This window comes from Oncorhynchus masou, chromosome 21 (genome assembly GCF_036934945.1).
Source record: "Oncorhynchus masou masou isolate Uvic2021 chromosome 21, UVic_Omas_1.1, whole genome shotgun sequence".
Lineage (NCBI taxonomy): Eukaryota > Metazoa > Chordata > Actinopteri > Salmoniformes > Salmonidae > Oncorhynchus > Oncorhynchus masou.
The window spans coordinates 25,159,771-25,303,949 of NC_088232.1; the positions used below are offsets into that span (position 1 = coordinate 25,159,771).

Consider the following 144,179-nt stretch of genomic DNA (forward strand, 5'->3'; position numbering starts at 1 on the left):
AGTTTTAATTGAACACTATCACACGTGTAGCCTTTTAAGTGAAAATACACAAATGTGTTAGTAATGTTTAGTGTGGATGAAATACATGTTTGAGATATGAAAGATTTAAGAGCGGGAGCAAAGAGCTGCATAGTTTGCCTGTCTGCTAAAGAATGTTTCTTTGTTCTGTTCGCTAGGTCTATAATACAGTAGACTAGTTTATGGAAATAGTGTTGCAGTCCCAACTTTATTCATCCCAGTCATTTTTAAACAAAGCATGACATATTATCCATCATGTTCTTTGTGTGCAGGTAGGAGTGCCAAGCTCAGAGCCACTGATGGGGCGGGTACTGAACCAATCATTAATCCTCCATCAATCACAACCTTTGATGTTTAGATGTAAGTGTGTAGGCAAGGCTTGATGGCTTTTTCCTTTGGTTTAAAACTATAAATCAAGTGCTGGAAATCAAAACTTTGTAAAATAAACATTTGTTTCACTTGCTGTATGTTCTATCTGCCTTATGAAGAACTCCTAGCTCTCACATTTCCACAGTGAAGTTGTAGAGGCCTTGTCTGGTTGGCTTTGCTTAACAGAGGTGGGCAGTCCTCCTAACAAATGTATTGGTATCAGGAATTTCATCAAAAGATCACTATGAAGTCAACAAGTCTACATCTTTGACCTTTAGGTGAGGCAAATGAAAGTGACCGAATCATCACAAATGACTCTGGTTGAGTTACAGTACAGCTAAGTCAGAGAGAGAACAGAACAGACCTGTGAAGAGAACAGAAAGAGAAAAAAAAAAGAAATCCAGGAATAAGTAGAGAACAGAGACAGGAACCTTAGTTTGAACTCTACAGTCGTGCCTGCCCTGCCTGACAACAAAGACCAGTCACTCTGTACAGGGTGCTTATCCCTGGAGCAGTTTTACTGTGCTGTACTGACTGTACACTACAGCTACATGCCTCTATTAGCCCCTGAGCAGGGTACAATAAGCAGGCCCGGACAATTTAAATATTTACGCAATACTCCCAGGCCAACTTTTGGAAGTGCTGCCCTTCGTACATAAAGCAGACCAACCAGCCCCTGACGTCACCCTATGCTTTATGCCTGCATGCCTCCCTCCCTTCACTGGCTCTGGCTCTGGCTCTTGGAAGGGTGAGCAGAACAGAACCTCGACCCCCCCCCCCCCATAAAAAACTCCTGAACCAACACTTGCAGTTGAGCCATTTTTACATTCATCATCACTCCATCAAGGGAAATATCTATTCTTTATTTAAAAAAATATCTACCTATGCTACAGAACACCCACTCATTCAAGGGTTTTTCTTTATTTTTACTATTTTCTACATTGTGGAATAATAGTGAAGACATCAAAACTATGAATTAACACATTTGGAATCATGTAGTAACCAAAACTATTTTTTTAACAAATCAAAATATATTTTATATTTGAGATTCTTCAAACAGCCACCGTTTGCCTTGATGACAGCTTTGCACACGCTTGGCATTCTCGCAACCAGCTTCACCTTGAATGCTTTTCCTACAGTCTTGAAGGAGTTCCCACATATGCTGAGCACTTGTTGGCTGCTTTTCCTTCACTCTGCAGAGATAATTTTGTGTCTTCCATTCCTGTGGCGGTCCTCATGAGAGCCAGTTTCATCATAGCACTTGATGGTTTTTGCGGCTGCAGTTGAAGAAACTTTAAAGGTTCTTGAAATGTTCCGTATTGACTGACTTTCATGTCTAACAGTAATGATGGACTGTTGTTTCTCTTTGCTTATTTGAGCTGTTCTTGCCATTATATGGACTCTGTCTTTTACCAAATAGTGCTATGTTCTGTTACCCCCCCACACACACACAAACCTTGTCACAACGCAACTGATTGGCTGAAACGCATTAAGAAGGAAAGAAATTCCACAAATGTACTTTTAACAAGGCACACCTGTTAATTGACTACCTGTTAATTGACTACCTCATGCAGCTGGTTGAGAGAATGCCAAGCGTGTGCAAAGCTGTATTCAAGGTAAAGGGTGGTGTCAGGAGTGTGTAACTGGTGGCATGGAAGTCAAACGCAGGAGAGCAGAGCTTGGTAAATAGCCGGAGCCATTTAATGTACATAACTACCGGCATACAAAAATAACAAAACACATGGCCAACAAAACCCGTATCGCACCAGTCACATAAAGCACACATACTTACAAAAAACAATTCCCAACAAGGACATGGGGGAAACAGAGGGAACATATACAACATGTAATTAGGGAATTAAAACCAGGTGAGTGCGACAACCAGACAAAACAAATGGAACATGAAAAATAGATTGATGATGGCTAGACGTCCGGTGACCGGCGTCGCGACAGGTGGCTATTTGAAGAATCTCAAATATAAAATATATTTTGATTTGGTTAACACTTTTTTGGTTACTACATGATTCCATGTGTGTTATTTCATAGTTTTGATTTCTTCACTAGTATTCTATAATGTAAAAAATAGCACAAATAAAGAAAAACCCTTGAATGAGTAGGTGTTCTAACATGTTTGACCAGTAGTGTATATTTCAGGATAATGTGTATCCCTGGAAACAATCAGAATTCATGTAAACATTACAGTTTTGAAAATGGAGCTGGTCCAAAAAAGTGTCCTCTTGGCACAATTTACCCCGGGTATGGTATAAATTGAGCCACGGAACAGGGTAAGTGATCTACTTTGGTTTAGACACAAGCATCATGAAACTGCTAAGAATGCATAAGAATTGTGCCGGAGGAGATGGCTGCCGTTTTATGGGCTCCTAACTTTGTGTTTTTCAGGTTGTTTATAACTTATTTTGTACATAATGTTTCTGCCACCGTCTCTTATTACCGAAAGAGCTTCTGGATATCAGAACAGCGATTACTCACCTCGAACTGGACAAAGATTTCTCTTTAACCAATCGGATGCAAAGGATTTACTCCAGATATCCGACCAGGCCCAAATCCCTGTCATTCGCATGAAGAGAAGATGCCGATACAGGGGACACAGGTCCGGGTTCCTTGTGAGAATTCGTCGGCGAGTGAGCAAACCCGCCTCTACCATCCGTCCTATTGGCCATTGTGCAATCATTGGAGAATAAACTGGATGAACTTCGTTCAAGACTATCCTACCAACAGCACATTAAAAACGGTAATATCTTATGTTTCACCGAGTCGTGGCAGAACGATGACATGGATAACATACAGCTGGAGGGATTTTCCGTGCATCAGCAAGATAGAACAGGTGCCTCCAGTAAGACAAGGGGTTGGCGGTCTGTGTCTATTTGTCAATAACAAAATCAAATATTAAGGAAGTCTCGAGGTTATGCTCGCCTGAGGTAGATTATCTCATGATAAACTGTAGACCATACTATTTACCAAGATAGTTTTCATCTATATTTTTTCGTAGCTGTCTATTTACCACCACAAACGAATGCTGGCAACGAGCTGTATAAAGCCATAAACAAACAAGAAAATGCTCATCCAGAGGCGGCACTCCTAGTGGACGGGGAGTTTAATGCAGAGAAAACTTGAATCCATTTTACCTAATTTCTACCAGCATGTTACATGTGTGACTAGCTTTACGGAAGTGGTCAGATGACGCAGATGCTAAGATACAGACATGTTTTGCTAGCACAGACTGGAACATGTTCCGGGACTCATACGATGGCATTGAGGAGTTTACCACATTAGTAACCTGCTTCATCAATAAGTGCGTTGATGACGTTGTCCCCACAGTAACCGTACGTAATACCCCAATCAGAAGCCATGGATTACAGGTAACATCCGCACAGAGTTAAAGGGTAGAGCTGCAGCTTTCAAGAAGTGGGACTCTAACCCGGACGCGTATAAGAAATCCCGCTATGCCCTCAGACGAACCATCAAACAGGCAAAGCGTAAATACAGGACTAAGATTGAATGCTACTACTTGACATGGCTTCTAAACTATTACGGACTAGAAAGGGAAGCCCAGCTGCGAGCTGCCCTGTGACACAAGCCTACCAGATGAGCTAAATTACTTCTATGCGTGCTTCGAGGCAAACAACACTGAAGCATGCATGAGAGCATCAGCTGTTCCAGACGGCTGTGTGATCGGGCTCGCCGTAGCCGATGTGATTAAGACCTTTAAACAGGTCAACATTCACAAGGCCGCAGGGCCAGACGGATTCCCAGGACGTATACTCCAAGCATGCGCTGACCAACTGGCAAGTGTCTTCCCTGACATTTTTAACCTGTCCCTGGACGAGTCTGTAATACTTACATGTTTCAAGCAGACCACCATAGTCCCTGTGCCCAAGAACACCAAGGTAACCTGACTACCGACCCCGTAGTACTCACGTCTGTAGCCATGAAGTGCTTTGAAAGGCTGGTCATGGCTCACATCAACACCATCATCCCAGAAACCCTAGAGCCATTCCAATTTGCATACCACCCCAACAAATCCACAGATGACGCAATCTCTATTGCACTCAACACTGCCCTTTCCCACATGGACAAAAGAAACACCTATATAAGAATGCTGTTAATTGACAACAGCTCAGCATTCAAAACCATTGTGCCCTCAAAGCTCATCACTAACCTAAGGACCCTGAGACTGAAGACCTCCCTCTGCAACCGGATCCTGGACTTCCTGAAGGGCCACCCATAGGTGGTAAGAGTAGGCAACAACACATCTGCCACGCTAATCTTCAACACGGGGGCCCCTCAGGGCTGCGTTCTTAGTCCCCTCCTGTACTCTGTTCACCCATGACTGGGTGCCCAAGCACGACTCCAACACCATCATTAAGTTTGCCGATGACACAACGATGGCAGGCCTGATCAGCAACGAGGAGACAGCTTATAGGGAGACTTGGAAGTGTGGTGCCAAGACAACAACCTCTCCCTCAACGTGATCAAGACAAAGGAGATGATCGTGGACAACAGGAAAAGGAGGGCTGAGCACGCCCACATTCTCATCGACAGGGCAGTAGTGGAACAGGTTGAGAGCTTCAAGTTCCTTGGTGTACACATCACCAACAAACTATCATGGTCCAAACACACCAAGGCAGTCGTGAAGAGGGCACAACAACACCTATTCCCTCTCAGGAGAATGAAAAGATTTGGCATTGTCACGTTCTGACCTTTATTTCCTTTGTTTTGTCTTTATTTAGTATGGTCAGGGCGTGAGTTGGGGTGGGCAGTCTTTGTTTGTTTTTCTACGTTTGGTTTCTGTTTCGGCCTAGTATGGTTCTCAATCAGAGGCAGGTGTCGTTAGTTGTCTCTGATTGAGAATCATACTTAGGTAGCCTGGGTTTCACTGTTGGTTTGTGGGTGTTTGAGCGTCAAGTCTAGGTCCAAAAGGCTTCTTAACAGCTTCTACCCCCAAGCCTTAAGATTGCTGAACAGCTAATCAAATGGCGACCGGACTATTTGCATTGACCCCCCCCCCCCCTTTTTTTTTACGCTGCTACTACTCTGTTTATTATCACTATACTCCTACCTACATGTACATATTACCTCAATTACCTTGATTAACCTGTACTCCAGTACATTGACTCGGTACCGGTACCGGTACCCCTATTGTTATATTATTGTTGTTCTTTTATTTTTTTATTTTGTAAATATTTTTCATAACTCAATTTTTTCTTAAAACAGCATTGTTGGTTATGGGCTTGTAAGTAAGCAATACACTGTAAGGTCTACTACACCTGTTGTATTCGGGCGCATGTGACAAATAAAATGTAATCTGATTTGAACACAAATTAATTTGACTTGTTGAAATAACCCCATTTGCTTACCAATTTTTCCATGTGGTTTCATCATTCACAGGCTATATGAAATGATGACCTCTTCCTAAATATTTGGTCAAATTATACATTTTGTTTATGGTTTCCTATAAACAAGGGTGGCTCAATTTAGCCCACTCATCCTTACATAAAAGGAGCAAAAAAAAACATTTAGGTCTAAAATCAGTAGTAAATTGCTGTATTCCAAAATTGACCATAATCCTGCTCCGCATGCACAACCAGCTACTGTCATGATTGTAATTCTGCCGCACAGTTCTCATTCCAACAGTATTCCTACAATACCCTGTAATTCTGTCTGTCCTGTTTTTGGCTAAATAAATCACGTTACCCTTCCTCAATAGCTCCCATCAGCGCTGCAAAACTTGAAACACAACTTTGACATAGTTCTCCATGCATAAGAGGGTTTCAAAGACTTTTCACATCACCTTTTAATTACCTCACTTTATTAACTGTAGCCACTAGCTACATCTAAATGTATTCTATTTTATTTTATAAACTGGGTGGTTCGAGTCCTGAATGCTGATTGGCTGACAGCCGTGGTATAGCAGACCGTATACCACGGGCATGACAAAACATTTATTTTTACTGCTCTAATTACGTTGGTAACCCGTTTATAATAACAATAAGGCACCTCAAGGCTTTGTGGTATATGGTCAATATACCATGGCTAAGGGCTGTGCCTAAGAAAAGCCCTTAGCCGTGGTATATTGGCCATATACCACACCCCCTCGTGCCTTATTGCTTAAGTGTACCACAGGTACGACAAAACATTTATTTTTACTGCTCTAAGTATATTGTTAACCAGTTTATAATAGCAAATCAATTCAAATTTTATTCGTCACATACACATGGTTAGCAGATGTTAATGCGAGTGTAGCGAAATGCTTGTGCTTCTAGTTCCGACAATGCAGTAATAACCAACAAGTAATCTAACCTAACTATTTCACAACAACTACCTTATACACACAAGTGTAAAGAGATGAAGAATATGTACATAAAAATATATGAATAAGTGATGGTACAGAACGGCATAGGCAAGATGCAGTAGATGGTATCGAGTACAGTATATACATATGATATGAGTAATGTAGGGTATGTAAACATATAAAAGTGTAATTGTTTAAAGTGGCTAGTGATAGTATATACTCGTTGTATTGTGCCTAAGAACAGCCTTTAGCCGTGGTATATTGGCCATATACCACACCACCTCGTGCGTTATTGCTTAAGTATACCACGGCTATGACACAACATTTATTTTTACTGCTCTAAGTATGTTGGTAACCAGTTTATAATAGCATTAAAGCACATTTGGGGTTTATGGTATACACGTGTTGCATCGTACCTAAGAACAGCCCTTAGCCATGGTATATTGGCCATATACCACACCTCCTCGGGCCTTATTGCTTAAATATATTGTAATGAAACAGCAGGGAGCAGGTCTCGAATCCTCGACCTTCGAGCCCGAGGTCCGGCGCGCTATCGACTGTGCCGCAAAAGCATGCTCGACGATGTCCGCGATTATAAACTAAGGTCGTTACACTATAATTCTATTATATTCTATACCAGATATATGCCCTTCAGATGAAGATGTCATGTTGATTTGTCACATTGTCTTGTAATCTAGGCTATCAATCAACCATTTACACATCTGCTTTTTTTCACCAAGTGATAGCGGCGCACCATTCCTCTGGAACGACATTTCCCATGAAAACATGAGCTTTGTAATTAATCGTTGGTCCGTGAGCGCTGACACCAAAGACAGTACCAAAGACAGTACAGCAGAAACTGCTTCTCCATTAGAAATACCAGATCACGCTTGTAGGCGATGTCATGGTGACGTTGGCTGGCTGAAGTTATGCGCAGAAACACGTCTTGGGTCTAACGGGTCGTTTTGCACCGAACTGCGCATGTGCAAAGGCACTCATTCGATATAAAGTTGTTTTGACAAAAATGTAAACGTGTCAGTTTGTCACTTTCACGAGGTTGGAGTAATAACATGTCCAATTAGATAAGATATTGGCTCGAATCTAGATTGTGCCTTTAAAATTCGAGAAAATTAACATCTAAAGAAGAATTGTTCACTTCTCTAACTTCTCAATCCCAAAAACCCCTACCTGACCTGCTTGGTCTGCTTCACAAGCGTTCCCGGAAGCCTCGCGATCTTGAGCCTTTGGGTTTAGACTCTGTGCTTACACAATAGCCTGTGCTGACACGGCCCAAAAGGGATGATGTCACCTGCAACAGCCCTATGATTATTGTGTTAAAGGGGAATACACAACCATAAAGCCGGATCGAACTGCTTCAATTATGGATTTGTTTACAAGGTAAGCTAAATCGATATTAGATAACTAGCACGATGACGGTGGTGTATCCCCCCCCCCCCACATACAAATATATTCCAGAGACATTTTTTACATATTTATGGCAACAGATCGACACAGATGAGACCCGATGACCGAGGATAAGCTAGATGGGTGGGACGAAGGGATAAAACATGCAAATTCGATTGCAAATGAAAGATCTATGTGAACCGCCGCCACATTTTGGATGCAAAACTGCACAGTTAAAGGCGATTTGATTACCTCGGTATGTGAAGAATGTCTTTACGCGGTTTCAAGTGTCGTGTGTCTTTTGTATCAGTTCGTGTATTTATGCGGGCTTGTGGCGAAGAAGCCGGTGTTATATCTCTGGAACTGGTGTTCGCATGCAATGCAACTATAGTAGGCCTATACAAGTGAATGCTTTGATCTGTTGTAATTTTATTAATGCAGTGTAGCCTAAACCTGTTTTTTTGTTTTGCAATTAGGCCTACAGTGTGATTATAGTGTGAATGATCGAGATTGGGAACAAGTTAGATATGTGTGTTGCATTCACAACGTGTATTACTCTACTGTTCCAACTGTAATTTGCCCATGAATGTCACTTCCCTTCAACGTCAGTTGGAAGCTACACTACGTTACCAAAAGTATGTGGACACATGCTCATAGGACATCTCAGTCCCAAATCATGGGCATTAATATGGAGTTGGTACCCCCTTTGCTGCTTTAACAGCCTCCACTCTTCTGGGAAGGCTTTCCATTAGATGTTGGAACATTGCTGCGGGGACTTGCTTCTGTTCAGCCACAAGAGCATGAGTGAAGTTGGGCAATTAGGCCTGGCTCACAGCCAAAGTTCCAATTCATCCCAAAGGTGTTTGATGAGGTTGAGGTCAGGGTTCTATGCAAACCATTCAAGTTCTTCCACACCAATCTCAGAAAAAAACAACATTTTTGTATGGATCTCGCTTTGAACGGGGGCATTGTCATGCTGAAACGGGAAATGGCCTTCCCCAAACTGTTGCCACATAGTTGGAAGCACAGAATCGTCTAGAAGGTCATTGTATGATGTAGTGTTAAAATTTCCCTTCACTGAAACTAAGGGGCCTAGCTCAAACCATGAAAAACATCCCCGGACCGTTATTCCTCATCCACCAAACTTTACAGTTGGCACTATACATTCAGGCAGGTAGCGGTCTCCTGGCATCCCTCAAACCCAGATTTGTCTGTCAGAGTGCAAGATGGGAATGCGTCCAATGGACTGCTTCAGAATCCAATGGACTGCTCCAGAGTCCAATGGACGCAAGCTTTACACCACTCAAGCTTGGCATTGCACATGGTGATGTTAAGCTTGTGTGCAGCTGCTCGGCTATGGAAACCCATTTCATAAAGCTCGCGACAAACAGTTATTGTGCTGACATTGTTTCCAAAGGCAGTTTGGAACTCGGTAGTGAGTGTTACAACCAAAGACAGATGATTTTTACGCGCTTCAGCAATCGGCGGTCCTGTACTGTGAGCTTGTGTGGCCTTCCACTTCGAGGTTGCTCATAGAGATTGTCCCTTCACAATAACAGCACTTACAGTTGACCGGGGCAGATCTAACAGGGCAGACATTTGATGAACTGACTTGGAAAGGTGGCATCCTATGATGGTGCCATGTTGAAAACCACTGAGCTCTTCAGTAAGGCTATTCTACTGCCAATGTTTGTCTATGGAGATTGCATGGCTGTGTGCTCGTTTTTATACATCTATCAATAATGGGTGTGGCTGAAAAAGCCGAATCCACTAATTTGAAGGGGTGTCCGCATACTTTTGTATATACTGTATGGTATATGTTATTCCTATCCCAATATTTGACTAAAGGAGCCTAAATTTACTCCGTGCAAAGGATCTTACATGTTTTGTTTAAAGCGCGAATTGACTCTGGAAGCCAAAACAGCAAAATACTCCATCTGAACTTGAATTGATTCTCAATTGCAGTGCGGTTCTAGAAACATTTTTTTCCCCCCTTTATTTAACTAGGCAAGTCAGTTAAGAACAAATTCTTATTTTCAATGACAGCCTAGGAACACTGGGTTAACTGCCTGTTCAGGGGCAGAATGACAGATTTGTACCTTGTCAGCTTGGTGATTTGAACTTCCAACCTTTCAGTTAGTAGTCCAACACTCTAACCACTAGGCTACCCTGCTGCCCCTTTGACTTCATATCAAAATTATTACACAAATGCAAAATACACATTTAATCCACACTGTTTTTACCAGTTTTAATATGGCTGTGACAATATTTTTCAGTGACATGTTTGTGGCGTCTGTCTTCCGTTTACTCACAGGTGTGCAGAGATGCAGATAGCTAATTAGCACAGGTAGTCCACTCTGTCTTCTGTCTGTTTTCTGTAAACAAGCGCTGTATAACATGGAAATATGGCCGTGTGGGAACCCTAACCCTATAAAGGTGTGTATCTATTGAACCTTTTTGTTTTTTGAAAATGTATTTTCCCCAATTTGAAAGATAAGATCCTTATGTTTCCAAAACTGTACGGCAAGCAACGCGTGTTAATGTTCAGACCGAGAGTCTCGGCTCTTTAAGTTTTACCATCAACAAGCAAACAAGTTTCTCTCAATGATATATTGTTGTTAGGAAACTGTCTGTAGTTTGTATTCTATATTCTTCCCTTTGGGGTCAGAGTAGCAGTGAGTGTCATACAGGCAATTCCACAGTAACAGTGATGCTGAGACTCAGATTTTTCACTTTAAAATGCATGTTTGGTAGCAGAATGTCATTCTGTCTGTTCTTTAGATCTACACTGTTCAAGTAAATGTAATTTTGTAAAGTTTTCTGTGGAAGTTATGAAAAGTAGTTATTGGTTTAACTTTGCTACCATTTGGTTTTTGTTTGACATAGATTTTAAAGTGAGAGTCAGCATCCCTCTTATCGTGGAAGTAAGCATTTCACTGTTAGTCCACACCTGTTGTTCACGAAGCATGTGACAAATCAAATTTCATTTGGATTAAAAAAGAGCCTAGAGGACATTACAACTTGTTTACATGCATCAGTTTTGCCCCTCTAATCCTACCATTAGGTGAGGCATTAAAAATAAAAGATTTAACCAATGTTTGCTGAACCGTCTTGTGCGTAATCCACCCCTAATTGCTGCGTGTAATGATGTAGAAGATGGGTGATGTCTTGGTTGCCTCCATGCACTGACGTCCGTGATGTTAGACATGCATAGGCTTGAATGTTCTATCATACGCAAAATAATATACATGCTACCCGGAGGCCTCCGATCAAGCCCAAGTCATGCTAATGACAACAACCCTAGTAGCTCAGTGCTACCCTGTTCTCGTTCTGAAATATGACGGGTATTTTGTAGGGCTGACACAAATCACATGCCTCAGTCAACCTCACGATCACTTAGATTACTATAGTGCTGTTAATCATCCATTCCAGACCAGGCCCCTCTCTCGGTGTGTGTTTTGGTGTCTGTGTGCGGCACTGGATTCTCAGCCTTTTTAATAAGTAATACCTCCGATACTTAACACGCTGAGCACCGGGCAGAAGCCCAAGTCTCTTCCAGGCATCATCAGACCATTCCGTTTAGATGGGTTCCTGTCTGGCTGCCTACACTGTGCCCCCAGGCTGACATTCCCCCTGGTTCACCAGCCCTGAATCGCAGGTTCCTACTACTGACCTCTCTGCATTCCCCTGTCTGGGGGACTGGCTGGGGCTCTAATAGCGTATAGAATCCCACCCTCCCCCTCTCTCTTATGTGGGTGTGTGTGTATGCACATTTTGTGTGCGTGTCTGGCGTGTCTATTTTGTTATCCAGCAGACAGCCACAAGGGGATTTTATTTAGCTCAATTAGTGAGAGATTTGGAATCGCTGACATGAATTGTGGGAGTAGCAGAAGCCTTAAATTAAAACCAATGAGGTCATACTGATAGCTCCTACAGTACAGTGTTTATGGTATTCTATCTCAACGTGAGGGAATGTCACAGCTATGCCAAGATGTGATACCAGAACTTCTTTCCACTACAAGTAACCGATACCGAGCAAGGAGGAGTTCTGTGAGAGATGTTTGTGTTCCTCTGTGATGTTCCCACCCACCCTCGAACTCATCTAAATCTCTGCTCACAGCAGCCCCAGTCCCAGACTCAGTCATGCACAATGACACCATGACGTATGGGCAAAGAGTCATTAATACCATTAGTATTTAAAACATATTAATAGAACTTAAGTGATGAATGAATGACTGACCTCTAGTCTACCTCTGTGGTGGCAGATGCAGTCTGAGGAGAAGTACAGATGAGCTAGATGGGTGGTAGAGAAATGAGGTAGAGCATTCACCTCTAACTGGGCTAGGTCTTGTTGTTCATAACACGTGCCGGTCTTGAGCTAACTCTGGCAATTGGGAAAGCCTTTCAAAAGAGCAACATTGAAGCTCTTCCACTAAATGTGTGCAGGAGCTACCTCCGGAAATATATATGTATATATGTATGTATGTATGTATGTATGTATGTATGTATGTATGTATGTGTGTGTGTGTGTGTGTGTGTGTGTGTGTGTGTGTGTGTGTGTGTGTGTGTGTATATATGTATGTGTATGTATGTATGTATATATATATACATACATACATACATACATACATACATACATACATACATACATACATACATACATACATACATACGTATATATGTATATATGTATGTATATATATATAGCGTTTGGCACAGTTCTGGTTGGCACTGTTTTTTCCTCCTAATTTAGTTATGATGATTTAGTTTTTGGAATAGTTTTGTTGCTATGTCAAAACATTGCTCAGGTGAGGTGAGTATAAATGAGGTTACTCACTCAGTGAAACCAAGCCAGTTGTTTTCCTTTCGGGTGCTCGCTCAGCTTCCGCCTTTGCCTGTGAACTGCTCTGGAGAATGATTTACCAGTGTACTCTATGCTCTGCTAGACTTTATTGTGTGTGTTTGTGTTTTGCTTTGTGTGTGTTCTAGACTTGCATATTTGCATGTGGTTGAGACAGACATAGCATAAGGCAGACATTGCATAAAGGTTGGTGGGTGGTAACACCCTTTGTACCACCCACATTAAAATTAGGCAGATAGAAGGAGCACCAGCATGTGCGGTCGGTGCATCGGGCACCATTTAGTTTTCTGCGTAGGACTAGTATGAAGTGGATGGGCCTATCCCAGAGGCCTCTGTAGCCCTGCCCTGTCTGCCTTGCCCCACCCATTGAGCACAGCCCTCTGTCCGGTGAGGCTCAACAATTGTCCAGTGTAGCTGTTTGAACAACTTCCCATTCTCTGCTTGTGTGCTTCATTGGGGCTGGACAATGGTGTGTCCTGGTGTTATTCATTCTCAGGCAGAGGCGCAGCCAGCCAGTCTGTCTGTCACCCCACCCCACTTCCTCAGTGAGCCTCAGCTCCCCCTAACTCTGGTCCTCTAGCCCAGCTCCCCCTAACTCTGGTCCTCTAGCCCAGCTCCCCCTAACTCTGGTCCTCTAGCCCAGCTCCTCCTAACTTAAACCCTCCAGAGGGCTGCCTCAGTGAACCCAGCTCCCCTCGCTGCTCCCCTAGAGAAGGTTGTCAGCACCCACACAGCATACACAAATGTACACCCCAAAGATGGAGAAGCTTTGCAGACTGTGTTGATAGTACTTTATAGCCAACGGGCAGCTGGAAAGTGTGCCTAATGCATAAAAGGGTTTTTCTTCCTCTCACTCTTTCTTAACTTATGTTAGTCTTTGAGTGGTTGTGACGAGCAAGCAGCTTTGAAATGTTTTCTGCTTTGAGGCTTGTGTGCATGCTTTGAATAATCTTCCGTTTTGGCGAGTGTGTTACAATACTATGCGTTGAATCGTCTTGTTTGGCAACAGGGCAGAGAGAGTGTGAACAGGCATTCATCTTAGAGGTACACATTACATCACCATACTCAGAAACAATGAGACCCTCACATACAAACTAAGCCGGCTCCTACTCTTATCCATAACCATGAAGTAACAAGTAAGAACTCTGAAAATCTTAGTTGGGGCAGGAGTGAAACTTTGAGCCAGAATGGTTTTCCACAGGGGAAGGCCTAAATGGATTCATGTCTCGTTTGCGACATGCTAACAAAGAGCCCAGGCGGCATTCCACTGTGAATAAGCTTGAAGAGCGTCTCTTGTTTGTCATCAACATTCCACATCACTGACACTGTTGTTCCAAATAGCTGGAAGGGTTCCATGAGTTGAAGCAATGTGCCTTGTCATGTTGCAGTGATACGTGATCGGCATGAATGATTGCTACAGTGTTGCTTCAGTAATGTGACATGCAAAAGGTGACCAAATAAAAAAAGCATTGATGTTCATAGCTACCTGACGGCTACCCATTTGAATGAACAAACTCCCATGCCTGCCTTAATGCTCCTCCCTCCGTGGTTGCTGTTTTCACAGACGACTACAGCATTTGCTCACCTATCGATGTTATTGTGAGTGGGGCAGTTGCTCACAGTGTGTGAGTGATTGTACTCTATCTAAATTGTGATGGGGTTTCCAGATGAAGCAAACCAATGGGATTGTTTTTGTAATGTTCACAATAAGAATTGATTTCCCACGGTACATCAAATGGAATCAAGTATTTTTTTTAACCGTCTGACCATAGGGCCTATATAGGTAGGTTCTTTGTAGTGCTTCAAAGGACTCATAATATTGTGTAAGATCATTCAATATGGACATGCTGTGCTTTTCTGTTCCCTGAATAAGATGATTTATAGGAAATGTTTTCTGTCATATTGGTACTTCTTGTCTGTCTCCTTTGGCTAGATTTTAAACAGAAGGGGGGGGGGGGCTGACCTTTCACCATAAAGCACAGGTCCTCCTCAAAGAAGATCATATCCTGCTGACTGAGGTCTAAGACATTCAGGCCTGGGTATCTTTCCAACATAAAACTTACTGTAGTTATAAATGTTCATATCCTGGATCGGTGAGGAGGATGTCCGGTAGCTCTGATCCTTTCAACAGATGGAAGGAGAATTGATGGCTACTGTCTGGTCTCTGAGTCAATCAGAAGAACTGTCCATGTTGGTCAGGCGTATTGAAATCTTCAAAATAAACTTGGACCTCCTGAGAATTGAATTTTTAACTACCTCAAGGAGGAAAATCTCTGTCTGATCTGTCTAAAGTGTACTGGGTACTAGCCAGCCTCCGCCCAGTACCCTGCCCTGAACTTTAGTCACTGTTACTAGCCAGCTACTACCCGATACTCAACTCTGCACCTTAAAGACTGCTGCCCTATGTACAGTCGTGGCCAAAAGTTTTGAGAATGACACAAATATTCATTTTCACAAAGTTTGCTGCTTCAGTGTCTTTAGATATTTTTGTTAGATGTTACTATGGAATACTGAAGTATAATTACAAGCATTTCATAAGTGTCAAAGGCTTTTATTGACAATTACATGAAGTTGATGCAAATAGTCAATATTTGCAGTGTTAACCCTTCTTTTTCAAGACCTCTGCAATCCGCCCTGGCATGATGTCAATCAACTTCTGGGCCACATCCTGACTGATGTCAGCCCATTCTTGCATAATCAATGCTTAGACTTTGTCAGAATTTGTGGGGTTTTGTTTGTCCACCCGCCTCTTGAGAACCACAAGTTCTCAATGGGATTAAGGTCTGGGGAGTTTCCTGGCCATGTACCCAAAATATCAATGTATTGTTCCCCGAGCCACTTAGTTATCATTTTTGCCTTATGGCAAGGTGCTCCATCATGCTTGAAAAGGCATTGCTCATCATCAAACTGTTCCTGGATGGTTGGGAGATGTTGCTCTCGGACTGATGTGTTGGTACCACTCTTTATTTATGGCTGTGTTCTTCGATTGTTCTTAAATTGTGAGTGAGCACACTCCCTTGGCTGAGAAGCAACCCCACACATGAATGGTCCCCTACAACTCATCCAGAACGCCGCAGCCCGTCTGGTGTTCAACCTTCCCAAGTTCTCTCACGTCACCCCGCTCCTCCGCTCTCTCCACTGGCTTCCAGTTGAAGCTCGCATCCGCTACAAGACCATGGTGCTTGCCTACGGAGCTGTGAGGGGAACGGCACTGCAGTACCTCCAGGCTCTGATCAGGCCCTACACCCAAACAAGGGCACTGCGTTCATCCACCTCTGGCCTGCTCGCCTCCCTACCACTGAGGAAGTACAGTTCCCGCTCAGCCCAGTCAAAACTGTTCGCTGCTCTGGCCCCCCAATGGTGGAACAAACTCCCTCACGACGCCAGGACAGCGGAGTCAATCACCACCTTCCGGAGACACCTGAAACCCCACCTCTTTAAGGAATACCTAGGATAGGATAAAGTAATCCTTCTCACCCCCCCTTAAATGATTTAGATGCACTATTGTAAAGTGGCTGTTCCACTGGATGTCATAAGGTGAATTCACCAATTTGTAAGTCGCTCTGGATAAGAGCGTCTGCCAAATGACTTAAATGTAATGTAATGTAATGTCTCAGGATGCTTTACTGTTGGCATGACACAGGACTGATTCCGGATTCCCCAAACAATCGGAAAGGGGATTCATCAGAGAAAATGACTTTACCCCAGTCCTCAGCAGTCCAATCCCCGGATCTTTTGCAGAATATCAGTCTGTCCCTGATGTTTTTCCTGGAGAGAAGTGGCTTCTTTGCTGCCCTTCTTGACACCAGGCCATCCTCCAAAAGTCTTTACCTCACTGTGCATGCTGATGCACTCACACCTGCCTGCTGCCATTCCTGAGCAAGCTCTGTACTGGTGGTGCCCCAATCCTGCAGCTGAATCAACTTTAGGAGACGGTCCTGGCGCTTGCTGGACTTTCTTGGGTGCCCTGAAGCCTTCACAACAATTGAACCGCTCTCCTTGAATTTCTTGATGATCTGTTAAATGGTTGATCTAGGCGCAATCTTACTGGCAGCATTGTCCTTGCCTGTGAAGCCCTTTTTGTGCAAAGCAATGATGAGGGCACGTGTTTCCTTGCAGGTAACCATGGTTGATAGGAAGAATAATGATTCCATGCACAACCCTCCTTTTTAAAGCTTCCAGTCTGTTATTTGAATTCAATCAGCATGACAGAGTGATCTCCAACCTTGTCCTCGTCAACACACACTTGTGTTAACGAAAGAATCTCTGACATGTCAGCTGGTTCTTTTGTGGCAGGGCTGAAATGCAGTGCAAATGTTTTTTTGGGAAAGTTCATTTGCATGGCAAAGAGGGACTTTGCAATTAATTGCAATTCATCTGATCACTCTTCATAACATTCTGGAGTATATGCAAATTGCCATCATACAAACTGAGGCAGCAGACTTTGTGAAAATTAATATTTGTGTCATTCTCAAAACTTTTGGCCACTACCGTACATAGTAATTGAACACTGGTCATTTTAAGAATGTTTATATACTGTTTTACCAACTTCATATGTACTGTATACATATAGGCTCATCCTATATAACTACTGCCGTACACACATTTTCTATTCATATACTGTTTATAATGTCTATAACACTATCATATACAGTGCGTTCGGAAAGTACTTGACTTTTTCCACATTTTGTTACGTTACATCCTTATTCTAAAATTGATTAAGTCATTTTTTTTCTCCCAATCTATGCACAATACCCCATAATGACGAAGCAAAAACATGTTTTTATAAATTTGGGAAAATGAATAACAAAAAAACTATCACATTTGCATAAGTATTCAGACCCTTTACTCAGTACTTTGTTGAAGCACCTTTGGCAGCGATTTCAGGCTAGAGTCTTCTTGGCTATAGCGTTACAAACTTGTCACACCTGTATTTGGGGAGTTTCTCCCATTCTTCTCTGCAGATCCTCTCAAGCTCTCAGGTTGGATGGGGAGCGTCGCAGCACAGCTATTTTCAGGTATCTCTAGAGATGTTAAATCATGTTCAAGTCCGAGCTCTGGCTGGACCACTCAAGGACATTCAGAGACTTGTCACTCCTGCATTGTCTTGGCTGTGTGCTTAGGGTCATTGTCCTGTTGGGAGGTAAACCTTTCCCCCAGTCTGAGGTCCAGAGCGCTCTGGAGCAGGTTTTCATCAAGGGTGTCTCTGTACTTTGCTCTGTTCACCTTTCCCTCCATCCTGACTAGTCTCCCAGTCCCTGCTGCTGAAAAACATCCCCACAGCATTACACTGCCACCACCATGCTTCACCGTAGGGATGGTGCCAGGCTTCCTACAGATGTGACGCTTGGCATTCAGGTCCAAGGTCTGAGAGTCTTTAGGTGCCTTTTGGCAAACTCAAAGCAGCCTGTCATGTGCCTTTTACTGAGGAGTGGCTTCCATCTGGCTCAATTTTGAGTCTCGTAGCAATGGGTCTGAATACTTACTTAAATAAGGTCTGCAAATGTATTCAAAATAACACATTTTAATACATTTCTAAACCTGTTTTTGCTCTGTCATGATGGGGTGTGTAGATTGATGAGGAAAAAATATAATTGAATCAATTTTAGAATAAGGCTGTAACATAACAAAAAGTGGAAAAAGTCCAGATTTGATTTTAACCAGGATTCAGACTTTGTTGATGCTACCATACATCATGTGTTTGCACTTTGTATCCTCAATGATACTGGTTTCACCCTCAGTCTGTAGCTTGATTTACTTACAGTAAATAGGCTATATAAGGGAGCTTCTGAACAATAACAACATGGAGAGGTACAGAGGGAATCGTCAAGTTTGTCTCTTGCTGATTATCGCCAATCAGCCGAGAAATGGTGTGATCGGATGATCTATACATTCCTTTGAATGTTTGTATCCTGCGCACAAACAGGGACTGTGTCCCGATTCTCTACCCTTATTGTGCACTTGACCACTTCCCATTAAAAGGAAATGACTGATGTGAAGACGTGGTGGAAACTCCCTATAGCCCATGATTACACCAATCAAATGCTATTTACAGTAAATATGTGCAGAGTGCATAAGTGTACACATCCCAGAGAGTTGGATGCAGGAAGGCTAATAATATTTCTCAGTGGGAACAGTGTTGTTTGGTTATTTATGATACTGTACAATGCCTTCAGAAGTATTCATACCCCTTGACTTTTTCCACATTTTGTTTTTATAGCCTGAATATATAAAATTGATAACAAGCCAAATAAGTTCTGGAGTAAAAATGTGCTTAACAAGTGTCATATGTTGCATGTACTCACCTTTGTTTGCAATAATAGTGTTTAACATGATTTAACATCTCTATACCCCCCACATAAACTCAGCAAAAAAATAAACATCCTCTCACTGTCAACTGCATTTATTTTCAGCAAACTTAACATGTGTAAATATTCGTATGAACATAACAAGATTCAACAACTGAGACATAAAGTGAACAAGTTCCACAGACATGTGACTAACAGAAATTGAATAATGTGTCCCTGAACAAAGGGGGTGTGAAAAGTACCAGTCAGTATTAATACTGCAGTGCATCTTCTCCTCATGGACTGCACCAGATTTGCCTGTTCTTGCTGTGAGATGTTACCCCGCTCTTACACCAAGGCACCTGCATGTTCCCGGACATTTCTGGGGGGAATGGCCCTAGCCCACACCCTCCGATCCAACAGGTCCCAGACGTGCTCAATGGGATTGAGATCTGGGCTCTTTGCTGGCCATGGCAGAACACTAACATTCCTGTCTTGCAGGAAATCACACACAGAACGAGTGGCATTGTCATGTCAGGATGAGCCTGCAGGAAGGGTACCACATGATGGAGGAGGATGTCTTCCCTGTAACGCACGGCTTTGAGATGGCCTGCAATGACAACAAGTTCTGTCCGATGATGCTGTGACACACCGCCCCAGACCATGATGGACCCTCCACCTCCAAATCCGCTCCAGAGTACAGGCCTCGGTGTAACGCTCATTTCTTCGACGATAAACGCGAATCCGACCATTATCCCTGGTCAGACAAAGACGCGACTCGTCAGTGAAGAGCACTTTTTGCCAGTCCTGTCTTGTCCAGTGACTGTGTGTTGGTGCCCATAGGCAACGTTTGTTGCTGGCGATGTCTGGTGAGGACCTGCCTTACAACAGTCCTACAAGCCCTCAGTCCAGCCTCTCTCAGCCTATTGCGGACAGTATGAACACTGATGGAGGGATTGTGCTTTCCTGGTGTAACTCGGGCAGTTGTTGTTGCCATCCTGTACCTGTCCAGCAGGTGTGATATTTGGATGTACAGATCCTGTGCAGGTGTTGTTACACTGCGAGGACGATCAGCTGTCTGTCCTGTCTCCCTGTAGTGCTGTCTTAGGTGTCTCACGGTACAGACATTGCAATTTATTGCCCTGGCCACATCTGCATTCCTCCTTGCAGGACCCTGGGCATCTTTCTTTTGGTGTTTTTCAAAGTCAGTAGAAAGGCCTCTTTAGTGTCCTAAGTTTTCATAACTGTGACCTTAATTGCCTACAGTCTATAAGCTGTTATTATCTTAACGGCCGTTCCACAGGTGCATGTTCATTAATTGTTTATGGTTCATTGAACAAGCATGGGAAACCGTGTTTAAACCCTTTACAATGAAGATCTGTGAAGATATTAGGATTTTTAACTTTTTGTCCTGAATACAAAGCATTATGTTTGGGACAAATCCAACACATCACTGAGTACCACTCCTCATATTTTCAAGCATGGTGGTGGTTGCATCATGTTATGGGTATGCTAGTCATCGGCAAGGACTAGGGAGTAAAAAAATAAATAAATGGAATAGAGCACAGGCAAAATCCTAACTGGTAACCTGGTTCAGTCTGCTTTCCAACAGACACTGGGAGACAAATTCACCTTTCGTCAGGACAATAACCTAAAACACAGGGTCAAATATACACTGGACTTGCTTATCAAGACGACATTGAATGCTACTGATTGGCCTAGGAACATTTTACACTGCAATTTTAGTTTTAATACTCTATGGCAAGACTTGAAAATGACTGTCTAGCAATGATTAACAACCAACTTGACAGAGCATGAAGAATTGTACAATGTTATATTTAGTATTGTACAATCCAGGTGTGCAAAGCTCTTAGATTTACACAGAAAAACTCACAGCTGTAATCGCTGTCAAAGGTGATTCTAAAATGTATTGACTCGGGTGTGAATACTTATGTAAATGAGTCATATTTAATTTTCAATAAATTTGCAACAATTTCCAACAACATGTTTTCACTTTTCCATTATGGGGTGTTGTGTGTAGATGGGTGAGACAAAAAGTAGATTTAATACATTTTGAATTCAGGCTGTAACACAACAAAATGTGGAATAAGTCAAGGGGTATGAATACTTTCAGACGGCACTGTGTCTGACCGCTCACTTTAGCATGCTAATGAGGCAGCAGCCAACTGACCAAAGTGCCCTGCTGAGGACAGAGAAAGGGCACAGCCTGTCCCAGAGCACGACTGGGACCCAAACAAAAGCAGTGCCATGTGTTTCAGCCAACTGTAATTCTCACAGTGAGAGTGTTTTCATGTTCTGATGTTTCATGAAACTGTTGATGATTAGTGGTGACATCCTGGTGATGTTTTTCCACCATTTTAATTGATGTGATCCTATAACTAACCAAGCTCCATCCACCACAGCAGACATTTGTCATCATGTTTGATACAGCTGAAAGTGTGCATGAGTGATTGTGACATTTAAGCGTTATTGAATGTGTCAGATCATGACTCTTAGTGAGATTCGTCTCCAGGGTGTGAAGGTGCTCCAGAGTGGTATACTACGATGCAAGCTAGATCTACTTAGGATTTTATAAAGCTAGCCAGCTTCAGTTAACTTCACATTCCAGGTCAGGCTTCGTCCGTACTACGACGGTGGATATTGCTCGTCTGCCTGCTGATAACTCTAGCAGGCTTGTAACTGTGCGTGTATGTCGCACATGGCTAGTCGAACACCAGACTTTTATTTGAGACAATGCTGAAACATGAATCCAGTGCCACATTTTAGTTGGTGCCAAAATTTGAACCAACAAAAAAGTTATCTTGCAAATTCAGCAGGCGAAGGTGTGAAATAGGCTTTTAGATGTGCCGTCTTTATTTGATTATTTATCGTTAAATGCAGTCTTTTAAAAAATATATTTTTTAAATTTAACTAGGCAAGTCAGCTAAGAACAAATTCTTATTTACAATGCCTACACCGGCCAAAGCTGGAAGACGCTGGGCCAATTGTGCGCCGCCCTATGGGACTCCCTATCACGGTCGGTTGTGATACAGCCTGGATTCAAACCAGGGTGTCTGTAGTGACGCTTCTAGCACTGAGATGCAGTGCCTTAGACTGCTGCGCCACTCAGGAGTGCTTATCAATGCAAAAACACTTTCCTACTTCTATCCCTACTTCTTCTGTGGAACAGCTTGTTGCGTTGTGGCCATAGACCTAATCAATAGGAGGGTTTTGCAACCTCTAACCCTGGAAAGTTGACTGTTAAACTCATGGGTACACGAGCAATGGCTGCCAGTCTCAACTTGAATGGGAACTGCCATCTATGGATTATACACTGAGTGTACAATACATTAGGATCACCTTCCTAATATTAAGTTTTGTCCTCCAGACAACCTCAATTCGTCAGGGTATGGACTCTACAAGGTGTCAAGCTTTCCTCAGGGATGCTGGCCCATGTTGACTCCAATGCTTCCCACAGTCAAGTTGGCTGGATGTCCTTTGGGTGTTGCACCTTTCTTGACACACGCGGGGAACTGTTGAGCGGTAAAAACCCAGCAACATTGCAGTTCTTGACACACTCAAACTGGTGCGCCTGGCATCTACTCCCATACCAAGTTCAAAGGCACTTAAATATTTTGCCTTGCCTATTCACCCTCTGAATGGCACACATACACAATCCATGTCTCAAGGCTTAAAAATCCTTCTTTATTTAACCTGTCTCCTCCCCTTCATCTACACCGATTTGAAGTGGATGAAACAAGTGACATAAATAATAATACCTTTCACCTGGTCAGTCTGTCATGGAAAGAGTTCATAATGCTTTGTACGCGCAGTGTATGTCTGGTTGGTTGCAGCTGCCAGTTTGTACATTTCAAAATACAATCGTGTGAAAAACTTAGTTTGTAAAGCAAATGCTGTGATCGATATTTTAACATTAAAAAAACATTTTCACAGAACTTCAAATTTAAGGGGATTATGATGCAAACTTTGCGAGGGAGAGGGTATCCTATTTCATTGGTCCTCAACTTGTGGCTCAGACACATTTCAGGATAAATAAAGTTAGCCCTGAATTAGCCTGCCCCGGAGCAGGTTAGTTCTGAAGGATTCATTGCCATAAAATGTACCTAGCTAAAAGGTGAGCAACTTTCGTGGTAACGGTTATCCAAAGTTGCCTTGCTAACTCCAGAAACTTGATTCGTAGTATAGGGCTCATGCAGGGTTACTGAGGTGAATGTGGCACACCTTCGATGGATTAGCTTATTCTGTCCAGGCATGCCGAAAGGGAAAAACAAGACACTCCCTTCATGGAATTGTTTGCAAAAACACAGCTTAGGTGGTTCCAAAACAATGTTGGAATGTCTGGGAGCATGCATAAAACACCACACTTGATATTATATTTGAGATTGTCCTCTTTCCCAGGCTTTTCAATCACTGTCATAAAAAATGGCTTGAATATCCCATATCGCATTGAAAGGCTGTATAGTGTAATCGGAGGAGTGTTTTTTTGCAGACAGGTGATATGACTGTGTGCATTCGTCCATCAATGGCGTTCATCTACAGTCTCCACAGACATACTGTACACTGACTGTGTCAGTCAGTCCCAGAGAAGGGAATATATCAAGGCTGGTTTGTTTCATTACAATGGTGATGGTGGCCATGTTATTTACTAGGATCCTGGCAGGCAGCAGGCTGGGTGAATGAGACTGAGGGAGAGCTGTCCATAGCTGTCTGGCTATGGACAGGGGAATGTGAGTCTGTCTGACCACTGACCAGTTTGTATCAGCCAGCCACTGAGCCTCTGCAGAATGGGCAGGCAGCCTGAGATAGCCAGACCAGCCCAGGGTGGTGACTGCTGGCAAACACTGGTTCCCTCTCTGAGGCAGTCCAACCCTGCTCTGTGTCTCTATGACGCGGACATAGTCCTTTTTCTAGAGGAGAGAGGGGTTTTGCTTAATCTATAGAATAGCTCATGGTTGGTTTTTTATTTTTATTTATTTCACCTTTATTTAACCAGGTAGGCTAGTTGAGAACAAGTTCTCATTTGCAACTGCGACCTGGCCAAGATAAAGCATAGCAGTGTAAACAAACAACACATGGAGTAAACAATTAACAAGTCAATAACACAGTAGAAAAAAAGGGAGTCTATATACATTGTGTGCAAAAGGCATGAGGAGGTAGGCGAATAATTACAGTTTTGTAGATTAACACTGGAGTGATAAATGATCAGATGGTCATGTACAGGTAGAGATATTGGTGTGCAAAAGAGCAGAAAAGTAAATAAATAAAAACAGTATGGGGATGAGGTAGGTAAAAATGGGTGGGCTATTTACCGATAGACTATGTACAGCTACAGAGATCGGTTAGCTGCTCAGATAGCAGATGTTTGAAGTTGGTGAGGGAGATAAAAGTCTCCAACTTCAGCGATTTTTGCAATTCGTTCCAGTCACAGGCAGCAGAGAACTGGAACGAAAGGCAGCCAAATGAGGTGCTTTAGGGATGATCAGTGAGATACACCTGCTGGAGCTCGTGCTATGGGTGGGTGTTGCCATCGTGACCAGTGAACTGAGATAAGGCGGAGCTTTACCTAGCATGGACTTGTAGATGACCTGGAGCCAATGGGTCTGGCGACGAATATGTAGCAAGGGCCAGCCGACTAGAGCATACAGGTCGCAGTGGTGGGTGGTATAAGGTGCTTTAGTGACAAAACGGATGGCACTGTGATAAACTGCATCCAGTTTGCTGAGTAGAGTGTTGGAAGCAATTTTGTAGATGACATCGCCGAAGTCGAGGATCGGTAGAATAGTCCGTTTTACTAGGGTAAGTTTGGCGGCGTGAGTGAAGGAGGCTTTGTTGCGGAATAGAAAGCCGACTCTTGATTTGATTTTCGATTGGAGATGATTGATATGAGTCTGGAAGGAGAGTTTACAGTCTAGCCAGACACCTAGGTACTTATAGATGTCCACATATTCAAGGTCGGAACCATCCAGGGTGGTGATGCTAGTCGGGCGTGCGGGTGCAGGCAGCGAACGGTTGAAAAGCATGCATTTGGTTTTACTAGCGTTTAAGAGCAGTTGGAGGCCACGGAAGGAGTGTTGTATGACATTGAAGCTCGTTTGGAGGTTAGATAGCACAGTGTCCAAGGACGGGCCAGAAGTATATAGAATGGTGTCGTCTGCGTAGAGGTGGATCAGGGAATCGCCCGCAGCAAGAGCAACATCATTGATATATACAGAGAAAAGAGTCGGCCCGAGAATTGAACCCTGTGGCACCCCCATAGAGACTGCCAGAGGACCGGACAGCATGCCCTCCAATTTGACACACTGAACTCTGTCTGCAAAGTAGTTGGTGAACCAGGCAAGGCAGTCATCAGAAAAACCGAGGCTACTGAGTCTGCCGATAAGAATATGGTGATTGACAGAGTCGAAAGCCTTGGCAAGGTCGATGAAGACGGCTGCACAGTACTGTCTTTTATCGATGGCGGTTATGATATCGTTTAGTACCTTGAGTGTGGCTGACAAATGGCCCCAGTGCCTTTTGATATCATGGGCTACATTTCAATGTAATTACCTTTTTGTATGTCCACATACTAGTGTAGGTTAGACCACCAGTTAGAAGAGAATGTTGCAAAAGTTATTAAACAGGAAGCCCTTCTTTTTGTGTACGACCACTAATAAATGCTTCGTTGCACAGTATGCGCAGACGAGGTTGCTCTCTCGTGGCCTAGTTAGTTGTCAATTATACCCTGTATTAGAGGTTGGCCCGATTATGATTTTAACGCCGATACCGATTATTGGAGGGCCAAAAAATCAGGTACCGATTAATCGGAAGATAAAAAATAATATATATATATTTTTTTGTAATAATGACAATTACAACAATACTGAATGAACACTTATTTTAACTCAATATAATACATCAATAAAATCAATTTAGCCTCAAGTAAATAATGAAACATGTTCAATTAAGTTTAAATAATGCATAAACAACGTGTTGGAGAAGAAAGTAAAAGTGCAATATGTGATATGTAAGAACATTTCAGTTCCTTGCTCAGAACAAGAGAACATGAGTCTTCAATATTAACATGAGTCTTCAATATTACCAGTTAAGAAGTTTTAGGTTGTAGTTATTATCGGAATTATAGGACTATTTCCCTCTATACCATTTGTATTTCATTAACCTTTGACTATTGGATGTTCTTACAGGCACTTTAGTATTGCCAGTGTAACAGTATAGCTTCCGTCCCTCTAGTTAGCGCGCTAACAAGCTAGCCATTTCACTTCGGTTACACCAGCCTCATCTCGGGAGTTGATAGGCTTGAAGTCATAAACAGCGCAATGCTTGACGCACAACGAAGAGCTGCTGGCAAAACGCACGAAAGTGCTGTTTTAATGAATGTTTATGCGCCTGCTTCTGCCTACCACCGCTCAGTCAGATACTTGTATGCTTGTATGCTCAGTCAGATTATATGCAACGCAGAACACGCTAGATAATATCTAGTAATATCATCAACCATGTGTAGTTAACTAGTGATTATGGTTGATTGTTTTTTACAAGATAAGTTTAATGCTAGCTAGCTTACTTACCTTGGCTTACTGCATTCGCATAACAGGCAGTCTCCTTGTGGAGTGCAACGAGAGAGAGGCAGGTCATTACAGCTTTGGACTAGTTAACTGTAAGGTTGCAAGATTGGATCCCCCGAGCTGACAAGGTGAAAATCTGTCGTTGTGCCACTGAACAAGGCAGTTAACCCACCATTTCTAGGCCGTCATTTAAAATAAGAATGTGTTCTTAATGTGTTCTTAACTGACTTGCCTAGTTAAATAAAGGTGTGTATATATATGGGCGCCAATTTTTTTTTATTTTTTTTATATATATATTATATATATATAAATATAAATAAATAAATCGGCGCCCAAAAATACAGATTTGTTATGAAAACTTGAAATCATCCCTAATTAATCGGCCATTCCGATTAATCGGTCGACCTCTACCCTGTATGTGTTGCGATCGAATTATACTGTATTTTTCAACAGCCTAATGAATGTGACTTTGTACATCTAGAGGGCTTTGCAGAGAGAGAAAGAGAAGCATCTAGAATATTCTGGTAGCAGGAGAAACCCTTTTTTATTCCCTTACTTGGCAACTATCTGAGAAAATAAACATGAGTGTGAATGTTGCTGGGTATTATCTGGGCAAAGGTCTGTCATCCACAGAAACACTAGCATGCTGTTTACTGATTGGAGTGGATGGAGACTTCATGCCAAATGGCACCATATTCCCTATTTGGAGCACTACTTTTGACCAGGGCCCATAGGGCTTTGGTCAAAAGTAGTGCACTCTATAGGGTGCCATTTGGGACAAACACAAAATGACTTACTAGGGCTGGGATGATACCAGTGTCGCGATACTCAACACAAAGGGAATTTAACTTCCACAGGCAAACAGTCTAATGTTGGAAAGAAACATCATTATGTTGTCATCCAGAATCACATGTATTTATTTTCCAAGTTATAGCACTCACTATTTTATGTAAAGAAGGTTTTTAAAGGTCCAAAGATTTTGATCTGCTTCGTGTAAGTTTTTTGGAAAAATAGCCCATTACTGGTGTCCTCCTACTTGCTGAGTAGCCCCCCGACTTGCTGAGTAGCCCCCTACAGTACTTACTGAGTAGACCACTACTTATTGTGGCCCACTGAGGAGCCCCGCTACTTACTGAGGAGCCCCCCTACTTACTGAGGAGCCCCCCTACTTACTGAGGAGCCCCCCTACTTACTGAGGAGCTCCATTTGCTTACTGAGTAGCCCACTACTTACCTTGTAGTCAGTATAGTGGAGTACTCTACATTTACATTGATATGAGTCAAATGGGTGAGGTACACCCATCTAGAATGATCCCAAAGGTGCTAGGTCTCAAACAAAGGAACTGTCCCTTTGTAGACATTTAAAATATTGTAATTTTTCTGATTTTATTTTTCTATTTTTATGTTAACATCCATCAGAATCAGATGCAGTGTTTCTTGACAGAGGACAGAGAAGAAACATCAACAACCATTCAGAACTTCCCTCACCATACAACATCTATATAATGTGGTGTATAATTACAGGGTTAGATCAAATAATGTTAATACTGCCAAAGGAGGACAGAATTACAGCCATGGATGGAAAGAAACTCTGTCTGTGTATGAAATTTGAAATGATTAAATAAAATAAATGGTAATGGCTATGATTAGCCCAAAGTGATTAACCACTTGAATCACGATCTAAGTCAAAACATCAGTGGTGGTGGTTGGTTGGAAATGTTGTCTTAAAGCCACCTAATAGAAAGGATTACCTCAGAAGCAGATGTGTGTGTGTGTGTGTGTGTGTGTGTGTGTGTGTGTGTGTGTGTGTGTGTGTGTGTGTGTGTGTGTGTGTGTGTCAGACAGACTGGACGGGATGGTAATGTGATCTGTTCTTGGAGAGGAAAGCCCTCATCACTGCCTTGATGGGTAAGTATTCTGGGAAAATTATAGGACATGAACTCTGCCTCTCTCTGTCTGGTGGATGGAAGGCAAAGGCAGGACGACAGCCATTGTAGCGCAATGTACAGTATGTTATGTACAGTAGGCCTAGTCTGTGAAATGATTCATTGTTGGTGATAGTATTGTAGCTCAATATACTTTAGACTGTATAATGATTAATTGTCCATGATAGATATACGTTATGGTATGTGATTTCAACCTCTTACAAAATAGTTCCTGCTTAGTGAAACCCAATATGAACAGATGGATGATCCATGTCACTACGGGTATTGATCTTTCTCTCAGCAGAGTCAATCGAGCAGGAAATGGTTCAGACTCACAACACAACTGCCCTTGATTCTGGTTATAATACTGAATACACTACATGGACTATCATCAGCTGTCTGTTTTGAACTGTCTGTTGTAAATATCCACATTCCTTCCCATTGTCTCATTTTAAAAGCCTAGTAGAAGTGTGTTATGTCAGTGAGGCCGTCCTTTTCAGTAATGGGCGTCAGTGCCATATGAATAAAAATAATCTTGAAACTATTGGGATAAAAGCTTTATATTATCAGTGCACATCTGCTACCTTAATGTTATCCTCTCCAGGTGTTGTCCTAAGCTTCGGTTTGTAAACTCTCTTCATGAAACAGGGCTGTGCATGATGAGAACAATGAAATGACGCAGAGGAACACACACAGAAGCCTGTGGGAACATTGCATTTGGAGCTATCAGCTATCCTATATCACACAGACATGCAGACATGCGCGCACACACACACACACACAACCTCTCTAAGATATCTCTCCCGTGATCCAACATTCGCACTCACTCGGAACTCCACTTGGAACAGAAAGAAAGCTGAGAGCAGTGGGAGGAGCCCAGCTCTGACACTCTCCAATAGAAATACGGCTGGTCACTGGGGGGTGTGGCAGGCCCGGGGAGGAGGGCTGGCTGACAGAAGCGGCAGCAGGAGCCAACATCTGTGTGTTTGTGTGTCTCTGTCCGTAGTCTCAGACCAGTCTGGACTGGCTGCCTCTGTGCTCTGTGTAGCCAGTTCGACAGATTGTTTCACTGTGGAGACTTTACGGGATTGGAGTGAAACTTTTCTTGGATAGATTGATAGATCCCAGTGAGACAGTTCTGTGTGATGGATAGTTTGTGACTGATCGGGAGATCTTTTGGGAGCACACAAGGGTCCTGTAGCCTACAGTACGAGGCTATCTATCAGCAGGGAGAGGAGTTGGCTCGACTCTACAGCTACGTGACCACGCTTCACTGACTCTACCCATGGATGTCATAATGCTATGTCCAAGCTGAAGAGGTCTGTGTCTTTTCTGGATAAGGCTGGAGCTGGATGTGTTTCTCTCCTGTTCTGCGATGGTGTGATCTCACTGCTGGAGATGTAGGAAGCCCTATATTCAGCGCCTTTCACACTTTCTAGTCTCTACTATCTCTGTCTGCCTACCTGTAAAGAGCAGAGCAGGCCTCGCTCTGTACTGTGGAGCTTGCTTAACTGCCTGGACGGGACATTATAGCATATAAGTGGATCTATTGCTGTTGGGTAAAAAGGTAAGATTGTTAACATCTTTCTAATTGAAAGAGAAACAAAACTCTCCTGGTTGTGTCTTATTCTAGGCCAAACAACAAGGTAACAACAACCACTACTAGCATAGTAATTGGTCACAGTGGAAATCTGTGGCTGCTTCTGTTACATTATGGACAACTAACTGTTAAGGAAGTATGAGTATTAGGCTACAGGCACAGTGGAATTTAACTCCCTCTGTATTTAGTCAGGTTTGTGCTCAGAATGTGTGTTGTGTGACTCAATGGAAAGCAACACTCCGTCTGTCTCTATGAGGTGTAAACTGTGAACCCTGAACAGAAAAACTATTATGAATGGAATGAGACTCGTATACATGACTGCACAGGGTGCCCAACAAATGCACGCACACACACACAAATCTTGCATGTCAGATTGTTTATCGAAAGTGCACCACTGCACTGTTGATTATTACTGTTTTTAGGACATCTGGGTGTCATTGTGGTTTTCTAGGAGTTTTTAGCAGTGTTATGTTTGACTGGAACTCTGGTTTGGCAATTGCCATGACTTTGTGTGTTTTAAATAGAAGGTGATAGAAGAGTTTTTCATAACAGCAAAGTGAGTACTAGGGCTAGGCTGTGAGAAAGGTAATACATGTCAAGTCAATGGGGCCAGGAACTTTGGCCTTGTTCTGGCCTGACTGTTCTGAGTTAGTAGTTGGCATACCCCTACTTTCCAAGGGCAAGGGCCAGCTGGCTGTGTCATGGTTGAATATATCCTCCTTAGTTGCTTAATAACACATCCGTTTCCATGTGGATGGACGGCTGAATGGATGTCGTCAGACGCTTAGCCCCTGTATGATTTTGCAGGAAGCAGCTACGGTCGGTCCCCCCCCCCCCCCACACACACACACACAGCCGAGAGACTCCCACCCATCTCTGATTGGCAGCTGGGGGCCCCATGCATCCGAAAGCTTAGTCTGGAAAAACTCATTACTCACACTGGTCCCTGTTCAATCCCAGCGACTCATCCTGCTGGATTAGCACATGTAATGCAGGGCACTGAATCGGAAACAGCCCTGGCAACAAGGGAAGAGGGCGGGGGTTATCCAAGGTCCCGTGGAAGAGGATGAGCTCAGAAAATCGAATGAAATCAAATATTATTCATCACATGCTTCGTAAACAACAAATGTACACTAACAGTGAAATGCTTACTTACAGGCCCTTCACAACAATGCAGAGAGAAAGAAAATAGAGAAATAATATAAACATAATAATAAATACACAATGAGTAACCACAGCTTGGCTATATTCAGTTGAAGTTGGAAGTTTACATACACCTTAGCCAACTATATTTAAACTCAGTTTTTCCACAATTCCTGACATTTAATCTTAGTAAAATTCCCTGTTTTAGGTCAGTTAGGATCACCACTTTATTTTAAGAATGTGAAATGTCAGAATAATAGTAGAGATTTATTTCAGCTTTTATTTCTTTCATCACATTCCCAGTGGGTCAGAAGTTTACATACACTCAATTAGTTGGTAGCATTGCCTTTAAATTGTTTACCTTGGGTCAAACGTTATGGGTAGCCTTCCACAAGCTTCCCACAATAAGTTGGGTGAATTTTGGCCCATTCCTCCTGACAGAGCTGGTGTAACTGAGTCAGGTTTGTAGGCCTCCTTGCTCGCACATGCTTTTTCAGCTTTGCCCACCAATTGTCTATAGGATTGAGGTCAGGGCTTTGTGATAGCCACTCCAATACCTTGACTTTGTTGTCCTTAAGCCATTTTGCCACAACTTTGGAAGTATGCTTGAGGTCATTGTTCATTTGGAAGACCCATTTGCTTTAACTTCCTGACTGATGTCTTGAGATGTTGCTTCACATAATTTTCCTACCTCATGATGCCATCTATTTTGTGAAGTGCACCAGTCCCTCCTGCAGCACTGCACCCCCACAACATGATGCTGCCACCTCTGTGCTTCACGGTTGGGATAGTGTTCTTCGGCTTGCAAGCCTTCCCCTTTTTCCTCCAAACATAACGATGGTCATTATGGCCAAACAGTTATACACTACTCAAAAAAATAAAGGGAACACTAAAATAACACATCCTAGATCTGAATGAATGAAATATTTTTATTAAATACTTTGTTCTTTACATAGTTGAATGTGCTGACAACAAAATCACACAAAAATTATCAATGGAAATCAAATTTATCAACCCATGGAGGTCTGGATTTGGAGTCACACTCAAAATTAAAGTGGAAAACCACACTACAAGCTGTTTCAACTTTGATGTAATGTCCTTAAAACATGTCAAAATGAGGCTCAGTAGTGTGTGTGGCCTCCACGTGCCTGTATGACCTCCCTACAACGCATGGGCATGCTCCTGATGAGGTGGCGGATGGTCTCCTAAGGGTTCTCCTCTTAGACCTGGACTAAAGCATCCGCCAACTCCTGGACAGTCTATGGTTCAACGTGGCATTGGTGGATGGAGCGAGACATGATGTCCCAGATGTGCTCAATTGGATTCAGGTCTGGGGAACGGGCGGGCCAGTCCATAGCATCAATGCCTTCCTCTTGCAGGAACTGTTGACACACTCCAGCCACATGAGGTCTAGCATTGTCTTGCATTCGGAGGAACCCAGGGCCAACCGCACCAGCATATGGTCTCACAAGGGGTCTGACGATCTCATCTCGGTCCTAATGGCAGTCAGGCTACCGCCCCACACCATGACTGGCCCACCGACAAACCGGTCATGCTGGAGGATTTTGCAGGCAGCAGAACGTTCTCCACGGCGTCTCCAGACTGTCACGTCTGTCACATGTGCTCAGTGTGAACCTGCTTTCATCTGTGAAGAGCACAGGGTGCCAGTGGCGAATTTGCCAATCTTGGTGTTCTCTGGCTAATGCCAAACGTGCTGCACGGTGTTGGGCTGTAAGCACAACCCCCACCTGTGGACGTCGGGCCCTCGTACCAGCCTCATGGAGTCTGTTTCTGACCGTTTGAGCAGACACATGCACATTTGTGGCCTGCTGGAGGTCATTTTGCAGGGCTCTGGCAGTGCTCCTCTTGCTCCTGCTGCTGGGTTGTTGCCCTCCTACGGCCTCCTCCACATTTCCTGATGTACTGGCCTGTCTCCAGGTAGCGCCTCCATGCTCTGGACACTACGCTGACAGACACAGCAAACCTTATTGCCACAGCTTGCATTGATGTGCCATCCTGGATGAGCTGCACTACCTGAGCCACTTGTGTGGGTTGTAGACTCCGTCTCATGCTACCACTAGAGTGAAAGCACCGCCAGCATTCAAAAGTGACCAAAACATCACCTGCAGAACCACTCCTTTATTGGGGGAGTCTTGCTAATTGCCTATAATTTCCACCTGTTGTCTATTCCATTTGCACAACAGCATGTGAAATGTATTGTCAATCAGTGTTTCTTCCTAAGTGGACAGTTTGATTTCACAGAAGTGTGATTGACTTGGAGTTACATTGTGTTGTTTAAGTGTTCCCTTTTATTTTTTTGAGCAGTGTATTTTGTTTCATCAGACCAGAGAACATTTCTCCAAACAGTACGATCCTTGTCCTCATGTGCAGTTCCAAACTGTATTCTGTTTTTTTTATGGCGGTTTTGGAGCAGTGGCTTCTTCCTTGCTGAGCGGCCTTTCAGGTTACGTCGATATAGGACTCGTTTTACTATGGATATAGATACTTTTGTACCTGTTTCCTCCAGCATCTTCACAAGGTCCTTTGCTGTTGTTCTGGGATTGATTCGCACTTTTCGCACCAAAGTACGTTCATCTCTAGGAGACAGAACGCGTCTCCTTCCTGAGCGGTATGGCGACTGCGTGGTCCCATGGTGTTTATACTTGCGTACTATTGTTTGTACAGATGAGTGGTACCTTCAGACATTTGGAAATTGCTACCAAGGATGAACTAGACTTGTGTAGGTCAACAATTTTAATTTCTGAGGTCTTGGCTGATTTATTTGGATTTTCCCATGATGTCAAACAGAGGCACTGAGTTTGAAGATAGGCCTTGAAATACATCCACAGGTATACCTTCAATTGACTCAAATGATGTCAAATAGCCTACCCGAAGCTTCTAAAGCCATGACATTTTCTTGAATTGTCCAAGCTGTTTAACGCACAGTCAACTTTAGTGTATGTAGACTTCTGCCTCACTGGAATTGTGATACAGTGAAATAATCTGTCTGTAAACGATTGTTGGAAAATATACTTGTGTCATGCACAAAGTAGATGTTCTAACCGACTTGGCAAAACTATAGTTAGTTAAAAAGAAATTTGTGGAGTGGTTGAAAAACGAGTTTTAATGACTCCAACATAAGTCTATGTAAACTTCCGACTTCAACTGTATCTATTGCAGTAGCATTCTGTATAACATTGCGAGTTAGCTTGGATATTGCAGAACAAGAGGGAGGGATCAGGTAGGTGTGTGTGTGTAACTGCATTCCTGCAGGGACCAGGGACTCTCTGCCTTTTTGGTTATTTAATGAGAAGGATGGAGGAGGGCTGGAGGCATCCCCCTAGGGGCTTTAAACTATGACCCCTTTAGCATTGCCCAGGGGAAATAAGGGCAGATTAGCCTGTCGGCACCCTGCTAATATTGATCTCAGCAACTCTAGATCTGGAGTGCTCCACTTTGTAGTCTGAGTGATCTGATCCCAATTGCATTCTGTCAGGAGAGCCCCCAAAACACCCCGATCAAAATCAATTCCAAATGGCCCCAACTCCAACCAAAATGTAACACACATGTCACTAGCTAGGCTATATGACTTGTATGTCTGCGTCCCAAATGGTACTCTATTCCCTATGGGCCCTGATCAAAACGAGTATACTACATTGGGAATAGGGTACAATTTGGGATGCTGCCCTGGTTTGTTTTCATATCCTGTGAATGGGAAATTGCCCCTTACCTCAGATACAGACACACACGCGTCTCTATTTCTGTCCTTGTTTCCTTTTCTCACCCAGTGGTTCCAATGCTGGTGTCCAGATCATCTCCATTATAATGGGATCTGACAATCAGATGAGCTAGTTTTCCATCCATGCAGTGAGTGAATGTGTCACATGGTAAAATGTGCGTGTTTTATAAATCTGGTCTCTACTGTTGTGCCGAACTACGAGTACTAGGTAGACACACTTTGCTTCCATTTGATTACATATTGACGCCGGTTAAATCGTTTAGTGGATTTGCTGGGTACATTAAGTAAAAACCCAGCCCATGGTGTGATTGACTAACCTCATTGAACTGTACTGGACAGCCTGACTCTCTCTTATGTGAACCTTAAAAGTTTGTCCTGGGTTTCGCAATGCTGCTGGATCATTGATTCCACTTAAACGTTCTGATTTCTAAGGGCCCTCATGTGCTGCGCTTAATGCTCTTACAGTACCCAGCTTATCATTCGATCCATGTTGGTGATGTTGACATGGAATCAGAGGGGTCTGAGCTTCAGATCTCTTTTCTCAGATGACAAGGATAAGACAGACAGGAGTCTGTCGGGTAGGATTGATTAGATTAACTGCAAATGTAAATCATGTATATGTATGAATCACTATCAATCAGTGCACCTCCATCTCAACATTGATGAAGTGTGTAGGTGATGATAGCTAAGAACATCTTACATTTCTCCACTGAGGCAGGGCCAAAAAGACTGATGATGAAAGGAAGTAAAGCCCACACACATAATGTGTTTTATTCTCATCCGTTGGTATGGACTTCTAGCAGTGAAGTGCCTATGGTTGGATAGAGTTCAGTACATCATTGGGATGGGAGTGTGAGCTTGGCTCTGGTTTGCCTGTCATTAGCAGACAGAGACAGACATGTGACGGGGAAGCCCCAAGGGATAGGCTGCTCTCTGTATGGGCTAGCCCAGCCTAGTGAGCCTTTACTGTTAGCACGCTGCTTCACATATTTTGCATCTCAAATGGCACCCTTTTCCTTGTCTAGTACACTACTTTTGAACAGGGCCCATAGGTCAAATCAAATGTTCTTGGTGGCATACACATATTTAGCAGATGTTATTGCGGGTGTAGCGAAATGCTTGTGTTCCTAGCTCCAACAGTGCAGTAGTATCTAACAATACACAACAATACACACACATCTAAAGTGAAATAAGAAATTAATAAATATTAGGACGAAGGTAGGAAGTTAGTGCACTATGTCGAGAATAGGGTGCCATTTGGGATGCAAACACTGGAACGTGTTCACAGTAGTATAATGGGATTCCTGTCTGTGCTATGATCTCATCAGTTTAAGTGTATTTTTTTTAAATGGTTGGTTGATTTTCCTCTTCCAGTTTTATATTTAGGTCATAAGTTGTCTGTCCCAAATGGCACCCTATTCCCTATGTAGTGCACTACTTTTGACCAAGGCCTATAGGGAATAGGGTGCCATTTGGGACAGAGCCATAGATCAGTATTTGACTTGGCGACGTCGAGGGAAATAATAAACACGCGGGCTGAGATAGATTAGGACTTGTTTCTACATTCCACATCATCATAATAAAGATACATCTACATGATTGCATTATATTGTCTGCTGTCTGGCTGTCATAACTTCAGGTCTTTGGCAACCCAACTTGGACTTCCTGTGCAAGGCGAAGGGGAGAACACGGGAGGAACTCATGTCTTGCTATCGGTAGAACACGCTTGAACAACTCAGCATTTTCCAGATGGTTGTGCACTTGTTGATGATTCTGAGAGAAGGAGTAGACTGTATGATGCATAAACACTCCTTGTCATTATTCATCAGCCAAAGAAGCTTGTTTTGCTCTTTGTATATTAATCATACTGAAAGGGTGGAGGTTGTAACCTCTTCTACGTGACATTTAAGTTGTTGAAACTGATTGTTCTATAGCAGGGGTGTCAAACTCATTCCATGGAGGGCCTAGTGTCTGCAGGTTTTAGTTTTATCTTTTCAATTAAACACTAGACAACCAGGTGTGGGAAGTTCCCCACTAATTAGGGACCTTAATTCAGTGTAGCCTAGTGGTTAGAGCATTGGACAAGTAACCGAAAGGTTGCAAGTTCAGATCCCCGAGCTGACAAGGTACAAAATCTGTCGTTCTGCCCCTGAACAGGCAGTTAACCCACTGTTCCTAGGCCGTCACTGAAAATAAGAATTTGTTCTTAACTGACTTGCCTAGTAAAATAAAGGTAAAAAAAAAAAATCAAGTCCGAGGGAGGAGCGAAAACCGGCAGACACTCAGTCCTCCGTGGAATGAGTTTGACACCTGTGTTCTATAGCTTTGTTTACCTACAGGACATAAATGTTACGGAGGCAGAACATTGTTATTGTATTGTTGTCCTGAGTCTGACAGCCCTGAACTATCAAGGTAAGGCCATGAGTTTCAAAGAATATTTTAATACAGACTTTATTTAGGCAAAATGGATGCTCAGACCAAATGGTCCCCACACACTTGATGAACAGATATTCTTACTGAATGCAGTATGTGCCTGGCTGTACAGTATATGTTGGTTTGGTTCAGCGGGTCAATGAGCGGCAGTAGGATGTGTAACATGTGGTTTCCAGTCTGTCTCTAATGTCTAGATTAGAACTACATCATCTTTGACTGACCGCTGGGCTGCTGAGCAATACACTTCTAAGTTACTTTATTTCCTTTCACACTTTCTCTGTCTGCAGTCCTATGCTGCTGCTCATAGTGCAGTGAGTTTGTGGTTATCAAGGCCAGTTGCCCAATCCCAGATTAAGCCTATTCCTTGACTAAACTGCTTGGTCAATGGCGACTCAATCAACTCCCTTGAAAGTGCTTGTTAGAACAGGAATACACTTAATCTGGGTCCAGGAAACCCGGCCCATACTGCAAGTGAACAATGCTCCAATCAGTCAGATATAAACATAACATAATCAGAAATGGGAGCAGAGGAGTGTCTGTATGTGTCTGCTTTTATCAGAAGCCCTAACTCAGAGCAATGGCAGAGAGAGCAAGTGAGTCATCTTTTAGTGTCGTGTGTACAGCAATCAGAAGTTTGATGTGGCTGAGCACTGGAGAGAATATCAAACTGTCCTGCCTGTCAGGAGACTGATAAAGATCACGAACATCCTGCGATTGTTCAGGACTTTTAATTGCCAGATGTTCTCAGATGTGTGCGTGTCTTTGGAAGAAAAAAAATGAAATGTTTTTTTTTGCAGAGGGGTTGCAGTGCAACTCATGGCCCTGTATCCAATATGACATCTGTACCCAATATGTGTAAACAGCTCAAGCTACGAAGAATCCAATAATTACTTCTTGAACACGTTGAGCGTACCTGGTTTTGCTTTAAGGGCAACAATCAGCCTGGTATGTTGTCTAAGTACACTTTGGGATCTCGAGATCACTTAATTTGATTCTGCACATCGTGAGTTGTATTTGTTCAAACATTGTTTTAGGGTTTGCCTCAACCCAGTGCTACGCAATTATAGCCTAGTAATACTCGTTGTTATTGGCATTGTTAGTTAGATGCCTGTCATAGGAATCAGCAATACCAGTCAAACTACAAGACACAATTCCACTTCAACTCAGTCAATTTCCTTTAATTGTTTGAATTTCAATGGAATTGATCCCAACCCTAATTTGAATGACTGTCAGCTCAGTCGCTGTGTGTTTTTCAGCTGGTACAGCATAATCCGAAGGGCTGTTACAGTAGGAACATGTGTGGGTGTGAATGAGCGAGTCTATGAGAATCAACCAGTGGTACTGCACACATCCTGTTTTCTCCTGCTCACTCACCTTTGGTACAACAATCAGAACAGATGTGGCTTCCGAAGCTCAGTGTCTCGGAGGGAGGGAGGCACGTTGGTGTATCAGGATGTTTGTGTTGTGAATTGAGGATTATGAATTCATGGATGTGTAATGTATGGGACTGTGTGTTGGATCATGGAGGATCATGAGTAAATTGAATTCATGTATAGCTCAGACATGCAAACATACAGGCTATACCCCCCCCACTCATGATAATCTCCCAAAATGCTCTCTGATTGCCTCTTTTGGATGTACAGTATTCTCCCTTTGTCATATATCACGGATAAACAGGAAATAGGATACGAATGAGACTGCTAATAAAAGTAACTGCATCAGTTAGTATTGCTATCAGCATCCTGACTATTACAAGCTGCTCTTTGAAATGGAAGATATTAAAAATCCCCATCCCTCAAAGTTTTCCAGTCGGACTTTTTGTGCTTTGTGCTTAATAAAAGTAAGGAAAAAAGAAAGAAATATGAAAGAGAAAGGAGAGGAGAAACTCAGTGTTTATTGATGGCTGTGCTTCAAAGACTATCGCTTCCCTGAAGTTATCCTGTGTGTGTGTCTTTCCTGAAGCTGACCTGGGTAAGAGGTGGGAATGGTTTCTCCAAAGGGCTCTGATCCAGGTCTTAGTACAGCTCTTCTGCAGTACCTGTCCTCCTTTTCGTTTTCCTCTTTAGTTCCCTGGAACAGAACATCTCCCTTTCTAAAGATGGATCGTGTAAAGTTCACAAGGACATCATCTGCTGTTGTAGGAACCGACAGATTCACTGGAGTCCAGCACATGTGGAAAACACTCAGTTTGCGTCCCAAATGGCATCCCACTCCCTATATACTAGGGGCCCTGGTATAAAAAAAGTAGTACAGTAAAAAGGGTACCATTTGGGACTTACTCTCTGTGCTGATGATGGTAGTCCATTCAGGAAGGACAAGGTTGCACATAAATAAACAGACTGCTTCATGTGTTTTTAAAATGACTGCCGGGGAGGGAGACTTATTTTAATTTGATTTCCTGGAGAGACATCTTGGTTTTATGTCATGTTTAGGTTAGGCATCTCTAGATGATGTGTGTTTGTTTTATACTTTGTCAGCAATTGTTTTTATTGCCATATAATGTTCAAACTATCTGCCTTTTGTACGCTGTTGATTCAGTGATGAAACAATTAAATTAGTAAATAAATAAAACATATCATATCTTACAATATCCTATACTAGCAAATATACAACATACTGTATATAGGCCTACCTGCTGCAAAGAGTGGTCATTCACCTTTCTAGTCTTGTTTGGTCTGTTCACATTTGTCCATACCTACTGTAAGAATGTGGTAAAGTTGTTCTCTAATAGGCTACTCCAAGACTTCAATGGTGTGGATTGTATGAGTTATGTGTGTTCCACAACCACAGGATTTAGCCTAGCTACACAATCACATGATTTAGCTTAGTTACACAACCACAGGATTTAGCCTAGTTACACAACCACAGGATTTAGCCTAGCTACACAACCACAGGATTTAGCCTAGCTACACAACCACAGGATTTAGCCTAGCTAATGTACAGATCCACAGGATTTAGCACACCCACACATTCTTAGTTCAAGAAAAGCCTCTTTATAGTAACTGAAGATGTTGAATGATGATGTTTGCTTAGTGCTTCGTGGAAGGTCAGAGTAGTGCTTCCTTGGGCATTTGGAAGCTGATCTTTCTCACTCTGGCCTTGTGTAAATCGACCTCTCAGAGGAGAAACATTGAGAGCATCTAACCTTGTGTAAATGATTCACTGAGATTTTTGTGAATGAACCCAAAACAGAGTAGACTTCCCTCAGTCTGATCTTAACCTCACTGGGGACCACACTGTCTGCTATTGTTAGATTGTTGTTGTTGTTAGATTGGCTTCTCAGGCCAGTCCTGGTTTCTGTTAGCTAACCCCAGGACCTCATTTACAAGTTAATATTCATGGAACTTTTCAGTTTAGCAAAATTCTGAGGTGATATTGTTTTCTTTTGCTTTTCTCCTTTCATTTAGATTCTTAATCTTATTCTCTCAACAGGAGTTGAGTCTCTGGTTCCTGCTTAATCAAAGCTCATAGATACGAGTCGCATGATTTACACTCATAACATCCACATCTCTCCCTCTTCAAAGACTAACATACTGCCATTTGTCTTACTGGCCCGGTCTGGATCTTAGAAATCACTTTGCTTAAGCTCAGATTCAATCTGTGACTTTGCTGTGAAATGCTTACTTACAAGCCCTTTCCCAACAATGCAAAGTTAAAAGGTAAGAAATGTAGCAAATAAAAATAGTAAGACAAAAGACAACAACGAGGCGATATAAAAGTAGTACTGGTACCAAGTCAATGTATGAGGTAGTAGAAGTAATATGTACAAGTAGGTATGGGTTAAGGTAACTAGGCAATCAGGATAGATCATAAACAGAGTAACAGCAGCGTATGTGAAGAGTGTAGAAGTGTGTGTGTGTGTGTGTCTATTGCCTGCTGCTAGTACATGAAGATGAAGACCAGTAACCACAGTGAGTTGAGCTGAGAAGCAGCGGGTCTTCCCAGTCAGTGCACTAATCCCCACAGTGCCCGTGTTTGGATATAAATCCTGGTCCTGTTGTGTAGGGTCACTGAGAGGGATGCGGCAGGCTGAGGCCCCGCGGCATAATATTGCTTCCTCTCTGTGTGTGTGTGTTTTATTATCATCAAAAGCCACTGTAGCTAGGCCCCTAAACCAATCTGAGGATTGTGAGGGGAGACATGTTCTGGTCCGTGTGGTGAGGTAGCTATCTACCCATATATTTTAAAGCGGGTATGTTTGCTTTTATCTAATTCACTGAATGAATCAGACACTGCCGTTTTAACTGTCCCCACCAATAAATCCACTATTTTTCTACGACTGGCCATGCTTTCCTCCTGGCTACCCCTACTCCGGTCAACAGTCCTGCACTCCCCACAGCAACTCGCCAAAGCCTCCCCCATTCCTCCTTCACCTACATCCAGATAGCTGATGTTCTGAAAGAGCTGCAAAATCTGGACCCCTACAAATCAGCCGGGCTAGACAATCTGGGCCCTCTCATTCTAAAATGATCTGCCAAAATTGTTGCAACCCCTATCACTAGCCTGTTCAACCTCTTTCATATCATCTGAGATTCCTAAAGATTGGAAAGCTGCCGCGGTCATCCCCCTCTTCAAAGGGAGAGACACTCTAGACCCAAACTGCTACAGACCTATTTCTAACCTACCCTGCCTTTCTAAGGTCTTCGAAAGCCAAGTTAACAAACTGATTACTGACCATTTTGAATCCCACCGTACCTTCTCCGCTATGCAATCTGGTTTCAGAGCTGGTCATGGGTGCACCTCAGCCATGCTCAAGGTCCTAAATGATATCATATCCGCCATCAATAAGAGACATTACTATGCAGCCGTATTCATCGACCTGACCAAGGCTTTCGACTCTGTCAATCACCACATTCTTATTGCCAGACTCAACAGCCTTGGTTTCTCAAATGATTGCCTCGCCTGGTTCACCAACTACTTCTCAGATGGAGTTCAGTGTGTCAAATCGTAGGGCCTGTTGTCCGGGCCTCTGGCTGTCTTTATGGGGGTGCCACAGGGTTCAATTTTCGGGCAGAATCTCTTGTATAGATCAATGATGTCGCTCTTGCTGCTGGTGATTCTCTGATCGACCTCTACGCAGACAACACCATTCTGTATACTTCTGGCCCTTCTTTGGACACTGTGTTAACTAATTTCCAGACGAGCTTCAATGTCATACAACTCTCATTCTGTGGCCTCCAACTGCTCTTAAATAGAAGTAAAAATAAATGTATGCTTCAACCGATCACTGTCCGCACCTGCCCGCCCGTCCAGCATCACTACTCTGGACGGCTCCGACTTAGAATATGTGGATAACTAGAAATACCTAGGTGTCTGGTTTAGACTGTAAACTCTCCTTCCAGACTCACATTAAGCATCTCCAATCCATATTTCGCAAACAAAGCATCCTTCACTCATGCCGCCATACATATCCTCGTAAAACTGACCATCCTACCGATCCTTGACTTCGGCAATGTCATTTATAAAATAGCCTCCAACACTCTACTCATCAAATTGGATGCAGTCTATTCTTTTCTTTTTTTTCTACTGTATTATTGACTGTATGTTTTGTTCCACGTGCAACTCTCTGTTGTTGTATGTGTCGAACTGCTATGCTTTATCTTGGCCAGGTCGCAGTTGCAAATGAGAACTTGTTCTCAACTAGCCTACCTAGTTAAATAAAGGTGAAATAAAATAAATAAAAAGAACAATCTGTAGTGTTGCACTGTGTTTTCTCTATACAGAAGACAATAATCCAGTAATGGCTCTCTCCCATTGACATACAGGACTCTGTCTCTTTATTTGGAGTCCTTGGATGTCTGGTTGTATAACAGTACATTTAGGCCTCAGTTGTGGTTAGTGTCGTTTTAAGGTGAGGGAGAACACGTTTTTTTTTCTTAATGAGCATGGGCTTATTTCTACTAGAGCATGTTGGATGACGCTCATTCATATTCCATTCACCCAGTTCAATGTAACAGTGATAGGTTTAGGCTACTACATGATACTAACATTTTTCTTATACCCAACCTGAGGTTGCTACAACCTCGCCTATGAATGAAAGTTTACAACATAGGTGACCACAGGTCGAGAGACATTTGAGGTGAGACATTGACATTCAATACCGCCTTGCACACTCTTGCCTGCATCTAGCTGATATAGGGTGTAATCATTAATCCAAAGTTGCAAACAAGAGTTTCTATTGGAAAAAATTCAGGTATGTTTATCCCCGTTGTGTTCCGTTTACTTCAGTTTAAAGAAATGTTTTTTTTTTTAACAGAATCGGCGGAATGAATACACCCCTGATCACGCGTAAACAGAGGTCACTCTCGTAACAGCCACGTTGTATTCATTCTCTTCCCTTCACTTGTGGACTTCAATGCACAACACAGCTGTATGTGACCAGGAGAAAAAACCTTTCCAAGCCAAACCGCTACACACATCGTTATCACCATATTAACTAAAGTAACGTCAAAGTCAGCATTGTTAATAGAGCTAAAGCATTAGTGAACTTGCTACAATCATGCAGTAATGTTATTGTACAGTCAGTAAGCAGTTACACCGGCGGGCCATGATGGCAATAAATAATATAAGTAATACCAAAAGCTTATCTTCCAGTGTTGTGTTGGAAACTCAGCTAGCTAACATAGCATCCCTCTGTTTGATCAGGGTGTTTCAGTAGGCTAAACTAAGTAAGTGAAACTGAAAGTTAACTTTTTTTGGGTCAAAGAAATGTATTTGTTAATCTGTTTTACTATTGTCTTTCTCTCTCACTTTGAGTCAACTACTCACCACATTTTATACACTGCAGTGCTAGGTGGCTGTAGCTGATGCTTTCAGTACTATATTAATTTTCTGGTCCTTTGATTGGTTGGCCAACATATCAGTTCATGCCTCGAGCTCTGATAGGCTGGAGGACGTCCTCTGAAATATATAATTACAAGTCTATGGAAGGGGGTGAGTCTATGGAAGGGGGTGAGAACCATGAGAATCCTAGGTTTTGTATTGAGGTCAATGTACCCAGAGGAGTACAGAAACTAGCTGTCCACCGGCTACATCATGGTGCTACCCTACAGAGTGCTGTTGAGGCTACTGTAGACCTTTGCAAAATAGTGTTTTCCATCAGTTATTTGGTGACATGATTATGTTTCGTATAGTTTTATCTAAAAAGGATAAAACTTTAAGTTTTACAAATCTTGCTTGTTTGTAGGTGACCAAATACTTATTTTCCACCATAATTTGCAAATAAATTCATTAAAAATCCTACAATGTGATTTTCTGGATTTTTTTTCTCATTTAGTCTGTCATAGTTGAAGTGTACCTATGATGAAAATTACAGGCCTCTCTCATCTTTTTAAGTGGGAGAACTTGCACAATTGGTGGCTGACTAAATACTTTTTTTGCCCCACTGTACGTCTCATTCTGTGACTGTGGAATTGCCCATGGCATAGATCATGTGACATACACCATGCTCTGGGAGTGACATAGACCACACCTTGGGGGGTGATATAGACCACATCCTCAGGGTTAGAATTTACATATATCACACCCTCAGAATCCAAATTAATAACCTGGTTAAATGACTCCAACCATGTATTCCACTAACAATCTGTTTTGTCTCCTTCTACAGGGAGCCGTGGTGAGAAACGGTAACGTTCCCTAGAAAGGGCCCAAACCCTGGCCGCCATGGCCCCTCGCAAGCGTCCAGGGCGGGGCCTCTCCGATATTTTCTGCTGTTTTAAAGGGAGCGATCACCCGGAGATCACCTACCGCCTTCGCCATGACAGTAACTTCATCCTACAGACCATGGAGCCCTCCCTGCCCATGCCGCTTGAAGAGGAGCTGGATGCCATGTTCTCTGAGCTGGTTGTACGTACTGTTCTTGGGCTGGGCTGGGCCCAATGCCATGCTGAACTGCTGTCTCATTCTATTGCTCTACTCTGCTTCTCTCGCCCATTCAAGTGATACTTCGGAATTTTGTCAATGAGGCCATTTGTCTAGTTCGAGTTGGCTTGAGAAACTACTTCTAGCTTCCTTAATAGTGGACACAGAGACATACAAATGGTATCTACCATTTAATCTGACTCTGGGGAAGTAGACAAAATGCCTCATTGCCAAAATCCCACAGTATCCTTTTAAGAGCTGCTGGTTGGTAGTTGGTTCAGTTCTACAGTATAGATAACTAAAGGGATCTGCCCATTTATGGCTTTCATTTATTACATGATTACACTCGAATCAAAATCTTTCAGGACTGTGAAGTATTTAACTAGCTTAATCATATGTGGGGATACGTGGATGGCCATGTTTGAAGGCGAAGCGGCCAGGTCTGCACTTGCTTTTCTTCAACTCTGTTTTCAGTGCCTGGCTGTGTGATTTGGACTCATAAATAGGGAGGAGGAGCTCGCTTTTGATATATTTCCTCTGAAATACTTTGTTAGCTTGTTTCCAGCATAATCAATGCTTCTTGACAGCAATATAAAGGCATAGCAGACACTCTTATCAAGAGCGACAATTAGTTTGGTGAAACAACCTCAATAATGTAGTTATCAGCAAATTCAGTGCTAGTAGGAGAAGACATTACTTTTTTGGGGCGCCATGGGATTCATTTAAGAGACATTCTCGGAAGATTGGCAGGAACTTTGCTGATTTAGCGTCAGGAGGAAGCCATCTTTGGGGTGCCCTGACAGAGCATTGACTGGGCTGAGCGGGAGCTGACCCCCATAGGGGTGTGAGGGCCAAGAGACTAGAGGTGGCAGAATGGAGTGCTCTGGTTGGGGTGTAGGATTTGAGCATAGCCTGAAGGTAGGGAGGGCTAGTTTCCATTGCTATTCCGTAGGCAAACACCATGGTCTTGTAGTGGAGGAGGTGGTGGGCTGACATCTAAGCTGAGATGTCTGCCAGGCACACAGAGATGCGGGTTGCCACCTGGGTGTCAGAAGGGGGAAAGGTTGAGTAGTTGAGGAAGTAGTTGAGTGTCATCTGCATAGCAGTGATAGGAGAGATCATGTGAGGATATGACGGAGCCAAGTGGCTTAGTGTATAGAGAAAATAGGAGAGGGCCTGGAACCGGGCCCTGGGGGACACCAGTAGTGAGAGCATGTGGTGCAGACTCAGATCCTTTCCACATTACCTGGTAGGCGCAACCTACCAGGTAGGATGCAATCCAAGAGTGTGCAGTGCCTGAGATGGTGGAGAGGAGGATCTGATGGTTCACAATGTCGAGGGCAGCGGATAAATATAGGAGGATGAAAACAGAGAGTCAGCTTTGGTGGTGCGGAGAGTCTCCGTGACAGAGGAGAGCAGTCTCAGTTGAGTGAGCCGTCTTGGTTAGGGTCAAGAAGATCGTTCTGAGAGAGAGTTGGTCAGAGACGGCATGCTCAAGTGTTTTGGAAAGAAAAGAAAGAAGGGATAACGGTCTGTAGTTTTTGACGTGAGAACGGTCGAGTGTTTGTTTCTTGAGGAAGGGAGCGACTCTGGCCTCCTTGAAGTCCGAGGGGACGCAACCAGTAGTCAGGCATGAGTTGATGAGGGGAAGTGAGTAATGGGAGGTCTCCAGATGTGGTCTGGAGAAGGGAAGAGGGGATGGGGTTGAGCGGGCAGGTTGCCGGGTGGCGGGACATCACAAATTGCAGGATTCCATCTGGAGAGAGCGGGGAGAAAGAGGTCAAGGCATAGGGAATTTCTGTGAGAGTGTGACCAGTGGAGTCAGTAGGGTGAGTGAATTGGGAAAGGACATCGTCAACCTTCTGTTCAAAGTGGTTGACAGTTGTCCGCAGAGAGGTAGGTAGGAGGTGGAGGATTAAGGAGGGAGGAGAAGGTGGAAAAAAGTTTCCTAGGGTTAGAGGCAGAAGCTTGAAATGTAGAGTGATCGAAAGTAGCTTAATAGCGGATACAAAGGAAGAGAAGGTAGAGAGAAGGGATAGGTCCTCCGGAACTTTAGTTTTCCTGCGTTTCAGCTCAGCTGCACGCAGCCCTATTCTGTAAGCTTGGAGTGAGTCACTCAGCCACGGAGCAGGAGGTGAGGGCCAAGAGGAAAGGGGACAGTGAGAGTCATAGGATGCGGAAAGGGAGGTGAGTCGGGTTGAAAAGGCAGAATCAGGAGACAGGAGAGAGAAGGATTTAGCATATGGTAGAGATGATAGGATGGAAGAGGAGAGAGTAACATGAGAGGGAGAGCAAAGATTGTTATGGTTGAGTGGGTAGGGTTGGAGGAGGGAGGGAGGGAGGGAGGGAGGGAGGGAGGGAGGGAGGGAGGGAAATTGTGATCAGAGACTTGGAGGGGGGTTGCAATAATAGTGTTTCCGATGAAGGAACTTCAGAAAACTCAGAGGCCAATGCTTCCTCTTTGTATGGTCATCACAGGGTCAACAAAGGCCCAGTGTTCATGCCTCTATAGGGATAGAGAATAGCTTCTTCCTAGTGCTCATCCTAATAATCCCAAGCTCTCTGTTATCCCCTTATTACTCTCACTAGTGATCCATTAAAGGGTTAGCTACTATGAGTGAGACGCTCTTCCTCATTTAGCTCAGCAGACTCCATTGAGAAGGGGGCCAGTGAGTGTTTGTGCAGGCATTGGCTACCAGTTCATGATTGTGCCTGTCCTTGTCCCTACCCAGCAGCAGCAGCCGCCAGCAGTACAGTCTGGCCCTTCAACTTGCAGGGCTTCCACGCGCTCTGCCGACTGAGTCAGTTGTCCCAGGCACTGGCCAAACAAGACTCCTACAGAGAATCCATCTGCAGCCATTGTGTCCTGATTGGACCTCTCACAATGGGCAAAAACAGAGATGTCAAACAGTATCAGCTTAAACTCCAGCATGGTAAACACCCCAGCTCTATGCCTCTGGATGAGGGAAACTTGGCTTGGGTCATATTGAGTAGGCACGAAACGGAAGAAAACTGTCAAACGTGGAGGTGCCTTAATAGACGAGGGGATGTTGCCAACCATCCACTTGGTTCATATTTGAAAGAAGAAGAGTAATACAGGATACATAGAGAGAGCTGTGTTTTGTTATTTTCTTTTAAGTTATTTATATTACTTCAAAGGTCAGCAGAAAAATGATTTAGGAAGCTCTCTCGTTATCTCTAAGTTATTTCAGTCCTCTATTCCTTCCGTCTGTCCAGTGATGTAGTGGTGCCTGGAAAAGTGGGTACTTCCTGTCTTATTTATTTAAGAAACAGTTACATACACTCTGAATGCCCTAAAATGATGAATCCCATATTGGTCTTTCCCAGTCAGGCCAACCCAAGCTGTACTGTGCAAGTTTGCTAATAGTAGTTCTACTATTGAAACAGGTTTTCGCTCTCAAAGTAACACTTTTTTTATTAGAAAAACAACCAAATTGGATGTTCTCAGTCCATAACAATGCTTAAACCACATCGCGAGACTACTTTTATTTTTGAGAGTAGTTACCCTTTTAATTCAAGCACACATGCACTTTGCACTGTGGTTTAGTTAGCAGTGTTTCTGTAGCACATGAGTTTGCAAAACAGATCAGTGGATTGATGCAAATCATGATATCATTCTGCCATAAGCTACTTTGTAGCTACTTTTTGGGAAAGTCTTTCTATCTAGCAGACGACGGTTAGGCCTATCATTAGCATCGCTATGTCTTTCCTGTTCCTTAATTGTTTGAAACTTGGACTTTTTTACTTCATATTAATGTCTTGTCTTGGTTCAAAGTAGCCTATAGCCAAAATCCCACTATAGAAATGTTGAGACAATTATTTTATAAATACTTCATCATTATTTTGTAGAGAGTTCTCCTGTTCTTATTGGTTTTCTTTCAACTTTCTTTCATTGTCTAACAGACAAATGCAGTATCCTAGTCATATTCACAACCCATGATAGTTGTTGCATCTTTAGATCTCCCCTCTTTCTACATTTCTAACAGATATTTCCATCTCTGTCCATTAAACCGCTTGCATGTGTGGTGCGAATTTTAGAACTGTGTTCCCCCCGCAAATTGCATTTTGGAACATTTGCGCAAAGGCCTACCGCAGTTTGCACAATTCTGCACCTAAAATGTGAACAAATAATAGTTGATCAACATTTTTAGGCTAAACATTCTGATCTGATCTGTTCCTGTTCCATCAACCTTATTAATTGATATGACATATACATCCTCGACACTACTTTTATATGTTTAAAAAGTGAGTATACGCAATGCCCACTGAAAATAAGTGGGTATACAGTGTATACCCTCCACTACACCACTGCGTCTGTCCGTTGATGCACCAGACAGTTGTGTGTCTCTGACTTGGGGCTCCACAAGTCTCGTCTGGATAAGATCAGGCCTGTAGCTTGGCAGACCTGGAGAAGAGCTGTGGCATCTGGCAGTGATGTTTTCTCTCTGGTATGCCTGTTGTTCACACTGAACTATCTGCTCTGCTTTAGCTACTCTGTTTTGATGGGTTTTATGTTAGCCACATTTCATGCTGTCTGTTGGTCAAAACATTTTTTTGTGTGCCTTTTTTCACTCCTTCTCCACGTCCTCTACAGTCACCACTGTGCTGTTATGGGGAGAGATAGTTGACCTGTAATAACTTACACATGAAGTTGATATATTAGCACCCAAACATATGGTTTGAGAATGAACTGAGAGGCGTTGCAGTGGATAGCAGCCGTTTTACTGGCTTCCTGACCAATTCTGCTATTTTGTGTGACCGAAAACAGCATCTGGAGATCAGAACAGCGATCACTAACCGGTTTCTACTTCAACGAGTTAGCAGCTCTGGACTTTCTGCATACTCCGACACAAGGCCCTAATCACCGGGACTCAAAATTGGATGAGATGGCGCGAAAGATGCAGATGAGCCGGCATCCTGACCAAACTTTGTTGACAAGTAAATAAACCGCCTCTAGGTACAGTCACTAGAGAACAAACTGGACTATCCTGCCAACAGGATCTGAAGAATTGTAATGTTCTATGTTTCACAGAGTCGTGGCTGAACAAGCAGATGGATAATATACATCTTGTTGGCTTTTCCATACATCTTCAAGACCGGTTGGCAGCCTCGGGTAAGATGAGGGAGGGAGTGGTGTGTCTGTGTTAACTGCTGGGGCTCAATCTCGAATGTTAAGGAAGTCTCAAGTTTTTGCTCTCCTGAGTTTAGAATACCTTATGATAAGCTGCAGACCATACTATTTACCAACATATTTTTCATAGCACTCTATTTATCAATGCAAACCAATGCTGGCACTAAGACCACACTCAATGAGCTGTTTAGGGCCATAATCAAACAAGAAAGTGCCCACCCAGAGGCAGCTCTTCTCATGGCTGGTGATTTTAGGTGCAGGGAAACTGAAATATGTTTTATTTAATTTTTATCAAAATGTCATAAGTGAGACTACAGGCATAAAAATTCTAGATCCCCTTTTCTCCACACACAAACGTATACAAGGCTCTCCCCTGCCCTCCCTTTGGCAGATCTTACCATAACTCTATCCTCTTGTTTCCTGCTTACAAGCAAAAACTCAAACAGGAAGTACTAGTGGTCCGATGAAGTGGATGCTAAGCTACAGGACATTCGCACTGAGCTAAAGGCTAGAGCTGCCGCTTTCAAGGAGTGGGACTCTAATCCGGAACGCTTATAAGAAATCCAGCTACGACCTCTGACAAGCTATCAAGCAGGCAAAGCGTCAATTCAAGAAAAAGATTGGATGAGATACTACAAATACAAATCATGACAAAAACAAAATGAATAACCAGTCATAACTAGCCAATGGCAATGCAGATTACACAGTAAGCAACCAATCGATTAAACACAGGATATGACATCACCTACTATGCCTGCGCTGATGCTCGTCAGACATGCAAGGCTTGCAAACTAACACTGATTACAAAGGGAAACCGAGCAGTGAACTGCGCAGTGACACGAGCCTAGCAGACGAGCGAAATGCCTTATATGCTAGCTTTGAGACAAGCAACAATGAACCATTCATGAGAGCACAAGCAGTTCCAGACCATTCTCCGTAGCTGATGTGTTTCAAGTAGACCACCATAGGTTACCTTGGCGTTCTTGGGCACAGGGACTGTTTAAATTATTTTTGCCTCATAACCTTGAAAGGCTGGTAATCACTCACATCAACACCATCATCCCAGATGTCCTGGACCCACTCCAATTCACATACCGCCCCAACAGATCCACAGATGATGTAATCTTTATTGCACTCCACACTGCCCTCTCCCACGTGTACAAGAAGAACACTTATTTGAGAATGCTGTTTATTGACTACAGCTCAGCGTCAAACACCATAGTGCCCTCGAAGCTCATCACTAAGCCCTGAACCCTGGGACTGAACACTTCCATCTGCATCTGGATCCTGGATTTCCTGACGGGCCACCCCCAGGTGGTGAGGGTAGGCAACAACATATCCAACACACTGAGCATCATCACGGAGGCACCTCAAGGCTGCGTGCTTAATCCCTTCTTGTACTCCCAGTTCACCCACGACTTTGTGGCTGCGTACGACTCAAACGCCATCATTAAGTTTGCTGACAAAACAGGACAGTGGTAGACCTGATCACCAACGATGATGAGACACCTTATAGGGAGGAGGTCAGTGACCTGGCAGTGTGGTGCCAGGACAACAACCTCTCCCTCAACGTTAGCAAGAGCTGAACGTAGACTACAGGAAATGGAGGGCCGAGCACGCCCCCATCCAGATCGACGGGGCTGTAGTGGAGTGGCTCGAGAGATTCAAGTTCCTTGGTGTCCACGACAACTAATACCGAGACACCAAGTCTGGAACTAACAGGATCTAGAACAGCTTCTACCCCCAAGCCACAAGACTTCTAAATAGCTACCCGGACTATTTATCTAACTATCTGCATTGACTCGCTTGACTTGACTCATGACTCATTAACTCTTGACTCATTACATACACCGCTGCTACGGTTTATTATCTCTACTGTTGCCAAGTCACTTTAGCCCCACCTATATGTGCATTCTGTATCTACTGTTGCCCTGTGTTTTTATATTTTTTATTTATTTAACCTTGATTTAACTAACGGGGTGCCAAGCAATTTAAGAACAAATTCTTATTTCCAATGACGGCCAGGAAAAAGGCCCCCTACGGGTACGGGAAAATATATCCAAGTTATTGTTACTCATTTTTGATTAATTCCTCGTTATTATTTTTTCTATGTTTTTTTTCTATTTTTCCCTGCATTGTTGGGAAGTTCCCATAAGCATTTTCCTGTTAGTCTGTCTGTTGTTTATGAAGCATGTGACAAATTAAATGCGATTTGATCCAGTCCCGACAGGAATTCTGATGCATTATAGGTGTTGTCATAGAAATGGGGTGTTGTCTGGTCACGGGTAATGTAATAAATAATCCTTTGATATCCCACTTGGCAGCCATCCTGCACTGTCTGAAATCTGTCCAATGGGATGTCAATAATGATGTGATATTGCAGGGATGTTTGGCTGTAAGTGATGATTGTTGACAAACATATAGAGGGACCAGACAGTGGATCAATGGCGCTGCAGGCTGGTTTAGATGTTGGGAACAGCAGACGCATATGGATGTACAGGACAGCATTCATAGCTGTCCTGTATGACTCAGCTGATAGACTATGGCGCTTACAAAGCCAGGATTGCATGTTAATTTCCTTAGGCCAGCCACCCATACGTAATATATATGCACACATGAGTAAATGACTTCATATAAAATCAACCTGCTAAATGGAGTGTGTGTGTGTGTGTGTGTGTGTATAAACTCAGCAAAAAGATAAACGTCCTCACTGTCAACTGCGTTTATTGTCAGCAAACCTCACATGTAAATATTTGTATGAACATAAGATTCAACAACTGAGACATGAACTGAACAAGTTCCACACATGTGACTAAAATAAATGGAATAATGTGTCCCTGAACAAATGTGGGGGGGAGGAGGGTCAAAATCAAAAGTAACAGTCAGTATCTGGTATGGCCACCGGCTGCATTAAGTACTCCAGTGCATCTCCTCCTCGTGGACTGCACCGGATTTGCCAGTTCTTGATGTGAGATGTTACCCTACTCTTCCACCAAGGCACCTGCAAGTTCCCGTTTATTTCTTTGGGGAATTGCCCTAGCCCTCACCCTTCGATCCAACAGGTCCCAGATGTGCTTAATGGGATTGAGATCCGGGCTTTTTGCTGGCCATGGCAAAACACTAACATTCCTGTCTTGCAGGAAATCACACACAGAACGAGCGGCATTGTCATGCTGGAGGGTCATGTCAGGATGAGCCTGCAGGAAGGGTACCACATGAGGGAGGAGGATGTCTTCCCTGTAATGCACAGCGTTGCGATTGCCTGCAAGGACAACAAGCTCAGTCCGATGATGCTGTGACACACCGCCACAGACCATGACAGACCCGCCACCTCCAAATTGATCCCGCTCCATAGCACAGGCCTCTGTGTCACTCTCATTCGTTCGTCGATAAATGCAAATCCGACCATCACCATGCAGACAAACCCGCGACTCGCCAGCGACGTTGGGTTTGTGCTCATAGGTGACATTGTTGCCGGTAATGTCTGGTGAGGATCTGCCTTACAACAGGCCTACAAGCCCTCAGTCCAGCCTCTCTCAGCCTATTGCGGACAGTCTGAGCACTGATGGAGGGATTGTGCTTTCCTGGTGTAACTCGGGCAGTTGTTGTTGCCATCCTGTACCTGTCCCACAGGTGTGATATTCCGATCCTGTGCAGGTGTTGTTACACGTGGTCTGTCACTGCGAGGATGATCAGCTGTCTGTCCTGTCTCCCTGTAGCACTGTCTTAGGTGTCTCACGGTACAGACATGGCAATTTATTGCCCTTGACATATCTGCAGTCCTCAAACCTCCTTACAGCATGCCTAAGGCACGTTCACGCAGATGAGCAGGGACCCTGGGCATCTTTCTTTTGGTGTTTTTCAGAGTCCGTAGAAAGGCCTCAAGTGTCCTAAGTTTTCATAACTGTGACCTTAATTGCCTACCGTCTGTAAGCTGTTAGTGTCTTAACGACCGTTCCACAGGTGCATGTTCATTAATTGTTTATGGTTCATTGAACAAGCATGGGAAACAGTGTTTAAAGCATTTACAATGAAGATCTGTGACGTTTATTTGAATTTTTACGAATTATCTTTGAAAGACAGTCTCCTGAAAAAGGGACATTTCTTTTTTTTTGCTGTGTGTGTGTGTACACTAAAGTTCAAAAGTTTGGGGTCACTTAGAAATGTCCTTGTTTTTGAAAGAAAAATAAAAAAAATTGTCCATTATACAATAACGTCAAATCGATCAGAATTATAGTGTAGACATTGTTAATGTTGTAAATGAGTATTGTAGCTGGAAACGACAGATTTCTAATGGAATATCTACAAAGGCGTACAGAGGCCCATTATTAACAACTATCACTCCTGTGTTCCAATGCCACGTTGTGTTTGCTAATCCAAGTTGATCATTTTAAAAGGCGAATTGATCATTAGAAAATTGCAAAAGAGTTATGTTAGCACAGCTGAAAACTGTTGTTCTGAATTAAAGAATCAATAAATCTGGCCTTCTTTAGACTAGTTGAGTATCTGGAGCATCAGCATTTGTGGGTTCGATTACAGGCTCAAAATGGCCAGAAACAAAGAACTTTCTTCTGAAACATGTCAGTCTATTTTTGTTCTGAGAAATGATGGCTATTCCAAACTAGACACTCTAATGTACTTGTCCTCTTACTCAGTTGTGCACTGGGGCCTCCCACTCCTCTCTCTATTCTGGTTATAGCCAGTTTGTGCTGTTCTGTGAAGGGAATAGTATGGACAAAAAATATACTTTTCTTTCAAAAACAAGGACATTTCTAAGTGACCTGTAACTTTTGAACGGTTGTGTGTGTGCACACTGAGTATACTAAACATTTGGAACATCTTCCTATTATTGAGTTGCGCCCTAATCTATGAGCCTAATTAGGGCGTGGGTTGGCCTTGGAGAGCATACGCTCACCCACTTGGGAGGCAGCCCCACCAACAGGGGAGCCAGACCCAGCCAATCAGAACGAGGTTTTCCCCACAAAGGGGTTTTATTATAGACAGAAAACATCCTCAGTTTCATCAGCTGTCTGGGTGGCTGGTCTCAGACGACCCCATAAGTGAATAAGCCAGATGTAGCGGTCATGGGCTTGCGTGGTTAAACGTGTTCTGCGATTGTAAGCCGGTTTGACGTACTGACAAATTCTCTAAAATTATATTGTAGGCGGCTTATGGTAGAGAAATGAAAATGTAATTCTCCGGCAACAGCTCTGGTGGATATTCCTTCAGTCACTTTGCCAATTGCACGCTCCCTCAACTTGAGATGTCTGTGGCATTGTGTGACAAAACTGCACATTTTTGAGTGGCCTTTTATTGTCCCCAGCACAAGTTGCACATGTGTAATGATCATGCTGTGTAATCAGCTATGCCTCCCCTGTCAAGTGGATGGATTTTCTTTGCAATGGACAAATGCTCACTAACAGGGATATAAAAAAAGTACACAAAATTTGAGAGAAAAGCACTTTTTGTGTATTCTAAAATGTATAGTGGCGTACAGAAGGTCAGCCACCAGGGGGAGACTCGTCGAGGCCTGGTGACAGACGGAGTATACGTCACGAGGCGATGGATCAATCTGCTGGATGTGCCAGGTCTTGACCGGCTCTCCGGCCAGGACTAATTGGGGCTGGTTGGGGATTGGTGCATAATCAAAGGCTGATTGCTCACCAGCTGTACAAGTCCCATAAAGCTGCCAGAAGGGTAGCACACAAGGGAGAGACCTGGGGAGAGAAGGACTCCCCTATAGTTGTGGACTGTACCAGATGTAACAGGAGGGAGTTCAGTTTTGATCCCCACAGCCTACAGCTAGACCAGGAGCCCAGAAGACGGTATCCCGGAGACGATTATTTTAATAAACACCTTTTGAAACTGAGCTAATCCTGCTCTGTCTGTGTCTGATCTGTGTAAACGTTTTGACCCAACCCCTGCGGGCGATCTGACAACGTGGTTAGATCAGGGTTGGCTTTTATGTAGCATCCGCATGGACGAGTTGATAGCTCAGTGCATCTGGGCCCAACAAGCCCAGCAGGCGGTTCAGGAACGAACGCGGGAGGAACAGCGGCTATAAAACCTCCATCTCATTGAGGAAATCAGGAAGCTACAAGGAGGAGTGTCTACTGAATCACATCTAAACCAGTTTTTATTCAAGCTAACAGACGATGACGACATCGAAACCTACCTCTGTACGTTTGAACGGACAGCGCTACGAGAAGGATGGCCTAGGCAGAAGTGGGCCAGTCTGCTCGCCCCGTTCCTCTCTGGGAATGCCCAAAAGGCATATTGGGACCTGAACGGTGAACAGGCACCTAACTACGACAGACTCAAACGAGGAGATACTCACAGCCTGGCCCATCGGGCTGAACTAGTCCACAGCTGGAGGTTCGTAGCCGACACATCCCTCCCGAGCCCAGATGAGCGACCTACTACGCATCACCAGGGGATGGCTCGTACCCACCCACTCCATCAGACAAAGTGGTCCTCGCTTCCTACGGGCACTACCCCACGACATGAAGAGGGCAGCAAGTCTATGCGGGGCGGCAGGGTAGCCTAGTGATTAGAGCGTTGGACTAGTAACCAGAAGGTTGCAAGTTCAAACCCCCGAGCTGACAAGGTACAAATCTGTCGTTCTGCCCCTGAACAGGCAGTTAACCCACTGTTCCTAGGCCGTCATTGAAAATAAGAATTTGTTCTTAACTGACTTGCCTAGTTAAATAAATGTAAAATAAATAAAAAAATATGCGCGCCCCAGACCTTGGAGGGCCTCCTGGAAGCAGTGGAGACTCATCAGAACACTCAGGCCCTGCTGAGTGGTAGCCGGGCAGTGTCGGTGACCAGTTCAAGGAGTCGGAAGGACAGCCCCACTGCTGGGTACTGCCAACTGCCAGTCGGCAGGGCCAACACAGGGCCAAAGGACCGCAAACCCTTAGAGATGGCTGGGGTAGAGCGGACCCGCCACCGACGACACCAGGTAGATGGAGACCAAAGGTGTTTTGAGTGTGGCACATGGCCTTGAATTTCCTGGGTTGAGAGGAGTCGATGCCATCTGCAAGTCCCGGAAGCGAGGTGAGTCACACAGTGAACTACGTCACCACCTGTTGGGCACACCACGAATCAACTGCACCCATGGTCCCAGTAAAGGTTGACGGACAAAACACGAAAGCTCTATTAGACTCCGGAAGAATGGTTACACTCGTAACCACGAGCCTGCTGATCCAGGAGACCGAACGGAGTAGGGAGATGTCCATTTGCTGTGTTCACGGGGACACAAAGCGGTATCCAACCGTATGGGCCAACATCGTAACGCCACAAGGGAACTGCCAGATGATGGTGGGTGTAGTACCAGAGTTGCTGGTACCTCTCCTAGTGGGACAAGATTGTCCACTGTTCGCGACCTGAAGAAAATGGTTGACCAACCTGCATCTACGGGTCCGGACTCAGAGTCGGAGGGGGTGCTGGAACCTGACCCCCAGCTGGGGAACCACGTGAGGAAGAGCCCAGCCTCCCCTTCCTCGATTTCGAGGGGCCAGTCGAGACATCCCCTGGGGGCCAACTGAGGGGACAATTCGGGACAGCCCAACTTGAAATCCGCCCTTAGCCCAAGTGATAGCGGTGGATGGACAGCTACTTCTGGGGGTGAGTGACTGGCAATACCCCCATTTCCAAATCAAGAATAACCTTTTGTATTAGGTGTCGCGCCAACAGGGGGAACCTCGAGAGGTATTGTTGCTGCCCCGACGGTACATGAGAACTGTTCTTCAGCTGGCCCACACCCACCTGTTTGGGGCGCACCTGGGAATGGAGAAGACCCGGGAACGGATTGCAGCCCGGTTCCACTGGCGCCGGGATGAGGAGGGCCATGGAAAACTACTGTCACAGCTGCCAGGAGTGTCAAATGACTGCCGCAAAGGCACACTTTCGAAACACACTGGTCACCCTACTGATAATCGGGGTGCCCTTTGAATGCATCGCCATGGACATAGTGGGACCCCTGGTAAAAACAGCACAAGGACACCAGTACATCCTGGTAATCGTAGACTATGCCACCTGGTATCCCGAGGCCATTCCCCTACTGGCGGCGGTGTCCAAGGGAATCGCCCTGGAGCTGTTCCACCTCTTTAGCCGGGTGGGCATCCTGAATGAGATCCTGACAGACCAAGGTACCGAGTTTATGTCCCGCCTAATGAAAGATTTGTGTGCTCTCCTCTCCTGGGACCAGCTACTACCCCACCTAAATGTTCTCAATCTGAGAAGTACCCCAGTCCTCCATGGGGTTTTCCCCTTTCGAACTCCTCTATGGGAGGAGGCCACGCGGCCTACTGGACCTCACCAAAAAGGTGTGAGAAGCCCAACCGACCCCCTTACACAGCGTGGTAGAGCACGTTGAGACGATGAGGGAGCGGATGACAGCCATATGGCCAGTTGTGAGGGAACATATGGAGAAGGCCCAACACGCCCAAGCCCAGGTCTACAATCGGGGAGCCCAGCCCTGAGAATTACAGGTGGGACACAGGGTGTTGGTCTTAATCCCCACGGCCGAAAGTAAGTTCCTGGCAATATGGCACGGGCCCTACGAGGTGAATGAGAAGCTGGGACCTGTCAATTATGGAAACCTCCAATGAGGACCTCGAGCCAGCCCAGAGGCATGAGCTCAGGGAGCTCGTCGATCGGAACATGGCGGTGTTCTCCAAGAAGCCTGGCCGCATGACCCTCATTGAACACCACATGCATACCCAGCCCGGGGAAACGGTACGAAAGAGGCCATATCGGATTCTGTAGGCCCGAAGGAAGGCCATGAAACAGGAAGTGGAGACTATGCCTAGGATGGGGGTCGTTGAAGAGTCTCACAGTGCATGGTGCAGCCCCATCGTGTTGGTGCCCAAACCGGACGGTAGCCTGCGCTTCTGTAATGATTTCCACGGTGTGAACGACATAAGCTTGTTCGATGCTATGCGGAGGGTGGATGAGCTCATCGAACCGATTGGGGAAAGGACCGGTACATCAGCACCCTTGACCTGACCAAAGGATATTGACAGGTACCGTTGGCAAACTCCTCCCGGGAGAAGATGGCATTTTCGACAACAGGCGGATTGCATCAGTACCGTCCATATTTGAGATTTTTGGTTCCAACCGCCCTGTCTTTGTGAGACGCAGAGTAGGTGAGCTGATGATCTCCACATTTTGTATTTCCCACCGTTAAGCATGGAGGAGGTGGTGGGATGGTGTGGGGGTGCTTTGCTGGTGACACTGTGATTTGTTTAGAATTCAAGGCACTCTCAACCAGCATGGCTGTGTAAGGGCTATTTGACTAAGAAGGAGAGTGATGGCGTGCTGCATCAGATGACCTGGCCTCCACAATCCCCCGACCTCAACCTAACTGAGATGGTTTGGGTTGGACCGCAGAGTTAAGAAAAAGCAGCCAACATGTGCTCAGCATATGTGGGAACCCCTTCAAGATGAAGCTGGTTGAGAGAATGCCAAGAGTGTGCAAAGCTGTCATCAAGGCAAAGGGTGGCTACTTTGAATAATCTAAAATATATTTTGATTTGTTTAACACTTCTTTTGGTTACTACATGATTACATGTGATATTCCATAGTTTTGATGTCTTCACTATTATTGTATAATTTGATCAATCTACTTCCCATCTTACTCACAAAACCAGTTTGAGAAACCAGTTTTGAGAAATCACAATGCCAAGATCATTCAAAAACACTATCAGCTTAAAATGATCGTAATACAGGTTTCACATCGATCAAGAAATATTTCATAGTCCCTCTTACAACAGGTTCGTGACAGTGTCAGGCACAGAGATGCCTAATAACCCTCTAACTCAGTACAATGTTCCTCTTTCACCTTGCAGGATGAGCTGGACCTGTCAGGGAAACACCGGGAAGTCATGTTTGCCCTGCCAGCTGAGAAGAAATGGCAGATGTACTGTAGCAAAAAGAAGGTAAGTTTAAGGCCACTTGACTTGTAGTTAGTATTAATGTAACCATGTGTTTTGATTCTGTTTGTATTGTGTCTGAGTGTGAGAGAGAGTGTGTGTGTGTGTGTGTGTGTGTGTGTGTGTGTGTGTGTGTGTGTGTGTGTGCATCTCTCTTGCTCTCTGTGTATGTTAGCTACAGTATCCAGAGGGAATGTCTGCTGAGCGCTGCTAGTGTGTGGGAAATATTTTCAATTGAAACAAATGAGAGAGAGAGAGCGGGAGAGACTCAACACAAGCCCCCCTCTCTTCCCTTTCCAATCCCCACCTCCTTGTCCCAATTCCGTTGAGTCAACACATCAAAGCCCTCCCCTAGTGTTCCAGCCCTCTAATAGAAAATTAACCCTAACTTTGGAGTTGTGCTGTTCCTCATTAATGGATTGGATACATTTCCTGGAAGGACGCTCTCATCTGTCCTGGCCGACTAGCTGATAAATATGTGAATACAGAATCCTGGCTGTCTTGCCAGATTAAAGTACACAGAGGTCCAGCCTGAATTTAAAATGGTGAGAAAAAAATGAATTTAATCCAATCTATACCCAATAATAACAAAGTAACTAATTTGCGTAAATACTCACTCCTGAGTCGATACATGTTAGAATCATCTTTAGCATCTATTTAAAGCGATGAGTCTTTCTGGGTAAGTCTAAGAGCTTTCAACACCTGGATTGTACAATATTTGCACATTATTCTTTAAAAAAATCTTCAAGTTCTTTCAAGTTGGTTGTTAATCATTGCTAGACAGCCGTTATCCAGTCTTGCCATAGATTTTCATGCCAATTTAAGTCAAAACTGTAACTAGGCCACCAAGATGTTGTCTTGGTAAGCAACTCCAGTGTATATTTGGCCTTGTGGTTTAGGTAATTGTCCTGATGAAAGGTGAATTAATCTCCCAGTGTCTGGTGGAATGCAGACAGAACCAGATTTTCCTCTAGGATTTTGCCTGTTTACTCTATTTTGTTTATTTGTATCCCCAAAAACTCCCTCGTTTTTATACCCTTAACATGATGCAGCCACCACCATGCTTGAAAATATGAAGTGTGTTGTTGCATGTTTTGAAATATTTTTATTCTGTACAGGCGTAAGTACAATGTTGTTGATCCATCCTCAGTTTTCTCTTATCGCAGCCATTAAACTCTGTAACTGTTTTAAAGTCACCATTGGCCTCATGAATAAATCCCTGAACAGTTTTTTCTTTTTCTCCGGAAACTGAGTTAGTAAGGAGGCCTGTATTTTGTAGTGACTGGGTGTATTGATACACCATCCAGTGTAATTTAATAATGGTCAAGGGGATATTCAGTGTCTGCTTCTTTTCTTTTTACCCATCTACCAATAGGTGCCCTTCTTTACGAGGCATTGGAAAACCTCCCTGGTCTTTGTGGTTAAATCTGTGTTTTGAAATTCACTGCTCGATTGAGGGACCTTACAATTGTATCTGTATGTGTGGGGTACAGAGATGAGGTAGTCCATTCAACTTATTATGTGACTTGTTAAGCACATTTTTACTCCTGAACTTATTTAGGCTTGCCATAACAAACGTATTTAACACTTTTTGACAGCTTTTAATTAATTTTTTATTTGTACAAAATTCCACTTTGATATCATGGGGTTTTGTGTAGGCCAGTGACACAATATCTCTGTTTAATCCATTTTAAATTCAGGCTGTAACACAACTAAATTTGGAAAAAGTAAAGGTGTGAATACTTTATGAAGGCTCTGTAAACTAGAGTGTTTTATCTAGAGAGGCGTTACATGGAATTGACTTTAATAAAGGAGAGTGTTTGACTGAATGTGAGTTCTCCCTGGTCTGCAACAGCTCTGTAACAGTAAGTGGTTGGTTTCTGTTGTCTGGCATGTCCTGCACTGTAAGACCTTGTTAAGAGAGCGAGAGAGTGCTGCCATAGAAACACCAATGCAGCTGCTGTCTGTTAATCAGTAGGCAGCTTTCTTCTCAATGGCGGGCGCTGAGTGGCATGGCCAGTAGCCAATAGCAGGTGCAGGGCCCTCTGAGCCCAGGTAGCCCTTATACACTTCCTGTTTTTTACATTCCATTTCCTGTCCAGCTTACGCTCCCTCTTTGTTCCATTACCGGGGTCAACGTCTTGTCTCATTAACTGCGTGGATCTCACCATGTCTGGGATCCAAATTGAACATGGCTCTGTTTTTCACTATTGTTAATCAGACAAGTGACACAATAGTGAAATTAAGCAATATTCAGTTGGGATTCCAGGGTAGATCTCATCGTCAGTTGGCCGGAACCTTCCAGCCATGATAACTGCCAAGGTGGTCAATGTGGGATAGCAAGTGCGCTGTGTTCGCAGTGATGTCTTACTGACCTACAAAGCGAGCTCCAAACTTACCAGTCTTCCAGTAAGTACTGGGAGATATAGCAGCACAGTGCTACATTTCACAAGTGGTCACTACTACTGTCCTCATTCCTGCTGACCCACTCCTTAAGTCGTCCGCATGCTTCCCAGCTGAAACATTTCATAATTTGTGCATATATTATGACACCATTTTGTGATGTTTTTGACTTCGGTGAGGGTTTTTTCAGCTGTTCAGGGACACATTTCTTTCTGAAGGCAAAGCCCAAATTCTGAGCCAAAGTCTACGTACCTTCATCTGTGATTAGACAACAGTAGGGATTCTTCAATAAAGTTTTCATGCACATTTTTTCTTTGAGAAATACTGCACCAATGTAAAAGTGCACCACTAAGATCTCATCGGCAAAAACATCAAAATGAATGACAGATTTCTTGAGTTATCTTGGATTAATACTGACTGTTTTGAGGAAGTGTATACTGGCTATGGCATCTCAAAATGGACAAACGGTACTATTTCTGCTCTTTTCTTGTTTTTCAAGCGAAGGCCTTTTAAGGGAGTATGCGATCACACTCATTCTGTTTGGCTGGTTGAGTACGGTTAGGCACCAACCAAACTGAAGCATACTTTTTTTTTTATAAAGATCTACTAAACCCAACTATTTTAATCAATTCTGCTGTCTGAAATATAGCCACCTCTGAAATATAATCTGGTTTCATCCTTATCACATTGCTCATGTGGTGAGGATGGATGGGAATCTGGGTAACTAACACCTCATCAGGGAGAGAGAGGGAGTGCTCCAGCTCCTTTGTTTTCACAGATTTATAGACCCCTTTAATGGGATATTGTGTTGACCATTGCTAAGCCACACACTCATTTCACTAGCCCAGACTTTGGTGTGCTGGTGTTAGTGTTTGGTTTTTTAGTCTGGGAAGCTTTGGGAAGTGTGGGTGGGCAGCTCACCCAGTAGCCCATTAAATCTGCTTACCTAACCACTCCTGTGGGGACTCAAAGGCTTCAATTATGAGGTGCCAGGGGACTGGACAGTATACGGAACTAGGACACTGAACAGGAAGAAAGAATGAAGAATAGAATCATTTCTCTTTTGAAAAGATGGTGGAAGAATGTTTGAAAGAACTTGTGCATTGAAGGCTGGGCTTGATCCTGGTCAGTGTTGGCCAAATGTACGCTGTGATTTAAAGAGGAGCAGTAGCAGATTATAGCCTAAACATAGAAAATTACCCAATTGCAGTAAATGTACGATGGCATTATTTCAGATCATTAACCTTTTTATACAATACAAATACTACCATCTGTTGAGAAACCCATAACCAAGGAGGGAAAAGGTATGTACTGGACATTACTCTAGACTGTTCATGCTCAGCCAAAACCTAAGACAAAATGGCCGACTTGAGCCTGCGATACACAAGGGATTTATAAGAATCCATGAGATTAGGCTGCACAGCAAACTTATACATTCTGTGAGACTGAGAGCCAGGTGAGAACCAGAGAGTACATATCTGGTGTGGTTTTTATGATCCCAAAGGGAGACTAGGCTGGAAATTAATGAGGGCAGTCCAGCTCACACACTCCACTGTCACTGGAAGGAGTTGAGCTGCAATTACACGCTAGTGGGTCAGGTTATATAGGGGTCATAAGGCCTTGGAGGTATTCTCTGTTCTCAGGCTATGCACTGTACTTTTCAATACAGGGTTTGGGTTTTGTCTGGATAATGATATGATGGTCAAGGGAAATATATTAAAAGTTTATGTGGTGTGGAAGGAATGTGTGTGTGTTTTATGTAACGCTTTGTCTGTCTGTTTTCTGTTTCAGGAGGGAGAAGAGAGCAAGGGTGCGACTAGCTGGCCAGAGTTCTATATCGACCAGTTGAATTCCATGGCTGCAGTAAGTATCCTTCTCCCCTCATCAAATACCCAACCTGTACTTGGCAAATATAGCTAACATTGCAGATGCAAAACAATAACACACAATAACCAACCATGCTGTAGTGTAGACAGAGCCATGCGATTTTGGTGTTGCACTAGCCACTATATAGAGTAGACCCTCTATTTTATGGGTATCTCTCCTTGTAAAAGCTTATGGTCTGATGCTAAATCTGTGGAAAATTTGAGTAAATTAAGGGGGTAATATCAATTTGTTTTATAGTTTTGCCTGGAGGGTGGAGATGGGGGGGGGTCTGTGTGTGTGTCTCTTATAATGCTACATATTTCTCACATATGTAAATAACTGTGAAACCCTCACAGTTTATATTAGGCAAATATGCAGTATAATAGTGACCTTTTATTTAACCTGGTAAGTTATTGAGAACATATATTTTTAAAATATATGCGCTGAAAAGGCTTGTCCATCTGAACATGCACTATTTGACAAGCTGATGACGTTAATCTATGGTCCCTTAATGGAATCTCACACCCGGAGTTGTGTGTTAAATCTCGACATGCTTCCTCTGGTTTGGAGGTAGTAGTCCTGGGGGGGATCCCTATAGGCTAATTTAGGATGTTTTCACAGAGCAGTGAAGTTACAGTAGCACTAGGGCTGGCAGGTGTGAGATTCTGGTTGGACCCTAACTTCTAACTGTTACCACAGGGTGTAGCCTGCTCCAGGCCAAGTAAAGGAAATTACCTCCAGTCATGTATCAGTGAAGGAGCTGCTGGTGGTCTGCTGGGATAATAGGATAAGAGCTGCCTGCTGGTGGTCTACAGCCAGGGATAGTAGCTTACTGAGCAGGTTCCTTCCCAGCACTGTGAATCATAGGTCTGGTGGTCAAAGTTCTTATGGCCTGGAAAAAACAGAGAACCATGATGGTCCTAGAACAGAGCCTTGAAGGACACCATTTTGAGTTTTAGTGAGCACATTGTCATTGAGTCGTCTTGTCATCACCAGAGGAAGACCCTTATTGCTTTGGAAATGGAGGATGAGGAAGAGAGGAACAAGACAATAGAGAGTTTAAAGACAGCTCTAAGGACACAACCCATGAGGTAAACCAGTGACACTCACACACTCATGCTCCTTTTAATGCTTACATGTTCTCGTATGCATGCATTCAATTATGATGTGTGCTATGTATGTGTTTGTGAAACCGAAGGCTGAAATTGAAGAATTGGATAGCCTTAGATCACATGAGATCGAGTTTCCTTTTCTTTTATGAGATATTAGTTATGATAAACTCATATTCTATTTCGAGCACAAGTCATAACAGATTTTGGCCGAGAGTGATTTAGTGAGTCTGCTATTTTCACAAAGTAGGTTGAGTTAATTCACTGTTAATTCAGTCTCCGAGTCCATTCATCATCATTAGAGTGACCTAATATGATTAATTACCAGACTAGGCTTTGTGTTGAGAGCCATTCAGACTCAGTTCCAGTCCAAACACCACTGCATTAATATGATATTACAGCTCTATAGACCACACCGCGTAGACTTGTCTGACACACGCACACACACACGTACACGTATGCAAGCACACACACGTGAGGTAAAATGTCTTCCCCTTAAGGTCCTCCAGAGGTTAGGTCTCCTTCTCACCTTTCACCTCTAACCCCTCCCAGGGGTCATGGTAGTTTATCACCAATGAGCTCTCTCTGTTTTTCTCCATGCCTGTTTTACTGTGCTAAACGGCGCTTGGCTGCTGGCTGAAGATGTTTATTTGTCCTCGGTTCTTGTTTTCATGGAATGAAAACTGCAATTCCAGTTGCTTACATTGAACACATATGCACACCGAAAGCACATGCAAACACACGTGTGCAAACTCTTAGTTTTGTTAAACAAAGTGAAGTTACTGTAGAGGGCAACAAAGGGATCAAACTCTCTATAAATATAATTTAGTCAATTTTCATAGAACACATGGTCACCACACTAATTTACATTTTATTTATATATATTTTTTAATGTAACCTTTATTTAACTAGGCAAGTCAGTTAAGAACAAATTCTTATTTACAATGACAGCCTACTTCGGGCAAACCCAGACAACGCTGGGCCAATTGTGAGCCGCCCATTGGGACTCCCAATCACGGCCGGATGTGATGCATTCTGGATACAAACCAGAGACTGCAGTGACGCCTCTTGCACTGAGATGTAGTGCCTTATACCGCTGTGCCACTCGGGAGTCTCAAAGGGCTCTGGTCTAAGGGCTCTGGTCTAAGGGCTCTGGTCTAAGGGCTCTGGTCTAAGGGTTCTGGTCTAAGGGCTCTGGTCTAAGGGCTCTGGTCTAAGGGCTCTGGTCAAAAATAGTGCACTACATGGGGAATAGGGTGCCATTTCAGATGCAACCTGTCTCTCTCCCTGACCTTTACCCTCGATCGTCTTCCTTTAAAGGTTTGTGACGCGGTTCATCGACCTGGACGGTCTGACCTGCATCCTGAACTTCCTGAAGAGCATGGACTACGAGACCACCGAGTCTCAGATCCACACGTCCCTGATTGGCTGCATCAAGGCCCTGATGAACAACTCCCAGGGGCGCTCCCATGTGCTCTCCCACACAGAGAGCATCAACATCATTGCCCAGAGCCTGGCAACTGAGAACGTCAAGACCAAAGTGGCGGTGCTGGAGATCATGGGCGCTGTGTGTCTGGTGCCAGGAGGGCACAGGAAGATCCTGGAGGCAATGCTGCACTATCAGAAGTTCGCTTGCGAGAGGACTCGCTTCCAGGTGGGAAGACAGACACCTTAGCCTCATAGACACCACTGTAGCCAAGTGTTCAATTGGGCTTTTCTCACTAATGTGTTAACCCAAGGTTTTCCTTAACCGTGTGTTAAGGCTGTGCCAGAGATATTGCATGGTCTTATTCACTTAACATTTATAACTTTCAGATGTTTATCTAATTCGTGTTTACGACCACATCAATTTTTTTCTTAAGATCATATTACTGATGCTTACTCCTTATTTCTCCTCGTTTCTCCTGTCTTAGACTCTGCTGAATGACCTGGACAGGAGTACGGGGCGCTACAGGGACGAGGTCAACCTGAAAACAGCCATCATGTCCTTCATCAATGCAGTGCTTAGTCAGGGAGCAGGGGAGGTGAGTACTCCTCTTCCTCGAAGTCTTTGCCCTCTTATGGTCCTGTTGGTTGTCTTCAGAGAGTCTTAACTGCTATGTGTACTGTACTCCACAGTCGAGCTTTGAGTTCAGAATTCACCTGCGATACGAGTTCCTTATGTTGGGCATCCAGCCAATTATCGATAAACTGAGGTCTCACGACAACTCAACGTTAGACAGGTGAGTGAAGTCATAAACTGCGTGATTGGTATAGTACATTTAAGATCTAGACCACACTGTCATACCCAACTGCAGTAGATTGTGTCTGACCATGAGATGTTGTCTTCCAGGCATTTGGACTTCTTTGAGATGCTGAGAAACGAGGATGAACTATCTTTGGCAAAACGCTTTGACACTGTGAGTAACATTGGTATTTACCTATACAGTACATGGAGTTTGTAATAGTCATTTCTCTGTCTACTAGTTCTAATATCAACATTTGTTTTTTGTTGTTGCAGGTGCACATTGACACAAAAAGTGCCACGCAAGTGTTTGAGCTCATAAAGAAGAAGATGAACCACACAGATGCACACCCGCACTTTATATCTGTCTTACAGCACTGTCTCCTTATGCCTTGTAAGTGCCACCTACCTCCCGTCCGCCATTTGTTTGAGTTTGCCAAGACTCTTCAGGCCTCAACTTTTACATCTTTGAGAACTAGACTGGTTTCTCAGAGGGATCCAAGGTGGTTATATATCAGTGTTTTTAGTGTATTTTAGAACAGCAGTAAAAATGATGTCCTCTCTAGGTAGTTTTAAATACCTGGAAATTATTGTTGGAGTTCTGCTTATGTAAGGGATTTCTCTCTAGAGCGTGTTCTGCCGTATGATAAGAACTTTCTACACTACAGCGGAAATGTTGTTCCTCCACAATGCTTTAGCTTTGTGTATGTTGTCCTGAGGGAGCTGACTCCAGCCTAATCTCTCCCCTTAGACTCTGTCCTTATTCTGTTGCTATGTGTATGGTAGGATTTCATGGGCATAGATTTAGCCTAGTCCTAGACTAAGAAGCATTCTCAATGGACAATCTCAATTAAACATGCTTTTTACTCCAGGACTAGACTTAGTTTGTGTCCAGAAGACTGGCCCTAGATGTTTGTTGTTGCATATGCATTGGCTGGCGCAATCAAATGTTCCTTTAGGTTATTAATAAAGCTCTCTCTTCTCTCAGACAAGCGTAGTGGGAACACAGTGCATTACTGGCTCCTCCTGGACCGCATCGTCCAGCAGATCGTCCTGCAGAACGACAAAGGTCATGACCCTGACGTCACCCCCCTGGAGAACTTCAACGTAAAGAACGTGGTGCGAATGTGAGTGAGAGCGGGGAAATGTTTTGACATGCCTGAGTTATGTCTGAGTCGGTTTGACGTTCTCCGCACGGCCGAGGGCTGACGGTCTTCATCATAAATCTCCATGTGTTATTTAACATGCCTCAATCCAGAAATGGCTTTAAACCCGAATATGGTGATCGTGAATATAAACAATGCTGTATATTTATTCATGCGTTCATTTTATCCTGGGCTGCCATGATCAAAATCACTATTGGTCCAGGTACTGTACATCACAAATATTACATGTAAAATATGTATGTCCTATTATCACTTTCATTGTGCAATCCTTCCAATGCTATTTGCTGATTTAGAATGAATACCCTGATCCCGTAATACTTGCTAAAAATCAGCAAGCAGGTTTTACCAGGATTTTAATAATTCCTTTTTGAAAATATAATCCAGAATTAAAGCGCTTTGATCTGTTTTTTTGGATGAGGAAATCTGTGAAACGTAGAATTCCAAACACACATACACAAACATCAGTCAACCCCTTCAGCTGCCTCTTGCAAATCTCAATATGACTCTGGGTAGGTTTAGAAGAAGTTTACAGGTTCCCTGTTGTCAACTCTGATCACTAATGACTTGTCTAATGAACCCGTTTTTAAAACTAAGCCTATGCCTAACCTCAGTGGCGGGGGATAATGCCTAGTGGGATTTTGCACAGGACACAAGACCTCGAATCACTTCTTAATACGTTAGATTAACCTCTGTTCTTCTGCTCAGGCTGGTCAACGAGAATGAAGTCAAACAATGGAAAGAACAGGCTGAGAAAATGAGAAAAGGTACACACATTTCTGGTTTCTATTAGCCGTGGAACTGTCGGAAGGCAGACCTTTCTGTACTGTGTATCATCATACTGACGACTGCTCTGGTCTCGCCTGTTCTGGTCTGGTTTCTCAGAGCACCATGAGCTGCAGCAGAAGTTTGATAAGAAGGAACGCGAGTGTGAGGCCAAGACCCAGGAGAAGGAGGACATGATGCAGACGCTGAATAAGATGAAGGAGAAGCTGGAGAAGGAGTCCAGCGAACACAAGCAGGTCAAGCAGCAGGTGGCCGACCTCTCCGCCCGGCTGCATGACCTCAGCACTGTACGTTTGTTTGTTTAGATCTCTGTTTTAGCTCAAAATGGGGATATCTTCCAAAAGTCCAAGGAAAAACAGAAAATAGCATCACAAAATGCATTGTAATTTTATGTTACACTATCACATCTTTCATCACCTTACTCCTTTTAGCTTTTCCAATCAGGAATAAAGGCAGGATGCTTTGGTTATAGTACAGTTGTGTATGAACAACAACATAGCCTGCTGTCTTGCAAATTCCTACGATAATTGCGTGCTAAACAACAACCATAGCAGTTGGCTATACAGCACAAAACAGATCTGGGGCCAGGCTAATGTCCTCTTTTCAAATCAAATCAAACTGTATTTGTCACATGCGCTGAATTCAACAAGTGTAGACCTTACCCTGAAATGCTTACTTACAAGCCCTTAACCAACAGAGCAGTTCAGGAAGAGTTAAGAATATATTGACCAAATAAACTAAATTAAAAAAGTAACACAATAACAAAAACGAGGCTATATACAGGGGGTGCCGGTACCGAGTCAATTTGCGGGGGTACAGGTTAGTTAAGGTCATTTGTACATGTAGGTAGGGGTGAAGTGACTATGCATAGTTAATAAACAGCGAGTAGCAGCAGTATACAAAACAAATGGTGGTCAATGTAAATAGTCCGGTGGACATTTGATGAATTGTTCAGCAGTCTTATGGCTTGGTGGTAGAAGCTCTTAAGGAGCCTTTTGGTCCTAGACTTAGCGCTCCGGTACCGCTTGCTGTTCATGACTGGTTGACTTGAGTCTCTTGACAATTTTATGGTCTTTCCTCTGACTCCGCCTATTATATAGGTCCTGGATGGCGGGAAGCTTGGCCCCAGTGATGTACTGGGCCGTAATCACTACCCTCTGTAGCGCTTTACGGTCAGATGCCGAGTAGTTGCCATACCAGGCGGTAATGCAACCAGTCAGGATGTGCTCGATGGTGCAGCTGTAGAATTTTTTGAGGATCTGGGGACCCATGCCAAATCTTTTCAGTCCCCTGAGGGGGAATGGTTTGGATGTGCCCTCTTCACGACTGTCTTGGTGTGTTTGGACCATGATAGATCGTGGGTGATGTGGACACCATGGACCTTGAAACTCTCGACCAGCTCCACTACAGCCCCGTCAATGTTAATGGGGGACTGTTCAGGCCCGCCTTTTTCTGTAGTCCACGATCAGCTCCTTTGTCTTGCTCACATTGAGGGAGAGATTGTTGTCCTGGCACCACACTGCTAGTTCTCTGACCACCTCCCTATAGGCTGTCTCATCGTTGTCGGTGATCAGGTCTACCATCGTTGTGACATCAGCAAACTTAATGATGGTGTTGGAGTCGTGTTTGGCCACGCAGTCGTGGGTGAACAGGGAGTACAGGAGGGGACTAAGTACACACCCCTGAGGGGCCCCAGTGTTGAGGATCAGCGTGGCATACGTGTTGTTGCCTACTCTTACCACCTGGGGGCGGCCCGTCAGCAAGTCCAGGATCCAGTTGCAGAGGGAGGTGTTTAGTCCCAGGGTCCTTAGCTTAGTGATGAGCTTCGTGGGCACTATGGTGTTGAATGCTGAGCTGTAGTCAATGAACAGCATTCTCACATAGGTGTTCCTTTTGTCCATGTGTGAAAGGGCAGTGGAGTGCGGTTGAGATTCCCCTTAGCCGTTCAGTTTAGGAGTGGATACACAGGATGTTTGATTACTGCACAGTTAGACATGAACAGCAACATTGCCTTGTGATGTTCTTCCAAATCAATATATTTGATTAGAACTGCTCTAGCTAGTACAGAGTGCTTCTATGATTTCCATTATGTAACAGAAATTATTGTAATACATCCAGTACTAATCGAATGTACATCCCAATGTGTCCCATTTTTTTCAGAGGCCAAATCCAAGTGTTCCTGGTGGCCATCCACTCATACCTGGGGCCCCTGGAGGTCCCATACCACCCCCTCCCATGCAGGCTGCCATGCCCCCACCCCCTCCACCACCCCCTGGGGGCATGCCTCCACCGCCACCCCCTCCACCCGGTGGCCCTCCTCCTCCTCCAGGCATGGGTCCCCCTCCTCCACCTGGAGCTCCCATGGGACCAGGGCTGAAAAAGAACATCCCCCAGCCCTCCAACCCACTCAAGTCATTCAACTGGGCCAAGCTGGCTGAGGTCAGTGAGTTCTGCTTAGTCAGAACGTGATGGACTGCGTCCAAAATGGCACCCTATTCCCCATGAAGTGCATTAATTTCGACCAGAGCTCTATGGACCATGGTCAAAAGTAATGCACTTAATAGGGAATAGGGTGTCATTTTGGACAAAGCCAGTAATTACATTTTTTGTGCATGTCTATCTAGTACAGAGGGAGTGAGTGCTGTGCTGACAAGGCAGACAGAACAGAGGTTTTTGTAGCTACATCTGACTGTCCAGGGGGAATGAAGGATAAGGACTGCCTTTTTACCCAATGCTTTATCTCTTGCATTGTTTGCACAATGGCATGAAATCAATATCGCAAACCAGCCCTAGACGTGTTTATATGTTGTTGTTGTAACCTCTAGAGTTCCAGGGGTGTGTATGGCTTTTACAGTCTTAGTTATGGATGGGGGCTGTTTTGTTGCAGAATAAGCTGGAGGGCACTGTGTGGATGGAAGTCGATGACATCAAGGTTTTCAAAATCCTGGACCTTGAGGACATCGAGAAGACCTTCTCTGCATACCAGAGACAGCAGGTATAGTTTAACACCTAAATACCAAAGTATTACTGTAGGGAAAAGGCATTTCAGTATATAGCAATTCATCCTTAAGCACAGGACACAAGACCTCGAATCACTTCTTAACAATTTGCATGTAACTACTTTGAGTGTTTCCATGGCCACTGACCATGCTGTTCTAACAAACACTTCTAGCTAGTGATAAACACATGCATGCCATTGCACTCTGTAACTGAATCCTTCCAGCAGCACTTCTCAACACATTGTCTGGAACTGGCTTAAAGGGCAATCAGGCCATTACAGAGCATTTTACTATAGCCTGGTCTCAGATCGGTTTGTGCTGTCTTGCCAACTCCTATGGTGACAACGACCTTAAGGCTTGGCAAGATAGCACAAACAGATCTGGGACCAGGCTAGCTTTTTTGTTTTTTTTGTAGGTCCGATCAATTGAATCATCTACTTTGTGAGTGTTCCCAGACGGAATGAATGTTTGGAACAGGAAGTTACCATGCTGATAACATGGTCCTTGGATAGTTTACTGATGATGCTGCATGAGAAGGGTGGCATTTTTCATTAAGCCTTTATATGTCCACAATGTCTATTCTAGTTCAGTTGAAATCCTCCAGATATCACTTTTCCCATACCTTTTCCTTTAACCAACCTAAAAAGTCTGTGATTGGAAAGGTTATACTAGGGCCCAATTCCCATTACTAACTGCCCATTAAAAGTATAAATAAAGTTGCATCAAATTGAATTCCTTTTGTTGTATAAGGAATTTATAAATTTTAATCCATGCTGTTTATGATGTGTCTGAACAAAGTTAATTTGCATCTCTGACTCATGATTCCGCTTTTCCTCACAAACAAATGCATAAATGGCCGCTGAGCTGGCCCTGTATTTCACCATACATAGCCTACTGCACGCTTGTTCTGATTAATAATGAATGCCGAATCTTCCTTGCTTCCTGCCCACCTACATGATTAGGACTTCTTAACAATGAACAATAACAAGGTGAGTGACCTCTGACCCCTCTGACGTTTACCCTACTCTGCTTCTGTGACGCTTCTGTCTTGATGCACGCTACCGTTCTTCATCGTACGCTGTTCTCTTTCTTGCTCTCTCTCTCTCCTTGTCTCTGTCCTGTTTATGTCTATGAGGATCGTGTGTCTCTGTGTGTATGTGTGTCCATGGTGAAATACTTGTGAAACCCATGTCTTCCTGCAGCCTCCATCTCTGTGTTTCTGTGGATTTATTCTTTCAATCAAGACTTTTAGAATATACTGTACTTCTAAACACACCAACATGATGTTTGAATGAACTGTTTTATTGGTTATCATTTCAAGATGTTTCTGAACATAATTAGCCAAATTGGTTTTGTGGCACGCAGTCAATTCTGCAAACAGCTGGAGTCTGGCAACTATAAAAAAGTGCCAGATCTCCGTTTTCCAAAAACAAATCTCTCCTGTATTCTTGGGGTGAAGCAATTGATCGCCAAACACACTATTTCACACAGCCTGTTTCACAGCTGTCCTCCATTTGGCAGTTTCAAATACTGACCCAGTCAAAGGAACAATTTGCTGTTTTATGTTCATACTGTGTGTCTCCTGTGCATCCTGGGCTTTTGTTAGGGTTTATGGTGGATGCATATGGGTATCGTGTCGAGTCTTTGTGTGGGTATGTGCGTGTGTGTGTGTCTGTTTTGTGGTCTGGTTACTATGTACCAGCAGGTGGTGAAATGCAAGAGGCCTTAAAAACACTTGTTCCTATTGCCGTTGATCAACAGCTAAACTGTATGCAGGTGTGAGTCAGCCACAGCCCTCCACCTAGCATAGCATGGGGCACTGTTATTCCTGGATCTTATTCATTACGCACAAATTTGAATACTGACTGAGACAAGCAAGGACTACTTGGGCTTGTACAATAGGAAACACACATTTTTTGTTTTACGTTGCAAAATATTTTTCTACGTGTTCCCTAATGAATATAACTCTGGTGTATTAGGTGTGGCTCTTCCTCCCAGAGAGAGTATCATTTAAGGTCATGTAGTCACAAGCATTTGCTGTGTTCAGCAAATACTGCATCCAAAAGTGCTTAAGTATGATGAGTGATTTACAATTGGGTGTTTATTAAACAGTAAAGCTGTCTAAATCTAGCTTGATGGTAGAGTATAATTTAAGGTCATGTACAGTAGTACAAAAAGAATGAGCTGTTCTGCGTGCTAGCCTCCATCCCAAAGTGCCTTAGTGTGATAAATTATACAATATTCTGTTTACATGAATGAAATGTGAAGTTCAGCTAATTACGGTTCATGTTCAAACTCTTCCTTCCCTCCCAAATGTTCTCCTTCCAGAAAGAGTCCGAAGATGATACTGTGACCTCCAAGAAGGTCAAGGAGCTGTCAGTCATTGACGGTCGCAGAGCCCAGAACTGTAACATCCTCCTCTCTCGGTTAGTATTTGACCTTTCTACCCCATGACATCATTGCAGACGTATGTCCTACTTATATTAGTGGAGATCACTTATTGTGATCGTGTCCATCTGATGGGTGCTTGAAATGTATTTTTCCACACACATACATGTACGCATATAAACACACACACTTCATTTGTTAATGTACACAGCCAAGTGTGTACATTCAATTCGTATTTAATCTACCATTTGTCCAATTCTGTATTTACATCAACTTCGACTCAAGTTGAGAGATAATTTTTCATATTTGACAATGTGTTTAAACATCAAGTGCAGCCAAGAATAAAATATGTACTTTGTAACGGGATGATGTTGGCCAGGAACTATTTGCTGCTTCATTACTGTCATCCCTGGTCTCCATGGCAGCAACCACAAACAGAGGCCTGTGTCCTTTCTACTAAGTTAATTTCATGTAGCTATCCTTCTCAATTTAAACACTGTAAAAGAAACCTGAAAGTTTAAGGGATTCAGCTATTTTGATTGCTTCCTGTATTTAAAGTCTCATTCAATATTTGTGGTTTATGAACAGCGGTTCATTCCTTTTTTTGAACTTGCAGACCTGAAAATGTTTTATTTCTACAACGTGGTGTCAATTATGCATTAACAAGCCTTTTCAGACTGAGCCAACACTTTGAATAAGGCTAATATGTACATTTATTTAATAAAATTGACATGACTGAATCTTAATTGCTCTGTCATTAGTGTGTGCCTAAATCAGGTATTTGGACTGTGAGAAGTCCTGTCAGAAAGCACCGTGGTCTGCTGTGGTAGGCTAGGGCTTCAGGCTCAGATGATGAGGGTGTTTGTTTGCCAATGGAGCTTTTCAAAGAGCAGAACCACCAGGCTTTCTGCCACCTGCTCTCTCTGGCTGGCTGGCTCTTTCTAATAGCTGTGACTTGAAATATTGACTCTGTCTCTGCAACTGCTGAATGTGTGCGGCACACAATATTAAGTTCTGGACTTTACTTTCTTTTTAACTGACACTTAGTGCTTTTCAAAATGGATACTAACTGATAATTGTTTGAGGTGACACATGTAGAACAGTACATTACATAACAGGAATGCATTTCACATTACTTTTGAAACAAAAAGTAAACACATCCATAACAAGGCATTAACTGGTACAACTGGTGTCCTCTCTTGTTGACCATTTAGAACTGGTGTACAGTAGTCCTCTGTGGTAATGCTGATGCTGTTGTGTTGCAGCCTGAAGCTGACCAATGAGGAGATCAAGAGGGCCATCCTGACTATGGACGAACAGGAGGATCTGCCCAAAGACATGCTGGAGCAGGTGGGCCCTCCTCTCTCACTCATACAGCATTTAGCCCTCCTCTCTACTGTAGCGGCTTAATGGCTTTATACCATATAGCAGGTCCCAATTCCCATCCGATCCATCAAATCAAATGTATTTATAAAGCCCTTCTTACATCAGCTGATATCTCAAAGTGCTGTACAGAAACCCAGCCTAAAACCCCAAACAGCTAGCAATGCAGGTGTAGAAGCACGGTGGCTAGGAAAAACTCCCTAGAAAGGCCAGAACCTAGGAAGAAACCTAGAGGAACCAGGCTATGAGGGGTGGCCAGTCCTCTTCTGGCTGTGCTGGGTGAAGATCATAACAGAACATGGCCAAGATGTTAAAATGTTCATAGATGACCAGCAGGGTCAAGTAATAATAATCACAGTGGTTGTTGAGGGTGCAACAGGTCAGCACCTTAGGAGTAAATGTAAGTTGGCTTTTCATAGCCAATCATTCAGAGTATCTCTACCACTCCTGCTGTCTCTAGAGAGTTGAAAACCGCAGGTCTGGGACAGGTAGCACATCCGGTGAACACGTCAGGGTTCCATAGCCGCAGGCAGAACAGTTGAAACTGGAGCAGCAGCACAGCCAGGTGGACTTGGGACAGCAAGGAGTCATCAGGCCAGGTAGTCCTGAGGCATGGTCCTATGGCTCAGGTCCTCTGAGAGAGAATTAGAGAGAGCATACTTAAATTCCCACAGGACACCGGATAAGACAGGAGAAGTACTCCAGATATAACAGACTGACCCTAGCCCCCCGACACAAACTACTGCAGCATAAATACTGGAGGCTGAGACAGGAGGGGTCGGGAGACACTGTGGCCCTGTCCGACGATACCCCCGGACAGGGCCAAACAGGCAGGATAGAACCCCACCCACTTTACCAAAGCACAGCCCCCATGCCACTAGAGGGATATCTTCAACCACCAACTTACCATCTTGAGACAAGACCGAGTATAGCCCACAAAGATCTCCGTCATTGCACAACCCAAGGGGGGGGGGATCATGATCCATCCCCTTAACCCTTCCATGTTTGCAGATCTGAAGGGTCTGGATAGGTATCAGCAGCTTCCACCATTTAGCTTCCACCTTACAGGTGATGCTTTGATGACGACTAATTGATGACGTGTAACCATAAAACTCTGCATTTTTTATACAGTTTGTCACGTTTTCTTCCTTCCTCATCCCCTGTTAAACTTTTCTCAAAACCACTGAGCCTTCATGTTTTTTGTCGCCCCATAATTATGATGGTTACTAGGTGAAATACTATAGTAATTTCAAATAGATGTGAGAGTACTTGAAGGATAATCCAGTTTTATAAGACTTTTTGTTGCTGTTGCTTTAGGGACCTAAATAAGGGGACTGGGTTAGTGACGGATTGGAGTATTTTTAGGGGTGGGGCATGGCCCTGCCCGGATGGCGTAGGTAATTGAGCAAGGGTTTAAAGGATCTGAATGCTGTCTTTACTTAGTAAGGTGGAAACTCGCCTTACCTTACATTTTGCGCCAGAAAGCTCACCACACATTAGCTATCACAGTGAATCTATATGGGGATTAGCATGTGGATGTATAAGATCTCTCTTGGTAACAGTCTTTTCCCCCTGTTGTGTTCCTGTCCAGCTGCTAAAGTTTGTCCCAGAGAAGAGTGATGTGGATCTCCTGGAGGAGCACAAGCATGAGCTGGACCGCATGGCCAAAGCTGACCGCTTCCTCTACGAGATGAGCAGGTACGGACTTCGTTTCGGTATCATAATACAAAATTGGTACTATTACAATGTGTATCACTACATTCCCCATATTAGGCACTTGCCACAGGATGTTATTTTGTTGTTGGTATACTGGAAAATACTCAGGTGCTCTTGGATGACAAGGGAAGTTGACTTAAAAACTACTTAATTGTTAAAAAGTTGTCCTCATCAGGGACTGACTCCATTGTCGGTTTACTGTAACAACACGTTCTGTGTTTATAGTATCACCCTGAAGAAGGCACAGTGATGCTGAAATGTTGGTGTTTTACCCAATAAATTACTGGGAGTTTATACATATGGAGTGTGTGACTGTCTTTGTTTTATAGCTTACAGTTGATTCGCCGTTAGTCATCACCTCTACACTAAATCATTTTCTCTGGGTTTGCGCCAGTTCATGCTTTTTATAGTATTGTAATAAAATGTCAGGAATTTAGACCGATCATTGGGCGGATTCGATAGTGCTGGTCTATGGCCCATGACTTGAATGGTGAGGGAGGAGTGCCCTTCTCAAATGGAACAGTAATCTGCGCCTCTCGGTTATGTTGTCAACAAGGTAGAATGGTGCATCGTCCAGAAACATACAACATCTCTTTTCCATACAGTATGCTAGAATTTTGTTAGGCTTTGAATGGGCCACCAAGCTCATGCCCGGAGGCAGCCCGGTTCCATAACGAATGTAATCAACTTTCACCCAGTGCAAAGCACACCTACCTGGGTGCCCAGGCCAGATTAATTGAATCCCCTCATTGTTTTACAACACCAGGAGCATATGTATGACACACAGTGACACATGCTAGCTGGATGTGAACGTCTTTTTAACATAGATATGCCAAAGAGATTTAACTGCTGAGGGACATCACTCTAGACATTAAAAAGGTGCCAGTGAAGGCCATTGGTCCAGTGAGGGTTTGGGGAGTGTAGAAGGATTGGGATCGTTCTTTAGTAAATCAAATTAACAGCACTGTATTTGGACCTGTTTAGGTCAAATAGATGCTCTCCATTTAATTCACTATGGACTATACTTACGAGATTCAGCCCCCAAACTGTTTAGTTTTTTTTGTGGTGGCAGGTAGCCTAATGGTTAGAGCATTGGGACAGTAACCGAAAGGTCACTAGTTTGAATTCCTGAGCCAACAAGGTGAAAAAACTTTCTGTACCCTTGAGCAAGGCACTTTAATGCTCAAGGGACTTAATTGCACAATGTTCACTCTCCGAGGGTGTCTCAGGGGGAGTTGGGATATGCAAAAAACACATTTCCATTTCAAACCATGTGTAACAAGACAAATAAGCACCCACCAAATTATGATGATTATTAATATTATGTTTTAAGTATAATATATGTGTGTAAATTGTTGATTTCTTTGGATTATTCTTTACCATGAGTCACTGTCTACAAGCTAAGGGGGAGGCTGTGGTTGAGGGGGAGGCTGGTGTGTAGGTGGCGGCAGGCAGCTGAACTTTCCATGTACCTCATATTGTTCATGAATTAATATGAAGCCCCCCTGGGGAGACATTCTCGGCTCGCGCAGCAACAAAGAACAAAACCCCAGGGATAGGGCTCACTGTTTTAATAGCTCTCGCTTTAATGAGCATTCTGTGTTACAAATGAAGATTGGATTACTAGATTACAGGAAGGGAAACAATGTGCAGGTTCTAATGTACAAGTGTAGCACCAGCACCATTTTTTCCATGATGTATCAAGCCGTTTACTATGGGAATAGAGACTTCCTTCCAGGATCTGGCGACGTTTGTGTTTTGGCTTCCTGAAAACATTGTAGCCATGGAAACAGCGTTTGGGCAGGGAGAAGGAAAGGAGCTTCTTTATTAAATGTGCTCTGAGTTTTCCATGTTGGGTATTTAATCCAGTAAGATAATTTGTAAAAGATGTTGCAAAGATGTTGTTTTTTTGTCACAAAACCTCAGAATGAGGTCAAAGTCATTTAACCCCGATTGTTGATCAAATGTATGAACAAAACCCCAAAAAACTGTCTTTCTGTTCAAAAGTTCATGCCCTTCATTTAGGAAGTCATACCATATTACACAAACCGTTTCAGTGGAGCGTTGTATCTATGTAAACTCCTAATGAACCTTTTCACTTCAAACTACAATACAGGATCAACCATTACCAGCAGAGGTTGCAGTCCCTCTACTTCAAAAAGAAGTTTGCTGAAAGAATCGTCGAAGTCAAACCTAAAGTTGAAGGTAGGATTTTCTTTACAATGTTCGATGCTCAAATGATCTACCTTTAAACCATTTTAATAACTGGTCGGACTGTGGAATCAAATGTAAACATACTCTCATGAGAGATGCTGGCAATAATCAAAGCCTGCAGATATAATGCTATCTAAGGTGTTAAAAAGGTACACTATATATACAAAAGTATGTGGACACACCTTCACATTAGTGGATTTGGCTATTTCAGCCACATATGTTGCTGACAGGTGTATAAAATCGAGCACACAGCCATGTGATCGCCATTGACAAACATTGGCAGTAGAATGGCCTTACTGAGGAGCTCAGTGACTTCCAATGTGGCACCGTCGTAGTATGCCACCTTTCCAACAAGTCAGTTCGCCAAATTTCTGTCCTGTTAGAGCTGCCCCGCTCAACTGTAAGTGTTGTTATTGTGAAGTGGAAACGTCTAGGAGCAACAAAGGCTCAGCCGCATAGTGGTAGACCACACATGCTCATAGAATGGGACCCGCCGAGTGCTGAAGCGTGTAAAAATGGTTTGTCGAGATCAGTGTGGAAGAACTTGACTGGCCTGCACAGAGCCCTGACCTCAACCCCATCAAACACCTTTTGGGATGAATTAGAACGCTTACTGCGAGCCAAGCTTTATCGCCCAACATCAGTGTCCAACCTCACTAATGCTCTTGTGGCTGAATGGAAGCAAGTCCCCGCAACAATGTTCCAACATCTAGTGGAAAGCCTTCCCAGAAGAGGGGAGGCTGTTATAGCAGCAAAGGGGGGACCAACTCCATATTAATGACCATGATTTTGGAATGAGATGTTCGACGAGCAGGTGTCCACATACTTTTGGTCATGTAGTGTATGTATGAGACTTTATAGGGACTAGGATGCCATTTGGGATTCAACCAATGTCTTTCGGGGCGGCAGGTAGCCTAGTGGTTAGAGCGTTGGGCCAGTAACCGAAAGGTTGCTAGATCAAATCTCCGAGCTGACAAGGTAAAAATCTGTCCTTCTGCCCCTAAACAAGGCAGTTAACCCATTGTTCCCTGGTAGACCGTCATTGTAAATAAGAATTTGTTCTTAACAGACTTACATTTTTATTTAACCTTTATTTAACTAGGCATCCTCATAACTTCTTCTTGTCCCCAGCTCTAACCAGGGCCTCTAAAGAGATGCTGCAGAGCCGCAACCTCAAGCAGCTTCTGGAAGTGGTCCTGGCCTTTGGTAACTACATGAACAAGGGCCAGAGGGGAAACGCCTATGGCTTCAAAGTGTCCTCACTCAACAAGATCGCTGACACCAAGTCCAGCATTGACAAGTAAGAAATGGTCTGGTTTATATATCATATATATACTCAATTGATATGAAAAATGACTTGTACTGTACATAGGAGACCTGTCCAAATGACACAACTCTAAGTTTAAAAGAGAATGACGTTGTGTTTGATGTATATGATGTTTGTGTTTGTAGGAACATTACTCTGCTGCATTACCTGATCACCATCCTGGAGCAGAAGTATCCCAAAGTGGCTGTGTTCCAGGAGGAGCTTCAGAGTGTTCCAGAGGCAGCTAAAGTCAAGTAAGAACTGCTGCTAAGGATGACTGAATCAGAACCCCCCCTCCACCCAAATCACACACACACACACGCACTACCGATACTGTTTCATAAACCTAAGTTGCTTTCATGTCTGTGTAGCAATTGTGTGTAATTAATCTTGTAACAACAGTGTAAAAGTTGAGTCTTCCTCTCTAAGCTAAATTTATGGTGCCTGACTTTAAGTGGAAAATGTGAAAGGTTAAGACCGTATTGCTGTGTGTGTTGCCTTACAAACCTTGTTTACATAGAGGGTCAAATGTCATATTTATATTGTCTGGATTTGTCAGAGGCACAGGTTGTCCTTAATGCCCCTAATTCAAATGTGTGAAGTGTGAACCCGAGAACCTTTGGTAGGTCAAGGTGTTTCCTGTCTTACCAGAAGAAAGCAATAGTATAGCAAACAGCATAATCCATAGATTTAAGGAAACCTAAAACGGTAAGAAAACATGTTGCAAATAAAGATAATCTAGTTAGTTTCTGTTAAAACCTAGTGAACCCTGAATCTATTTCTTTCCTGAGTGAGAAGGGAGGAAGTTGGGTTTTATTGTCTCACATTTCATGTCTCTAAGTTATAGCTTGATTGGAGAACAGATGGTTTGTAATTGCTTCATGTGAATAAACTCCAGTCCCTCTCTTTCCCTTTCCTCTCCTCTTATCCACAGTATGACAGAGCTGGAGAAAGACATTAACAATCTACGCTCTGGTCTGAAGAGTGTGGAGCTGGTGAGTGGCCATTTTATGTTGGTTTCCCTTAATGAAGCCACACATGATATCTCAGGCAGTGTAATTAGGCTTACACTCCTCTACCAAGGGCATGGTACTGTGCTCTTGTGTTGTGGGTTGTCTGATGGCAATCATGTAATTCTCCTGTAATGCTGTTCCCTGTAGGAGCTGGATTTCCAGAGAGGTCTTCCTCAGGTTTCGGGGGATAAGTTTGTGTCTGTGGTGAGCCATTTCATCACTGTGGCCAGCTTCAGCTTTTCAGAAGTGGATGATTCTCTGACTGAGGCCAAGGAGCTGGTGAGAACGGGGGGGGGGGGGGGCAGGCAGAGGGCTGGGGACCATGCTGTCTGTCTGTCTGTCTGTCTGTCTGTCTGTCTGTCTGTCTGTCTGTATGTGAGGACAAAGCCCTTCAGACCACGGCAACTTGACAAGAACACTCATGGTTACACTCAATATGGGTATTGGTTCACCCATCACAGAACACTGACTTGAATGGGAATGTACATTCTAGTAGTTGTATTTCTATGGGGCTGGGGTCGTGTTGTCCATCTTTCCCCTCCTCTCCACAACTAGGAGCTCTGATAGAGCTATAAAAAATAATAGATGGGCATTGCAAATCCTGTAACATTATCCTTGGCCACATAACCAAGTAGGTAGCACACAGTCTTCTTACTGCAGCTTTGAAGTCACCCTTTAAAGATCGAAACAACTCATATATCTGGGAATGCTATGCCTCGTGTTTCACTGTATTTCACCGACATAGTAACTCGAGCACAGTATGGCTTACAGTCTACCTGTGTGGACATTGGAACCTCTGAATATATGCAGTTAGTGTTTAACTAAGATGGGTCAAGGCTATCAATTTCAAAGGCGTGGTCCCCCCCCCCCGTGCCATGTGGAATATATTTGATACATGTGCAGGGGATAGAGGGTTATTTATGTGTCAAATTACACTTTACAATGACAGGGAGGAAGACAATATCTCTGTTGGGATTAGACCCTGTGTCAAATACTATTCGAAATCTTTCAAATACTGAGTGTTTGCCCTTCCCTGTCTGGAGTGCCAGGTGAACATTTGCAACAGTTCCGTTGGTTCCAATGTGCCAGACAAGCTCAATCAAGCCAAGAAAATGTATTAGTTAGGATTTAAAATAGTATTTAAACCCAGGTGGGATGGGGTAGGTTCTGATTTAAAGCTAGATTAATCAACCAGGCAACAAGGTCTCACACATTCATCCCTAGTGTATCACTGAAAGAATGTTCACCTACATTCACACAGAATCACCTGTGACACACAGACTGCATTTCATTACATCTTGATGACGGATCACAGATTCTCCTTTTTCTTTCTAGGAAAGAAAGTTTGACCATCTTGAAGTACTTGGTGTCTAACTTTGTTTTCTCTCCAGTTTCTGAAGGCAGTGCAGCATTTTGGAGAGGATGCAACCCGTATGCAGCCTGACGAGTTCTTTGGAATCTTCGACCAATTCCTGCAGGCGTTCGCTGACGCTAAGCAGGAGAATGAGAACATGCGCAGACGCAAGGAGGAAGAGGAACGACGGGCCCGCATGGAAGCACAGGTTAGATTGTTAAGATTGTCTATCTCCAACCACAACACTAGAGAGAGTCGCCTATGGTCACCATTTCACCACCCATTCATTATGTAAGAATTATTACAAATGGGTATCAAACTAGTGTTTGTGAGATTACACAATACGCAAGCTACTCTTGACCTAGTCACACTCAAATGTAGGTCAAGAGTAGTGCTCATTTACTCAGTATTGTAAATGAGCACTACTCTTGTACCGCTGTACTGCTCATTTACTCAATACACCAAATACAATGCTACTGTAAGTGTGAGTCACTAAGTTCCTCCTGTTTTGTTCCCTCAGCTGAAGGAGCAGAGGGAGAAGGAGCGCAAGGCCAAGAAGGCAAAGGAGAACTGTGAGGAGGACGGTGAATTCGATGACCTCGTTTCAGCCCTGCGCTCCGGGGAGGTGTTCGATAAGGACTTGTCCAAGATGAAACGCAACCGCAAACGCGTCAACTCATCAGCTGAGACCAGCAGGGAGCGACCCGTCACCAAACTGAACCTCTGAAACAACTGATCCTGTCTTACTGGAGCTAAGCTATGCTGCCCTCTGGTGTCCTGGCATGAGCCTAGTGCCCCCAGTTTTGGGAGTGGACAGAATTCACTTCTAAAATGGAACTGAGCAGGAAAGGGGGTGGACAGACCTCTACTTACTCTTCTCCTACTCAAGCAACAATAACACAGAGATTGTGTCCATCTGGAAACAGACATATAAGATATTACCTCCTCTGAAAACCATGAACTATGGATAAGGAGTGATTCTCTAAGCTATTTGTGTTAATTGCCAAAACCTACATGTTTAAAATGCTGTGCTCTGAATGACAGTTTTTCTCCTGTCGTGGATGGGACACTTTTTTTAATAACATAGGGCTGTTGCCCTGGAGTAGGACACTCTTCTTGACCCTTCCTACCTGCAAAAATTAGCAGGAAGTGGAATGGAAAGCCAGGGGTCACACGCGCACACACCGGCTGCGACACATTTCCTCTTTTAAACGGGAGAAAGTGGAACTTCTTTCCTGCTATTGTGTTCAGTCAGTCAGACACCTCTAGAGAGTACAGTAGAGGATGCCAACCCCATGCAGAGAAACAGTGTCTCTTGAAGCACAATCCATCATGTATGAATTACGTTTTTGAGATGAGCAAAAAAGCATAACAAGAAACACATTTTAATACTGTTTTTAATCACAATTTTGCAAAGACCTAATTTAGATATTAAAAACCAAATCAAAGATGCAATATTACCATTTTATTAGAGCCTATAACTTTCATCTATAAAATACTCCATTAGAACTGAAATATACAGTATTTTAGAAGAGTAGGATCTAATTTTAGGCCTGCTGACTTGAAAAGACAGTGTCACTGTTTCTATATTATTCGAAGAGTTACCAAAAATAATTGCTCTTCCTCTGGTCATCCTTACACACGGAGGATATCAGTCTGGAAACTATGCAGCCCAACATTTGTTTTTGTGTTCATTACTGCCATGTACCAGTCAAAAGTTTGGACACCTACTCGTTCAAGGGCGTTTCTTTATGTGTACTATTTTTTATATTGTAGAATAATAGTGACGACGTCTAAACTATGAAATAACACATATAGAACCATGTAGTAAGCAAAAATATGTTAAACAAATCCAAATATATTATACAGTTTTGATTCTTCAAAGTAGCCACCCTTTGCCGTGAATGACAGCTTTGCACACTCTTGGCATTCTCTCAACCAGCTTCATGAGGAATGCTTTTCCAACAGCCTTGAAGGAGTTCCCACATATGCTGAGCACTTGTTGGCTGCTTTTCCTTCACTCTGCAGTCCAACTCATCTCGAACCATCTCAACCCTGTTGAGGTCGGGTGATTGTGGAGGCCAGGTCATCTGATGCAGCACTCCATCACTCTCCTTGGTCAAATAGCCCTTACACAGCCTGGAGGTGTGTTTTGATCATTGTCCTGTTGAAAAACAAATGATAGTCCCACTAAGACCAAACCAAATGAGATGGCGTATCGCTACAGAATGCTGTGGTAGCCATGCTGGTTAAGTGTGCCTTGAATTCTAAATAAATCACAGACAGTGTCACCAGCAAAGCACCCCTACACAATCACACCTCCTTCTCCATGCTTCACGGTGGGAACCACACATGCGGAGATCATCCGTTCACCTACTCTGCGTCTCACAACCAAAAATCTCAAATATGTACTCATCAGACCAAAGGACGGATTTCCACCGGTCTAATGTCCATTGCTCGTGTTCTTGCCATAATATGGACTTGGTCTTTTACCAAATAGGGCCATCTTCTGTATAACACCCCTACCTAGTCACAAAACAACTGATTGGCTCAAACACATAAAGAAGGAAAGAAATTCCACAAATGTACTTTTAAGAAGGCACACATGTTTCATTGAAATGTATTCCAGGTGACTACCTCATGAAGCTGGTTGAGAGAATGCCAAGAGTGTCATTAAGGCAAAGGGTGGCTACATTGAAGAATCTTAAATATAATTTTTTTTTTTTTTTACTACATGATTCCATATGTTATTTAACAGTTTTGATTATTCTACAATGTAGACAATAGTACAAATAAACAAAAACCCTGGAACGAGTAGCTGTGTCCAAACTTTTGACTGGTACTGTATGTGTATATTATGTACATACTGTATGCCCGTTCCAGTGTCACCTCACTTGACTCTCAAAAAAATCTAGGCGGCAGTCTTCCTTCTCACTACAGTTTTCAGCCATTAGCTTCGCCCATGAGTGGTCATTTGAACTACAAACGTTAATCATTGCTTGCGATGCGGCTTTCGAAACATATGGCCCTTATCTTTCATCAGAAAGAATCCTTCAAATATAAAATATACACTTACTGTAGCAGTTTTGCACAGATCCAGCTATGGGTGCCTTCATCTGACAAAATGCCACTTCCCGAACTTCAGCTTACACAGGTGTGACGAGCACCGTCTTCTGTAATTAGCACAGGTGGTTGCCTCTTCCGTCTGTTTTCCGAAAAAACAAGCGCTGTAACATAGAGATATGGCCGTGTGGGAACCCTAACCCTATCAAGGTCTTTATCAATTGAACCTTTTTTTGCTGATCTATAATGCTTCCAAAGCCGTACCGCAAGCGATGTGTTATTGTTCAGATTCAGCGTCGGGGCTCATAACAAAACTCCCCTGTACAGAAGACGCCTTCATCCAACGTGTGTAATGGAATGGAACTGAGAGTCAAGACCATGGGCTATTCCTCACTATAACATGTACAGCAGAAAGATTTCAGTTATTTAGTCTTCCCCAATTAGTAAAACCTTTTCTCAAACCTTTGGTCACATTTCTACCAACACCCTCCTTACTTAACTGTGTGATAGCATGTCTGATGAATGTGGATTCTTTCAATACAGCTTTATTATTATTTAAACAACTTTCTATTTCGAAACTAAAGTAATAAACTTGGATGTTAATTATCTGTTGAATCTGTTTTTTTTTTTAATGTTTACAAGCCAAAACTACAACCAGTAATTCATCTCGGATTGTATTAAACTGTATTTCTGTTTTCCAGAAATAAAGACTGGTATTCATCTCAGAGTTATAGTAAGGAGCATCCTCTGGTGGCCAATGTGCAAAAGTATCTATTTTTTGGGTTCCATTTCCATGTTTTCAAGACATTCTTTGAGCACACAAATTTGCTTGTTAATTGTATTACTTTGGATACTATTCAATTCAGAAAGCATTATGAGTAGGGACTTGATCTCTGATAAAACCTCTGGCAACATAGACAGCAATAGTAATGACGTCTTTTTGTAGGCACTAACTCCGCCATGGCTTCTTGGCCAAAACCTATGGGGAAATGAATGAACGCCAAAAATAAAGGTCTGTGGTAAAAACATGAGAGAATCTTCATCAGCTAACGTCACTTAGTACATTTTTAAGGATTTATGTAGTCAAAATCACATAAAGCACAAAAAGGCTTCATAATTCATAAAGGTCATGTTAACTGACTGATATTATCTCATAGAACAAAATGTATAAGTTGTCTTAAACCTGTGTTAACCTCAGACCTTATTTTCTGTTGAGTGTGAAAACCCCAGCAGCATTGCACCTACTACCATACCCCGTTCAAAGGCACTTAAATCTTTTGTCATGCCCATTCACCCTCTGAATGGCACCCATACACAATCCATGTGTCAAGGTAAAACATTTTTTTAATATAACCTGTTCCCCCTTCATCTACACTGACTGAAGTGGATTTAACAAGTGACATCAATATAGGATCATAGCTTTCAATTGAATTCGCCTGGTCAGTCTATGTCATGGAAAGAGCAGGTGCTCTAAATGTTTGAAAAGTCAAAATATTATTTATCAGCTGATCACCAATAAAACAAAATTCAACTCACAGCTTGTTTTGTACACTCTTAGGGAAAAAAGGTGCTAGAAACATATAGGGTTCTTCATTTTGTTCCCATAGGGTAACACTTTTCGGTGCTACACTATGTAGGGTACTTCATAGAATCCCCTGTAAATGGTTATCTCTCTATGAAGGGTTTTGCAGATAATTATTTTCTCTTTGAAGTGTTCTTCCTAGAACCCTCCATGAATGGTTCAAGCAGCCTTATTAGCCTTTAAAAAATATATTTGTATGACAATTTTGCATATATCATAAAATCTGGTGTTAGGAAACTCCAGGTTTACAGGCCACATCAGGCCTGCAAGTCACATAATGCTGGTTTGCAAAGTGATATGTAATTCCTATTGGAATCCAGCCAGAGTGAGGCTGTTCAACAATTGGTACTTTTAATCACCCGCTACCTGCATTCAGAATGTCTGCCATAGTATGGAAGATTGAATAATGGGACTACCAAAAGCTACTAAACTGGAACAAACATCTCGGTAACAGTAATGGGTACAAAATAAAGTCAAACTACTTACAGATTGGATTAGTTTAGAAAAATGTATGTTTGATATTTGTGTAGCATAAGATTATACAACCAATCAATGTACAGTTGAAGTCGAAAGTTTACATACACTTAGGTTGGAGGCATTAACTCGTTTTTCAACCACTCCACAAATTGTTAACAAACTATAGTTTTGGCAAGTCGGTTAGGACATCTACTTTGTGCATGACACAAGTAATTTTTCCAGCAATTGTTTACAGACAGATTATTTCACTTAGAATTCACTGTATCACAATTCCAATGGGTCAGAAGTTTACATACACTAAATTGACTGTGCCTTGAACAGCTTGGATAATTCCAGAAATTGATGTCATGGCTTTAGAAGCTTCTGATAGGCTAAATGACATCATTTGAGTCAATTGGGGGTGTACCTGGGGATGTATTTCAAGGCCTACCTTTAAACGCAGTGCCTCTTTCCTTGACATCATGGGAAAATCAAAAGAAATCAGCCAAGTCCTCAGAATTTTTTGTGTAGACCTCCATAAGTCTGGTTCATCCTTGAGAGCAATATCCAAACGCCTGAAGGTACCACGTTCATCTGTACAAACAATAGTACGCAAGTATAAACACCATGGGACCACACAGCCGTCATACCTCTCAGGAAGGAGACGTGTTCTGTCTCCTAGAGATGAATGTACTTTGGTGCGAAAAGTGCAAATCAATCCCAGAACAACAGCAAAGGACCTTGTGAAGTTGCTGGAGGAAATGGGTACAAAAGTATCTATATCCACAGTAAAACGAGTCTTATATCGTCGTAACCTGAAAGGCCGCTCAGCAAGGAAGAAGCCACTGCTCCAAAACCGCCATAAAAAAGCCAAACTACGGTTTGCAACTGCACATGGGGACAAAGATTGTACTTTTTGGAGAAATGTCCACTGGTCTGATGAAACAAAAATATAACTGTTTGGCCAGAATGACCATTGTTATGTTTGAAGGAAAAGGGGGAGGCTTGCAAGCCAAAGAACATCATCCCAACCGTGAAGCATGGGGGTGGCAGCATCATGTTGTGACGGTGCTTTCCTGCAGGAGGGACTGGTGCAATTCACAAAATAGATGGCATCATGAGGAAAGAAAATTAAATGAGTTACCAAAAATAATTGCTCTTCCTCTGGTCATCCTTATACACGGAGGATATCAGTCTGGAAACTATGCAGCCCAACATTTGTTGTTGTGTTCATTACTGCCATGTACCAGTCAAAAGTTTGGACACCTACTCGTTCAAGGGCGTTTCTTTATGTGTACTATTTTTTACATTGTAGAATAGTAGTGACAACGTCTAAACTATGAAATAACACATTTGGAACCATGTAGTAAGCAGAAATATGTTAAACAAATCCAAATATATTATACAGTTTTGATTCTTCAAAGTAGCCACCCTTTGCCGTGAATGACAGCTTTGCACACTCTTGGCATTCTCTCAACCAGCTTCATGAGGAATGCTTTTCCAACAGCCTTGAAGGAGTTCCCACATATGCTGAGCACTTGTTGGCTGCTTTTCCTTCACTCTGCAGTCCAACTCATCTCGAACCATCTCAACCCTGTTGAGGTCGGGTGATTGTGGAGGCCAGGTCATCTGATGCAGCACTCCATCACTCTCCTTGGTCAAATAGCCCTTACACAGCCTGGAGGTATGTTTTGATCATTGTCCTGTTGAAAAACAAATGATAGTCCCACTAAGACCAAACCAGATGAGATGGCGTATCGCTACAGAATGCTGTGGTAGCCATGCTGGTTAAGTGTGCCTTGAATTCTAAATAAATCACAGACAGTGTCACCAGCAAAGCACCCCTACACAATCACACCTCCTTCTCCATGCTTCACGGTAGGAACCACACATGCAGAGATCATCCGTTCACCTACTCTGCGTCTCACAACCAAAAATCTCAAATATGTACTCATCAGACCAAAGGACGGATTTCCACCGGTCTAATGTCCATTGCTCGTGTTCTTGCCATAATATGGACTTGGTCTTTTACCAAATAGGGCCATCTTCTGTATAACACCCCTACCTTGTCACAAAACAACTGATTGGCTCAAACGCATAAAGAAGGAAAGAAATTCCACAAATGTACTTTTAAGAAGGCACACATGTTTCATTGAAATGTATTCCAGGTGACTACCTCATGAAGCTGGTTGAGAGAATGCCAAGAGTGTCATTAAGGCAAAGGGTGGCTACATTGAAGAATCTCAAATATAAAATATATTTGATTTTTTTTTACTACATGATTCCATATGTTATTTAATAGTTTTGATTATTCTACAATGTAGACAATAGTACAAATAAACAAAAACCCTGGAACGAGTAGCTGTGTCCAAACTTTTGACTGGTACTGTATGTGTATATTATGTACATACTGTATGCCCGTTCCAGTGTCACCTCACTTGACTCTCAAAAAAATCTAGGCGGCAGTCTTCCTTCTCACTACAGTTTTCAGCCATTAGCTTCGCCCATGAGTGGTCATTTGAACTACAAACGTTAATCATTGCTTGCGATGCGGCTTTCGAAACATATGGCCCTTATCTTTCATCAGAAAGAATCCTTCAAATATAAAATATACACTTACTGTAGCAGTTTTGCACAGATCCAGCTATGGGTGCCTTCATCTGACAAAATGACACTTCCCGAAATTCGCTTACACAGGTGTGACGAGCACCGTCTTCTGTAATTAGCACAGGTGGTTGCCTCTTCCGTCTGTTTTCCGAAAAAACAAGCGCTGTAACATAGAGATATGGCCGTGTGGGAACCCTAACCCTATCAAGGTCTTTATCAATTGAACCTTTTTTTGCTGATCTATAATGCTTCCAAAGCCGTACCGCAAGCGATGTGTTATTGTTCAGATTCAGCGTCGGGGCTCATAACAAAACTCCCCTGTACAGAAGACGCCTTCATCCAACGTGTGTAATGGAATGGAACTGAGAGTCAAGACCATGGGCTATTCCTCACTATAACATGTACAGCAGAAAGATTTCAGTTATTTAGTCTTCCCCAATTAGTAAAACCTTTTCTCAAACCTTTGGTCACATTTCTACCAACACCCTCCTTACTTAACTGTGTGATAGCATGTCTGATGAATATGGATTCTTTCAATACAGCTTTATTATTATTTAAACAACTTTCTATTTCGAAACTAAAGTAATAAACTTGGATGTTAATTATCTGTTGAATCTGTTTTTTTTTTAATGTTTACAAGCCAAAACTACAACCAGTAATTCATCTCGGATTGTATTAAACTGTATTTCTGTTTTCCAGAAATAAAGACTGGTATTCATCTCAGAGTTATAGTAAGGAGCATCCTCTGGTGGCCAATGTGCAAAAGTATCTATTTTTTGGGTTCCATTTCCATGTTTTCAAGACATTCTTTGAGCACACAAATTTGCTTGTTAATTGTATTACTTTGGATACTATTCAATTCAGAAAGCATTATGAGTAGGGACTTGATCTCTGATTAAACCTCTGGCAACATAGACAGCAATAGTAATGACGTCTTTTTGTAGGCACTAACTCCGCCATGGCTTCTTGGCCAAAACCTATGGGGAAATGAATGAACGCCAAAAATAAAGGTCTGTGGTAAAAACATGAGAGAATCTTCATCAGCTAACGTCACTTAGTACATTTTTAAGGATTTATGTAGTCAAAATCACATAAAGCACAAAAAGGCTTCATAATTCATAAAGGTCATGTTAACTGACTGATATTATCTCATAGAACAAAATGTATAAGTTGTCTTAAACCTGTGTTAACCTCAGACCTTATTTTCTGTTGAGTGTGAAAACCCCAGCAGCATTGCACCTACTACCATACCCCGTTCAAAGGCACTTAAATCTTTTGTCATGCCCATTCACCCTCTGATTGGCACCCATACACAATCCATGTGTCAAGGTAAAACATTTTTTTAATATAACCTGTTCCCCCTTCATCTACACTGACTGAAGTGGATTTAACAAGTGACATCAATATAGGATCATAGCTTTCAATTGAATTCACCTGGTCAGTCTATGTCATGGAAAGAGCAGGTGCTCTAAATGTTTGAAAAGTCAAAATATTATTTATCAGCTGATCACCAATAAAACAAAATTCAACTCACAGCTTGTTTTGTACACTCTTAGGGAAAAAAGGTGCTAGAAACATATAGGGTTCTTCATTTTGTTCCCATAGGGTAACACTTTTCGGTGCTACACTATGTAGGGTACTTCATAGAATCCCCTGTAAATGGTTATCTCTCTATGAAGGGTTTTGCAGATAATTATTTTCTCTTTGAAGTGTTCTTCCTAGAACCCTCCATGAATGGTTCAAGCAGCCTTATTAGCCTTTAAAAAATATATTTGTATGACAATTTTGCATATATCATAAAATCTGGTGTTAGGAAACTCCAGGTTTACAGGCCACATCAGGCCTGCAAGTCACATAATGCTGGTTTGCAAAGTGATATGTAATTCCTATTGGAATCCAGCCAGAGTGAGGCTGTTCAACAATTGGTACTTTTAATCACCCGCTACCTGCATTCAGAATGTCTGCCATAGTATGGAAGATTGAATAATGGGACTACCTAAAGCTACTAAACTGGAACAAACATCTCGGTAACAGTAATGGGTACAAAATAAAGTCAAACTACTTACAGATTGGATTAGTTTAGAAAAATGTATGTTTGATATTTGTGTAGCATAAGATTATACAACCAATCAATGTACAGTTGAAGTCGGAAGTTTACATACACTTAGGTTGGAGGCATTAACTCGTTTTTCAACCACTCCACAAATTGTTAACAAACTATAGTTTTGGCAAGTCGGTTAGGACATCTACTTTGTGCATGACACAAGTAATTTTTCCAGCAATTGTTTACAGACAGATTATTTCACTTAGAATTCACTGTATCACAATTCCAATGGGTCAGAAGTTTACATACACTAAATTGACTGTGCCTTGAACAGCTTGGATAATTCCAGAAAATGATGTCATGGCTTTAGAAGCTTCTGATAGGCTAATTGACATAATTTGAGTCAATTGGGGGTGTACCTGGGGATGTATTTCAAGGCCTACCTTTAAACGCAGTGCCTCTTTCCTTGACATCATGGGAAAATCAAAAGAAATCAGCCAAGTCCTCAGAATTTTTTTTGTAGACCTCCATAAGTCTGGTTCATCCTTGGGAGCAATATCCAAACGCCTGAAGGTACCACGTTCATCTGTACAAACAATAGTACGCAAGTATAAACACCATGGGACCACACAGCCGTCATACCTCTCAGGAAGGAGACGTGTTCTGTCTCCTAGAGGTGAATGTACTTTGGTGCGAAAAGTGCAAATCAATCCCAGAACAACAGCAAAGGACCTTGTGAAGTTGCTGGAGGAAATGGGTACAAAAGTATCTATATCCACATTAAAACGAGTCTTATATCGTCGTAACCTGAAAGGCCGCTCAGCAAGGAAGAAGCCACTGCTCCAAAACCGCCATAAAAAAGCCAAGCACGGGGGTGGCAGCATCATGTTGTGGCGGTGCTTTCCTGCAGGAGGGACTGGTGCAATTCACAAAATAGATGGCATCATGAGGTAGGAAAATTATGTGGATATATTGAAGCAACATCTCAAGACATCAGTCAGGAAGTTAAAAGCTTGGTCGCAAATGGGTCTTCCAAATGGACAATGACCCCAAGCATACTTCCAAAGTTGTGGCAAAATGGCTTAAGGACAACAAAGGCAAGGTATTGGAGTGGCCATCACAAAGCCCTGACCTCAATCCTATAGACAATTTGTGGGCAGAACTGAGAAAGCGTATGCGAGCAAGGAGGCCTACAAACCTGATTCAGTTACACCACCTCTGTCAGGAGGAATGGGCCAAAATTCACCCAACGTATTGTGGGAAGCTTGTGGAAGGCTACCCATAACGTTTGACCCAAGTTAAACAATATAAAGGCAATGCTACCAAATACTTATTAAGGGTATGTAAACTTCTGACCCACTGGGAATGTGATGAAAGAAATAAAAGCTGAAATAAATTATTCTCTTATTATTCTGACATTTCACATTCTTAAAATAAAGTGGTGATCGTAACTGACCTAAAACAGGGAATTGTTACTAGGGTTGAATGTCAGGAATTATGAAAAACTGAGTTGAAATGTATTTGGCTAAGGTGTATCTAAACTTCTGACTTCAACTGTACGTGCAAAAACAAATATTTCTGAAAATCAACCTGCAATAGAGGATGGTTGTGTTTTTTTACTTTACACAAAGTAAAGATGACGCAATCACACTCAACTCTAGTTATTAACACCAACACTGGGGTTATTTTACACCACTGAGTGTTAAGTTAATTTAACTCCTGAATCAACACTAGAAATCTTACACTGAAAACCAAGCTAGATAAAACTGTCCAATTTGCTGTTTTGAAGAACCCGTTGGCGACGCAAAAGCCGTCTCCAAATATCCACACACCATATTTCCTGAAGATCTTCATGAACGAGAACGGTAAAAAAAAGAACGACCTTCAAGAAATCAGACAGTGAAAAGGACATGATGAAAGCATTGGTAACCGTTCTCAGCTGCCATGTTTGATTATGACAATCACCACCGCACAATTCCCTAAACTAGAGAGGAGGAAGATGGCCAGGAGCACAAAGGCTTGAGCTGCCACCGTGATGCCCTGGAGGACCGAGTTCCCTTCCTCTCTCTGTACTGGTGTGTGTTATTGGTACTCCTCGTCTCCACCCGTAAGGTTTTCGAGAGTGGCCTTTGTGAAAACACTGTGTAACCTCGGGACTATGGTGACTATTTCTAGCGTTAAACTCGTCCAAGAGCTGTTGTCCGGAGCAGTAAAATTTTGGGTGTCCCATTCCCAGAAGACAAGTGCTCCTGTTTGCAGTTCTTGCCTGATCGTAATCATGTAGCCTATCTCATATTCCCAGCCTTGCTTGTGTACAATCTGTATCTTTACCCGGGCGGCAGGTAGCCGAGTGGTTAGAGTGTTGGGCCAGTTCCCGAAAGGGAATCCCCAAGCCGGCAAGGTAAAAATCTGTTGTTCTGCCCCTGAACGAGGCAATTAACCCACTGTTCCCCGGTAGGCTGTCATTGTAAATAAGACTTTTTTCTTATCTGACTTGCCTAGTTAAATAGAGGTTAAATTAAAAACAACAACATTTGTGCCGTTTATACCCTGACTACACCGCTAGCGTTGCAAAATAAATTTAGGAATCTATGTTATTCAATTATTGCACCCACACCACTCGCGCGTGTTTGGCACCGTTTGGCACCGTTATAGCGCAATTAATGTAATGTTTAGGGTTGTGTTGTGTAGTGGCTTTTTTTATGCACCACCAAGATTTACATGCTAAAATTGGCACTGTAACCATCCATGTAGTTTTAAGAAAAATAAGAGGTTCTTGTCCAGTTCTGGCATTTAGGTCAACACAGACTAGTACATATCCCCTGGCCTAGAAATTGTTGATCTTCCCCTGTAGGATGGATAAACTGTCATTGTTAAAGTATGGTGACTCTATTACTGGAGGCAATATAGGTGGCACACAAAGAAATGTTTCTCTGTTGAGATAATTTCCTGATTAATTTCTAGCCAGATGTAAAATGTCCCTGTTTTGACTAATTTAATAGATTGATTTAGGTATGCTCTATACTAAATTAACATACCCTCTGAGTCTCTTCCCTGTTTCCCACCTGGTAGTTTGGTGGGTGGGACTACCAACTCTCTGTAATCTAGAGGGCAACCAGTGTCCATCTCCTCTATAACATATTTATTGTAGGATGACAATGTCTTTATTTCCGATTTCTTTCATGAAGTCTGTATTCCTAATCTTTAGGCCAAAGGCAGATGGATGACCTTATATATTCCAGGATGAGATAATACAAGTTTTGTCTTCCATAGCGTCTAGTGTTGTTTTCGTGTGGTTTAGGTTCGGACCATTACAGTAGGTGTGAGCAGAGCATGTTGAGCATCTGATATATACCTCTTAGGTCGCAGGATGGGGCTTAGGCGGGTGTATTAGTGGTGGTTGGGCCTGTTGCTCTGCTCATGGCCTGGGCATATGTGCGGCTGTCATGTTGAGGTCCTTCCTGAAGGAACCTGCTGGGGCTGCGGTTGAGGGTGATGTCCTTCAGGTCCTGGCAAAAGTTGGGACTGCTGCCTTGTAGAGATGGACCTGGTCATAAAGGCTGTTCAATTCTCGAGTGGAGTGGTGGCCAAATAGAAGTTAGGTTTTGAGGCACAGTCCCAGGACATGCTTGCATTCACCCGTTGTATGGTGGCAGGGTGAAAGTATTTCTGTGATAGCAGGGTGGAGATGACCACTTGTGTGTTAGGGAAAGTGGAAGAAGCTTTTTCAATCACTCCTTCTTGAGTGCTGTCCACCCTTTCCTGCTGGCCCCTTACGTCGTTTGTGCACGTATGAATCATGATGCGGCTGGGAGACTCTGGTCCGTCCTCTGACAACAGCTCCAAGGTAGCTTAGTAGGCTTATTAACTTAGCTTTATACACCAAAATTACCTAAAGGTTATTATATTTTACTTTTTGGCTTCAGAGGTAGCTTCAGACTGAACATTACTCACTCAGTTTTTGGTTGGATGATATTTCCAATGTTTCTGCTGTGTTTCTTCTGCAGGTTTTGGTTTGCCAGTGTTTTCTTGATAGTCCTTAATAGTAAGAATCATTCTGGGTAATTTTGTCCAAAATCAAGTTATTAGGTTTAGAATTTGGATTTGGAGTGAAGGTTTTGTAATAGAGGGTAGTATCCTGTATAAGTCCTTGTGAAAAAATCCAAGTTTATCTATGTTTATCCAACTCTGATTCAATTTTTTTGCAGAAGAATTCAGCAGCTCATGACCTCTATCTACCCTACTCATGACACATAGGCTACTTGGAACATGTTTATATTACCTTTTATATTATATGAACATATTGTGTGTCTGTAAAATAATTAAAATAAATACATTTTAATCATCATGTGTTTTAACATTTGATTAGCATTTGTCCACTTTGCTCGATTTGGGATCTTTAGCAGAAGCCTTCGGTACTGGGTGTAGTAGTGAGATTCTGCTGGGTCTACTTGGGAGTGAAATAGTAGACCAGATAGCACAAAGGGCTTTAAAACAAGATATAATTCATATTAGAGGTGATGCGATATTAGAGACCATAATGATAGAAACAGAGCCCAAGGACCTGCAAGATTCAAGGGTCAGACAAGGAAGGAAGAGAGTCTGCTCAACTGCGTCTAGGACATTGTACAGTGAACTCTTCATTATATCTGGTTGGAAGCATGCAATTGGTTTGTGTATGGAGTGGTTGATGAAACAGTGAAGCATGTGTTGTTGTATTGTTGTAAGTACTGGTAGGCCTATGTGGATTTCTTAGTAGTACAGGATTAAGATAGGAGGCTTTAGTTTCTCTTAATGTTTGTTTCTTTATTAATTTAGTCTGTAAACTGTGATTGACTACACACTCCAGTACAGTAGGTGGCGGCATGAACTTCTAACGTTTGTTTGCGGACTACCATAATATTATAATAGATGAAGAAGCAACTTCAGGCTGATCGCTTGATTTAGCAGAAATTAAATCGTTGGATACGTCATAAACATATTCTACTAAGTAATGTATTAACGCTTAATCGTATGGAGGTTGACTAATAACATGGGTATGTGGCTACATTGTCTGCACAATGATGGCTTTAACGTCCTGTTGCCTAAGCCAGACAAGCCACTATAGCTAGCTAACGTTAGGTAGTTAGCTGTTCTAGCTAGCTAACTATTAGCTAGCGTTACTTGTTAGTTGTTAGCTAGCTGTTATGCTAAAGTACATATAGACGTCTGCAGTATTGTCAATATCTGTCTTGTTGTATTACTTACTTCTGGCTTCATTACAGCAGTAGCTATGAGTTCAACTTGTCCGGGACTGTATTGCGGCAAGACGTTAATAAATGGCTCCTTTGATGGAGAATGTGGGGTGAGTAGCTCCAGCTGAATGTTAACTAACGTCATCGATCTAGCAAGGCTGTTGAAATGGCATTCTACTGTAGCTACTGTAACACTAGCTATGTTTCCTAGTAGTAGGCTATGCCCACACACTAAAATGTAGTTGAATGATCAGGTATGTCCCAGAGGAGAGAGGACTAGCATGCAGAAGATCTGTGAGAAGTGTACAGAATCGCCTGAACTTTATGACTGGCTGTACCTGGGCTTCATGGCAATGCTGCCACTGGTTCTACACTGGTTCTTCATTGAGTGGTATTCTGGAAAGAAAAGGTAATGTCTCACATTCAGGCCAAATTACCCTAGACATAACCAATTATGTATTTGGTCACCATAACCCATGGCCAATAGGCTGCGTATTGTGACATTTACTGCGGAGGTGCATTTTGAAAGGAGGATTTTAACATTGTCCTGTAGTAGCCTACTTGGTAACTCGCTTTAATGTTTCTGATATTATGTATATTTTTCTGCAGCTCCAGTGCCCTCTTCCAACACATAACTGCCCTGTTTGAGTGCAGTGCTGGGGCTGTGCTGACTCTACTGGTCAATGACCCAGTGGGTCTGCTGTCTATCAGGTCCTGCAGAGTCCATATGCTGTCAGACTGGTACACCATGCTGTACAACCCCAGCCCAGACTATGTCACAACTCTACACTGCACACAGGAAGCAGTCTTTCCCCTGTGAGTAGCCTATGCCTATGTTGTCCACGTCATGAATTGGACCTATACACTTTGCACTTGTAGGGCTGCTTTCACAGCTGGTCCTGGACCAAAAGCATGTTGAAATAGCTTTTTAGTCCAGTATTAAGTTCAATCTCTGTCTCAACTCTCTCCTAATGAACTGATATGAATTGGCAATGAGTTGAACATGTAAGAGATAATCAGCGAGGGGCTATGCCTTCTATTGAAAATAATGAACGACGTGGAAGGTGTATTCCACAACGCGCTAGCAGAGTGGAACTAACCTTCAATGGAGTTGCATTATTTTCCAGAGAAAGCATAGAGCCCTAAGTTGATTGTCCTTTTTATACCATGGCTGTAATTTAACACATTTGCTGCTAGAAATGTGTTTATTTGCAGGTAGAAATGTGTTCAACATCCACTGAAGTAGCTAGCAAGTTTACTTGATAGCTACAGTAGTTGCCATAGTTTAGCTAACCAAACCATCAGTCCTAGCTTGCTATTATGAAAGTCGATTTCAACATGGCAAAATAAAATTCTGTGACTTTCAAAAGCTATAGCCATTAAATTATACCGTGATGATATACAGTGCGTTATAGGGAAATAATGGACGCTCTAGAATGCTCTTCAAGCCATTCAGAAACGATCTATTCAACAATGCCATGGTATAAATGAAATTGCTTGGTAGGTTCAGAGCATTGTGCTCACCATCAAGCACAGTGTGATGTGAGCTGTTTTGTTAATTGAATAACATGGCTTATCATATTGTGTTCGCAGGTACACTATGGTTTTGATCTACTACGCATTCTGTCTGGTTTTCATGATGCTCCTGCGTCCACTCCTGGTCAAAAAGATTGCATGTGGTCTGGGGAAATCTGACCGCTTCAAGAGCATCTACGCTGCTCTCTACTTCTTCCCTATCCTGACAGTCCTGCAAGCTGTGGGAGGCGGCCTCCTCTGTGAGTATGCTTTCAGATGAAGGTCTAGTCAGGTTCGGTCTAGTCAGGTTAAGTCCAGTTTGCATTTATATTGTATTGCTTGTTACATAATTGATTTATGTGAAATGAATTATTTTAAAGAGCGACTGTCTTTAAAAAGCAACAAATCCCTTTTAAAATGTGATCAGTCAGTCAGAAATGGTGTAAATAGGATAATTTTGGTCATAAAGCCAGTCTCGTCTATAACAGAGTTTGAAACATCCATGCGTCACAACTGGTAAATTAATGTTGAGTTTTGATTTGATGTCATTTTCCCACTGACATGGGGAGAAAAACTGCAAGTGGTTGCACTCTATCCAATAGCATAGACAGTGAGAAGGACATGCCCAGCAGCTCTGAATTTGTTTATATAAGACAACACGTTGCACATTTTTTTTTACACACCTCCAAGACTGAAATCTTAAATGTCTAATTAGCAACAGAAAAACACACTTGCCAATTGGCATGTTCAGTCACTCTTGAAGGCCAGAGGTCTTGTGGCCTTGGAAGCCCAGGATTATTATGTTCTGTTTGAAGGACTGAGGAAGTTCTCTTCAGGACGACTATAAATATTTGTGGAGTATGCATGGAAACTAGTGACAAGTTAGAGTAGCTGACCCAGGCATACATGGATGCCAGAGTCGACCTGGGTTCAAATCCAGCGAATTGGCAGATTTGAACCCAGGGGTTTTGGCGGCGGCAGGTAGAGCGTCGGGCCAGTAACCGAAAGGTTGCTGGATTGAATCCCCGAGCTGACAAGGTAAAAATCTGTCGTTTTGCCCCTAAACAAGGCAGTTAACCCACAGTTCCCTGGTAGGCCGTCATTGTAAATAAGAATTTTGTTCTTAACTGACTTGCCTAGTTAAATAAAGGTTAAATATGTTTCTTTAAATGATTGCCCTTTGACTCACCAGCCTATCTTTCCTGTCTTTCTAATACTTTACTTCAAAAATTAAGAAATGCAAAACTAGTCCTTTTATAATTAAACAATAATAAGTCCAATATTTTGCATGGGTGGAGCACCAAACAGGTTGTTTCTGAATTATTCTGCCTTGCAACAAGCTAGAGGTAGGAAAATACACGGACAAAACATGGAAAGAAAACTAATACGGGAATGCCTCCAGAGGGGAAACATAATTTTTGCTCAGAGCAAATCAAATGTGAGTGTTAACAGCCAGCGCTCCCATTCAAAAGCAAAATCCAAAACTGAAGTTCTCCAGACTTCCAATGCCAATGACTTTGGTATTTTCTGTTTATTTCAGATTATGCTTTTCCATACATTATTTTGGTGTTGTCCCTGGTAACCCTGGCAGTGTACATGTCAGCCTCAGAAATACAGGTAAGAAACTCCTTATTTTATATTTACTTAACATTTGTGATCAATCAGTCAACATCATTGTATTAGAACATATCCAATTTCCTATTTGTTTACTCCTATCCATAGTCTTTCAAGAATCTCATTGCCAAGAAGAAGAGGTTGGTGGTGCTCTTCAGTCATTGGCTCCTTCATGCGTATGGCATCATCTCCATCTCCCGATTGGATAAACTGGAGCAGGACCTGCCTCTATTGGCCCTGGTACCTGGACCTGCCCTCTTCTACCTTCTCACTGCCAGGTTCACTGAACCTAGCCGGATTCTGTCAGAAGGCGGCAACGGCCACTAGAAGTATTATAGAGGGATGTGGGGATTAATATCCACCTATCAATTCAGAAGGTGTTGTGCAATAGACTAATGGACAATAGTCTTTACTGACTCCTCTGAGTATGGTAGTATGATGACTGCTGCATGCAGGGTTGATGGTGTGAGTTCATCTCACAGGGAGATGGAAGATTTTATTATATTTATGCAACTAAGGTGGGAAAACAATCACCCTATGCACATACAGTATGTCTATAATCTATAAAGCTCCATATATGTGTTGTAAATTATTGAATGTTATTGTGTTGATGCTTGTGTACACTTGAATGTTGTTGTCTAAGGCCTAAGATGTACTGTTCCTCATTGAGGCTGTTATACATGTTGTGTATAAACATATTCACTCTTTAATATTTTATGCTCAACATCCTTGAATGCTTTAATTGCCAATATCCTTGGTTGTTGTTTTGAAATCGATTGAGGTCTCTGGATTGTCCAATAGTTTAAGTTAAGTTTTCTTGAGTTAAATCTAATGTGCCAAAAACTCTGAACACGTGCATACGCCGAGAGGCACATACAATGGTTCACTATAACCTAATATTAATCGTTACAAGTGGATGCATTTAAATTATTTTGCTTGTAAGTTTTTTAAATGGAAATTATATTGCCTTTTCCCCATAAATTCTGTTGTGGAAATACACTGTTGAATATTAAGCAAGTGAAATCTTGAATTTGTTTCATGCATGCTCATAGAATGCCTGTAAATGTATAACAATGAAAGTGTTGATTAGATCTATATAATTTTATTGCACTGTAATTTTAAAACATACAAAACAAGGACTAGACTAGCTAGATTTGACTATTGTGAAAACTGTCAGAAGTGTTGTTCAAATGAGATTTTCTGAAATAAAAATTACAAGTGTGTACCATCTGATATGACTTTCATTTGTGTTTAGTTTTTCTAACAGTTGTGTTGATGTAATTATTTGTCTCACTTTAGTTGCTCTCTACTTTAAGTGTAATGTTTGATTTAGTTCTGGCCAACAGGAAACTCATGCCCTTCAGTTCTTCCTGTAGTATATTGTTGAGGTCCCCCAGTGGAACTTTTGATGTGGATCTTGATAACCTCCAAAATCCTGTGGTCTCTGAAGATTCCTGAAGTGTTGAATTAGTCATTAGATGATTTTGTCAATAATAGCCAATACCACGACGGCCCTCGAACTTCACTGGACCTTATGGAAACTATATCCTGAGGCTGCATTTATTGTAGCTGGGGATTTTAACAAAGCAAATTTGAGGAAAGGCTCCCAAAATTCTATCAACATAGTGATTGTTGTACTTGCTTTGCTAAAACTCTCGACCATTGTTATACTACCTTCCGGAATGCAAAAAGGCCCTCCATTCGGCAACTCGAACTACGATTCCATCTTGCTCCTCCCCTCCTATAGGCAGAAACGCAAACCGGAAGCACCGTGGTAAGGGCCATTCAAAGCTGGTTTGACCAATCGGAATCCACACTTCAAGATTGTTTTGATCACGCGGACTGGGATATGTTCAGAGTAGCTTCAGCAAATACATTGGTATCGACACATATACCAATACGGTGAATGAGTATCAGGAAGTACATAGGAGATGTTGTACAGTGCCTTGCAAAAGTATTCATTCACCTTTACGTTTTTCCTATTTTGTTGCATTACAACCTGTAATTTAAATGGATTTTTATTTGATTTCATGTAATGGACATACACAAAATAGTCCAAATTGGTGAAGCGAAAAAATTTACTTTTTTCTAAAATTAAAAAAAATGGAAAAGTGGTGCGTGCATATGTATTTACCCCCTTTGCTATGAAGCCCCTAAATAAGATCTGGTGCAACCAATTACCTTCAGAAGACACATAATTAGTTAAATAAAGTCCACCTGTGTGCAATCTAAGTGTCACATGATCTCAGTATATACAGTTCAAGTTGAAAGTTTACACTTAGGTTGGAGTCATTAAAACTAGTTTTTCAACCACTCCACAAATTTCTTGTTAACAAACTATAGTTTTGGCAAGTCGGTTAGGACATCTACTTTGTGCATGACACAAGTCCTTTTTCCAACAATTGTTTACAGACAGATTATTTCACTTATAACTCACTGTTTCACAATTCTAGTGGGTCATAAGTTTACATACACTAAGTTGACTGACTTTAAAAAGCTTGGAAAATTCTGGAAAATTATGTCATGGCTTTAGAAGCTTCTGATAGGCTAATTGACTTAATTTGAGTCAGTTGGAGGTGTACCTGTGGATGTATTTCAAGGCCTATCTTCAAACTCCTTCAAGCCTACCTTCAAACTCTTTGCCTCTTTGCTTGATATCATGTGAAAATCAAAAGAAATCAACCAAGACCTCAGAAAAAAATGTGTACACCTCCACAAGTCTGGATCATCTTTGGGAGCAAATTCCAAATGCCTGAAGGTACCACGTTCATCTGTACAAACAATAGTACGCAAGTATAAACACCATGGGACCATGCAGCCATCATACCGCTCAGCAAGGAGACAGCAAAGGACCTTGTGAAGATGCTGGAGGAAATGGGTACAAAAGTATCTATATCCACAGTAAAATGAGTCCTATATCGACATAACCTGAAAGCCTGCTCAGCAAGGAGAAGGCCCTGCTCCAAAACCCACCATAAAAAAGCTAGACTATGGTCTGCAACTGCACATGGGGACAGAGATCCTACTTTTTGGAGAAATGTCCTCTGGTCTGATGAAACAAAAATTGAACTGTTTGGCCATAATGACCATCGTTATGTTTGGAGGAAAAAGGGGAAGGCTTGCAAACCAAAGAACACCATCCCAACTGTGAAGCATGGGGGTGGCAGCATCATGTTGTGGGAGTGCTTTTCTGCAGGAGGGACTGGTGCACTTCACAAAATAGATGGCATCATGAGGTAGGAAAATTATGTGGATATATTGAAGCAACATCTCAAGACATCAGTCAGGAAGTTATATCTTGGTCTCAAATGGGTCTTCCAAATGGACAATGACCCCAAGCATACTTCCAAAGTTGTGGCAAAATGGCTTAAGGACAACAAAGTCAAGGTATTGGAGTGGCCATCACAAAGCCCTGACCTCCAGCCTATAGAACATTTGTGGGCAGAACTGAAAAGGCATGTGTGAGCAAGGAGGCCTACAAACCTGACTCAGTTACATGAGCTCTGTCAGGAGGAATGGGCCAAAATTCACCCAACTTATTGTGGGAAGCTTGTGGAAGGCTACATAAAACATTTGACCCAAGTAAAAAAAAATTAAAGGCAAGGCTACCAAATACTAATTGAGTGTATGTAAACTTCTGACCCACTAGGAATGTGATGAAAGAAATAAAAGCTGAAATAAATCATTCTCTCTACTATTATTCTGACATTTCACATTCTTAAAATAAAGTGGTGATCCTGACTGACCTAAAATAGAATTTTTTTTAATTTTTTTTTTTTATATATTTTTGTAAAACTTTGATTAAATGTCAGGAATTGTGAAAAACTGATATTAATTGTATTTGGCTAAGGTGTATGTAAACTTCCGACTTCAACTGTATACACCTGTTCTGAAAGGCCCAGAGTCTGGAACACCACTAAGCAAGGGGTACCACTAAGCAAGCGGGACCATGAAGACAAAGGAGCACTCCAAACAGGTCAGGGATGAAGTTGTAGAGATGCACAACATGCCTACATGGTGACATGCTGTTTAAATCAAATGATAACCCCCCCCCCCCTAAACCCTCCTCAATTTTATTTCCAGGTTGTAAGGCAACAAAATAGGAAAAATGCCAAGCAGGGTGAATAATTTCGCAAGCCACTGTAATGCTTGTCTTTATACAACATTTTCAGATCGAAACTTAACAAATTACACCCCTTCTGTACATCTACAGTGGGGCAAAAAAAGTATTTAGTCAGCCACCAATTGTGCAAGTTCTGCCACTTAAAAAGATGAGAGAGGCCTGTAATTTCCATCATTGGTACACTTCAACTATGACAGACAAAATGAAAAAAAAAATCCAGAAAATCACATTGTAGGATTTTTAATACATTTATTTGCAAATTATGGTGGAAAATAAGTATTTGGTCACCTACAAACAAGCAAGATTTCTGGCTCTCACAGACCTGTAACTTCTTCTTTAAGAGGCTCCTCTGTCCTCCACTCGTTACCTGTATTAATGGCACCTGTTTAAAGTTGTTATCAGTATAAAAGACCTGTCCACAACCTCAAACAGTCACACTCCAAACTCCACTATGGCCAAGACCAAAGAGCTGTCAATGGACACCAGAAACAAAATAGTAGACCTGCACCAGGCTAGGAAGACTGAGTCTGCAATAGGTAAGCAGCTTGGTTTGAAGAAATCAACTGTGGGAGCAATTATTAGGAAATGGAAGACATACAAGACCACTGATAATCTTCCTCGATCTGGGGCTCCACGCAAGATCTCACCCCGTGGGGTCAAAATGATCACAAGAACGGTGAGCAAAAATCCCAGAACCACACGGTGGGACCTAGTGAATGACCTGCAGAGAGCTGGGACCAAAGTAACAAAGCCTACCCTCAGTAACACACTACGCCGCCAGGGACTCAAATCCTGCAGTGCCAGACGTGTCCCCCTGCTTAAGCCAGTACTTGTCCAGGCCCGTCTGAAGTTTACTAGAGGGCACCCAGAAGAAGATTGGGAGAATGTCATATGGTCAGATGAAACCAAAATAGAACTTTTTGGTAAAAACTCAACTTGTCGTGTTTGGAGGACAAAGAATGCTGAGTTGCATCCAAAGAACATCATACCTACTGTGAAGCATGGGGGTGGAAACATCATGCTTTGGGGCTGTTTTTCTGCAAAGGGACCAGGACGACTGATCCGTGTAAAGGAAAGAATGAATGGGGCCATGTATTGTGAGATTTTGAGTGAAAACCTCCTTCCATCAGCAAGAGCATTGAAGATGAAACGTGGCTGGGTCTTTCAGCATGACAATGATCCCAAACACACCGCCCGGGCAACAAAGGAGTGGCTTCGTAAGAAGCATTTCAAGGTCCTGGAGTGGCCTAGCCGGAGTTGAAAGTCCGTGTTGCCCAACAATAGCCCCAAAACATCACTGCTCTAGAGGAGATCTGCATGGAGGAATTGGCCAAAATACCAGCAACAGTGTGTGAAAACCTTGTGAAGACTTACAGAAAATGTTTGACCTCTGTCATTGTCAACAAAGGGTATATAACAAAGTATTGAGATAAACTTTTGTTATTGACCAAATACTTATTTTCCACCATAATTTGCAAATAAATTAATTCAAAATCCTACAATGTGATTTTCTGGATTTTTTTTCCTTATTTTGTCTGTCATAGTTGAAGTGTACCTATGATGAAAATTACAGGCCTCTCATCTTTTTAAGTGGGAGAACTTGCACAATTGGTGGCTGAGTAAATACTTTTTTGCCCCACTGTATATCTGTATAGCAGATGTAGTAGCCATCTGACATAAAGCGATGCGTCGCTGTAGTAGCATGCTACTGGCATATCGCCATCTCTCTGGGGTTAGGCTTCTCTTTCTTTATACAGGCTATATATACATTATATATACAAAAGTATGCCTTCAACATTAGTGGATTTTGGTATTTCAGCCACACCCGTTGCTGACAGGTGTATAAAATCGAGTACACAGCCATGCAATCTCCATAGACAAACATTGGCAGTAGAATGGCCTGTACTGAAGAGCTCAGTGACTTTCAACGCAGCCCCGTTGTAGGATGCCACCTTTCCGACAAAGTCAGTTCGTCAAATTTCTGCCCTGTTAGAGCTGCCACAGTCAACTTTAACTACTGTTATTGTGAAGTGGAAACGCCTTGGAGGCTCAGTGGCAAGTGTTAGGCAACACAAGCGCACAGAACAGGACAGCCGTGCTGAAGTGCTGAAGCGCATAGCGTGTAAAAATCATCTGTCCTCGGTTAAAACACTCACTACCATGTTCCAAACTGCCTCTGGAAGCAACGTCAGCACAATAACTGTCAGCGAGGAGCAGCCTCAAATATCTAAAGAATAAGCTACAAGCCAAACAAGCTTGTAACAATTGTACTTTAACTCCATCATACTCTTCTGATAGTTGAGCATTTTTTGACTCTATCTTTGCAATGTGTCTTTATCTATGTAATTATATATGTAGTAAAGTAAAACATAGGGACCACAATGGAAATAAGTCTCTGACTTTATTGTGCAATCCCTGTCACTTAAAAAAATATTTTATATATATAAACTCAGCAAAAAAAGAAACGTCTCTTTTTCAGGACCCTGTCTTTCAAAGATAATTTGTAAAAATCCGAATAACTTCACAGATCTTCATTGTAAAGGGTTTAAACACTGTTTCCCATGCTTGTTCAATGAACCATAAACAATTAATGAACATGCACCTGTGGAACGGTCATTAAGACATTAACAGCTTACAGACCGTAGGCAATTAAGGTCACAGTTATGAAAACTTAGGACACTAAAGAGGCCTTTCTACTGACTCTGAAAAACACCAAAAAGAAAGATGCCCAGGGTCCCTGCTCATCTGTGTGAACATGCCTTAGGCATGCTGCAAGGAGGAATGAGGACTGCAGATGTGGCCAGGGCAATAAATAGCAATGGGACGCCTAAGACAGTGCTACAGGGAGACAGGACGGACAGATGATTGTCCGCGCAGTGGCAGACCACGTGTAACAACACCTGCACAGGATCGGTACATCCGAACATTATACCTGCGGGATGATCCAGTGCACGAAGCCTCCAGTGATGATCCATGGCAGAAAGCCTCCAGTGATGATCCATGGCCCGGAGCCTGCAGGGAGGATCCAAGGCACAGAGCCTCCAGCTTTGATCCGTGGTCTGGAGCCTCCAGCGACGGTCCCCGGTCCGGAGCCTCCAGCGACGGTCTCCAGGTCCCCCCACCAAAGTGGGGGGAGCCAGAGGTGGACCTGGGCCTGCACCGGAGCCGCCACCAAAGTAGATGCTTTATTTCTATGTTTTCTGTTTCTATGTTTTGGCCGGGTATGGTTCTCAATCAGGGACAGCTGTCTATATTTGTCTCTGATTGGGAATCATACTTAGGCAGCCTGTTTTTCCACCTTAGTTGTGGGTAGTTGACTTTGTCAGTGGCCTGTATAGCCCTAGTAAGCTTCACGTTAGTTTTGTTGTTTCTTGTTTTTGTTGGTGACAATCATAATAAAAAGAAATGTACACTCACCACGCTGCACCTTGGTCCAGTCTATTCCCTGACGATGTTTGTGACAGGTGGTGCATTTTATATGACACATTGAGTTGCACCAGCCACTCCCACCAGTTAATTTTGATCTATACCTAAGTATTCCACCTCTTCCACCCCATCCTAAATAAATTCAGGAGAAAAAATGTGCTTAACAAGTCACATAATACATTTCATGGACTCACTCTGTGTGCAACAATAGTGTTTAAAATTATTTTTGAATGAGTGCCTCATCTCTGTACCCCACACATTAAATTATCTGTAAGGTCCCTCTATTGAGTAGTGAATTTCAAGCACAGATTCAACCACAAAGACCTCTCATAGTAGGGCCCCAATTGGTAGATGTGTAAAAAAAACAAGCAGATGCTGAATATCCCTTTGAACATGGTGAAGTTATTAATTAGGCTTTGGATGGTGTATCAATACACCCAGTCACTACAAAGATGGACGTTCTTCCTAACTCAGTTGCCTGAGAGAAATGAAACTAGTCAGGGATTGTGCCTGGAAAATTTGCGGAGCTGGGGCTTGTGCGGGATATCCTTCGAGCAAGAGAGCCTGTCTTGACGACGGGGTGGAATTGGAAACGGCAGGATGTATAAACCTATAACCGTGCCCCTTATCTGTAAGAAAGGAATAGTACAATTGTTTAATTAATTATAGCATGCTTTAAAATGTATGTACTAAAAATGTAGAATTAAAAAAATGTTTTTAAAATTGTATCTCACCCTTTAACGAACGGGAATCTCTCGTTTTCTCTCTCGCCCCGGTCTGTCGCGGGAAAATGGGCATGTGCGTTTCAAAACAATGTCTTATTTTTATAAGAATACAGTCTTTACCACAACAGACAGTTATAAACATAAACATTCAAAGGTTATTAAAAGTGTAGTACTGTGTCTAGTAATGATGTATAACTGTTGTACAACAATGTTTATACATAAAAACATTATTGCATGTTTCAATGTTGGGCAGTAAAATTGGTTAATTAATTATAGCGTGTTTTAAAAGGTCTGTACTAAAGATATAGAATTAAATAAATGGCTTTAAAATTGTATCTCACCTTGTAACAAAGGAATATGTCTTTTCGCTCTATCACCAAGCATGACCCGGAGAAAAAAGGCATTCCAGAAAGACGTGTGCGTGTGCGTGCGTGCGCATGCGGGCATGTATGTGTGTGTGTTTCAAAACAAAGGGTTTTCGGTCTCTTCAATTGGGAGTTTGAAACTAACTTGGGCACTAACGTGCACAGAATCCTCTCTATTCAGAATGTATTTCCCCCAGAGGATGTGTGGGGGGCGCATAAGTCAAACAGAAGGTGTTTTATCCGCGAGGTTGTAGGAAATCAAAAGGCAATACAGCCTTTTCACACACACAGGGCTGTGTGTGAATGATGATCTATCATTTAAGTGTGTAATATTACTCTCTCTCAATGTATACCCTTTCACTCAATGTATACCATAGTAACAAATATTATTTAACAACGTTTCAACATTCGGTATTGCAACATTTATGAAAGACAATGACATACAATTTTAGGCAATTATCAATATAATGTGCTCCATAGTGTGCAGCTGTGATAACTAGGTAATATATTCTCTCTCTCTCTCAGGCTATGAAAAAGACAAAAGACAGGACATTGACTCATGGGTGTTGAACTTATGCCCACTCTACAGCCACCCTGGTTATTATATGACCCTGAGGGTCATCTACGAACGTTGGAACATCTTGAAAAAACTATAAAGGGCACATGTACTCTTAAATGTCCACTCAGAGCATAATTAGGTCGGGTGGAAATGTACAACGGATCTCATCCCATAAAATGAAGAAATAGTCATAGCCAGATCTCGCTGCTTTCTCTTCAGTACCCCGTCTAATCCAGAAGATCTGTGCGTCCAGGAATCCACGTAAGTCCAACGAATCGGGTACCTTTCATAGGAACACCATAGTACCCTCCAAGCTCATCATCAAGCTCGAGGCCCGGGGTCTGATCCACACACTGTGCAACTGGGGTCCTGGATTCCTGATGGGTCGCCTCCAGGTGGTGAAGGTAGGAAACAACACCTCCCCTTCGCTAATCCTCAACACTGGAGCCGCTCAGGGGTACAACAACATAGCCAGGCACAACAACACCACCATTAAGTTTGCAGACAACACAACAGTGGTAGGCCTGATCACCAACAACGATGAGACAGTCTATAGGGAGGTCCGAGACCTGGCCGGGTGGTGCCAGAATAACAACCTATCCCACAATGTAACCAAGACTAAGGAGATGATTGTGGACTACAGGAAAAGGAGGATCGAGCACGCCCCCATTCTCATCGATGGGGCTGTAGTGGAGCAGGTTGAGTGCTTCAAGTTCCTTGGTGTCCGCATCAACAACAAACTAGAATGGTCCAAACACACCAAGACAGTCGTGAAGAGGGCACTACAAAGCCTATTCCCCCTCAGGAAACTAAAAAGATTTGACATGGGTCCTCAGATCCTCAAAAGGTTCTACAGCTGCAACATGGAGAGCATCACTGCCTGGTACGGCAATAGCTCGGCCTCCGACCGCAAGGCACAACAGAGGGTAGTGCATACGGCCCAGTACATCACTAGGGCTAAGCTGCCTGCCATCCAGGACCACTACACCAGGCGGAGGAAGGCCCTAAAAATGGTCAAAAACCCCAGCCACCCCAGTCATAGACTGTTCTCTCTACTACCGCATGGCAAGTGGTACCAGAGTGCCAAGTCTAGGACCCAAAGGCTTCTCAACAGTTTTTACCCCCAAGCCATAAGACTCCTGAACAGATAATCAATGGCTACCCGGACTATTTGTATCCCCTCCCCCAACCCCTCTTTTACACTGCTGCTACTCCATGTTTATCATATATGCATAGTCACTTTAACTAGCCCATCATGGACATACTACCTCAATTGGCCCGACCAACCAGTGCCCCCCCCGCACATTGGCTAACCGGGCTATCTGCATTGTGTCCCGCCACCCACCACCCGCCAACCCCTCTTTTATGCAACTGCTGCTCTCTGTTTATCATACAAGCATAGTAACTTTAACCATATCTACATGTACATACTACCTCAATCAGCCCAACTAACCGGTGCCTGTATGTAGCCTCGCTACTGTTATAGCCTTGCTACTGTATATAGCCTCGCTACTGTTATTTTTCACTGTCTTTTTACTGTTGTTTTTATTTCTTTACTTACCTATTGTTCACCTAATACCTTTTTTGCACGGTTGATTAGAGCCTATAAGTAAGCATTTCACTGTAAGGTCCACCTGTTGTATTTGGTGCACGTGACAAATAAACTTTGATTTGATTTGTTGGGAGAGTTGTGTCACGCCCTGATCTCTTTCACCTGTCTTTGTTCTTGTCTCCACCCCCCTCCAGGTGTCACCCATCTTCCCATTTATCCCCTGTGTACTTATACCTGTGTTTTCTGTTTGTCTGTTGCCAGTTTGTCAAGCTTACCAGCGTTTGTTCTGTCAGCTCCTGGTTTTTCCCAGCCGCTCTTGCTCACCCTCCTGGTTTTTGACCCTTGCTTGTCCTGAACCTGACCACTCTGCCTGACCCTGATTCTGCCTGCCGTCCTTTACCTTTGCCCCATCTGGATTTTTGACCTCTGCCTGACCTGAGCCTGGCTGCCATCCTGTTGCTGTAGTAAACGTTGTTACTTCGACACGGTCTGCATCTGGGTCTTACCTTATCCTGATAAGTTGTCTATCTGAAGAGGACCTTGCTTACATGCTCTTCTGTTCTTTATTGAGCTGTCCATGCAGATTGTCCATATTCCTTTCAAACAGGTCTGCAATAACTATGAGAAAGGGAGTGCAAACTATGTAAGAAACTATTCTCACTATTCGACATGCCATTCTCTTTATGATCAGTACATACAAACTAAACTATTAGATAAAAGCTCTGAGAAAAGTTTTCAACATAATTATTTTGCCTTTTCAAACTTTATATTTTTAACTAAGTCAGATGGTTAATGCTGTCCATAGTAAAATAATTTACTTTGATACTATACAAACCTCATGATGGAGATTTATTGCCTAATATGATCAAATGGACCATATTACAGACATTATTTTCATTGAGTTGTTTGATCTTTCTCCATTTCTCTGTTCTCAATTTTTATGTTTAGGGATCAATGTAATGTGCTCCTCAAGTCTAAGTTTGAATTTTTCTAACCTGAAAATGAAACAGACAGACAAACAAACATAAAATATAAGTTAATATGACTGTTCGTCAAAGTAACGGGAAAGCAGAGTTGCAGGGTGACTCGTCTTGAGACACTGAGGTGTTCATCCATGATGTCGCCTCCTCATTCCACTGAGCTTTGAAGCTGTCAGACAGCTTAGCAATAGACTCCAGGTGGATGGCGTTCACTATCTGGCCCTCCTTCATCTCACCATCTACCTGCACACATAACAGAAGAGCCCATCTACACAAGGCCTTATCTACTAATGCATGAGAATCCTGACTAGAACCAAAACATTTGATCATATTACTCCAGTGCTAGCCTCCCTACACTGGCTTCCTGTCAAGGCAAGTGCTGATTTCAAGGTTTTATTGCTCACCTACAAAGCATTACATGGGCTTGCTCCTACCTATCTCTCTGATTTGGTCCTGCCGTACATACCTACACGTATGCTACGGTCACAAGACACAGGCCTCCTAATTGTCCCTAGAATTTCTAAGCTTACAGCTGGAGGCAGGGCATTCTCCTATGAGCTCCATTTTTATGGAATGGTCTGCCTACCCATGTGAGAGACGCAAACTCGGTCTCAACCTTTAAGTCTTTACTGAAGACTCATCTCTTCAGTTGGTCATATGATTGAGTGTAGTCTGGCCCAGGAGTGTGAAGGTGAACGGAAAAGCTCTGGAGCAACAAACCGCCCTTGCTGTCTCTGCCTGGCCGGTTCCATTCTTTCCACTGGGATTCTTTGCCTCTAACCCTATTACAGGGGCTGAGTCACTGGCTTACTGGTGCTCTTTCATGTCGTCCCTAGGAGGGGTGAGTCACTTGAGTGGGTTGAGTCACTGATGTGATCTTCCTGTCTGGTTTGGCGCCCCCCCCTCCCCTTGGGTTGTGCCGTGGCGGAGATCTTTGTGGGCTATACTCAGCCTTGTCTCAGGATGGTAAGTTGGTGGTTGAAGATATTCCTCTTGTGGTGTGGGGGCTGTGCTTTGGCAAAGTGGGTGGGGTTATATCCTTCCTGTTTGGCCCTGTCCGGGGGTATCATCGGATGGGGCCACAGTGTCTCCTGACCCCTCCTGTCTCAGCCTCCAACAGCTAGGGTCAGTTTGTTATATCTGGAGTATTTCTCCTGTCTTATCCGGTGTCCTGTGTGAATTTAAGTATGCTCTCTCTGATTCTCTCTTTCTCTCTCTCGGAGGACCTGGGCCCTAGGACCATGCCTCAGGACTGTCTGGCATGATGACTCCTTGCTGTCCCCAGTCCACCTGGCCGTGCTGCTGCTCCAGTTTCAACTGTTCTGCCTGCGATTATTATTATTTGAACATGCTGGTCATTTATGAACATTTGAACATCTTGGCCATGTTCTGTTATAATCTCCACCCGGCACAGCCAGAAAAGGACTGGCCAACCCTCATAGCCTGGTTCCTCTCTAGGTTTCTTCCTGGGTTTTGGCCTTTCTAGGGAGTTTTTCCTAGCCACCGTGCTTCTACACCTGCATTGCTTGCTGTTTGGGGTTTTAGGCTGGGTTTCTGTACAGCACTTTGAGATATCAGCTGATGTACGAAGGGCTATATAAATACATTTGATTTGATGAGAATTCTCTACAAACAATAGAGGCTCCCCCACTTGACCCCAAATACAGGCACATACCCTGTTGGGTGATGCTATATATATTTTTTTGTATAAAGTTTTTGTCATTGTTGTTCTGAACTCAATTCCCGCAAGTTTCTGTGACATTATCAAGTTCACCCCCCCCCCCCCTCCCCACCTGACCCCATCGGTTGGTTGCACCTGTTGGCCAATATGGATGACAATACCCTTAAAGCTGATAGTCTGCACTATAACCTCACAGTCATTGTATTATTTCAAATCCAAAGTTCTGGCTTACAGAGCCAAAACAACAACAAATTGTCATTGACTTTTATCAGTGTTTAGCCATTGCTTCCAAGTTTTCGCAGCGCAGCACGACACACCTGACCACTGGGTTGGCATGGTAACTAACAGGCACGAGATTAAATAGTCGAACTTGCACTCAAAGGTGGTGCATTTGGAATGGGATGTAGCCCAAAGGCCGGCAGATGGCTATACTGGGTTGTTCCATCTAAAAGAGAACGCATGCAGCAGTCTATACACTCGTATCCCTCGTGGACCATTTTGTACATAAAACATTTTCCACTCAGGCCGCTTCGTCAATTTCCTCCCTAACTGGATTTAATGGTGAGAGGGCAGGGGAAAAATGGGGAAAGTATGTGTACTTTTGTTATGAAACACCATTTTCCACCATCATGCTACAGTGGCTAATGCCTACAGGAATTCTAGTCCCGGATGTTGCAAATCACGTTCAGCCAACCAAGGTTGCAGCAGTCTATTGTTTAATCCTGGCTGAATCACGGGGTGCAACATCAACAAATAACATTAGGACTAGTAGCAGAAGTCCCCTCCCCACACACAAAACGTTTTTGGAGGGGGAAAATGGCTAACTTCCTGCAATTTTACACAATTTGCAATATATATATATATATAACCTTTTGTTTAACCAGGAAGGGCTCATTGAGATTTGAAGTCTCTTTTTAAAGAGTGTCCTGGCCAAGATAGGCAGCACCAAGTCATTACAAAAATTACAGACAAACAACATGAAAAACTACAGAATTCACAAGAGTATAACAAAATCAAAAACAGCAAATTACAAACATTGACAGGTCAGGGAATCATAAGTGATTTAAAAATACCAATCGGGACAAGTTCTTCCAGTTTAAAAGTATTTTGTAAGGTGTTCCAAGATGATGGCACAGAGTACATTAAATGGGGCAAAGAGAAAAAAAATACTTCTTATAGCTAATCCCATACTGTTCTACACATTTTACCATGCAGCTGAGAAACAATGTTGCTGTTTCAAAGCACATTCCCTGTAATTTTCTACACATAAAACAGAAACATGGGGCATTGAGAAAAATGTTGTTTTATAGCTAATCTCATGCTATTCTACACATTTTTCCAAGAGGCCGAGGGAAATGTTGCTGTTTTAAAGCTGGTATGCCAGTGAAATATCCAGAATAACATTATCCACCATCATTTACATAAAATTCCTTTAGAATTGTTGATGATATACAGAGCAATCAGAAAGTATTCAGCCTCCTTGACTTTTTCCACATTCTGTTATGTTACAGCCTTATTCTAAAATGTATTCAATAGTATTTTCCCTCAGCAATCTAAACACAATACCCCAGAATGACAAATCAAAAACTGGTTAGAAATGTTTGCTCATTTATTAAAAATTAAACTGAAATATCACATTTACATAAGTATTCAGACCATCACTCAGTACTTCGTTGAATTACCTTTGGCAGTGATTACAGCCCCGAGTCTTCTTTGGTATGACGCTACAAGCTTGGCACACGTGTATTTGGAGAGTTTCTCCTATTCTTCTCTGCAGATCCTCTCAAGCTCTGTGAGGTTGTATGGGGAGCGTTGCTGCATAGCTATTTTCAGGTTTCTCCATAGATGTTAGATCGGGTTCAAGTCCAGGCTCTGGCTTGGCCACTCAAGGACATTCAGAGATTTGTCCCGAAGCCACTCCTGCGTTGCCTTGGCTGTGTGCTTAGGGTCGTTGTCCTGTTGGAAGGTGAACCTTCGCCCCAGTCTGAGGTCCTGAGCACTCCGGAGCAGATGTCCATCAAGGATCTCTCTGTACTTTACTCCGTTCATCTTTGCCTCAATCCTGACTAGTCTTCCAGTCACCACTGTGCTTCACTGTAGGGATACTGCCAGGTTTCCTCCAGACAAAATGCTTGGCATACTGGCCAAGAATTCAATATTGGTTTAATCAGACCAGAGAATTTTGTTTCTCATGGTTTGAGAGTCTTTAGGTGCTTGACAAACTCCAAGCGGGCTGTGCCTTTTACTGAGGAGTGGCTTCCACTCTACCATAAAGGCCTGATTGGTGGAGTGCTGTAAAGATGTTGTCCTTTTGGAAGGTTATGCCATCTCTACAGAGGAACTCTAGAGCTCTGTCAGAGTGACCATCAGGTTCTCGGTCACCTCCCTGACCAAGGCCCTTCTCCCTGATTGCTCAGTTTGGCAGGGCAGCCAGCTTTAGGAAGAATCTTGGTGGTTCAAAGATTCTTCCATTTTAGAATGATGGAATGATGGAGGCCACTGTGTTCTTGGGGACCTTTAATGCTGCAGAAATGTTGTGATACCCTTCCCCAGATCTGTGCCTCGACACAATCCTGTCTCGGAGCTCTATAGACAATTCCTTCAACCTCATGCCTTTGGTTTTTGCTCTGACTTGCACTATCAACTGTGGGACCTTATATAGACAGGTGTGTACCTTTCCAAATCATGTCCAATCAATTGCATTTACCACAGGTGGACTCCAATCAAGTTGTTGAAACATCTCAAGGATGATCCATGAAAACATAATGCACCTGAGCTCATTTTCAAGTGTCATAGCAAAGACACTGAATACTATGTAAAATAAGGTATTTCGTTTTTGTTTTTTTAAATACATTTGCTAAAATTTATGGGGTATTGTGTGTAGATGGCTTAGGATTTTTTTTCATTTAATCCATTTTAGAATAAGGTTGTAATGTAACAAAATGTAGAAAGAGTATATGGGTCTGAATACATTTTGAAGGCTCTGTACACTAGATGGCAGTGTAGGACCAGACATAGACCAATGCCCAGAACAAGACTGTCCAGTTTCCACCAGAAGTGATACCCACTGCAGTCTGGAATGCATAGGCATTTCTGCTTAGAGAAATTGTCACCTGTCATCTATGGCAATGTACATGTCATGGTCGTTGGAAACATGTGACACGCATGCATCAAGACAGGTTCTATATGTCAGCAGTTCTCAAGAGTGGCTTTAAAGTTTAAAGTTTTATTAGTCGTATGTACAGGACACTCAAGGTATACATCGTCCAACGAAATGCTTGCTTGCAGTATCCTTCTCAACAATGCAACAACAATAAGAAATAAAATATAATACATAAGAACATGAACATAAAGTAAATGTCTCAGTAGAATAGAATAAAGATTTTTAGCATAGGTATAATATTGGAATGCACGATTTATAGTCCAATATTTACACAAGCCTGTGCGTTTTTCCATTGTGCCCACTGACCCCAAAGGGTCCATGTGCTGGCAATATGTTGGCATGCCCTTGACCAACCCTAGCCCGTTCTCTTGTCCTTTCACCTGTGCTTTCACCTAGATGGTGTTTTGTTGTAGCTTACATGAGAATAGACCGTCCAGATATCTATGTCTAGCAGCAGCAGCAGCAGCAGCAATGCTCCTATTATAATTCCATACATCTTTTTACAAGAAGGGGGCACTGTGGATCTGTCTGTATCACTAGGACCGATGGCTCTGATCCACAATGTTTGAGAGGAAATTAGATGGATTTGAGCTGCATTACATTTTTTGGCATTGATCCCCCCCCCCCACCCCCACCCCACCCCCATCAGCAATGGCCTATATATTAGCCAATGACAGTGGAGAGCAGCTTCCTCAATGTCCTCTGTCCTAACAGCGATCTTAAGTTATGAGTCTATAACCTTGGAAAGGAGTGTCAGCAAACTGCAGTGCAAACCTGGACGAATCACCGGCCTCCCAAAACGAACAGCTATGGTAGGGTGTGATCGGCTGACAATACTTTAGGTCTCAGGGCAGGTGAAGTCACTGTATGATGCCAGCATGCATTCACTAGCTATTGTATTTAATTCACATCAGCTAAGATCACCCCCTTTTGACTTCCTGCAACCCCTGAAAACCTCATACAAGATGCACATTATTGCTATTGCGCTTTCAGTTTTCTTACAGAGCAATTGTTATACCACACTTACAGTACAACGCAACGGCATGATAGTTCTGTGGAATATTACTCATGCTACCAAATTGAATGTATACCACTGGCACTGACCTTCAGATGACTATTTATTTATCTACAGAGGGTAATTAGCCTTTTAAAGTAGTGATAAAATAGGCCAGCAGCCATAGAGACTCCCCACAAGGGACCTTGGCTAAGCACCATACACCAGCATAGTAGAGCGAGACCGAGAGGGATGGTTATCTTCTAGTTGAGGTTGTGAAGGAGTTATCTCCCAGACTCTTATACTTCACAGTTCTCTCTGAGGGCAAAGACATTCTCACAGACATATTTTCTCAGGGATCACTGAAGGCTAAGCACAGCTCGCTAAAACAGACCGAGACCCCAAATCATAGCTCTTATAAAAAAGTGACGAGGGTGAGATGGAGACCTGAGAGATGTACCTGTGAAATAGATGTCAGAATGATGTCTCAAACCAAAACCTATGATTTTATACAGAAGAACTATACAATCATGCTCGCTGTGTGTGTGTGCAGGTGTGTGTTGATGTGTTTGTCTGTGTGTATGTTCTTCCCTTGTGCACACTGACTCCCGGCCTGATTGCCTGAAATTACAGTAGTCGTTTAGAAGAGAAGCTACTTCTGTCACTGGCCCCTGTGTTCCTCTGACTCCTCACTGTGATGAAAAGACGGGCAGTATTTTCCTCCTTTGTTTACAGGAACTGGGATACAAGCGGCCACTTAGGTCTTGAGGGCTGGGTGTATCTGGTGTCAAACATAGCATGGCTGTAGGTTAAGGCCAGGCAACTAGATTTAGCCACGGGCCGATTTATGTCAAAGCACATGGTTGGGGGCCCGAAGCATAATTGTAATCATTTGTACACTGCAAATTGACCACAACTAAGACGAAAAAAATCTAATTTCATACCTTGATTACAATGAGACAGGATCACGTCTCTTTTTTTTTAAGTAATCATTTTCATGGGAATATTTGACTAACAGATTTCCTAAATTAAATGTTCAGCTGAATTCCTGTCATTTTTTGACCCAAAACTAAGATCTCCACCCACCCCAACAAAATGTTTGTATTTGGGCCTAAAATGTTTTTGAGGGGCTAAAATGTTATGCTTGAGGGACGATTTTGACCCGCGGGCCACCTGTTACCAATTTTGATTTAGGTATTCTGTTTCGTGTGCGTGTGCGTGTGTTAGGGGGCTTGATCATTGTAATGAAACAGGTGGAAGGATGTTTAAGCACATGGCAGGCAGGTCCTAGGATCACTCAGGTGTTCTGTTACAACTCATGTGCATAATTGATCTCTAAATCAAGGTCAAGTACAACAGGCCAGGGGTTAAGTATAAGATCCTTATTCACTATCTACTCAATGTCAAACAGCTCCAGTGTTGCCTGTACTGTAGTTAGCTATGTCATTTCAACATGAAGTTGTTCAATGTCTCCTTGAATATCACTTATGAAGATGACGTGTAAAATAAACATTTTTGAGTAGAATATTGGACAGAATGAGCCAGGAAAGGACCTGTGAGGACCTACAATCAGTAGCGGTGCGTCTGTAAAATCACTGGGGGGGGGGAATAGCCTTATTACAACCTATGTGTTGTGATAATTGTGTTGTTTGCTCTATAACCTGTTAATTCATATGCCTTGCGACCATGATATATAGGTCTAAAAATGCAGAGACAAAAGGAAGCCAGTGGTTGAATAAATTCAACCACAACTTTGTCTTTTCACAACTGGATAGCAACCTCTGTCCAGTGAAGTCCTCAAAGCACATTGCATTTACAGTAACAGACAGTTATATGACCTACAGCATGGTCAAGCAAGTTAATGTTTCTGACATTTTTGGACCAGTAAAAAACGATTGATTTAGAAACACAGAGAGTTACCGCAAGTCGCAAAGAAAACAGGAGCTGCCTCCACTATTCCAGCACCATTTCAACTTCAACATTTCAACATCATCAAATCACCTCTGCTTAGTCTAATGCAGAGACAACTAAAAGATAGCAAAAACAATTTAGCCCAATCAACGTAAGCTAAATATGTAGCTGTCCATGGTTCTGATTTGTGTGTGGCATGTGCGTGTGTGTGTGTGTGTGCATGTGTGTTGCGCAAGTAGGAAACATTTTGACTCACCCTACTTGTAGGGAAATACCATCCTCCTCTCCTTCATGTTGACATATGGTCTACCGCTATGTCATACAGTTCCCACTTAAATGTTTTGTTGTCTTAGGCTACCTGGCTAGAATTCTTGCCCGCTAGCCTAACTTCCATTCATGGGCAACGTTAACTAGTTAACATTGGCCTTCTACATCTAGCTACATATTGAACTTCCATCCTCTTAGGCCAGGTGCACAACAATGTATGAATTAATCGTTGGATCATAATTGCCATTATAATCATTGGCAAGTACAGAGAATTAAGGAAAACCACAAGTCAAAATCCCTATCTCCATTCATGGCTAATTTAGGAAAGTGTTTCTCTCAATGACTTGTATGCTCTCAATGGGATTTGATAGGAGTGATGCCAAAATCCAAGCTGGCTTCCCTTAACACTTTTTTTTGGTGCTCCAGGGCCATTCCCAGTTGAGTTTAGCTCAATGCAGATTGGCTAATTTGTTATACTTTTTTCATCAAGGGAGGCCAAATGCTTGCTGGCTTCCCTTGCCTTCAGTGCTATGAGCAGCAACAATGGCATACTCACAGCATCATACAGATGGCTTATGGGTAGAGACAGAGGGGCACTGTTTCGCTCGCCTGGATACTTTCTCCTGTGAGATACATTCTGCCACTTGCAATTTGAAGAACAATTATGAAACACTGAGAGAAGAAAGGTACATTCTTTTATGTTTCTAAAAACAATATATATATATATTTTTTTAAATACACCACTGTGTACAATGTGTCAGTATTGTAATGTTGAGAGTCTCTCTTGCTGGTGTTGACAACTCCCACATTGTAGCTTTCAAAATGGTCATGCTGCTACTGTTATGCAACTGACTTTGAGTAAAGGATTGAAGTTGGTATTGTACACTGTATAACTTTGTGATAGAACATTTCTACAGCCTTGTAATTTACATCTGAGTGAATATAACCCTTTACTGTGCTGACATCAAGGCCCAAGTCATATTATGATCTACTGTGGACTCATTTATAACCGCTGCGTACATTTCACACAAACTTTCTGTGTGCGCGCGCCATTTCTGAAAAATATAAAACGCATGTTTCCCGTTGTAAATCAGACCGGCCATAAAACTGTGCGCGTGTGAACGAGCATTAAAACTCCAACTGTAAAACGCCTCCATTCCCCTTTTATGGTGCCACGGCATAATACGAGTTGTTGTTCAATATTCAGTTTATCAATAGATCATTGGGTTTATATGTCCTGCCTTGGTATAGGCTCTTAGATTAAATAGCCAATGATGTCGCGCTCTTATCGAACAGCAATAATGTAGCCTACCCATACTGTCGAATATTTTATTGGTCTATTTACTGTGTTGGCAGAATATTTTAATCTTTAGCAGTAATTTATACTGTATCTGGAAAAGGACTGTGGCAGTCTTGGAACGAGAAAGAAATGGCAAATTGTCATGGACCTGTCAGCAGAACGTTTGAATTCAACAATGTTTTATGACTTTTTCACCAACCTAAAGATGATGGCCTTCCCGCGGTTCTGAAACGTGGGGTAGGCTACTGTTTAAAAAGATATATATTGTACAGTACTACTGATATTCATGACTGCGTTGTTGGAAAAGAGCAAGCAATAAATACATTTCACTGTAGCATAGTTGTTCACATGACAATACAAACCTTAAACTTGATACATACATATAGGCTATCTATTTACTAGGCTACTCGGTCCAATTAAACGAGAGGTGCGCATTAGTGATGGGCATTCGGCTCTTTTCAGTGAGACGGCTCGTTCGGCTCAGCTCACCAAAGAGCCGGCTTGTTCGGCTCAGCTCACCAAAGAGCCGGCTCTTTTGGCTCCCAAACGGCTCTAAAAATATATATATGCTTTGTATTTTTTAAAGTCAAATAGTTTGCGATAGTTTGACTATGATTGGTGTTAAATGAATTCTAATTAAATTATTGAAAGAAATCATACTCTACCTTAACCATAATGTATTTGCAAATGCATTGGTTTGCTATGAAAAATAATGCTATTAATCATTTGCATTTAAAGTATAACTTTTTTAATGTACAGTGCCTTGCGAAAGTATTCAGCCCCCTTGAACTTTGCGACCTTTTGCCACATTTCAGGCTTCAAACATAAAGATATAAAACTGTATTTTTTTGTGAAGAATCAACAACAAGTGGGACACAATCATGAAGTGGAACGACATTTATTGGATATTTCAAACTTTTCTAACAAATCAAAAACTGAAAAATTGGGCGTGCAAAATTATTCAGCCCCTTAAGTTAATACTTTGTAGCGCCACCTTTTGCTGCGATTACAGCTGTAAGTCGCTTGTGGTATGTCTCTATCAGTTTTGCACATCGAGAGACTGAAATTTTTTCCCATTCCTCCTTGCAAAACAGCTCGAGCTCAGTGAGGTTGGATGGAGAGCATTTGTGAACAGCAGTTTTCAGTTCTTTCCACAGATTCTCGATTGGAATCAGGTCTGGACTTTGACTTGGCCATTCTAACACCTGGATATGTTTATTTTTGAACCATTCCATTGTAGATTTTGCTTTATGTTTTGGATCATTGTCTTGTTGGAAGACAAATCTCCGTCCCAGTCTCAGGTCTTTTGCAGACTCCATCAGGTTTTCTTCCAGAATGGTCCTGTATTTGGCTCCATCCATCTTCCCATCAATTTTAACCATCTTCCCTGTCCCTGCTGAAGAAAAGCAGGCCCAAACCATGATGCTGCCACCACCATGTTTGACAGTGGGTATGGTGTGTTCAGGGTGATGAGCTGTGTTGCTTTTACGCCAAACATAACGTTTTGCATTGTTGCCAAAAAGTTCAATTTTGGTTTCATCTGACCAGAGCAACTTCTTCCACATGTTTGGTGTGTCTCCCAGGTGGCTTGTGGCAAACTTTAAACAAGACTTTTTATGGTATCTTTAAGAAATGGCTTTCTTCTTGCCACTCTTCCATAAAGGCCAGATTTGTGCAATATACGACTGATTGTTGTCCTATGGACAGAGTCTCCCACCTCAGCTGTAGATCTCTGCAGTTCATCCAGAGTGATCATGGGCCTCTTGGCTGCATCTCTGATCAGTCTTCTCCTTGTATGAGCTGAAAGTTTAGAGGGACGGCCAGGTCTTGGTAGATTTGCAGTGGTCTGATACTCCTTCCATTTCAATATTATCGCTTGCACAGTGCTCCTTGGGATGTTTAAAGCTTGGGAAATCTTTTTGTATCCAAATCCGGCTTTAAACTTCTTCACAACAGTATCTCGGACCTGCCTGGTGTGTTTCTTGTTCTTCATGATGCTCTCTGCGCTTTTAACGGACCTCTGAGACTATCACAGTGCAGGTGCATTTATACGGAGACTTGATTACACACAGGTGGATTGTATTTATCATCATTAGTCATTTAGGTCAACATTGGATCATTCAGAGATCCTCACTGAACTTCTGGAGAGAGTTTGCTGCACTGAAAGTAAAGGGGCTGAATAATTTAGCACGCCCAATTTTTCAGTTTTTGATTTGTTAAAAAAGTTTGAAATATCCAATAAATGTCATTCCACTTCATGATTGTGTCCCACTTGTTGTTGATTGTTCACAAAAAAATACAGTTCTATATCTTTATGTTTGAAGCCTGAAATGTGGCAAGAGGTCGCAAAGTTCAAGGGGGCCGAATACTTTCGCAAGGCACTGTATATAAACAAAGTGCATATAAATCTGCAGCATCCCACTTAAAATATTAAACCGGTACCTCTTTTCTCTCTCTTCTTTATTGCCATGTTATAACCAGCAGCACACAGCAATGCTGACCATGTTTAGCTTTTATGAGAGATTTGCATTCAGAAATGCAAACTGCCTCACTTTCGAGGGGCTGATGCAGTTTCCTCTCTCAGTAATTATTTGTCCCGTTTTCGGGAACGGATGTGGGAACGATGTGGCCGCTATGCAGTCTCCCTTTCATGACTTTAGTAAGCCATGGGTAGACAAAGGCCTTGGTCTTCCTACAGCTCAGAGGATCTGCAGATCTTTGGAGGAGGGGCTCCTCCAAATAAGATCGGACCTGGTACTGCTTGTGCTTCTGCCCCATCTGCTCCCTCTTCTTCCTTTTGCCCTGATGCCTGAGCCAGCTGACTGCTGGGGCTGTCCCTCCCTGCTGCTGAGGTTATTCTTTGAAGAGCCTCATCATTCACTCTGGCATCACTGAAGGTTAACTTCTTAAACATTGGGTCAAGTGCAGCGGTTTATGATAACACATGATTATATTCAATTCTGTGGAACCTTCTGTCCGTTAATGAACATAGGGTGTCCATCAACTCTGTCACATATCTCCCATTTGCCCAAAATACCTCTACTTGCCATCTCGCAATACAATCTTTCAACCACTAGCAGATGTGCATACTCATGGTCTATGTGCATACTCATGGTCTAAAGTTTACGGGGAGGTGAGCACATCTCACGTGAAGTTCCATTTTTATAAATGCCAACTTTTGTGTGGAAACTGGCGCATGCACATTTTGGGGGTATATTTTGTAAATACTTACAGTTTATAAATTAGGCATCTGGAGAGGAACCAAAGATAATATAACTCACAAAAAAATAAACTCACAAAACATAATACATTCTGTATTCCACAACATTTGGCACCTTTACTTTCTGTCTATATGTCTAACAGCACAGTTCGATGTACTCTACTCTGGATGTGCACGTATTGCACCAATGATCCCGGGCCAACGCCAGAACGAATCAGTTGGAAGGGCATTTGATTTCTATAGGCGGGCCCATTTTTTCACATGCCCTTGCACGAAGACCATAGGCAACTCATGAGTTTCATGTCCGGGGAAGCTTACAATTTATCCTACAATTTCTACTTGTCTGTGTGCCAGTAATTAGGTTAATTTGCGCGTTTTCGTGGAGCAGTTTCATTACAAGAAAAACGTTTATGTTTCTCAAAATTATTGTCAAATGGCTAGTCAATACAATACAAATTCGATTGATAAATGCCTAAAAGTTCAAATTCAACTAATGCAAAAGCACCATCCTTTGCCATATGGACACATTGATACACAGTGATCCATTGGCGGCTAAAGATCTCAGATATATCCTATAGGCCAATGCAGCAGTAGGCCTAACTTCCATTGTCAACTAAGTACAATACATAGGCCTAAAGCTGACAATCAGGACAGAGAAATCCCACACATGCTCATTGTTCACATGGAGCACTCCAAACAAAAAATAATGAAAAAATGGACAAAACTCCAAATTGATGCTTATGAAATAAACCAAAACTTGTTTCTCACAAGTGTAGCAGGTTGTGAACTCTGCAAACAACGTTTCCACTCCGAGAATGAGAACGTACATGCATATACATGTATACAATACATGCATTAACAGAAATTCATGTAATGTGACCAAATGAAAGGGGTTAACAGTACATCTTCTAGGCCTACTGGTTACATATGTAGTGGTGAATTGATAAAAATAAACAATCAAAGGCGAACAATTTACACAATGAAACAATGAAGGTGCAAGAATTGGTGGGAGACATTTCAGCACATTCTGGAGAGCTGAGTGCAGCACATTCTGGAGAGCTGAGTGTAGCACGTTCTGGAGAGCTGAGTGCAGCACGTTCTGGAGAGCTGAGTGCAGCACGTTCTGGAGAGCTGAGTGCAGCACGTTCTGGAGAGCTGAGTGCAGCACGTTCTGGAGAGCTGAGTGCAGCACGTTCTGGAGAGCTGAGTGCAGCACATTCTGGAGAGCTGAGTGCAGCACGTTCTGGAGAGCTGAGTGCAGCACGTTCTGGAGAGCTGAGTGTAGCACGTTCTGGAGAGCTGAGTGCAGCACATTCTGGAGAGCTGAGTGCAGCACGTTCTGGAGAGCTGAGTGCAGCACGTTCTGGAGAGCTGAGTGCAGCACGTTCTGGAGAGCTGAGTGCAGCACATTCTGGAGAGCTGAGTGCAGCACATTCTGGAGAGCTGAGTGCAGCACATTCTGGAGAGAGATACCCATATCTTCGCCAGACACTTCTCCCCTTCTTCTTGTCTCAACATTTTATACTATACTCAATACACATTATCTTCACACATTTCCTTTTCACTGAGAGCTGCAACTCAATAATCAGCAAGAAATATTGCCACACACTCTGCCCAAATTGATGGCTTCGCAAATAGGCATAGGCCTATTGTGATTTGAAACAATCCACAGCTAGTTCTTTTTTCAAATAAGCTAATGATCCTCTGTGCCCAGTCAGGCTCTGGTAAAGTATTTCTATTGACTTTATATAGACAGGCATACTTATGTATTTTTGGCAAAACAGCAATTTACTTTAGGGGATGCCAGCATCCAAACGGTTCACCCGTTCACTTTTCTAATTTGCAAGTGGCTGTAACCAGAGATTTGTAATGATGAGATGCTCATGTCTCTGTCCTAACAATGCGAGTCGTTGTCCCAAAGCTGGTAATGCAGGCAACAAGCTTAGGTCTGTATATTATGCCCATAGAAAAGCATTGGGTTTATTCAGGACAGATTTTTTGGCGAGAGTGAGCCCTCTCGCTTCGCCTCTTCCTCTCTGCTGAAACTAGCGCCCTTCTGTCTTACTATATTTATCCCATGTATCTGATACTGTCTGGACAGAAGAAGTATGACATGCCGTACTCCTTTTGTCCAGACAGTGTCAGATACATGGTCCACATGTATGGAGACAGAGGGGCGCTGTTTCCCCCGCTCGGACGCTTTATCTGAGATTGATGCATCTTTCTGTTGGCGTGCATCTCCGTCCCAAAACATTATCAATATTTCAATATTTTTGGGGGATGGGCAAGAAGGTACAGGCCCCCTAGGGCCTGCCCATAATGCCAGCCTTGCATCGACCCCTCTAGTTATACATTCCCAGTGTGCATTGCAGCTGACATTTTATGGGTGTCTGTGTGATTGATCTGAATAAAAGCAGACCTGGGTTCAAATACTATCTGAAATCTTTCAGACACTAAGCGTTTGGCTTTAGCCTACCTGGAGAGCCAGATGGATGAGGTTTGACCTTGCGGGACTTTTCTGTTAGTTCTTTTGCAGCAGGCAAACTCAATCTGCAGCTAAATCATTTGAACCCATGTAGGTCTGAATAAAATATTAAAAAGGAGCGTCTGTGAGGCAGGCAGAGGCAGCCAGTCAGACAGCACAGCGGAGCCACAGTCAGTGTGGCGTGCCTGGAGCCCAAGCTGTCATATCTACTGTTCCCCATCTGCTGTCATACACAATAAAATAATCTCTAAACTAGCAATTACACCACACCACCACTGCAGTCTGCAATCATATTAGGACATCCAAGCCTCTCTCTCTCTCTCTCTCTTTGTCTCTCTCGCTCGCTCTCTCTCTCTCTTGAGCGACTGAAACCTTTAAGTATTCATCCTTGTCACAGAGCTACCAATTAATGAGATCAATTGAAGCAGTGCGGAGAAAAGGCTGAGCTGGAAACATTGATTTTGAAAACATTAAGAATGGGCTAATGAGCATGGCCACAAGGATTTCGATTCTCATAACACCATACATGTGAAGGAAAAGGTACGTTTCGGAAGGAAAATATTAAACCAGTAGATCATCTCTTTAATGTAATGTAATATTCTCCTTTTTACTTTTGTGTGATCCTCTACAACACAGAAAAAGCTTTTTGCAGCAGAGATAAATATCAATGGAACAATTATAATCATTATGCTTTTTTTTGGGAAGAAACCATCCCTTTAGGCTTATAAATGGCCACAATCATTATTTTCTGGGTTTCAGGTAGACTTACCCATGAACTAACCTACCAATAGGAAACCAACATTACAAACATCACTCCTCCAACAATTGTTGTCTTCTATCAAAAAAGTGAACTATTGTTTTGTTGGTCCTGGAGCATGCATCTGTTGTTTGTTGCTGTAACATATGTCGAATGGTATCTCACCGTTAACGGTTCTAAAAACAACTCTTGTTGAAGGGTGTGGAGGTGTGGAGGACTTACATGCTTGATAGCTTGATCCAATCACCTGGAAATAAACACAACAGGCAGTGTGGGATGCCACCACTTGATGAACAATATAGACAAGATACTTGATTTTCAGGATATTAAAATATTGCTATTTAATCTCATGGCTATGTTTTTTTTATTTTTTACCTTTATTTAACTAGGCATGTCAGTTAAGAACACATTCTTATTTTCAATGATGGCCTAGGAACAGTGGGTTAACTGCCTGTTCAGGGGTAGAACAACAGATGTGTACCTTGTCAGCTTGGGGATTTGAACTTGCAACTTTTTGGTTACTAGTCCAACACAACACACTAACCACTAGGCTACCCTGCCACCACAGCTGGGTAATATAATGTTAGAGTGATGCATGTTTTAAATCAAGAAAGATGAGATGAAGAGGCAGCAACCAAACTACAGTGACGTATGGTTCTCATGGTTGTAGTTTAGTGGGTTGATAGGTGGTTCAAAACCACGCTATAATGTTATAAGATGTTACAACCAACCAGATCAGAGTTGGTCCCTTCAATCTCTTTCCCCCTCTCTTCTTATTGATTGATTTCCACTTCCTTACACGTCAGTATAGAGAATTAATAAATGCGTCCTGAGTCCTGCCTCTCCTCTCCTCTCTGATAATGGAGGCCTTTCTTCTCTTCTTTGTGATTGCAGGCCCAGATTACTGTGTGGCCTTCCTTCCGCCGCTCTTAGCCACTGAGGTGCTCTGCTCATGAAGTAATCCTACTTAAGCCTGGTCACTGGATATGGGCCACATGCTTAACATCAGATATCCTATTTATCTGATACATTATTGAGCCTTTTACCAGGAGTGGGCCTTGAATAATACATGATGGGGGATAAACTGCAGCACAGATAAACTACAGTTTCCTTGCTAGGGAGTCACTTAGGGACTGAATGTGTTTATATGTGTGTGTGTGTGTGTGTGTGTGTGTGTGTGTGTGTGTGTGTGTGTGTGTGTGTGTGTGTGTGTGTATGACCATGTTTGCGAACTTTGAGGTTTATCACTTACCTGTGATGTTGAGGCAGTAAAGGGGCAGCCCCCCTGCTGAAGGCATTCAAGAACCATCTCTAAACTGTACTGTTATAGGTGCTGGAAGTGGTGTGTGAGTGTGTGGAGAGCAGCTTGATGGCTTCAGCCAATGAACTCCAGGCGGGCAGCTGGGGTAATATATCACAATGTCTCTTGCTTGGCTGCAGAGGCAGAGCTTATGTGGATAAGGGCTCTCATTCGACAGCTCTGACCAGTAACACGATGATCCTGGCCGCTTTCCCCCACTTGACATGGCAATAATACACATTTAAGTACCTTCTCAATCTCTCCAGCATCCACCCCCTCTGGAGAGGTACCCAGATAGCTGTGATATATACCACAAAAACACAACTCAAATTCCTGCTTAACAAGTTTGTTTGGAGGCACTTTTCAGGGCTGAGAGGCAACAGGGCTGAGATTTATTGAACAGCTTTCAATGGGAGGTAGGAGTGCTGACACAGAGGTTTGGGGGTCCCCTGTGTATAAATTCTCAATGTTTTAGAGGTTTTTTTCTATTTCATATCGAAATATCCTTTCATACTTCTTGGCAATAAAATGACCCGTTCTAAGTTCTGGAGTGCTCTCAAGCTGGAGCTCTCTTGAACTTCGTGTGCAGGTGCTTAAGATGACTCTATCTCCTCTGCCTGCCTTCCTTACCTTGACCACTCATAGTGCCCAGACTGATTCGCTGACTCAGGGGATATGTTCGCCTAGTGAGAATTTCATCACAGCCGGGATCGGCTTTGCACCCTGTATGCTGTCCCCTCCTGTCCATTCAGATCCATGTCTCTGGCTCTGGTATCCTCAGGAGGCCTGGCTGCCTGGCTGGCAGGTTCTGTGAGCTGCTAACCACTACAAACCCTCTGATGGCCTTTAGATAACCTGCACTCGACTGGTTTATTCCACTTGTTTATTTCTTCTTTCATTCAATTCCCTTGTTATGGCCTTGTGTGGATATTGAGCATCACCTATGCACATACAAAATGGAAGAGTTCATGTCTGTCGGCCGATGGCATTTCAGAAAAATCCCACTCTAATTACTCAGATAGCGCTCTGACAGCACTCTGGCAAGGGTGGCACAAAATCAGATCGCATTGATTTTTCTGAGAGATAGTAGACAGAGAGAAAAAGGCAGCTTGTCAGCTGTGAACTGACAATGGGCGAATGATTGGAGAGAGAGGGCTCACAGGCCATAATGGATGTCTTACAGGCACTACCGGCAGGCCTGAAAGCCTGTTAAAAGCAAACAATAGCACTCCCCGACCGAGAGGCTGGCCTGTCAGAAGTAAAATGAAAGAAGAGAAACGTCAGAATGCCCTGCCTTCAGCAGGGTATAGGTCTCAGCATCCCTGGCATCCATCTTGAATCCTGTTTTTAATCAAATCAAATTGTATTTGTCACATGCGCCAAATACAACCGGTGTAGACCTTACCGTGAACTTACAGTAACGAGGCTATATACAGAGGGTACCGGTACCGAGTCAATCTGCGGGGGTACAGTTTAGTCAAGGAATTTTGTACATGTAGGTAGGGGTAAAGGGACAATGCATAGATAATAAGCAGTGCATATCAGCAGTGTAAAAATAAAGGGGGGGGGGTCAATGTAAATAGTCTGGGTGGCCATTTGATTAATTGTTCAGAAGTCTTTGGAGTCAAAGCTGTTAAGGAGCCTTTTGAACCTAAATCTGGCGCTCCGTTACCGCTTGCCGTGTGGTAGCAGAGAGAACAGACTGTGACTGGAGCCTTTGAACATTTTTTGGGCCTTCCTCTGACACCGCCTAATATATAGGTCCTGGATGGAAGGAAGCTTGGCCACAGTGATGTACTGGGTCATACGCAGTACTCTCTGTAGTGTCTTACGGTCAGATGTCGAGTAGTTGCCATACCAGGCGGTGATGCTCTCGATAGTGCAGCTGTATAACTTTGAGGATCTGGGGACCAATGCCAAATCTTTTCAGTATCCTGAGGGGGAAAATGTGTTGTTATTCCCTCTTCACAACTGTCTTGGTGTATTTGGACCATGATAGTTTGTTGGTGATGTGGACACCAAGGAACTTGAAACTCTCGACCCGCTCCACTACAGCCCCGTCGATGTTAATGGAGGCCTGTCCGGCCCTTCTTTTCCTACAGTTCACTATCAGCTCCTTTGTCTTGCTCACATTGAGGGAGAGGTTGTTGTCCTGGCACCACATTTCTAGGTTTCTGACCTCCTCCCTATAGGTTGGCTCATCATTGTCGGTGATCATGCTGTTGTCGTCAGCAAACTTAAAGATGGTGTTGGAGTCGTGATTGGCCTAGCAGTCATGGATGAACAGGGAGTACAGGAGGGGACTAAGCACACACTCTTGAGGGGCCCCAGTGGTGAGGATCAGCGTGGTAGATGTGTTGTTGCCTACCCTTACAACCTGGGGGTGGCCTGTGAGGAAGTCCAGGATCCAGTTGCAGAGCAAGGTGTTGAGTCCCAAGGTCCTTAGCTTAGCGATGAGCTTTGTGGGCACTATGGTGTTGAACGCTGAGCTGTGGTCATTGAACTGCTTAATCACATACAGTGGGGCAAAAAAAGTATTTAGTCAGCCACCAATTGTGCAAGTTCTCCCACTTAAAAAGATGAGAGAGGCCTGTAATTTTCATCATATGTACACTTCAACAAATCCAGAAAATCACATTGTAGGATTTTTAATGAATTTATTTACAAATTATTGTGGAAAATAAGTATTTGGTCAATAACAAAAGTTTATCTCAATACTTTGTTATCTACCCTTTGTTGGCAATGACAGAGGTCAAACGTTTTCTGTAAGTCTTCACAAGGTTTTCACAAACTGTTGACAGCTCTTTGGTCTTGGCCATAGTGGAGTTTGGAGTGTGAATGTTTGAGGTTGTGGACAGGTGTCTTTTATACTGATAACAAGTTCAAACAGGTGCCATTAATACAGGTAACAAGTGGAGGACAGAGGAGCCTCTTAAAGAAGAAGTTAGAGGTCTGTGAGAGCCAGAAATCTTGCTTGTTTGTAGGTGACCAAATACTTATTTTCCACTGGTATTTCCTGCTTTAGTTTTTGCTTGTAAGCAGTGTCATGGAAATTCTGACACAGGGACACTTGAAGTCAATCTTAATATTAATTATTGTTTATTGTCAGCATGCTGGAGAGGTTCCAACCAACTTAATGCACCATAGTACACATGTCATCAGGAGCTCTTCCTGGGTAGTCCCAGCAGTTGTCTTATATACAGTGGAAGTCGGATGTTTACATACACTTAGGTTTGAGTCATTAAAACTCATTTTTCAACCACTCCACAAAATTCTTGTTAACAAACTATAGTGTTGGCAAGTCGGGTCGGACATCTACTTTGTGCATGACACAAGTCATTTTTCCAACAATTGTTTATAGACAGATTATTTAACTTATAGTGTACTGTATCACAATTCCAGTGGGTCAGAACTTTACATACACTAAGTTTACTGTGCCTTTAAACAGCTTGGAAAATTCCAGAATATGATGTCATGGCTTTAGAAGCTTCTGATAGGCTAATTTACATAATTTGAGTCAATTGGAGGTGTACCTGTGGATGTATTTCAAGGAGTACTTTCAACATCCCCAAAAATCAGCCAAGACCTCAGATTTCTTTTAGACCTCCACAAGTCTGGTTCATCCTTGAGAGCAATTTCCAAACACCTGAAGGTACCACGTTCATCTGTACAAACAATAGTACACAAGTATAAACGCCATGGAACCACGCAGCCGTCATACCCCTCAGGAAGTAGATGCGTTCTGTCTTCTAGAGATGAACGCATTTTGGTGTGAAAAGTGCAAATCAATCCCAGAACAACAGCAAAAGACCTTGTGAAGATGCTGGAGGAAACCGGTACAAAAGTATCTATATTCACAGTAAAATGAGTCCTATATTGACATAACCTGAAAGGCCGCTCAGCAAGGAAAAGCCACTGCTCCAAAATCGTCATAAAAAAAGCCAGACTACGGTTTGCAACTGCACATGGGGACAAAGATCATGCTTTTTGGAGAAATGTCCTCTGGTCTGATGAAACAAAAATAGAACTGTTTGGCCATAATGACCATCATTATGTTTGGAGGAAAAAGGGGGAGGCTTGCAAGCCAAAGAACACCATCCCAACCGTGAAGCACGGGGGTGGCAACATCATGTTGTGGGGTGCTTTGCTGCAGGAGGGACTGGTGCACTTCACAAAATAGATGGCATCATGAGGTAGGGAAATTATGTGGATATATTGAAGCAACATCTCAAGACATCAGTCAGGAAGTTGAAGCTTGGTCGCAAATGGGTCTTCCAAATGGACAATGACCCCAAGCATACCTCCAAAGTTGTGGCAAAATGGCTTACGGACAACAAAGTCAAGGTATTGGAGTGGCCATCACAAAGCCCTGACCTCAATCGCATATAAAATTTGTGGGCAGAACTGAAAAAGCGTGTGCGAGCAAGGAGGCCTACAAACCTGACACAGTTACACCAGCTCTGTCAGTAGGAATGGGCCAAAATTCACCCAACTCATTGTGGGAAGGTTGTGGAAGGCTACCCAAAACATTTGACCCAAGTTAAACTATTTAAAGGCAATGCTACCAAATACAGCCTTATATGGCCTTATACAGCTCATTGAGTGTGGTCTTATTGCCAGGACTCTCTTGGTAGATAGTGTAGATAGTGGAACTCTCTTAGTACAGCTTTTCTACCTCAGTTGAGCAATACCTCGAGACCTCTTTAATATTAGACATCGCGCACCAGCAGTGATATGACATGCTGTTCTTTAAAATAATTTCTCCGTAATTAATATTATCTGATTAAGCTAATCATGTAAATGTAATTAACTAGAGAGTCGTGCACCACAAAATAATATTTATAGAGCTGTTATCTTCCGAATGAACTCTTAAAGACCTAGTAATATTTTACATCAATAGCAGTCAATATCAATCGTCATCTTAATTCAGTCTCATCTGAAAGTTGTAAATTATTTTATCTGCACGAACCCTGGCCAACAAGTTGAATCAGCAATACAAAATTGGGTTAAATTATTTACTTACTAAATACCTAACTAATCACACAGACTTACACATACACACAATTAATCATAACTTGATTACAAATTACGTCATAAAGGAAAACGTCCCTAGCGGGCGGAACAGATATGACAGCTTGTTACACAAAAGAAAAGGGACTGGGTTTGCGTGAAAGAGTGGGAAGACTGAGGAACAATGGGAAGAAGCTGTGCTATCGTAAATACAGTATCTTATGCATTCTAAATTACCGCCCATTTGGAAAAGGAAAATGCAATAAGTATTTACTCTGAGCTGCGCTTTGGTAGGTTGGTGGTAGATGGAAGGCCGTGTTGCCCAACCGAGTCCTTTGAAGAATGTCTCTGGTGGTCAATTGGATACGTTGTAGTAACGTTGTTGGGTGGTAGACGGAATACTCTGTCTGTTCCTTCCTAACCTGCGTTTGCAGCTGCGGTTGCTAACTCAACGGCTAGGAGGTATCACTTCTGTAGTGAATAAGAGTTCAAAGTTCATACCATTCGCAACCAAAGCTCACGCTGATGTTGGCTTCATTCTGTAGTCATTATCTGAACCATTCTGACATAGGACCGTCGTCCTACATCCCCGGAACAGGAAGTTCTATTGTCGTCAAGGGCTTATATAGGAAGGGAGAGGAGGGCGTGTTTGAAACGTTTTATAGCCCATGTCCCATCACAGGACGGGCCACTGATTGAGCAGCCCTATCTTATGAAAACCCACATCTCACATTTTAGAAGCTAAAATCACATTTCATTTCATATTTAAATTGAACAACAATTCCATGTGAATCCGATAACTCTGATGTGTAGACTTTCCATTGTAAAGTTTATGTCATCTTATCATTGATGAGAATGTCTCAGATGACAACCGAACTGACATCATATTCATTAAGTACCACCGCATATGTTCAATTGTTCGGATTACCAGAATATAGTTAATTTACCCCCCACCTACTGATGTTCCCAGAATGTTAACCAAGGGTTTTGCAAATGTAACCTCAGTAGTGTAGAGAGAGGAAAAAGGGGGTAGAGGTATTTATGATTGTCATAAAACCTACCCAGGCCAACGTCATGACAGCAGGATAGTCTTAATCGTAGATCATCCAATTTATATTCCAATGATTGCATGTTGGCCATTTGGGCCTGTTCCCGAAAGAGGTAGTATTTCCTTCGCATCGGACTAATTAATGAAACAATCTTTGTCCAGTTTGAGGTCAGTAATCGCTGTTCTGATGTCCAGAAGCTCTTTTCGGTCATAAGAGACGGTAGCAGAAACATTATGTACAAAATGAGTTACAAACATTGCGAAAAAACAAACAAAATAGCACAGTTGGCTAGGAGACCATAAAACGGCAGCCATACCCTCCTGCGCCATTATCCAGTTAGGTTTTACCTGCAGGCGTTAATGGTACAAGCATTGATATTTACCTGTAATGCCCAGGGTGTAGCGGAGGAAGGAGTCAGACGCAGGAGACAGAGAGTTCAGAGTAGCGCTTCTTCTTTATTCACCAACCAGTTGAAAACAGACGCCACTCAAAACAAATTCCCCAAAACACAGGGGAACTAAAACAGTCCCAAAAATAACTCACATACACGAATTCTGCAGATTTAAGTTCCTCGGCATACACATCACAGACAAACTGAATTGGTCCACTCACACAGACAGCATTGTGAAGAAGGCGCAGCAGCGCCTCTTCAACCTCAGGAGGCTGAAGAAATTCGGCTTGTCACCAAAAGCACTCACAAACTTCTACAGATGCACAATCAAGAGCATCCTGGCGGGCTGTATCACCGCCTGGTACGGCAACTGCTCCGCCCTCAACCGTAAGGCACTCCAGAGGGTAGTGAGGTCTGCACAACGCATCACCGGGGGCAAACAACCTGCCCTCCAGGACACCTACACCACCCGATGTTACAGGAAGGCCATAAAGATCATCAAGGACATCAACCACCCGAGCCACTGCCTGTTCACCCCGCTATCATCCAGAAGGCGAGGTCAGTACAGGTGCATCAAAGCTGGGACCGAGAGACTGAAAAACAGTTTCTATCTCAAGGCCATCAGACTGTTAAACAGCCACCACTAACATTGAGTGGCTGCTGCCAACACACTGACACTGACTCAACTCCAGCCACTTTAATAATGGGAATTGATGGGAAATGATGTAAATATATCACTAGCCACTTTAAACAATGCTACCTTATATAATGTTACTTACCCTACATTATTCATCTCATATGCATACGTATATACTGTACTCTATATCATCGACTGCATCCTTATGTAATACATGTATCACTAGCCACTTTAACTATGCCACTTTGTTTACATACTCATCTCATATGTATATACTGTACTCGATACCATCTACTGTATCTTGCCTATGCTGCTCTGTACCATAACTCATTCATATATCCTTATGTACATATTCTTTATCCCCTTACACTGTGTATAAGACAGTAGTTTAGGAATTGTTAGTTAGATTACTTGTTGGTTATTACTGCATTGTCGGAACTAGAAGCACAAGCATTTCGCTACACTCGCATTAACATCTGCTAACCATGTGTATGTGACAAATAAAATTTGATTTGATTTGATTTAATTATTCTCTGTTTGTTGCTGTGTCATAGCTGTAGCTGTGTGTTCTATACTGCTTATATAATACGACTAAGATATCTACTCATGAAGCCGCCCCCTCTCTGCAGTCCACTTCTCTAATGAAGTATTGTCACTGTGGAAACCAGGCAGTCAGTCAGGCTCTCCAGACAGGAACATGAAAACTACAGGAAAGATGATGAGTGGCTGGTAAATGGATGAGTCCCAAATGGTTCCCTATTTGAATGTAGTGCCCTATATAGGGAATAGGATGCCTTTGGACACATCACATTTATTCTGTGTTCACTGGATTGACCTGAATGATTATCCTTTTCATACATGTCATTCATACATGTACCTTTCTGTCAGAACATTTAGAATTTGCTGTTGACTGAGAGTCCTGGTCTTAGTTTGTTATTACTGTGTATTACTTGTGCCTATTATGTAAACCATTCACTGACAGTTGTCACACTTACACTCTTGCTTCTTGGAGACAATGAGAAAGGAGTCTGTCAGGTTGTTGATCTTATTAGGTTAGGCAAAAGGTTAGGCAAAAGGCACCCAGCATAATTGTGATGATACTGCAGTCCTTGACGGTGATGACAACCTAGCAGACACTTCCATGCGATTGGAATCTAGACCAGGAAACATACCTTACCACATTAGATTAAATAGTAACTCATAGAGATGTGTGTTCCAACACTCACATGATGTAACTCCACAATTAGTGCCATGTTATTATATATTGTGTGTGTGTGTGTGTGTGTGTGTGTGTGTGTGTGTGTGTGTGTGTGTGTGTGTGTGTGTGTGTGTGTGTGTGTGTGTGTGTGTGTGTGTGCACGCCTGTGTGACAGTAATAAATACTGAGGGTTGGGAAACGCTCCTTTCTACTTACTGCCTATCTGTTTACTTAAACTGAAGGTCTCATTCCATTTTTGTTCACTTATGTCTCTGAGATGTCCTGACATTGTCTATGATAGAAATTGATGACTACTTACTGTAGAGGAGGCCTGGCTGCAGCTTCTAGCTGCTCTCAAATATTTTACTCTAGAACCACCAGGCTTTTCAACATACCTATTTCAACCAAGAGAATCCCGCCAGGCATCACCTCTAGTCAACACTAAACCTTAGATAGTTGAGAACCATCTTGCTTCTAGTCTCTATGGCACAGGGCCTTAATTTGTTTCAAACTAACCTTGTCGGCGGCACCGTCTTGCACTAACAAAAAACATGATGCTCCACAGAGATCCATTTCTCCCAGAAACACATGGGCTCCTCTGTTTACCCAGAGATAACAATCTTATTTACAAAGGTGCCCTGGGTGCTAGCTGGCAAGCTAATGATCTAGTTTCTCAATTGGATTTCAAACACTTCAGCTGTGAAAGCTGGCATAAATTCCCTATAATTGAAAATATTTTTTCCATCGCAGTGCCAAAAAACGAGGAGCCCTTCTACTCTTTGAAAAATGTCAATTATTATTTATCAGTTATTTTACCAGGTAAGTTGACTGAGAACACGTTCTCATTTGCAGCAATGACCTGGGGAATAGTTACAGGGAAAAGGAGGGGGATGCAAGAGCCAATTGTAAACTGGGGATTATTAGGTGACCATGATGGTTTGAGGGCCAGATTGGGAATTTAGCCAGGACACCAGGGTTAAAACACCTACGATACGTGGCATTGGATCTTTAATGACCTCAGAGTCAGGACACCTGTTTAACATCCCATCCAAAAGATTGCACCCTACACAAGGCAGTGTCCCCAATCACTGCCCTGGGGCATTGGAATATTGTTTTTAGACCAGAGGAAAGAGTGCCTCCTACTGTCCCTCCAACACCACTTCCAACAGCATCTGGTCTCCCATCCAGGAACTGACCAGGACCAACCCTGCTTAGCTTCAGAAGCAAGCCAGCAGTGGTATGCAGGGTGGTATGCTGCTGGCATGTGAACTGATAAATGCCACTCAGAAACCAAACCAGATGAATGAAAATGGTCTAATTTATGATAATGCATGGATAAAAGAAGCCTGGCTTGGAAAATAATGTCCTTTCCCTTAATTCCTTATCTATTGTCGCAGTAAGACAGAAACACTTACATGTAGCTTGGCAAAAAGGTATTTAATCAACAGTATTTTGTGATGAATGTCACAAATCCATTTTACACCCACTTCTACAGAAATATAGTTCAATGACAAAAACATATATGTGAACGACCGGCTCGATTCGGTCTTATGTAGCAAAATTAGAAATTGTTTTTTTTACATTGGATAAAAGTAGAGACTCAGAGCCAGAACATGTTATATACACTACAGTTGAGGAACAATTAGGAAAGTAATTCTGCTTTGAATGTTGATATACTTATAACACATTTCTTTTGAAAATGGCCCTGGAATATTTTGGAACTCGTACTGGAGAGCTCTTCTTTGTCAACACCCTTTCAGCATTGTTCACACCCTCTTCAGCCTTTGCCCCACCCATGTCTTTAATGATTCACATTCATGACATCAGCAGCCTGGTGGTTCAAAATAGCATAACTGGTGTATTTTAACACTAATAAACCCATCCATTTAAAAATTAATTTAGTATATTTCAATCGAGCAAACCAGGAAACTAAAAGCAACTTTCTAAACAATGTTTTGGTTAGTTTCTAGCTTGTTAGCTAGCTAGCTAATGTTAAGTCGGCAGTTAATACAGATAATGAACCCATCATATACCTCACAACAAGATCATTATTTACAAGTTAATGGGCAAGCAAATGACAGAAAATAGCTTATGGTTGTGAGTGTGACAAAATAAATTATACCGGAGAATTTTAGAACTTGGACACTGTCTCGTTGGCCTAACGTTATATCCTAATTTGACTTTGGTGCAGGTAATGTTGTTCTTCACGTTATCGTCTCTGGTAAAGACTCACTATATCAAATAAAATCAAAGTTTATTTGTCACATGCACAGGATACAGAAGGTGTAAACGATAAAGTGAAATGGTACCTTATATAGTGGAGTCTTTTGTTTAGACATGTGAATCATAATCCCAACTAATATTGTTATTACCCTTCATGAACCTGCAGGTAGCTAACCAGCTAGATTCAATGTTAGCTAGCGAGCTGACATTAGTCTATAACTAGCTATGCAAATGTCGCTGAGATACGAATAATAGTATGACACAGATCATACACATAATGTTAGCTATCGAGCCAGCCAGCTAACATTAGCTAGCTAACAGTATGCTTTAACTTGCAATGAAATGGACTTTTTGACTAAATTAAAAATTGTAATATCTGAAAATGTAGCTAGCTATACTCTTACCTGTATACATGGATGGATGCTTCTCCCTCCTAGTCACAGATGCCATGGTTGCTCTTAGTTTGAAGATGTAATCCGGAGACAGGTGTTTTATACAACAGCCTGTGTTGTTCTCTTTTCAACTCACTCTACCTATTTGCAATCAAACGCCTGAATTTTATCCATGTCCTTAGCTATCATACTCCGCTTCCCCCGGGCATTCCACTGATTTAAAAACTCAGTCCTCCAGAAAGTGGAGGGCAACGAATTTGCAGTTATTCGTGAGATCTTAAAAAAAGCAGCTTTAGAAAGTATTACCTACACATACTGAGCAGCCCATTGTTATAGACAGAAGAGTGCTACTTGGCAGACCAATCTGAACTCATCTCTCGGCATGTCCAGCCCATCCATTATCTCAGCCAATCATGGCTAGCGGGAAGGTTCCTGTCTTTTTGCATGTCAAAACAAACTAGACTTGTAATTTCACAATTTTATTCGTATTTACAGATGGCATACCAATTTGTTAATAAGTGAAATAAAACATTACATGTTCCAGAAGGCATTTCTGACAAAAAACACGTTTTGATAAAAAAAATATATGTTTATGTTCAAATACCTCTCCTGTGAAGTAGTGGCGCGCAACATACGCATAATTTCCGGAAACGAGTCACATACTGTATTTCCTTTAATAAAGCAAAAAAACACACATTACTACCAATACACCTTTAAAGCCTTTGTAAGAATAGCAATGACATCAAAGCAGCCATGACTACAGGCATAGGTGCCATGCCAATAGAGGGCACGTGAGCCCTCAGATTAGTCCTTTAAAAATAAAAAAAATAAAAAATGGTTGTTAGTTTTCTTCTCTGTAATACTCTGTATTAGCCACTGAGAAATCTTATGAAGTTGCCTTTAGCTAGCCCAGATAGGTTCCTAATCCCCCAACCTCTTAACCAGCTACTAAGAAGCCATTTCAGGCTATCAATCTAATTAGAGTAGCGAGCTTGTCTAAATACACTGCTCAAAAAAATAAAGGGAACACTAAAATAACACATCCTAGATCTGAATGAATGAAATATTCTTATTAAATACTTTTTTCTTTACATAGTTGAATGTGCTGACAACAAAATCACACAAAAACTATCAATGGAAATCAAATTTATCAACCCATGGAGGTCTGGATTTGGAGTCACACTCAAAATTAAAGTGGAAAACCACACTACAGGCTGATCCACTTTTGATGTAATGTCCTTAAAACAAGTCAAAATGAGGCTCAGTAGTGTGTCTGGCTTCCACGTGCCTGTATGACCTCCCTACAACGCCTGGGCATGCTCCTGATGAGGTGGCGGATGGTCTCCTGAGGGATCTCCTCCCAGACCTGGACTAAAGCATCCGCCAACTCCTGGACAGTCTGTGGTGCAACGTGGCGTTGGTGGATGGAGCGAGACATGATGTTCCAGATGTGCTCAATTGGATTCAGGTCTGGGGAACGGGCGGACCAGTCCATAGCATCAATGCCTTCCTCTTGCAGGAACTGCTGACACACTCCAGCCACATGAGGTCTAGCATTGTTTTGCATTAGGAGGAACCCAGGGCCAACCGCATATGGTCTCACAAGGGGTCTGAGGATCTCATCTCGGTACCTAATGGCAGTCAGGCTACCTCTGGCGAGCATATGGAGGGCTGTGCGGCCCCCCAAAGAAATGCACAGACACAGCAAACCTTCTTGCCACAGCTCGCATTGATGTGCCATCCTGGCTGAGCTGCACTACCTGAGCCACTTGTGTGGGTTGTAGACTCCGTCTCATGCTACCACTAGAGTG

The 144,179-nt window shown here is 42.7% G+C and overlaps 2 protein-coding genes across 8 annotated transcripts; both read left to right on the forward strand.

Annotated features, from left to right (window-relative positions):
- Nucleotides 1–7,929: 7,929 nt before the first annotated feature.
- Nucleotides 7,930–88,216, forward strand: LOC135508013 (disheveled-associated activator of morphogenesis 1-like). Of its 4 annotated transcripts, none has more exons than XM_064927887.1 (26): nt 7,930–8,098; nt 45,278–45,516; nt 60,538–60,627; nt 64,816–64,887; nt 65,887–65,981; nt 67,320–67,653; nt 67,913–68,023; nt 68,118–68,221; nt 68,332–68,398; nt 68,500–68,617; nt 69,212–69,350; nt 70,095–70,153; nt 70,272–70,459; nt 72,333–72,611; nt 73,060–73,167; nt 74,134–74,160; nt 75,500–75,597; nt 76,825–76,909; nt 78,534–78,640; nt 80,775–80,863; nt 82,004–82,172; nt 82,325–82,432; nt 83,113–83,173; nt 83,339–83,470; nt 84,583–84,753; nt 85,066–88,216. In XM_064927887.1, the coding sequence occupies exons 2-26, from the start codon at nt 45,334–45,336 to the stop codon at nt 85,270–85,272; spliced, it is 3,201 nt and encodes a 1,066-aa protein (XP_064783959.1). In that variant the 5' UTR covers nt 7,930–8,098; nt 45,278–45,333; the 3' UTR covers nt 85,273–88,216. The 4 variants fall into 4 exon arrangements, with proteins under 4 accessions (XP_064783959.1, XP_064783958.1, XP_064783960.1 ...); XM_064927886.1 differs by lacking the exon at nt 7,930–8,098 and adding an exon at nt 29,721–30,323; XM_064927888.1 differs by lacking the exon at nt 7,930–8,098 and adding an exon at nt 29,721–30,075.
- Nucleotides 88,217–99,198: 10,982 nt separating this feature from the next.
- Nucleotides 99,199–103,890, forward strand: LOC135508014 (JNK1/MAPK8-associated membrane protein). 4 transcript variants are annotated; one of them, XM_064927890.1, is made up of 7 exons: nt 99,199–99,333; nt 99,562–99,641; nt 99,786–99,940; nt 100,141–100,347; nt 101,125–101,306; nt 102,587–102,663; nt 102,769–103,890. In XM_064927890.1, the coding sequence occupies exons 1-7, from the start codon at nt 99,330–99,332 to the stop codon at nt 102,985–102,987; spliced, it is 924 nt and encodes a 307-aa protein (XP_064783962.1). In that variant the 5' UTR covers nt 99,199–99,329; the 3' UTR covers nt 102,988–103,890. The 4 variants fall into 4 exon arrangements, with proteins under 4 accessions (XP_064783962.1, XP_064783963.1, XP_064783964.1 ...); XM_064927891.1 differs by having other exon boundaries at nt 99,565–99,641; XM_064927892.1 differs by having other exon boundaries at nt 99,200–99,287.
- The last annotated feature ends 40,289 nt before the right edge of the window (nt 103,891–144,179 follow it).

Excerpts from the sequence above, each read along its gene's own strand:
- LOC135508014 (XM_064927890.1), top strand. Across the intron at positions 100,348-101,124 it reads CAGGAAGCAGTCTTTCCCCT|GTACACTATGGTTTTGATCT; the intron begins GTGAGTAGCCTA and ends TTGTGTTCGCAG. Across the intron at positions 102,664-102,768 it reads TGTCAGCCTCAGAAATACAG|TCTTTCAAGAATCTCATTGC; the intron begins GTAAGAAACTCC and ends TCCTATCCATAG.
- LOC135508013 (XM_064927887.1), top strand. The coding sequence starts at position 45,334 with ATGGCCCCTCGCAAGCGTCCAGGGCGGGGCCTCTCCGATATTTTCTGC. Across the intron at positions 82,433-83,112 it reads CCAGAGGCAGCTAAAGTCAA|TATGACAGAGCTGGAGAAAG; the intron begins GTAAGAACTGCT and ends TCTTATCCACAG. Across the intron at positions 83,471-84,582 it reads TGACTGAGGCCAAGGAGCTG|TTTCTGAAGGCAGTGCAGCA; the intron begins GTGAGAACGGGG and ends TTTTCTCTCCAG.